The sequence below is a fragment of the Syngnathus typhle genome, linkage group LG3 (genome assembly GCF_033458585.1).
Source record: "Syngnathus typhle isolate RoL2023-S1 ecotype Sweden linkage group LG3, RoL_Styp_1.0, whole genome shotgun sequence".
Lineage (NCBI taxonomy): Eukaryota > Metazoa > Chordata > Actinopteri > Syngnathiformes > Syngnathidae > Syngnathus > Syngnathus typhle.
Window position 1 is genome coordinate 2,899,424 of NC_083740.1, and position 102,353 is coordinate 3,001,776.

General features: G+C 45.4%; 8 protein-coding genes and 1 long non-coding RNA gene across 13 annotated transcripts; 6 read left to right on the forward strand and 3 right to left on the reverse strand.

Moving 5' to 3' along the window:
* Positions 1-7,058: 7,058 nt before the first annotated feature.
* lef1 (lymphoid enhancer-binding factor 1) lies at positions 7,059-53,722 on the forward strand. 3 transcript variants are annotated; one of them, XM_061273369.1, is made up of 13 exons: positions 7,059-7,258; positions 19,140-19,232; positions 23,306-23,639; positions 25,507-25,564; positions 27,172-27,296; positions 43,287-43,416; positions 45,557-45,647; positions 45,739-45,858; positions 46,300-46,462; positions 46,554-46,661; positions 48,271-48,319; positions 48,726-48,767; positions 52,369-53,722. In XM_061273369.1, the coding sequence occupies exons 3-12, from the start codon at positions 23,436-23,438 to the stop codon at positions 48,758-48,760; spliced, it is 1,083 nt and encodes a 360-aa protein (XP_061129353.1). In that variant the 5' UTR covers positions 7,059-7,258; positions 19,140-19,232; positions 23,306-23,435; the 3' UTR covers positions 48,761-48,767; positions 52,369-53,722. The 3 variants fall into 3 exon arrangements, with proteins under 3 accessions (XP_061129353.1, XP_061129354.1, XP_061129355.1); XM_061273370.1 differs by having other exon boundaries at positions 48,277-48,319; XM_061273371.1 differs by lacking the exons at positions 7,059-7,258; positions 19,140-19,232 and having other exon boundaries at positions 23,268-23,639.
* Positions 53,723-54,712: 990 nt separating this feature from the next.
* hadh (hydroxyacyl-CoA dehydrogenase) lies at positions 54,713-57,072 on the reverse strand. Its single transcript, XM_061274722.1, has 8 exons — positions 56,887-57,072; positions 56,245-56,373; positions 56,015-56,172; positions 55,739-55,865; positions 55,562-55,651; positions 55,426-55,498; positions 55,151-55,267; positions 54,713-55,074 (listed from the first exon to the last, which is right to left on the reverse strand). Exons 1-8 carry the CDS (start codon positions 57,001-57,003, stop codon positions 54,956-54,958), a joined length of 930 nt encoding a protein of 309 aa, XP_061130706.1. The 5' UTR covers positions 57,004-57,072; the 3' UTR covers positions 54,713-54,955.
* An 808-nt stretch (positions 57,073-57,880) lies between these two features.
* LOC133151568 (P2Y purinoceptor 1-like) lies at positions 57,881-60,847 on the forward strand. Its single transcript, XM_061274723.1, has 3 exons — positions 57,881-58,062; positions 58,565-58,897; positions 59,321-60,847. Exons 2-3 carry the CDS (start codon positions 58,565-58,567, stop codon positions 59,846-59,848), a joined length of 861 nt encoding a protein of 286 aa, XP_061130707.1. The 5' UTR covers positions 57,881-58,062; the 3' UTR covers positions 59,849-60,847.
* Positions 59,025-62,092, reverse strand: LOC133151566 (uncharacterized). Of its 3 annotated transcripts, none has more exons than XM_061274721.1 (3): positions 61,975-62,092; positions 60,851-61,115; positions 59,025-60,627 (listed from the first exon to the last, which is right to left on the reverse strand). In XM_061274721.1, the coding sequence occupies exons 2-3, from the start codon at positions 61,112-61,114 to the stop codon at positions 59,959-59,961; spliced, it is 933 nt and encodes a 310-aa protein (XP_061130705.1). In that variant the 5' UTR covers position 61,115; positions 61,975-62,092; the 3' UTR covers positions 59,025-59,958. The 3 variants fall into 3 exon arrangements, with proteins under 3 accessions (XP_061130705.1, XP_061130704.1, XP_061130703.1); XM_061274720.1 differs by lacking the exon at positions 61,975-62,092 and adding an exon at positions 61,652-61,896; XM_061274719.1 differs by lacking the exon at positions 61,975-62,092 and adding an exon at positions 61,592-61,896.
* Positions 62,093-62,587: 495 nt separating this feature from the next.
* ndufb6 (NADH:ubiquinone oxidoreductase subunit B) lies at positions 62,588-64,340 on the forward strand. The gene is made up of 4 exons (XM_061274369.1): positions 62,588-62,858; positions 63,089-63,181; positions 63,704-63,748; positions 64,203-64,340. The coding sequence occupies exons 1-4, from the start codon at positions 62,679-62,681 to the stop codon at positions 64,269-64,271; spliced, it is 387 nt and encodes a 128-aa protein (XP_061130353.1). The 5' UTR covers positions 62,588-62,678; the 3' UTR covers positions 64,272-64,340.
* Positions 64,341-64,699: 359 nt separating this feature from the next.
* On the forward strand, positions 64,700-68,337 carry toporsa (topoisomerase I binding, arginine/serine-rich a). Its single transcript, XM_061274366.1, has 2 exons — positions 64,700-64,842; positions 65,641-68,337. The coding sequence occupies exon 2, from the start codon at positions 65,644-65,646 to the stop codon at positions 67,741-67,743; it is 2,100 nt and encodes a 699-aa protein (XP_061130350.1). The 5' UTR covers positions 64,700-64,842; positions 65,641-65,643; the 3' UTR covers positions 67,744-68,337.
* Positions 68,338-68,724: 387 nt separating this feature from the next.
* Positions 68,725-73,787, forward strand: mtap (methylthioadenosine phosphorylase). The gene is made up of 8 exons (XM_061274368.1): positions 68,725-68,881; positions 69,224-69,310; positions 69,395-69,453; positions 69,832-69,999; positions 71,083-71,185; positions 71,611-71,850; positions 73,077-73,199; positions 73,445-73,787. Exons 1-8 carry the CDS (start codon positions 68,858-68,860, stop codon positions 73,481-73,483), a joined length of 843 nt encoding a protein of 280 aa, XP_061130352.1. The 5' UTR covers positions 68,725-68,857; the 3' UTR covers positions 73,484-73,787.
* A 329-nt stretch (positions 73,788-74,116) lies between these two features.
* cdkn2a/b (cyclin-dependent kinase inhibitor 2A/B (p15, inhibits CDK4)) lies at positions 74,117-75,563 on the reverse strand. The gene is made up of 2 exons (XM_061274370.1): positions 75,242-75,563; positions 74,117-74,920 (listed from the first exon to the last, which is right to left on the reverse strand). Exons 1-2 carry the CDS (start codon positions 75,362-75,364, stop codon positions 74,669-74,671), a joined length of 375 nt encoding a protein of 124 aa, XP_061130354.1. The 5' UTR covers positions 75,365-75,563; the 3' UTR covers positions 74,117-74,668.
* A 4,074-nt stretch (positions 75,564-79,637) lies between these two features.
* On the forward strand, positions 79,638-82,392 carry LOC133150809 (uncharacterized). Its single transcript, XR_009713818.1, has 3 exons — positions 79,638-79,936; positions 80,985-81,099; positions 82,106-82,392. It is a non-coding gene; the product is annotated as an uncharacterized LOC133150809 (long non-coding RNA).
* Positions 82,393-102,353: the final 19,961 nt, after the last annotated feature.

Consider the following 102,353-nt stretch of genomic DNA (forward strand, 5'->3'; position numbering starts at 1 on the left):
ATTTTGGACACTTGCATAACAAAGTGCCAATGACAAAATCAGTTTTCGTATGATCCAATCCAATAGAAATGAGATCTTATATTTAATGCACAACCCCTCCGCCGTCGTCCCTTCTTTGCGAGAAGTGACATGCGGTAAATGCAGAAGTATTCAAAGACAGACGAGGGCTGCCCCCCCCCTCCCCCCCTCACTAACGCAAAGAAATCAAAACTCCTCGGACGTCACGCAGGCCGATTGAAGTTCCCGCCTCGGCTGCTCCGGAGCGGTCGCTTGCCCCGCGATGGCGAGCTTCATTAGAGCTGTCACTCAGACTCGGGGCAACTGGGCCGTGCCGCGGGGCACCCTCAGGGCCCAATCACTGTTGGTGTCCCCAGGAAAGGACCATCAAACGGCCCTATAGCATAATTCTGAAATGCAGAGAATCATGCTCACCCCCCCTCTGTGACGACATGATTCACACCAAGCTGCGGTTTTGTACCCTAGAGGTCCCTCGGATAGAGTTCTGTAATGCACCAATATATTTATAGTTCAATGTACTAGACGACTAGACTTTAATATCATTTCAAACTCATCATTACCCAGACAAATAAAATGATCGGGTTGGGTAAAGTGAGGAGCCCCCTGGTATTAATCGGCACGAGCGGTGGCAGACAATTCCCTCGGAAAAACGACGACAGTGGGAAACGGCTCGTTCTTATCTTTGCCTCGTTTCAGCCAGCGCGCCGCAATTACAATGAGTCACGTGATGCAATAAAAATAAATGAGCCAGTGGGCGCTCAGCTGTCCAACAATCCCAAATCCCGAAACAATGAGATATCCACGAAATCCCGCCGCACAATTCAATACAGGAGCAAACAAAACCCAAACGAAACAAAGGCAAATGTCTTTGAAGAGCCAAAAACTGCCACTGCCGGAGTTCCTTTCAACAATATACACTGCGCAATATTCTCAGTACCAGCATGTTATTCAGAGGCTTCCTCCAAATATTTGGAGAGGAGGAGGAGAGATGAAACGGCGACAGAACAATGGGACTTTGGCGCTGTTTTGCCGGCCGTGCACCTCGCCCCGCCTCGGCCTCTTTGTAGTGAGCATTATGGAGTGTCCGCATCCCCCCCGGCCGGGTCCCCGCTTGTTGTGAGTCCAGGTGGGGTCTCAGCCTGCGACCCCACCCCGCGCCTGCAAGCATTCACACAAACACACACACAACCTCGTCTCTTGTACACCTGCTCCATCACTCTCCCGTTCTCACACACACACACCTTACCTCCCAGCCATTTAACGCGGAAATGAAAGCGTCTGTAGGGGCTTCTTTGTGCCAATAAATCAGTTCAAAACACGTCAACTACATATTATAAATCTTCGACTCCTAATTTAAGTTGTGGAGCACTGGCGGAGCTAGAGGGGGTCTGCGGGGGCACTGCCCTCCCTGTGAAATATGCTTGGGCCGATCGTGATGTGTATTTCTGTTATTTTTCGACAGGAAAGAAAAGACAAATCTGTATATACTGTCTTTAATCAAAAATGTCTGCGTGACTCAAGATGAAGGCCGTTGCTGATATATTCCCGCTTCACTAGTCGAGTCTGATGGCCCTGCGTCAAACATCCTCCCTGGATCTGATCTGATCAACTCTGTGAAAGTTGAGCCAAAAGTTTCTGTCCTTTTTAGAAGAATTTCAAATGCAAAAAGTTTCCTTTTTAAAAATGATCAAAAGCAACATTTGAGAGTGGCAAGCCGTCACGTTCACTTTATCTCACGCTCGCGTCAAATCTGTGAGATTAAACCCCCTTGACTGAATGCCCCCCCTTACTGGACCCACCCACTCCCACCCAACGCTAAAAAATGTGTCGTACCACAAGCGACCAGAAGACAGTGCTAAATTGGAGACGAATTTGAGAACAGAACAAAGACAGACAGTAATGATGTCTTTCTCTCTGATATTTGGCTATGGCTACAGAGTGCTGCCCCTGTTTTTTTTTTATATTTTATTTTTAGAAAGAACTGATCATTAGCTGGAGGATGTAGGTACCTTTTTATCCCGCAATGAAAGGCAGATAGCAACCGAAACAAGGTCTGACCTATATTCACTCGGCAACATCCCAACGGACTGGCAGGTTAACCCCCTTGCGGCGCCATCGCACATGTGATGAGATACTTTTTTTGGACATATCACACTTTCCGACTCCGGACTGTCAATATGTTCATCTATTCAATTTGAAATTCAAATGCGCCGCACCGAGAAGGGGGGTGTCTATGGTCGGCGTGTCGAGGCTGTGTCTGGTCCAGGTAATCCTCAGTGATCTGGCCTAATCTGTCACAGATATGCGGCAGAAGCTGCTGAAGTGGGGGGGGGGGGATTACGGCAGTATGTCTGCATTAGCTCACTGGCCTTATCTTTTCAAATGCCCCCCCTTTAAAAAAACTGCTTTAGCTGTTCTTAGCGCACAGTGTCTCTGTCATGCAGAGTTTTACCACACTGTGCCAAAACCGACAATCATTCCCTTCTGATTCCGTCGTATCCCTAATATTTAGTCAACTCATATTTTTTTATTGCCCCCCCAAATCTCAGCTGACTTGGGGGAAGAGGCGGGGCTACACCATGAACATGTACATAACGTATACAACCATTTTGCTGTTTTGCTTGGACCATCCGGCCAGCGGTGGAAAATCAAAGCGTCTCCCTGATCTGAACTGCGATGACCTGAACCAAACTGTACCGCTTAGCGCAAACAAGCCCACACGGGACATTATACGATTAAAAAAAAAAACATTGTGGTAGGTCATGTGTTGTTATGGATGAAGCTGTTTGCTAACTAGCACCAAGATTTATAGCACAGTGATGCCTTCCAGTAACAAACACAATTCTCAGAAGCTCCCTGATTGCCGGGAGAGATACGAGCTCCATCGACGTGCGCCGCAACGTGAGCGTCTCGACCCAAAACATTTGAATCGATAGCGGGAAGGCGTTTTTCCTTCCCACAGTCGGTTTATGTTGCCTCTCGTCTCCCCTCGTGGGAGGGCCAGAGAACGACCGACCGTGTCAGATGCGTTCCCTGTTTATGTTTCAAAGATTAGAACTGATGAAAGAATCTCTTCCCAAGTCGGGCTCGGGGAGTCGTCCTCTGGACGCCCCGCCCTTTGACCTTACGCGTTGTCAACAACCCCTGAGCATTTACCCACTGATTCGTTTCCGTCGTAAAACTCTCTCGACTTTGTTTCCGTCGTCTCTCAGGATCGTAACGCTGACGTTTCACCTTCATTTGTCCTCTTTCTTTTCATCGTCAAGCCTCGCTGAAAGAACCTCATTGTTCCGTTTTCCATGCGGTCTCCCAGTTTCGCCCCTTTGATTCGCTTCCTCTCCCAGTCTCCGTTACAGTGATATGACTCGCCCCAGTCAATGTCCCGTACACCTTGTGGCGAAGTACATAATACCGCCTTGTCATTCTTGTGGATTTCGCATTCCCGTGCCAGGAGACGGATCGGGAACTTCCAACCTTCCTTGTCATTACCATCCCCGCCACAGCAAAGAAAACGGGAGGCTTTCCGAGGTTAACTCGCCTTCGGAAGCTTGTGGATTTGGATTAGGGTGTTCCTCAAATTTAAGAAGACACGCAGGCCGCATTTGTTTCCCATCAGCTCTAATACGAAGCAGAGTTATCCCAACAAAGTACAGCACTGTATGATTACCGGCGAAAGCCTCGCCCTAGAAAGATGACTCGTCAGCCGCCGCCACACCAATGCTAGTCAGTCCTCGCAGTCTATTGTCTGAAAAAGCGTCCATCTTAGGTTTGTTTGAGCAGATATTAGGGCCGCTATTGTGTAAGTTTCCTCTCTCTTCAGCTAAGCCGATTGTGTTTTCTTTGGCTCGCTGACAAGCCCCCACATGGCAGTTTCACTCTCCGTCGACTCTCCATGTTTGCCTCGAAAGTGACTCATCACGTTGTTATTGGGTTTCATGACACAGCGCGGTGCCTGTGCCCAGCTAGCGCCTTTGTTGTCTCGGCAACTTCATTCATTAGATGATTAAAACCGTAGATGCACTTGTCATAACTGATTGTGCGTTGGCCCTCCCTGTCCCTCTGGGAAAAACTGGAAAACACCTTTTCAGGTAAGGTCATTTGGAAGAAGTCCCTCAGCGGACCAACTGGAAATACCAAAACAACTCAACTCCTCGTTCTCAACGGCTCGATACCGAGTTAGCAAGCAACATTGTAGCGTCGACCCAGAGAGAGACAAAGTTCCTGATGACGAGATCTCGCTTTAGTCATGTATCCCCGCATTTCGGAGAAGCCAGCTAGCCGTACGACTTTCGCGGTTTTCCCGCGATAATTGAGTTCTACGTATCGGGGCAGCATCAGGTGTATATAGAAATGCAAGACGGTATGGCCACGAATAAACAAGCTAGATGGACCGCGCCATATGCGCCTCTGTAAATTGCTCGCCGATCAATCCGAGCAATATGTTCGGATGGTGCATCAGCTTTGTTGACGGATACTATTTGTTGTACACGGGGAGCAGATGGCACTACCGTTGACCCCTCTGCGTGTCTTCCTGTCCCCTCGCTGAACCGCAGAATGTGTGTGTGTGGGGCTTATCTGGTCAAACTGGGCGGCGGGGAACGCTTTGAAGGCACGCTTGTGTGGCGATGCAATCAGCCAGACACAAGCACTCCTCTTACCCGATACCCCTCTTTGCCCTTCATCTGCTTTTTGGAAGAAAAAAAAAAAAAGTCAAGAGACCCTGTTTAAACAGCTCGTAGACAATCTTTGGGACTTAAGCAGACAGCATCAGTCCAGAGTCTTTCCCGTCCGCTACTTCAATATCTCCACGTGATAAAACACTCGCAGAAACCCCTCGAGGGGATCGCGTGTAAATTTTCCACCCTGGACGGCAAAATAAATAGCGATTATCCGCGGAGACAATGTAATCCCCCAGTGGTCTCTTGTCCAATCGTGACAGATTTTGGATTGAGCGTACATAAAATGGAGCTGGACGTACGAGCGTCTAGACAAAGTGGAGTGCGTTGTAGCTGCTGTCAAAATGTTGTCAAGTGATTCCACTGATGTTGTTCTAATGAATTTATTTGCGCTGGCTGCCGGAGAAAACAGTCTTTTGAGCTGTCAGTCAGGTGCCGTCCAAATTTCGGCTTTAGGAACGTATCCCGGTTCAAATGTGGTCTGCAAGAAAAATTGACATGAGCGTCTGCAATTTATTTTTATTTTTTTCCCCTCCTCCTGCGCTCTAAAAGACTGTAAATGAATCTCGTCGCCTTTCATCTTTGGCTAATAAGTTCCACACCAGCATGGTAACAATATTCCTATCCCGGCACGTATTGATTTGGATTAAGTTCTGCGTGGTTTTGGTTGATTGCGCAAATGAGACTCTTCTTTTTCATTTTCCTTCCTCCTTTGCCCCCGTCACTTTTTCGTGCTGCCTTTTCGGGTAGCCTTTGATGCGCCTGCTTTAATTTGAAGCCTAATGGAATCTCTGGCACCGCCGCCCCGTCTATCGGCGACAGCATCGCGGATCATCGTTCCGCCGAGTGGGTGTCGAGATAGCCGTAAAACAATACGTGGCAGCGTAGGACTTAAAAGTTCATCGTGTAACTGAATGAACAACATGTCAGGCAGTTCACTCAACATTAGCACGGACTACGATTTTCAATCATTCAAAGCAGGTGGTTTCCAACCCCGAAACTCCTCCCACAGGAAGAAAAAAAAAAACCCTGGAGGGTCGCTGCGTTACGTTGCGAGCAATAATAAAAGTCAGGACGGTAAATCAGTCTTTATCAAAGCCGTATTTCAGTGCTGTTCAACTAGCATACTTGTAAAAAAAAAACAATATGGAAGGATAGACGCCGTCAGCCATGCGTTTCCCTGCACACACACACTCCAAGACGCTGTAAGTCAAGTTCAGACAGTCAGGGGGGGGGGGGGGGGGAATCCCCCATTTCGGCACCCTTTAACTCTCCACACATACTCGACTTAATGAATGCCGCTGCGTGTAATGACACATACGGGAGCTGCGTTGGCGGCGAGGGGCCTCGCTCTTTCATTCGCGCTTGTATTTGATGTCTCTCCACCGGATCGTTATATTTCACGAGGAGATTGGCACCCAAATTAGTTTTGGTTGGATTTTGAAATGTTTTTTTTTGGTAGTTCTTGCTTCTTGTTCAATCATCGTTGAACTCGCCAAGTTGCCTTTTATCGTAATGACACATAAAAAGCTTTACGGCGACTTTTACGGAGTCAGTCGCTGTCGTCGGACCCCGACTGTTTGTCTTATCTTCTCGTAAATCCACATGAATATGTTACGCAACAACGGGCCCGCTTTGTCCCATCTGTCTTTTCCAGTCAGATGAGACAGATGAAGTGATTTTCGATGGCGGTACGGCTCTCCTGGCTCTCCGCTACCTGCGCAGGAGAAGCCTCTCCCTCTGATGTCTGTCGGAAAATTGACTTGCCTTTTCAGGCGTTGACCCCCAGTGTCTGATGTAAGACCCAGACACTGCACATCAAAGCCAACCAAGGGCTGGGAGAATGGATTTCTATTTTGGAAGAAATATTGACTTAAGGCAACGGCGTGATCAGGCAACCATAAGTGATGTCTCACATCTTTTTTTTTTTTTTGGTCGCCGCTTACCGAGGCAGCGCAGCAAGCATGACTTGCTTCTGCTTTGCATTATTTTGAAAAGTTTTTCTAATGTTGTGTTACCATACATGAATCATTAGATGAGCTCTTTTTATTTTTTCTCTCCCTTTTCATCTCAACTTTTAAAATCCGATATCAGAAGGCTGGAATGGCTCTCTTGGCTCCTGGAAGTTGAAGGCAATTAGTTTCAGAAGATACTTTGCTTTCTTTGTATATATTTTTTTTCATTTCCAGTATCTGAATAGCAAAACACTATAAAACATTTCTCCTATTTAATCCATCCATCCACTCCATCCTTTTATTTCCTAGGCAGAACAAAGCACATCCATCTGCAGTACCTTTTAATCCAGATTCAAACGACATCGATCCAACCCCGTTGTCGTTTCTGCACATGGCTTTTTACAGCAGTTTCCGCATGGGCGAAGGACGGCTTAGCGCCTGGTCCAGCTGCAGCCCGCTATCAACAGAAGGCATCCAGCTGTTGCCCCTCAAGATGGAGGCCAGGTGCTGCATGTCCTGCAGGCCCATTCTTTGCTCGTGTAAACATACCTGCACCACATTGGGACTTGGAAAACGATGAAGACACCCGAAGACGCCATCAGCCTGCAAGTGAGTGCTTTGTCTGAACCAAGTTTCGCGTTTTCTTTGCTGATCTTTTGTCGGGGTTCAAGTCAGCCACCATGCTCAGCGCGGATGGAAAAGCTTTTGAGTTCACAACGGGGATCTCCGCCAAAAGTCGAGAAACGTCGTCACGTTTGCTCCAAAATCAACACGCGGTGGCACACGTGCAAGTTTGCGCGTTCCATTTTTCGCCATGTCGGCGTAAAAGTAAAACACGGGAGGAAGCCAAACAAGTGGCCGCGTATGAACACACGCGAAAACTCTTTGGGATTCTGACTCACGCTGGCGGCGCGCATGAAAAAGCCTCGGTGATTTACGGCACACGCAAGCTTCGCGCGTATGTCAAACCACTTCCCGACACTTCACCGCTTAACTGCGAGTGCGGCCGTCTCCAGAGTTATGGTCCTCTGGCGCTTCCGTTAATAGTCGCTTGGCTGCAGTCTGGTCGGAGGCGAGGAGCCTGCGGGAGAAGAGCCACCTGTGCGAGGCCGGTTGGATGCGTGCCAGAATACAAAACAGATTTGAAAGGCGGTACCTGCGAAGGCGTCACACTCCGGCGCAAAAGCACACAGAGGGAGGAGAATTCCCTGGCCACATGAAAGCGGGAGGCGCCGGGCAGCGTGCCAGGCAGGACTACCCGGAGACAAAAGAGAAGCACCTCTGCAGGGGTATGATGTTCACGTGGGGATCCAACGTGCTGACGGATCCTGAGCGGGAGTTTGGCCCATTCGCAGATGAACACATTTGCGCCTCCGAGCGCCGTCTCCAATTAATCTTCTCGACACTAGGCGCTCCCCCGAAGGCGGCGGATTTCTCGGCACCGGTCTAACTTGACTCGTGAGCCAGGCGCGCGTGGGCGTATACGCGGCTATATGAGAAGCGCACCCCCTGATGAGGCGATCAAATACGGACAGTCAACAGAACCTTTGACTTTGCGCCTGACTCCCTTGACCACACCGGCTTCATTTTTGTCGACGGCACATTCGTGAGAAGTGTCGCAAAATACCAGTCCAGGGTGTCAGCTGGGTCAGGCTCAGGACCAGAATGCAGGACCGTATAAAAAATTTTATGTTGGGGCTTCTCTTAGTTTTGGTTCTCCGCAGCACCCATCGGATCAGCGGCGATACGCTAATCTCATGTTTGTTAGCACATTTTCACGGGGGGAAAAAAAAACGCACCGTGTCACTCGGCTTCTGCACAAAGGAAGCCCGATCGTGGGATTAGCGCTTGGTTTCGCGGGTCGCCGTGACGGTCCACCGCTGCGCTCCGCCAGCCTTGCGCGATGCCCTAATGATGCTGTCGGAGCTCGGAGGGGCGGGGCTGAGCTAACGGGGGTTGCGGGGTAGAAAATGGAGCGGGGGGATTGGGGAAAGGGGGGTGTTACTTATCTGCACGGCTCCTCAGCATTTCTCTTAATTAAAACTCCTATCTGTGTCTTTGAAGTTCATAATGAGTGGGTTTTCTCGCGCGCAGCAACGGGGAGGAAAATAAGGCCAGAACGGATGTTATTCTATCCTCAAACACGTCGGATGTATGTTGCAGCATGTCGGAGGTTATTGTTGCCGCCTCTCTTATGCGGTTATTTGCATGAAAACAAGCTTGAGGAGCAAAAGGATGTAAGCAATGAGGCTGATAAAGAGGCGCTGCTGTTTTTTTGTTTTTTTTTTCTTCTTTCTCCCATTTGCAGCATGTGAATGGGTTTAATCTTATCACGGGCTGCTCCGCACAGCTTGCGCTGATCTCCCTCCTCGCCAAGCCCTCACTCTCGCTTTCACGGGCCCTTCAGATTACAGTCAAATATTACAGGCCGTGACCAATCTCCAATTAACCAAATGTTGTCGGGCTATAATATCACCCTTGGCTCTTTTCATGGGCTTCGGATCGGCTTTTTCTTCCAACCAGCGTGGATATTTTCTCCTCTCCGCGCGATGAAACGTCACTCTGCCGCTTAAAGCCGCCGTAGGATCCCGCCTGAGCTTAACCCAAATAAATCAGTCTTCCCGCGATACGTTCCGATTCAGACGAGAATTCATCGGGTTTCGGAAATTGTTTCCAATCAAGGAAATGACCGTCCCGGTTTTTGAAAGGCTGGCCGCTGAATTTGCTTATTTTTCTCTTTTGATGAGCTGATCTTTCCTGGTTTGCTTGATTTGCGCAGCGGTGGGTGGACCGTCAAGGACAGGAAGGCCCAAAAACTGAATTTGTATGTGTGCCTTGTTTTTGTCATCCAGTATTTTCACTTTGCTCTCGCTTCCGTAAGCTGTCGCCGTTTGACGGGGATATAATTAGCGGCTAAGCATTTTGAGTAGAGCACATGACAGAGAGCCGCCGCTGATTCCAATAATAACCAAAAACTCCGCCAACGTTTGTATTTCAAACCGAAGGACGCGTATCGGTACCTTTCTGCTTTTTTTAGCGTTCCCGTCAAGGCCGTCTTAAGTTGAAAGAAGACAACAACACTTTGTTTCAAGAGATGAATCGACGACCCGCGCAAACCTTTCTTTGCTCTGATCTCCGTTTGTTTTAAAACTGCCGTCTTGTTTCGGGAGGAATCACGACCTTTGCGTTCAGATGCGAAGCGCCAGACAACGGCGCGTGCATTCTCGGTGTTCTTCAAACGAACATCCGGGCGGCGTGTTTGGCAGCACCGGGGACGAATCGTTTCCGTCTTAGGCGGTGAGGAGTTCAACATGAAACTTGTGATTCAGACTAGGGTCAGAGTTTGTCTTTTTGCAAGAAACGCCTCGAGGTCTTAACTATCTATCAAGCGTTGCCGAATCGTCTTCACACGAGTTGTATTATCAAATGATTCAGTGTACGGTGTGCTGCACGATGGCTAACATCGCTAAGCTAACTCGGAATTAGCATCGTTTTCACGTTACCCACCTGTTGCAATCTCAAAATGATTGAAAATAACGAAGGGTGATGATTTAAACCCGGAACACGTTTGGCTCGACCTTCCGATGTATTTTTGGGATCTTATCATTCTGCTCCCCTTCAAAATATAATGTCTGCTCATGACCCCCGTTTGAAGCCCTAAACTAATGAAGTCAAGCTGAGAATAAAATCACACAAACTAAAGCAGAGCTGAAGTGCTTATCGGCGATCTGCAACCCGGGTTGCAGCCACTCGCTCTCAGATGTCTCGCTGCCTCCATTACGGGCGCACACACCCCGAGGCTGGAAATTTCCTTTTTGTGTCCACGGGCAGAATTGAGCCGAGCATCTTTTACTAAATGCATCTGCAAGGAGAACCAAGTCCCTCTTCAGGTCTAAAACCTTTGATCCTTAAGAGACCCCCACCTTCCTTTTTAGCCCTCGGCATGGCCGTAATTGAAGATCATTAACAATCCTCAATGCGACCCTCTCGACGAGCGTCTCCATAATGGAAACGGAAGTGTGTGACGGCGGCAGAAAATGGGAGCGAAGCGATGGAAGGAGCGAGGGACGTCTTCCAAATAGAAATTAAGTGTGAATATCCCGTCGGTGGCGCCGTCGCCCGTTAGCTAAAGGAGCTGAAACGAGCGAGATTACTGGCTTACAATTGTAGCGCCGTGCTGGTTTCTTTCTTTTTTCTTTTTTTTTTTTGTTTTGTTTCGCCGAAGAGGGGCGGCAAATGGTGGTGTGGGGAGGGGAGGGGTCGTGCGCGCACTTCAAAAGAATTTGTAACCAACCTAATTCATCTGGAGCGTAGGATGAGCTCGTAAGAAAGATGAAAGATGAAAGTGAGTTGGCATGGAAACAGAAAGCACATCAGCGCTCGCTGGCACACAAAAGGGCCGCCCGTGTTGCATGTTGCATTTCGGCGGGAAAGCATCCAAAGAGGCTTTAAGTGCTATCGTGACCTTACAAAACAAAATGAGCCAATTATGACTACTAACTAGGCGGCTCAATTTCCGCTTTCTTTCCTCGAGACCGTGCTTATCATGTCTTGTCTTTTTTTGCCATTTAATCTGGAGCATAGAATCGACATTTTTGCACGGGTGTTAGCAGTTAGCATGTTAGCTTCCCAGTTTTTAGGTTTTGGTTTCTTGCTGCGCTTGGATGGGTTTGCCCTGCGTAGTCCAGCTTCCTCCCACAAATGGTGTATTTGCTTTTTCACTATTTCCCCCCCCCCCCCAAACAATCCCATAAAGTCTATTCATCACTCTGTCTGCTCAACGTTCTCGCATTTCATCTTCTCGTGGAAGTGAGGGGAAGTATTAATTGGAAGGCAGCGTGAGGCCATATATCTCTTCCTCCATTTGATCTGGATGAGGGGAATTCCACACGTTGAGACTGTGCAGACCTCCAGCGCAGCTGTGTCGTCGCACTCCTGTACGAGCATGCGAGCGCATCAAGATACGCAGATGTGCTCCGAAACGTACATCCTTGTGGTGCAAATATTTTAGCAACAAAAAATAGATCCTTGCTGAAACAAAATAAAATTGACTAATGTGAAAAAAACTGAGGCGGTAAAATGTGCTAGCACGTCTAGCTAGCATTTCTGGCCTTCCAGGTGACAAGATTCATTGAAGATCCTAAAATGTCCATATTTGTCATTTCAAAGTTCGAATCCAACAACATCCAGATAGTCAGCGGCGCGTCCCTTGAAAGGCGCTTTACGGAAGTTATTACGAGCGCATCGCCATGACACCCGTGTTTACCTTGTCACGTAACCTCCCCGTTGGGAAGTCGTCGGCTCCCGTATCCCGCTGTGCTGCGATGACACAGCGGGCGTCTCGCCGTATCAAAGGCCTGCCGGTGACACGTTCACAGGGTGATCATGTAAAAAGATCAAATGTTCGTTTTTTTTTTTTTTTTCTCGCATCACAGAATGCAAAGTTAATTGAATGATGGTGAAAAGAGGAAGATAAGTGCATGTGACACTTGTGACAGGGACTCACTTCAGTAGAAAACCCTTCCCCCCCCCTTCTTTCTCTATTTTATTTTCATGAATTGTTCTGTTTCTTTTAAAGTTCCTCTGTCACTTTATAAATCATAGACATTTCCACTTTTATACTTAGCGCGGTACCCCGACTTACAAGTTGAATTTGTTCTGTGACCAGATTTGTAATTCAAATCATTCGTATCTCAAATACGCTTTCCCTATTGAAATGAATTGAAACACCGTTAATCCGTTCCAACACCTTAGGAAAAAAAAACACACCACTCATCCACAACCAACAATAATGGGTTGATTGCATCTGATGACTCTATCTATCCTGCTCGCTAACCTGCTGTTTCATCATGACAACGATAAGCACGGGCTTGACCCGGTGAAACCTCAAAAGTCAAACCTCCCCGGGTGGTGAGGGGGCAAATCCCACCACTTCTTTTAAGAGTGTGTGAAGAGGACTCCAGTGGATTATTTTGATCCCCGGAGTCAGAAAAGGAGGATCCGCCGTCACTGCGATTGGTCTGTATGTCAGGGCGTCCTCACACTTTGACATTTGAACTGTGCGGGACTTCCTTGAAATGAGAACTCCCTCTCCAGACCTGTTGAGGGAGCCCTAGAGCAAGAAACGCCAACCGCAGTCAACGGAACAGCACAAAGTTGCAAGCTTGAAACACTGCGGCTATCAAACAAAATAGTACAAACGTTCGCCTCGGCGATCAAACTCGTCGGGTGTGAATGCGGAAGGGAGAGCAGCCGGCGCATGTTGAAAGGCACGGCGGCTCTTTAATGTGGCTCCAAGCTCGCCAGTCCGGGGGCCCTAATGAGCTGATGTGGAGCTGTGCCGCTCGCTCGCCTACACGTCGACGGCTCTCCCGCTGCCATTAAGGAGATGCCCCCCCCCCCCTTCCAAAAAGAATACACACAAACCTCAAAGACTGGCATGTGTCCCCCTAGATCGGTTAAAATGTACGCCTTTGTTTGCCAAAAGACTCCACCCGGCTGTTAGCGATGGATATGGCACCGCTGACCAAGACTTTTCTTTTTTTTTTGCTTCTTCTTCTGAAGCCGCAAGATGCTGCCCAACTTCTATCTAAGTAGGAAAGTCGTACTCTTCTTTTTAATGGTGGTGTTGAAAGATGACAGTAAAAAAGTCAAACACGCGCGCGCTCCAAATTAGCGCTTGCATTTAATAATCAGGATGACGCATCTCACATCAAAGCGGGCCTGTGTCAAGAATTCCAGCATGGGCAAATATTGGTAATTTGTCAGGAGCGGGCTGCAAATGTGACAGTGGCACACGAGCCAATGAACAGGATGACTAATCCCCCCGACACCATCAAAGCGCTCAGCCCATGACAGCGCAGCGTGCAGAAACCTCCCGGTTGACGAGATGGAAAAGGCCACCCAAAATGGGCCCGAGTTACAATATATACAACCCAGGTTTTCTCATGATACATTGCGTTCCTTCAAGTAAGCGAAGACGGGTTCGGAAAATGTTTCGGCGTCCTCCTGAGTTTTGTTACCGGCCCGTCGGTAGAGAATCGCCGCTGGCGCTCTGCCCGTAGCTCCCTGGCGTGCTCAACACGGCCGCTTCTGATCTGCAGCCAGGTCCGCCGGCCCACCTCACGGCCCAACCTTGGCCGTCGTCGCACTCCCCCCCCCCCCCCCCCCCCTTGACCCAATGCCCGTTCCGCCTCCCCTGGCGGCCACGGCCGTGTCTCGGCTGCCAAATGTTTACACAAACAGAGGCGGACGCCATGTTTTTTGTTGAGGAGATGGACGTGCAATTAACCTCGGACTGACTCGTGGAGAGGAAGGGAAATGCGAAATCTTTGCGACGCTCTAGTTGGGGGGGGGGGGGGGGGGGGGGCTAAACTCATGGATTAACCTTTTGCGGCTCATTGGCTTGTCACTGGGCCCAATCTCTAAACCAGTAAGAGCTGAGAGAAAATATATTTCTATTTTTGAGCCGCCCCAAAATAATCACAAAGAGACCGTCCTTGTCGAGACCTTTGTGACGGACCGAGCCGACTACCCGCGTCAATAAATAATTTTCGTTTCAAAGCTGACCGGTTGCACGTCGGCAATTACAGGAAACCCTCAGCGGCCATTCACATGCAAATTTGACCAAAGCCCGACTGCTTTGTTTCAGGTGCCGCTCGTTTTGTCATGCTCACCGGGCCAGCCCTCCTTGTTCGGGTTTGAGCGAAAGGTGTCGTAATAATTTGGCTGTTTTTATTTTCGGCGCATACAGCTCGATTTATTTATGGAGATTAAAACATAAAAACATTTTGAGCGTAATTTATATTTAAATATTTTCTATTTATTTGAAATATTTTCCTCTAATTTGGATACATTGAAAGACATTTTAGCAACATTGATACATTTTGCGTGATATTTGGTTGAAATTTTAAAACCAATACTCGCCACCAAATAATGAGCTTGTTACTACGTTATGTTTTTTTCGTCTCGAAATAAAAACGTGCCGCGTCGTCGTCAGCGGGCGCTCCCTTTCAACTCCCCTCGCGCCATCTTTCTTTCTTTGTTTGCATTACGCAATAGGCTGTAACGCTGTTGCCTCATTGTCACCATGAATTACGTTCGGGCACCGTGACTTCTCCAAACGCCCCACCCCTCCCCTCTCCGGCGAAACAAGCTGCGACTTCCTCGCTTCCCCGAGCCGCGGCGGCCATCTTTTAATTATTTCATGCCCCTTGGTTCTGGGGGCGCGGGACGAGCTGCGGGAGAATGACGATGACTGACAGCCGGCACCCATCCCACAGGAACTCATTAGGCTTTCCCCGAGTAAAAAGCTGGTGGGCACGCCGCTCTCGCTCCTCGCCTCTTAGTCCTTCCTTCGCTGGAGTTTGGAAAAAGCAAAGCAACTCAACTCCACTGGCTGAATTTACTGCGCTCTTATCTCGTCTGATCATAGGATCGCTTCAGAAATATTCTTTCATTTCAACTTTCTTTTTGCTCATCTGTGACTCTTTTGCACATTTTTTTTTTTTTTTTTCCGGGGGTTTTAGAGCTTTCTCCCTCATGGTGTTTGTCTCCTCGGTCTTCTTTTTGCTCCCGCTTCTTCCCGCTGGGGTGATACAAGGCGGTGCTAAGGGTTCTGAGGAGCCCTTGAAGTGTCGGCAGCCTCAGAGAGCACTTTAAAGGACCATTTCATCATGTTCGCCGAGAAGTGCTTCTTAGGAGCGGGCTCCCAACATGACGTGTGAATCCAGCGCAAACTCCCTTTAAAGTTTTGCTTTCATTCCAATTTTTTTTGTTTTTTTAACGTTAGTGACGGACAGTAAAAGTACCGTATTTCTCGGACGACGCTGTTCACCGTTTTTTTTTAAAGTGCAATCTTTTTGTATATAGGGAGCACCGGGTTATAAATGTATTCCATTTAATAATTTATTATACTTTAAGGGAAGCGAACCGGGACAGCAAATGAGTCCAACTTTATTCAACTTCATTACCGCCCACCCCTGAAACTTTCGTAGCTTCAAAAGTTTTTTTTTTTGTTCACACATCACCAACTAGTGGCCCGGCATGCATATTACAACCTACTTTGCTTTTGCAGCTCTTTGCAAATAATGGATCCACCTCATTTCCCCCTCCGTCCTTGCACCTCTTATGGATCTTCTCTCCCTCCTTGAAAGCGTCCTTCTCCCTCCCTTCCTCCCTCTCCTCCCTCCTCCTGCCTCACTCGACCCATCTGGGCTGTCTGCCGGAGTGGAGAACGTCGGTCCCTGTCAGGGGAGCTCAGTGGGGCCCTGCCGAAGACACAAAGGGCGGATTAACGCAGCTGCCAGTCAGACTAAGACCCGCGCACAACAGCTCTTCTGGAGTCTATAGCGGTGTCCTCAGCCCTCGCGCCCGGGCTCCGTCACAAAGGGACATCATTAGCTCCAACACAAAGAAGCCGGCCGTCTTAAGCAACATCGCAATCAGTACGCCACAAATAGCGTGATTAGCCCAGATGATATGCATGTGTAATGTATGCTAAGAAAATGTCATCTGCTCAAAACCGGAGATACGCGGCATACGGATGAGACCTTGGCTTTTCTCAGCAATGCCGTTTCAGAATCAATCACTCTCTTTTTGGGCTTTGTCGAAACCATACGCTTGTTAACGTTCAATCGATTTTGACAGGTCAGGTAAATATAAAGAAAAATTGTTATTTAAATCCACGATACATACTTTGTTTGACGAACGGCTCTTTATTTCCGCCACGGCTGTGCAGGGAAAAAGGTGACCTCAGTGCAATTTGGCAATACGGACATTTCATAAGGTAATAGGCCTTCACTGGACGGAGATGAAAACACAGACTTTACCCAGGGGCGCCGTGTTCGTGAGCATCAGTCCGAGTCGACGCCAAGGCAACTCGGTGGGAGCAGTGAAACCAAAAGAGGGCGAATGACATTAACAGCGGTGGAAGTCACAAACAGGAGGAGAGAACGGAAAGAAAATCAAATAAAAGCAACAGGCTTTGGAAGGTCAACGAAACCAAAGTCTTCCTGGTTCATTTTATTCAAACGCCGCAAGGACGTTTGGTACACGAGTGAATGTTTACTGAACATTCCACTATTGTCACATGGCTTGAAGGTGTGCCGGTACTCGAGGACATCCTTGCGTGACAAAAACTTTGTGAAGTACGTGGCGAGAAAGATTTAAGCGTCACCGGACTTCCCTTTGAGAAACAGAATCATTTTTATTGGCTAGATATTTAAAAAAAAAAAAACAGGTCATGTCTCTGTGAAATCCCGCTATGGAATTATTAGTCGACTTTATGGCAAGAAGGAAAAATCGATTGGGATGTCTGCAGGTTTGCGTGTGTGTAGTTCGGAAAGTGCTGGTAAGCACCATGTGGAGGCTCTAAGAGAATTTTGGATGAATGTTGAAAACAAGATACAACTGTGAACTCATTCATTGCTTTTGACATCTTGCCCATGGGCGGCGCTAGAATCTATTTTGCCCTTTTGGGGGCGGGGGCGGGGGGGGGGGGGGCATGGGGAGGGCAGAAATATCCGCAAAACAAGATTTTTACCAAACCAAAAAATTCTTCAGAAAACGCTTATAAAGATTCCTTGGTTCTCCACAGTGGACGGGGAGAAATGTGGGGTGGAAAAAAATCCTGGAAAAATCTGTAAATCTCCAAAAAGTCAGCTATCTACCCTGGCCCTAAACGTACGACTTTTAGAGGTGGGGTACACCTTGACCTGTTCACCAGTCCGGTTCCGGGTTTTAGTAGACAAACAACCACAGACACCTGTGAACTGAGGATAAAACCCTGAACCGGAGGATCATGAGGCAGACCTTCTAACCACTACCTCCACCTCGCTGCCTTATACACAAATCTAATAAGATTCTCATGTAAGGAATCCAAACAATGACATAATGGGATCCCACAGCCAGAAGTAACATGACTTTCTATCTGATAACACACACACACACACCGAGAGTCAAAGCAGTCTAGGTGATGTTTATTGTTTAGCCCTGCATGTTGATGTGATGAGACAACCAGGCTGATAAGAGCAGGCCAGAGGTAGCGGCGCTCCGCGTTTGATCTGGTCCACAGACGCGGGAGCGGGGTCAGCGAGGTGCGGCGTGTGCTTGATTAGTAACTGGATGAGGGAGTGGGTAGAGCGTCGGGGCAGGGGGGGGTTCAACTCTGACCCATGACCCCGACACAGCGGGCCCTGACGCAACGCTCGGTGCTTTCTCCAATAACGCAGTGGGATGAAAGGAGCGGCGGTGCGTGTGTGCTCGCAAGACTGGCCCACTTCCCTTTTGGACTTGAACAATGCAACACAAACAGCGCGCAGTGGAGAAACTGGCCCGGACTCATTCGGCGCAGTCATGCCGGGCCACAATAAACAAAGCGTGTTGTGCCACTCTGAAGGGATCGATTACAGTGTACACTTTTTTTCCTTGGTCGTTGTTCTTCTTTGGCCAAATAAAGCACCATTTTCAAGGCTTTCTGGTAGACCTCCAAAATCTAGGCTGGGTGGGTAGCACCCCCGTTGGATTTTTGTCCCTAAAGCCAGTTTGGCATAGCAACATGAAATTCAGGAGCCATGTCTGTCACGAGGAGCCAATTTGGCATAGCAACGTGAAATTTAGGAGCCATGTGTATCACGAGGAGACCCACGAAAAAGTTTCAATAATCCATGCCTGGAAAGTGAAGCAGTAGTTCCAGGAAACCTTTTGAAAAAAAAAAGGAATATTTCTTTGAGATTTTATCTGATTTGTAATCAAAGACTTTTTGGACGACCTCCAAAATTCGAGGTTGGTACATGTCCTGGATTTCGGTTAGCAAAACCAAATTTAGTAGAAATGGCTATTATCAGTAAACCCACCAAAATTTAAGTCTGACGTTTTGATTTCCGGGTATCCTTCAAAAAGAACCTTTTGTAGAAGCTTGATCTGTTCTCTGACAAATTTCAAAACTTTCCACCAGACCTCTCAAATTCAGTCGCCTGGATTTGACCAAATTTTTGGTGGACCTTTAAAATGTATCATTTTCGCAACAAATCCTCGACAAAAAATATCAAATCCTTTCCTGGCGGAAACTCAACTCCTGTTACCGTGATGGCCTTCAAACTCGATACCAGCCAGTTTGGTGTCACCCCGTTCATACGTCCAACTTTGAACTTTGCTAAGGTGCGTATTGACGGCCTGCGGCATCCCCACCCAAACGCCAGCATTTCCGTCGAGATCATTTCATTTTAATAATAGTGTGGTTGCGCGTGCGCCGTCGTAAATCAGCAGATCATACGTCTGCCTTCCTTCGCCGCACCCCCAGGACACTTTCCTCCCCTTCATGAAGCCGCCTACCAATCCCAGCACGATAATCACTCACCTCGGTCGGACCTCCTCCGAGGAGTTACGAGTTGCACTTTTTTTTTTTGCTTGATAAAATGGTGTCTCATTGCACTTTTAATTGCTAGCTCTTTTCATCCTAATTTGACGTTTGTTTCCCGTCCCGGCGCAGGGTTGTGATTTTCACATCAAGGTAGCTGAGACGGATGACGAGCAGGTGGTGGGATGAAGTCGCGTGAGGGATTTAACCTGTGAGCCCAAACCGGTAAGTGACGTAGCTACGTAGCGCCAGCGCCAGCAGCGGGGCGCCCAACTCCCGACAATTAGCGGGATTTCTCGTTTGAAGTGTTTTGTGCGGTCGTGAAAATAGAGCAAATTAAAGATGAGACAATAATAGACAACCTCGACTCTGTGTTGTTGCACCAAAGAGAATTTTGCAACAATCATGTCCAATTTGAAACAAATCCTAACTATGTTGAGAAAAGAAGTGAAGATGTGATATGCTCGCACATCTTTTCACTGGAGTCCATTTTCACGTGTCTTTTCCGATATTCCCTCCTTTTTGTTTTGTTCTTTTCTCGATTGTCTTCATTTGAATTGCAGTTTATTGTTTCTTTTTGCGCTTTCCAATTTGTCTTTATTTTTCCCCACTTTGTTCTCCCCATTTCAATTTCTTAAAGGGACAGTGTGTTTAGATTTTTCTGTGTTTGTTCGTTTTAAGTATTAATTTCAATACTATGCAAAAAATCACGTAATACAAGGTACATTTTTTAAAATATAATCAGGGCCTAGTAATCTCAAATTATATTGCATGGAGGTCGCACCTCCTCTTACAAGAAGGCTGACATGTTGCACCGCCATTTTAATTGTACGGATACCCCAAGGAGGCAAACTTCATCACTTGAAGGAATACTAAAAATCCCATATGACCTTTTTCTTGCACCTCTCTTGGCAGTAGGCTTGCAAATTTGCATTCTATTAGTTCACAGCATGTAAGTTTTACACACTGAACCTTTAAGGGGGAAAAAACAATCTAAAAGCCTCAAAATGAAGACAAAATGTGGAAAGTTTATGCAACAAATTTGTGGCAAATCACAGCAGACTATCAGATGTCATTTTTGGTTGTGCAAAATAAACTGGACCATTGATGTGGCAAAAAAAAAAAAAAACGACTTCACCAAAAAATAAGAACACAGTGTCGACCATTTCACACAGCATGTAACTGTATTGCGTTCTTTAATACTGCAAGACCAAATTATGCTGATGTTAAATTATGCCCTTTGTGTGTGTGTGTGTGTCGATCGTATATACACTTTGCCTTAATGTACGTACCGTGCAAAATGTCGTTTGTGTGAATTGAGAGAAAAGTGAATTGAGGTCACAACGCAGCAGGAATGCTTCCTTTTCATGTGCCATCCAGCGGGGTCACTCTTATGAACTCATTAGCGGAGAAATGCTAATGCAGCTCCCCGTACTTACTTAATCTCCTCCTCTTTTCTTCGTTTTTATTCCCGTCCAATTAGATCGGAAGGTTCCGGGCGTCCGTGCCAACGCCGAGGTGTTTAGTTTTGTGTTTTCCAAGGTGTTGCCTCGTCTCAATTACACAGCGGACGAAAGGCGCTGTCTGTATCCGGGCAGCTTGGCCGTGGATGCAAATGAGCTCGGGCGCTCCCGTTATCGTTTTAGCATCGGTTCTCAAACCTTTTGCACCTAGTTGCACCTCGGAAACGATAATGACATGAAAATACAGGAAGTCGGAAATGAGGACCATTTTATATACTTTGGTTCCGTTAATAACACATAAATTGAGAAGTACAAAACATGTTTATTTTTTTTAAATACAACTGAACTGTAGATATTTATTTCGTTATTTTCGTTTGTTTTAACTTACCATATAGAATACAAAATACTGAGGATGGCTGTGAAATATTACTTTTGTCCACTGGGGGTTGCCACCATTACATTCTACTCTGTAGTATCTGCGACGTTAAATGACAAAACTAGGAAATCAAATAAGGTGTGAATCTGCTGTATTTTGGGGCCTTCGGTTGTCTTTGTGTGTGTGTGTGTGTGTGTGTGACAGAATATACCTTTTTACGTGCCCAAATATTTTTTTGTGGCAGAATGGGCCCTGCAGGCCTGTATCTTAATAGGCCACAAATCCACCATGTCCCCAAATAAAAACCACATCCAAGGTATGAAATAAATAAAGAAAGAAATATATTTATTTATATATATGTGTATATATATATATATATACACATATATATAAATTTAAATACATAAATATAGAATATATGTTTCGGTTGGGAAGGTTTTAGGGGCTTGGTAGTGGTGTGTGGGGGGGGGGGGTGCAGTTGTGAACAAGGCAGCTAATTAAATTAAAGAGTTACAATAATGAGGCAGAACACGCATCATCTTTTTTCAGTGGCTGAAAACAAGACGAAATCTTAAATATTTTCTCTTTTTTCTTCTTCTGAAAGCTCGGTTGTGGGGCTCTAATTAACTCTTATAAAAGTGCGCGTGTGTGTGTGTGTGTGTGTGTGTGTGTGTGTGTGTCTGTGCTCTTTCCGCTATACTCTGGAATGCTGCCAGTCCCAGCTCTTTTCCACGCGCGCCTTCCAAAACCCCAAAAGCCTTTGATCTTATTTTTTTTCACCGCCTCCCCCCCACTAATGTCTCTCTCTCTCGCTCTCTCGCTCTCTCGCTCTCTCGCTCTCTCGCTCTCTCGCTCTCTCGCTCTCTCGCTCTCTCTTTTTCTCTCTCTCTGTCGCTCTGTCGCTCTCTCTTTTTCTCTCTCTCTGTCGCTCTCTCTGTCGCTCTCTCTGTCTCTCTCTCTCTCTCTCTCCCTCTCTCTCTCCCCCCGACTCTCTCCCTCACTTGTTCTCTCCCTCACTTGCTACTCAGCTGCTGGAAATGTTGGCCGAGCTCCACACTCGGACCAAATTTAGTCATACAAAGGGGAGGGGGGACGTGGGGGGTGTCAGGGGGGGAGTCGGGAGAGGAAGGGGGGTGAGGAAGCGGGTCGGGACGAGGGGATGGAGGGGGGGGGGAGGCTACAGGGATGAAAGAGCCAGCCGCTGCCAGATCAAAGGCAGCCGCAGCTCCGCCCCCACTAACCCCCCCCCCTCCACACACCACCACCCTCTTCCTTCTCACCCCTCTCCCTCGCTCCTCCTCACCCTTCCTCCCTCGCTGCACTTTATAAAGTTGAGTCGGCACAGAATGACTGGGATTCTCACGCATGCCACAAACCCTGCAACATGTAAAGAAGTACGCCCCCCAAAACTATGAAGACATTTTTGGTTCGCGAATTTCTGAAATGTCCACTAGCCAGCAGTTTTTTTAGGGTCCAAAAACTCATGCTGGGGCCCCCCATCCCTATGTTTGGACAACCCAGATTAAAATGAAGCAAAACAAATACAATGAGTTGTTGTTGTTGGATCCAAATCTTAACCCGACAATCTTAACATTGCTGGGCAAAAAAAAAAAACATGTTTTAAATAAAATGGACTGACCCATTACTTGGGTCAATTCGACCCAACTTTTTGGGGGTTTTCCAAAAATATTATGTCAAACGAACTAATTGTGATTATCTTTGTCTCTGCAGTTTTCAGATAGCAAAATCAAATAACTTAAAAAATAAAATCAAAAATGTACATTGACCAAAATCGGAGGAAAAGTTTTGGTGAGAACAATTATCTTAAACTCCTTGCCGTTTAAAAAAAAAAAGATAATAAAATCAAATCCCTCCTGCAAAATGGCCAAAATAAAGTCAGCCCAGCGTTGTCAGTGGCTCAACTTTAACTCGGGCCTTGGAGGTCTTTCCAGGAATGGTGGAAAACGGAGCCCCTCCACCACTGGCAGCACCAGCACGCGGGCTGGGCTTCCTTTGAGCAGTGGCTCCACGCGTGGGCTTGTGTGCGCGCGGCCCATTTGTTTGGGAGAACTAAAGTGGGAGTGTCAATCAGTGCTGACTGGAGAGGAGGAGGAGGAGGAGGAGGCGAAAGGAGGAGGCAAAAAGAGGAGGGAGCAGCTTCATTACCAACACACGCTCACACACACCGGTTACATTACACCGTGGAAACGCTGCGGGAGCGCCGGGAAAGTCTTCTCCGCGGAGCGTGTGCCTTTTGGGTTGAACATCACCTTTCTTTTGCCTTTCTCAAGGACTTTGGATGCGCACATCCGAACATTCTTTCTCCACTTCTCCCCCCCCCCGGGACCCACTTAGGACTATCACATGCATTTTTTTCCCCATTTTGCTGTGGATAAATCATCTTTGAGTGAAAAGTCCTGATCGGTGGACGTTTGTGTCCTTTTGTTTCCCCTCTGCAGGGGGTCAACAACTTGGCTCCTTCCACTGGGAGTTGCTCTACCTTTATTTTTTTTCCCCCCCACAACATTTTTGGGGTGTCTTTTTTGTCAGGGAGGCGGGGATTGTGGGTGCAAAAAGAGGCGAGACGACATGCCTCAGTTGTCAGGCGGCGGCGGCGGGGACCCGGAGCTGTGCGCCACGGACGAAATGATCCCGTTCAAGGACGAGGGGGAGCCGCACAAGGAGCAGATCTTCGCCGAGCTCAGCCACTCGGAGGAGGAGGGAGACCTGGCCGACATCAAGTCGTCGCTGGTCAACGAGTCTGAGGGAAGCCCCAACAGCAACGGCCACGATGTGAGTCACTTGCTCGAAAAATGAAAAGAAATAAAGTGAGGTCACCACCTCTGTTTCATTCGTGCAAAAATTTATTCCAGTTATTCCAATCAGGGGTCAAGTCCTCCAAGGCCCATACTAAATTTACAATCAGTAAAAAATATTCTGCATTGTACATTCTATTTCGACTTTTTTGTTAGTAGCAATTGCATTTTGCACAGGGGACCGAATTAAATGCTCTCTCAGGGCTGCTATATGGCCCACGGGCCCTAAGTTGGACACCACATGAATCCATTTATTTAGCTTGAAACTTTTTTTTTTTTTAATACATATTAGCTATTGATTGTTTTCCTCTATTGAGGCCTTGCAAGGTGTCAGCCAATATGGGAGATCAAATGCTATTTTTGGGTCGGAATAATATTTATGTAAAAAAAAAAAGACTGATTCTAAACTTGTATCAAAAAGCATTGCACCTTTTACTATAATACAGTGAATGGATAGTCACTTAATATGATGTTACAAATATCAAAGCATTTTTATTATGCATAATGAGCAGGTGTAAATCTCAGATGTTCGATGTTATTGTCAGAACGTCTCGTCGTTTAATCTGGGAAATGTGCTGCAGGGTCGAATGTCACATCATTGCAAATTTAAATTGCATCGGTGATGACAAGAATACATGTAACAAGGCTTTTAGACCTTTTTGTTTTGTGTTATTCTCAATATGTGCATTTCTAATGAACATTTGCAGTGTGAAAAGGAGTTGGAATATTTTTCAAATGATTTATAGTATTTTCTTAATATTTTTAGTCAACGTACAATATTCCTTCCATTTCAAACAAAATGCATGAATTTATCGTGAACCCTTTTCTAAATATTTGCAGCATTTCTTATTCTATCGAACGAATTCAATTGGGAACATTTTCATTTTAAACTGTATTTGCAGTTTAAAGACGATCCCAATATTTGTAGTATGTTTTCTAATATTTATGCTATTATTCCCTAAATATTCACAGTATTTGTTCTAAATATATGTTGATTTTTTTTCTAAATATTTGCAGTTTTATTTAAAAATTATTACAAATGTTTAATTCTTGTACAGCTTATTAACTCACCATCACAAAGGATCAAGCTTCTTTGCGCACACACACACACACACACACACACACACACACGCACACACACACACACACGCACACACACACACACACAGGTTGCAGTAGGAATTAACAAAAATGAGCAAGTTATTGAGATGCTCTGTCATTATGTTGATGTTAATGAAATTTGGGGACCCCTGTTCGGACTGAGACTGCGAAATATTCCGAGACGTGAGGCTGACGTGAACTGAATGTTAATTAGGATGCACGAGAGTTTCCCCCTCGCACAGCTGGAAGCCATCCTGAAGAGTTTGTGTGTGTGTGTGTGTGTGTGTGTGTTAGCTCTTCTCCTCAACTCTAACAGAAACTGGGTGAGTGGAATGCATTTTTGGGTAGCAAAAAAAAAAAAGATTTCAATTTGTGAAAGAAAAAAAAAAAAAACCCCGCTGACAGCCTAAATAGACCTAAGATTGGCGGCTGGAATGAAAACGAGTGAACTCATAGGAAAACAAGTTAATTTGTAAAGCCCCTCAAGGCCATGGCGCCTTAATTAAGTGGGAGAGACGCTTGTCTGAAAATGTGTGTGTGTGTGTATGTGTGTGTGCGCCATGTTGTCAAGCAAAAAAAAAAGAAAAAAAAAATCATCCCAGGCCTTGTTATTGTGCGGTCTTCTGACCACATCAGTAGCTCCGAGTGTCTAACAGAATCTGAAGGCCCTCCCAATCGATTCACCGCCATTCAATTTCTCCCTCCTCTTTTCCTTTTTTTTTTTTGCCTTCTCTTTCACACAGGCGGCAAGACAGTCCCAAGACTCGTATCACGAAAAGCACAGAGAGCATCCCGACGATGGTGAGTGACGCAAAAAGATTCCTTTCCCCTTCATGTGCCAGGAATGGGAGAAATGTTTTTGAATGCTGCTTAATGCGAGGCCTTTCCACAACAATCACATGAGATCGAAAACATTTTGGATCTTCAGTTTGTTGCTATTTTAAGGCACAATTACAACCCTCAAAACTCAAATCAACAAGAGAAATCCCCCGTTGATCCAAAATTAGGTGGACATACAAGGACACAAAAAAGACCCATGACTGAAATTAAACAGTTGGCTTCAAAGTTGCTTGTAGCTTTCATTATTTGTTTCATTCACATTTTGACATTCACCATCATGCGAGTGAATAAAATCAAACGCAGTGGCAAAAAAATGAAGTCACAGTTGTGATAAATTGTTGTGTGGGAAATAAAATGTCTGTGGAAGTCGTTGGCTGATTGTCAAAACAATACAAGTGTAAAAATAATTTTTGAGAATAATTGTTCTCATACAGATAAGAAGCATGTTGTTTGTTGTTGCAGTTGAGTGGCAGTCAATTTATATGCTAGCCCAACAGCCTTGCTAATCCCGTCGTAAACTAACAGAAATACTCATTTAGCTGATGTCAACTGAAAAATCCATCTTAATTGGATGTGTTTTGGGATTAGTTTTTGAACGACGTGCTGGCGGGCTGTGTAAAACTACGGAGCAAAGATCTGAATCCAGAACCCCAACACTGTGAAGCGGACATGCTAACCGCTAGCTAGCAAACTTTTCAGCTCATACTTTTCTGAAATCATCATGGTCCGCCAAAGTTTTTTTGGTCCCGTCTCCATATTTAGATCAATCCCGCTGGCACCCGTCACGCGTTCGCCGCAATAAACGCGGCGTCGAGGGGGTCACACGCGGGCGCCGCTCGGGGCCCTCGCGAGCCTATTTTGGAGGGACCTCCGTTTGACGCGTCATCGGCGGGGCCTCTGAGGCGGAGTGTGCCTCTTCTTTGTTCGCCCCACCCCATCCCTTCTCTCAAACCAAACACTGGCTTTCTTCAAAACAAGATTCATGTTGCTGTCGGGCTAAATACCACAACCCCCCCTTCGGAACCCCCCCCCCCACACCCGCCCCTGGCTTTCTTACAGAGTTGAGTGGCGAGTGGCGCTGAATTGAGTCCTCTTGTATTCTCCTCCTCCTATTCTTGTCGTCGGGTCATAGAGGAACAGTTGGGGCGTCTCCTGTTTTGACACACTCTGTATGTTCTTCTAATTGGTGCTAATTGGCACAGAGGGGCTCCATTGTTCCTGCACATAATACAATTTAGTCAGAGTCCATCGCGAGGCCGCCGACAAAAAGCCGGGGCGAAATGGACTGCGGGTTAAAGCGATATTATTATTCGGTGTGATTTATTGACAGAGGTCGGTTGTAGCATATTAACATGACTCATTTTTTGAATCGTACTGATGACTGATAGTTATGATAAACATTCACGACGGAAAAATGCCCTACAAATATGAAAAACAAAACACTGGGATTTAGGGAAGAAAAAAAAATCTGTGAACGTGCGACTCCGCAACTGTCGAACCAATCTTACTGTGTACTGTACTGTCTTGTATCAAATTGACAAATTTGTGTTGTTGTTGTTTTTTGCCAGTGAAACATCAAGACTTGTACAGCAAAGGCCACGGGTACCCGAGCTACCCTAGCTACATCATGATGGGCAATATGAACGACTCCTACATGAGCAATGGCTCCCTCTCGCCGCCCATGGCCAGAACGGTCAGTACCAACTTGAATATATATTCCATATGCATCTTAATCAATTAAAATATCATGGAAAATGTAATTTGTTTTGTTAGGCTCCCTCTAGTGGTAGAATACGCAATCACCTTAATAATTAAATGTTTTCCTCATACTCTGCATAATATTTCAATGGCTTTTTTTAACCAGCACAGTACTTCTGTTAAGTACAGTTTAATTATATTTAAGGACATTTTTTTTTTTTTTAAATAGAATTTGTTTCATTGAAGCCCAACATTAATGTTCAAACTGTACAATTTTACACCAAGTAAGAATAATATTAGACTATGAATAAGCGTAATAAGCTTGTGTTGCGTGCACGGGAAATGTTTCCGTACGTAACCTTACATTAATGAAATACGAAAACACTGCTCATCTTATTTCTTTAACACTTTCAAAAGTCTTAGTCGGCATAAAAACAATACACGCTGTGCCGTAACTGCGAGACAATTGCCACTCATTCTTTTGGCATAAGTGTCACAACAAAAGTCATCCCCGTCCGCCTTCCTCCGTAATGGCCTAAATCTCAAACCAGCTGCAGATTGGAAATCGGCGGCTTCCTGCGTCCCCTCGCAGCTGTCCACTCTAATGTTGTTACGTCCACGCGCGTCTCCAAATACTACCCGGGTCGACTGGCTGCCTCTCGGCACGTTATATTACGATATCACACAATGACTTCTTGAAAGTTTCTTCACTCTTCATATATTATTTTACATTTTATCGCTCAAGAGGCTAATCGTTGCTGCTGCGTGTAATGGTGTCACGTTGAGATTTCGTTGTCTTGCTTTGGATTTGGATGTTGCTTACGATAATTAGTTGTAGTTTGCGCAGCGGTGAAAGAATGTTGTTTGGACAATGAATGAATGAAGGAATTTTTCTTCTTCAGACCATAAAGTAGTTAGTTGGAATCAACAGCGCCTCTGCTGGTAGGAGTTGAACAGTGCGCTCTATTGCATTAATATGCCATCATTTATTTGGTGTTCGGTTTCAAAAATGGGAGAGAAAAAACCTGCAGCCACACGCCATCTGAATTCTTTATGTCTCCGATCACATGGAAGCGCTTGAGGAGGTCGGCTTGGAGAGCCACCAGAGGAAATTACCTTTCCCAGCAGACTTACTGCATGAGGCCCAGCCGAGGTGTGCTCACTGCCAATTTTTTATTTTTTTTAAAGCCTTTTGTTGTTTTCATTTACCGCATTCCCTCTTCTGCCCCGAATCTTCCTCTCTTGGAGCCGTCTTGAATAAAACAGAAGTCATTCTTAACGCCTTTGTCTCACCCGATGGCAGCGTGGCAGACACCACGGCCGCCGCCGCCACCGCCGCCACCGCCGCGGTATATATCTGCAGGCCTGGGATCAGTTTTCACTCACATCAAAGGCTCCGTCTTTCTTTCATTCCCCTCTATCCTCCCAGCCCACCAAGCCCCCGTCACAGTCGTTTTGGATTGATTTCCATTCACCATGACATTCCTGCACACATGCCGTCCAGCCATGACAGAGCTGTCGGGAGCTGCTGATTGTCAGCAGATTTTTATGTGGGGTTCTTCTATTCTTTTTTTTTTTTTCTTTTTCCCCCCGCTGCTGTACGCCGACCATTAACTACACGTTGAGCTTATTAGCGAGCTTTCTGCTTTGTTTTATCGACGCCCCGATGCAAACGTGTTTGAGCTTCAACTCCGGCAAGTGATCATTTGCATTTCTTGATTCTTCTTCTTCTGCGGCGGCGCACCTTCGTCTTGATCTCTTTGTAAAACAAACCGCCCAAAATGGATGATTTGCGTTTCTGGCACGCCTTCCCGGATGACGCGTGTACCGTTTGAATCATCGCATAGTCGAGCCGCCAACCCTTCATGACGGCAAAGATCTGCCTCGTTTGCGGCTTTGAAGAGGATGTTTCCGTGAGTCGTCCAAAACTCTAAATCGGGATTTGGAAATGACGGATTCTAAATAAAGACCGTGCATTGGATCTATTACAGGAACAGTCTGCCACCGTCATGTCCTGATTCCGTCGCACAAAACCGCACGCTGCTTGTAAAAAAAAAAAAAAAGAAAAGAACGGAAGCGAGCTTCTTGGCTTGATTTGCAGGTGATCTCCATCTGTGTTGGAACAGCTTCAGAAGGAGAGGGGATGGAGTCACTGAGTGTTGCGGTCCATGGCATACATGCATACAAAATCTCAATCCACCAAAGGACCTCTCTGATAATGTTTACTGTACCAACCCGACCCAACGTTGGCCTTAGGGCACCGTCGCTCTCTCCAAAAACCGTGGAGTCTTTCCTCAATTGCAAATTCTTGTGGCAAGGAAGACGGAGACTTTTCCTTTTTGATGTGGCGGGAATGTGACGGATCTAGCTAGGCAGTGTCTTGCAGCGTGGAATGGCTACCCCGGGCTTATCTAACTGGATTTGGTTGGACGGCTTCGGGGGTCCTCGGCTCATGGCCCTGCGGGCCATCCCTGTTATTTGGGGATATTGAAAACACTGCGTTGACCAGCAAGCGTCCGTGTACATGTTGGATGTTCTTGGAAGAGACGTTCCTCAATTTTCTTTGGGCCGTCGGCACCACCCAGACACATGGAACAAAAACTAGTCTGTTGATCTGCAGTCGGGAAGAGGTTTTATCGCTAAAAGAGAATTTTACTTCCACCTTCGCCTATGTACACATATCAAACTGTCTCAGTCGTGTAATATGATAGTAAAATATATTTCGAAATTCCCTCGATAAAATCATAATACGGCTTCGGGTTGGGAAAATCGTAACCCCAAACGAAACATAGACCGCAACTGATCTCCTTAAATGAGGCTGTAGAGGGACAAGTAGAAGATTGAGAAGGGCAGCTTCTAAAGTTCTTCCGTATGTTTGGAGTAGCAGCTGGATGGCACGTGATCGCAGCTCGCAGTTGGTCTCCGGCTGGATGATGTCAATAAAGCAAACGGGTCACGGTGACATTGATGTCATCTGCAGCGCAGCTTTTAGCGAGCGGCGTAAAATGCGCGTTGCGCCAAGGGGACCTCACGCACGAGAAACACTTGGTCCTTCTCAAAGCCTTTGTAGATGCCGCCGTCGCTCGGATCTCTTTCTAAACGGCGCCATTAACGCCCGGGGTTCCGCGACACACTCGCTCCATATGTACGGCTCCAATCCACGCCATGTGGTTGCAATCACCTTATCTGCGCCTTTCATGCGGTGGAATGGAGCTCGGTGTTCAGGCGTACTCTGGGGCCTTTTTTTTTTTTTATATATATATAAATGAGAAACAGAAGTTGCGCTTAAAATGTTGATTATTCTGGAGAATTGATTTTTTTTTTACCTTTGTTTGCATTGAGTTTAATTTAAAAAATTGTTGACGTCTCTGGAGTGCAGTTTGGTGCTTCTCCAAGTTTGGATTGTTGGGGCCTTGGTTGAGGTCTTGTAGAGGAACGTAACAGGGAATCCTTGAGAATTTAAATTTGGGGATTTTCGGATAATTTTCTTTTTTTTTTGTTGTTGTTGTAGGTGGTGAAGATCTTGTGTGCAAATGTGTGCTTGGTACGGCTGCCACATTTCACTCCGGTTTAAAATAGATACAGTAGTCCATCAGAAACATACGACACCGTCTTGGAAATTGGACGGCCCGCATGGAATGCCTAATAAAACGCATTAACAAGCGCTGCTAAGACAAATAGTGCCGCTCAGTGTCTTTGTGCTTGTGTCTCGGGGGCGCGGTTCACCCCTCAAAGCAAAGCGGCCTGAGAAGATGACGCTGGTCACGGAATCGAGTGCTCAGCGGGTCAGTCGGGCCACAGCTGCTCCGAGGGCCTCACTCGGCACATGCAGCCTGGTGCCGGCCGATCATCTCCAGGGTCGACCTTGCCAAGCTCACCCTTAATTCCCCTCTTGTGTTTTAGAGGCTCCGGTGTCGACGACCTAATCAGAAACAGAATCATATCTTATGGTACTACCTCTGAAGTCGGATAATAGCCAAGGCAAATTTGTACCCCCGTTCTGTGTCGGCGATGATAATACCGAACAGCACGGTCGGCTTCTCGCGTCTGTTCCTGCTTTGATACTTTCTCGGAATATTGAAACCAGGTCTACTTCCTACCCAGTTCTTCAATTCTGGTTATAATGACACGTAACACGGAATCATGGGGCAAATCGAAACCTGCAACGCTAACCGCGCTAAAGTTAGCCATATATTTGAATTACAACCGCGCGCACGCTAACCACGCTAAAGTTAGCCATCTGAATCATAACCGTAGCACGCCTCCAAAGTTTGGATTCGGGTTAAGCTTAGCTGTAAGAATATAAGATCAACGTTCCCTCAAGTGAGATGAATAGCTGGCGTTGAGGGATAAAGGGTGAGCCGCAGTTTCGGGGGGTCGACAATGAGAGCGCAGGAGTGAAACATGGGTGCAAATGCCGGCGGCCGTGTCCAGAATCGGCCGAGGCGTCAACAGAGGCCACTTTGTTCGCCGGGCGAAGAAGCGAGCGCTCTGATGATCAATAGCCGCTCTGTGGCGTCGAGCGAGATGGTCAGCGCTCTTCCTCCCTCCTCCTCTTTCCTATTTTTTTCTGAAGCTCATTATTTCTTTCTGCTGTGGGGGCATGCATGTATCTGACAGCGCTGAAATATTAATGGTCCCCAGTGTAGGAGGTTGGTAAAGTCGACCTGCATCGTTACAGTACAAAGAGGAGGGGTGGCGGTGGCGGGGGGGGGGGTCTTTATGAGCCAAGTTGTGCAATTTTTTGGTTTGAACATCAAGACTCAACTTTTAACACAATCATCACCTCTTAAGCTGAGCACATTCAGTAACGTTACAAAATTATTGTCATATGCCAATTAAATTGGCATACGGGCTCGACAAAAGACCAAAGTGGATTTGAATTTTCTTTTTTTTTTTTTTTTACCAACAAAAACTTTATTGGACAAACACCTGTTGGCCAGAAATACAAAACATCTAGTGAAAAATATCCTTTAGATGCTGTGCGTCGTCTGTATCTTCAAAATGTCATTTTGGGACGTTCGTAAATGGAAGACCTTCTGTGCTTGATCCCAAAGTCATCAAAATAGCCCAGGCCCAATTTCTTTTAAAAAAAAATTCAAACAACAGGCCAAGCAGGTTTCTGCGTAGCAGAAATGTTCTGCTGTCTTTGAGATGAAAGCTAACCAGACAAAAATTGCTGACGTGGAGCATTAAAAAGAACTGCAGTTTGGGAATCCCCTCTTTAACGCATTTTTGCTAGCATAAATATGGAAGTCAGTTTTTGAGGTGAAAATGACATCATACAAAGTATTTGATTGAAAACACACTCGATGTAATTAATAATAATAAAATCAGAGTGACCACTTCAGAGTGTACCCATCTCGAAGCAATCACCCAAAGTCCACTGGCTCCAGTAAACTCGCGCTCCGGGTGAGGGAGGATAAGCGATACAGAGAACGGATGAATGGAAGGATTTGTATGGCGCTTTTCTCGATACTCAAAGACGCTGTGCAAAAAAAGTCTGTGTACACAAACAAAACAGACAGGAAAAAGAAATTCATGCTAACAGTAAACATTTTTTTAAAACTTTTGTGTGGTCTCATCTATGATTTTTTTTAAAAATTTATTTGGCAAGGGAAATAAAACCTCTAAAACGCGGTACATTTGCGAACCGCCATGCCACGCAATGTGGGAGGACAAACGAGGTGAGTTCTCTCTGCTGTCGTTTCACTTTGTGTGGTCTCGCGTCTCTCGGCCATTTAAAAAAAAAAAAAAAAAAAAAGGAAAAGAAAAGCTGCCATTTGTGCGGGGGGGGGGAAGAAAGAAAAGAAGCCTGTGTTCAATTTTTCGGGAATCCCATAAAAGTTTGTCGCTCCTTTCATACCGTCAGCGCAATTGAAAACAAATGTCGCCTCCCTTTTCCAACCGGCCAATTATGGAGTTGCGAAAATAGGAATCGCGTTCCCCTTCTGCTCCTTGTTGCTTTCTTCCTGCTCAATCACTTTTTTACCCCTTCACCTCCTTCTCTTCCTCTCCTTATTTTTGAAGCAACCAAAGGGCGGTGGTGGTGGTGGGGGGGGGCTACTGATGTCAAAGTCGAAACCAAGAGCATTAAGAAAACTGGCGAAATGCAATACAGCTGCAATCCGACATGACGCTCGAAAATAGGGCTGAGGAGCAGAAAGCCTCTCTGCCGTATTCCCAGGGCGCGCAACTGCTCCCGGCCTTGGCTTTGATCTCTTCAAAGCCTCCTGCCTCCTACTAGATGGAGAGTCTTGGCTGCGCCAGCGAGTGCCGGAGAGGCAGGCAGGGGTGTGTGTGTGTGGGGGGGGGGGTGATTTCTTTCGCAAAGAGGGGGTGGGAGGGGCCGTTAGCCATCATCTTTCCCCCTTTTCCGAGGCTGAAATCAATCACGGTTTCGAGGCAATTACAGCGAAGCGCCGCTTCGTTAGTCGCGATTTGCTGTTTTGTTGCTCAAGCGATAAAAGGATGACTTTGGCGCCATTTTGTCGAAAATCCGGGTTGTTGTTTTTACTTTGATTGACTTTTCCCACAGTATGCTTCTTTGGATCATCTATGATGTTCGATTGTGTTTCGGCTAGTTATGCTAGCTGATGCTAAGCCTTTTGGGCTCAGGATTGTGTACATGCTAGTGTTTTGCTCACTAGTGTAAATCAATCCAAAGTAAAAACCAGTCTCGGTTTTAAGGGCTTTGTCCCGATACAGTGTAGCGTGTAATTCAACCCGGTTCTGGATTAGTGACTCTTGGAACCTGTAATCTGGGAGACGCACCAGGCCTTGGCAGCGCTGGAGTCACCAGGAACAAGCACTTTGAGGAGAAAAGGGGGAGTTGGTGGGGGCAAGCTGTCGTCCAGCAGAGCAGAAAATCGCCGCACAATGCGAGCGATTACACTTGCAGACGAAGCCATATTTACGGCAGGGCCGCCGAGGCCTCGGAGCGCTAATGAGACGTGTTGCCTTTTGTGTTACAACGCCACATACATGATGTCAATGATTCCCGACCACCAGTAGTGTATGAGAGAGAAGTAAAAAAAAAAAGGCAACAAACTATATATTTTAAATAAATGTTTTAAGATGCGTGAAAATTTAATTTCTCGCATTTCACGACAAAGGAGAGAGTTTACGGCGCTGTTTGGAGACTTGCCGTGAGATTTCTCGAATGTAAAAACTGTGCCGTGACTCACTGAAATGTTGCGTTATGTCACCTCCCGCCATCGTAGGGCTCCTCCCTAGTACCTACTGCCACCTTTCACTGCCCCCCCCCAGTCGCCTCTCCCTGCCTCAGTGCCATATCTCTATCCCTCATGCCCCACCACATTCAGCTCCCAAATGCAAGCTTGGCCAAGTTTCCTGCCTCCGGCGCTCAATTTACTATGGCTGGAGTGGGGAGGGGAGTCAAAGACGAAAGCAAAGCAGTTTTGAATGTTTCTCATCTCCATTGTGTCTTCTCAAAACTGCAGTGTCGTCACTTAATGTCTGAGAACACTGCAAAAGACACCATTAACCTCATGGTGTAAATGCTCAAAATGGGTGTCTGCGCCATTGTGGGAGTGAACAGCGGTATAAATGGCGTAAGCGGACTATATACAGTACAGTGCGTTTAAAAGCAACTGCAAGATCGCCACTTGTAATATAGTAATGAAGCAAATTTGAAAGGCTCTAGCCAATGATACAGACACTCCCCACACTTCACTTTTGAGCCACACATTCTGTCCATGTAAAACGATAGGAATATGGAAATCATACGGACTGTGTACGCAGAATTTCCCGTATTGGTATGGCTCTGCGTTTTTTCGGCCGTTCCATCTGCGATTTTGTCACGTCATGCAGCTGCGATTCAAACTGCTCGCTTTTTTTTAGGCCATGCCGTGACATCGTTGCTTCATCGTGGGCCGTGATGAAATTGCTGAAAAACAGACTGGCTTTGGCACAATTGTTGCATTACCACAATTAAAAGGAATAAAAATGAGTCACATGATGTTTTTGGCACGCAAGCATTGGCGCAAATTCCCCTCTCCCGGCGTTCACACACTTGCGAGTTGCGTTTGTTGGAAATAACCGAGCTTTTCTGCCACCCCCCTCGGTGCTCGCTGATGTCACCGGCATGAGAACAAGGCCTTGTTTTTCTCCCCCCCCCCCCCCCCCCCCTTAGCAGTCACTTGATGCAGGATGATGAAACCCACTTAGATATCTAGCAAGAATATATTAGTTCCTCCGACGAGCTCGCTGAGCGCTCCGTGTTTCTTTTGATCATCGAGCTGCTCTCTCGCTCTCCGGCTGATGGAAGGCACACGCTTTCCTCACGGGATGCACGCATTAAATAAATTAGCTATACTGTCCTATTACGATCAGGGCTTGAGTTGAAACAAAGCCGAAGAGGAACCGGGGCCGGTGTTTTAAAAAAATATATATATAAAGGTGGGCCGCTGAATGTATTTATGCGGCATCAATGGAAAACGCTATCCGTCTCAGAGGGGAGTCGTCAAATCCACCGGGGGTCATAAACTGCGCTCAGGGTAGAGGGAGGCAGGTGAAGCTTTTTATGTCCCGCGATGGCGAGACATCACACAGGCGTCCTCCACTTTGAGCTGACCGGCATCAAACGACGCATCAAAACCGGCGGATCAATCCGCTCCTCCTCTGTAGCTGAGATGAAAGCCGAATGCGACCGCTGCACCCCCTCTGACAGCCTCCGTCATTACAAGCGGCTACTTTCAAAGTTAGCACACCAAACAATGCCAAGTTGCCCGCAGGGCATCCTGGATTTTTTTTTTTTTACCGAGCTGGTATATTACCAAATTGTCGGTTATCAAAACAATTAGTCACAACAGTCAACGGTAATAATTGTCACGGCTCACCTCATTTCTGGAATTGATCATGTGACGTTGGCAAATTGAACCCATAGCCTTGTGATGTCATCGCAACTGGCAATACAAGGCAAAATGGCCGCCAAGATGGGTCGATTCTTCTGCTGAATTCAAATTCCACAAACTCACTATTAATTAGAATACTGTGTTGTTGTTTTGTTGCTAGTGACAGGGATGCAGGTGCACGTGGCACATGTTTTGTATCTATGACATCGCGCTAGTGTTACCGCGACGTCCGACCGGGCTTAAGGACTTTGTTTTGTGCTCCCCAAATCCAACATTAGCATCTCTTTCAATCAGGATTGGGGGAGGGGGGGGTTGGATAAGCAGACCATGTCGTACACACTCATTGTTATGTTAGCATTGAACGCACACAACAAAAACCTAGCTAATTGACAAGGGGCGGAGTCCTAGCGTGTTCATCTCCGTGAAAAGCTTCTTGAGGTCGACGGAGAAGCAGAAAAGCCATTTGTTAGGCTTTGGGGGATCAGATCTGAATAGTTTTTTTTTTTTTTTTAATTCACATACTAGCGGGGACCCTGAAGGTGTATGGTGTGATTAAGGGCTAATTCCAGGCTGAAAGGCAGATGTTGGACATCTTTACCACTTAATCCCCTAAAACACACCCAATGAGTGGGCCTGACGGGATTGTTGTACAGTCCATAAACCCAAAGGTTTGTCATGTCATCATGAATACTGCTTCAATGACACAAAATACTCATTTAAAGTTAAATACAACTGAACTGTGATTCTTTGGCGTGCCACTAGATGGAGCTGGCAGAATTACTGTAGTGGCTCATCTTGAATGTCGGTATCACTATAGCTGCGATTGTTTGTTGTTATTGTTTTGGGCAATAATTGAGCTGAGGTTTTAATTGTTTGGAGGCATCTCATGACTTGGTCAGATCTCAAGCTCCATACATGACCCACACAGGCCTTAGGACTTGCTCTAGCCCAACCTAGGAGTCATTGAATTGTCATTTGAGGCCAGGTCAGCGTGCCTTGAGGTGAAAAGATCAATTTTTAGTCTTGCGATTTTCAGGGGTGGCTAGGTCAGGCAGAGGCCGGGACGCAGGTGCCTCAGTACCTGAGGGGCTCCGGGGGACCTGCCCCAACAGACGCAACCCTCGCACGGTATGTCTGATCCCTTTGTAATGCCCCCGTGAAGACGACGTGCTTGTTGAGCCGCCGATATTTTTGTCGCTTCTATTCTGGCTCGTCATGTGAGTGGGAGCGCATCCGTCGGAAAACTAGGTCAAAACCGTCTGTCGTTCCAAAAGCGCACCGCCCCAACCCGCCATCCATCCCACTTTTTTTTTTTTTTTTTTCCCCCTCAGCCGTTGAGAAACGCTCACAGCCAACTCTGGTCTAACCCTTTCCTCTCCAAAGGTGTATTGTGTAATATGGCTTAGTCCCGCGCTGTCCTCTCCACAGGTAGAGCTGCACAAAGAGACCCCCGCCAGACTCGTTTTTCCCACCCCGTCAACGGCGAGCTCCCAAATTCAAAGTGACAACCATTCAGGCTGAGAATATACCTGGGCGCAAGCTGGGAGTCGAGGGAAGTAGGGTTGGCGCATTGTGGGGGGGGGGGGGGCGCTATCTAGGTGTCGCAGGCAAATCCGCTCTTGTTCATCACGTGCGAGGCGGCCTCGTTCATGACGCTTTTGTTATTGGGAGATGGTTAGCATGCTAATTAGCCTGTGCTGGTCGTGCTTCATTTAACAAGAACTGCTGAGATTTATGGCCCCCAAATGACAAAGAAATAAATAAATAAAAAACAAAACTAGACGACAAAATAATGTATGAAAATTAAATGGTTTATTTGATAAAAATTATTAGTTACATTTTCTTTATTGTAAAACAAGAGTCTTTGTATTCCAAAATTGTTTCTTATATTTTTCATTTTGATCTTAATTAAACTGGAAAAAAAATCTCTAATATTTTTTTAAATTTGCTTCCAATCAAAAAATGTAAATATTCTGATACCTTTTTCATTGTAATTTAATATGTATTTTTATTGTATTTTATCTACACACAAAACTACTCGTACGAAGGCTAGCGCGCTATTTCCCCGGTGCTGCCATTTTTATTTTGGTACACCTCCCGGGGCCTCGTTCAATGCGTATGTCGGCGCCAAAGCTCACTCAGCTTTGCTGCTAACGATAAATCATGCAACGTTTCTATAAATATCGCCGATTGAATCGGAGGAGCAAACTCCAATGCGCTCCAAACATTTCCCTCCTCCGTGCACGTGGTTGAGCTTTGCGGAGGAGATCCAATTTAAGGCTCCCAGATTAACATTCCCCGTGCTTGAAAACAGGCACTCGATCGCGGCAATTAGCTATTGATGCGGCCTAAATGCAGCTAACGCCCCCCTGAGATCTTCATCCATTTCATATCACATCCCTGTATTAATCTGGAGAACATTCCTTTTGCTGGTTTTCCGCCATTGTTTGACATGCTCAGTGCTTGCGTCTCGAACTGAATGAATGTGGTGTTCCGACAAAACCACCAAGCCCAAAGTAGACGGAAGCCCGTAGTCTAGACCGGGTTTTGTCCTCACCCTTTAATTTGGCCAAAACCAAAACAAATTGAAGCGATACTTACATTTCCGTAGAAGTCGTTCTGATTTTTCCCAACTTGAAATCAACACGATGGAAACGTGAGCGAGAAAAAAAGCTGCGTTTTTAATCTTTAAAATGTCTAAATGTAGATAAAATTTAACATTATTTTATTATATATGATAGATATATTTCTTGAATATCATTTATGTTCGCAATAAAAGCTCACATGGGAAGCATCAAAATTGTTTGTACCAAGTTAGTGCTCCCTCCCCTTCAAAAAACGTAGAAAAATTACCAGTGGAATCACCGTTTTGAGAAATCGGATTGAGCCTTTTTCATCTGGGGCAGGCACATTTCACACAAATTATCCTCGTTGAGATCATCGCCGCCACAGACAGAACGAGAGCGAGAGAGCGAGCGATGGAAGCGTGATTGGTTTGCTCGGAGCGCACGCGCTTCCTGCCAGCTGGAGGATGACGGGTAATCCATCTCGTGCTGTTGGAGACACTCGGCTGTTAATAGCGCCTTTGTGCTGCCGTGCCGACTCATTCAAGGCGTGCCGTGGAGCGTGACCGCGTTTGACACTACTATGTAGAACTTTTCAATCTGTGGGTTGCGGTCTGGAATGAGTCCCGGAGATACATGGGCGGGAATGCCGCTGACTATTCTGACTGCCTTTTTGTTGCCTAATTTAGCATTTGTAACTCAGCCACCATTCACACCTCGATTTAAAGTATGAATTCATATTGCCGTGTTGTGATAAGAAAGAGTTGCCTGGTGTCGTAAATAATTTTGGATTTTGTTACCATCGCTGTCTAAAATGAGCCCCGTGGCAGTCCGACAAAAAGGCTCATTCACTTTCCACCCTGTGATGTATTTTAGTCCACTCGGGTCCCAGGAAAGGGCATGTTGAGCCGTAAAAGTTAGTCAAATATTGTGTTCCGGCAAATCCGAACCGCTTGGGAGTTTACGACTTGATCCTTCATCCCCTTTGATATGTTTTCCGCTATTTTTCTCCAACTGGCCTCGGCCTTTCGTGTCAGCGCTTCCCTTCAGCGTCAACTCTTTGACTAGCGTGCAGGATTTATGATTAAAATGCAGAGAGAGAGAGAGGAGGGAGATCAGGGGGTGTCTTCACAGATGTAAATTTGTCTCCAGGGCAGGCTTTTCCTGTTATTCGTAGCCTCCTCCACTCGGGGCCCGACGCTCGGCTCCGCTTGTTCCACTCATTGCCCCCCCCCCAAGCCCCCCTCGGCTTGCTGGCGGCAGGGCTTTCTTCTCCATTAATTGGGTTTGGTTACATTAAGCCCCCCGGACCCTGCCAATGGTTGGCTCCCGAGTTAGCCGCGCGCGGCGAGCTGGTGGAGTTCAACCCGCCGCACAAAATGCTAATTGCTTATTTATTTAAGCTTCCTCAGGTTGGTCTCCGCTGGCTTTCAACGAGGGAGGGGAGGAGGGGATGTTCTACTTTTCACCATGTTGTCAAGGCTTTTCTCCCCAAAAAAACCCGGACACTTTTCCACTTCCATATATAGTTCTTGTGGATCCTTGAAAATCTTTAATGGGCATTGAAATCACACAAGTCGAGGCGGCCAGGTTGACAAGGAAAACATTGAATTTGGAGGTTGCTATCGAGCGTTGGCCGGCCCCTCCCAAGTAGAAGTGCTCAACTGTGATTTTCGAAGGGAAATTCATTGTGCGGAACTGAAGCTGGCAAGCGGCCGACTCCTTGCAGGAGCCGTTCCAGAATCTCGCGGCACGGGCAACCACACACTTGGCACAACGGCTTCGTTTGGGGTGGGGAAAGAAATGCTTCATTTCATTCCCTTTCTAGATTCTTTTTTTTTTTCGACAGCGCAAGATTCCAGCCTTTCCGGCAATAGTTACCGAGAATGAATCCGAACACACGTTAATGCGGCGTTGAGTAACTCCCACCCCCCCCTCCCCTCGTCATCTCTCAACACAGCTTTTGTACTCAATTATAGCACTTCTGCTGAGTGGAGCAGGGGGAAGATGTTTTTTTCCTTTTTTTTTTCTTCATAATAATCACTTCCCACTTCTGTAATTTATATGCAATGAGGACTCCTCGCGCCTGCAGCAACAATGGAGTGTGTGCAATGCATGTGAGCTGGTTCATAAACAGCTGGGGAGTTAGCACTGGATGACGGATTTGCGTGCCGCTTGCTTGTTTTGGTTTTGACTGAAAACGAGAAAATGAGTGGCCTCACACACTCATCCATCCCGAAAAAAAAAAAACATAATCGTGGCTGCCTATTTCATTTTCATAACGTCATCTAATGTCATGTTTGCTAGATGGACGTGATTAAATCAAACAAAAAAAATCACGTTTATCGAGCTCATGTGGAAAAAATTGGTTATGTTTTCGTCGTACGGTCGGATCAGCGCCGTAAAACCGAGACCCTGCCTCGCTCTTTTCCTTTGGTTGTTTTTTTTTTTTATCAATTGGCTATTGCGGCTGCAAATATCCATAAATTTGTGTATTGGTCACGGAGGCCTTACCCGTTTTCCTCGGCTGACTTCACCGCAATCGAGCGGACGTTTATTAACAAGCTGACTCAAATCCCATCTGACAAGCCCTAACAACATCGGGCCTCGGTTCTGCGCCGACCCGGCTTGTGTCGCTGTCTTCTTCAACCTGGATGGTTTGAACAAATGTTAGTGAGCCCCCCCAGCTAAAAAGATAACAATCCAGCCACTTCTTATCTTCTTCCCACAGCCCGGTGATTGTCAGTCCAGGCCTTGCCCCTGGTGAGGCCACGTAGCGGTCGCCCTCCTCTTGGGTTAATGGGCCTACTAATAAGCCGAAAATGAGGTCCGGGTTTCCCACGCTGAGGGATTAGCCTGTCACCTTTTTCAAACAACCTCGCTCACCTGAGCGGAGGCAGAAGCATAATTCTTTGACGCAGAGTTCCTGCAAAATTACGGGAAAAAAATCCAGCATTTATTCTCTCTGTTTGAAATCTTTACGACAGCGTTGCCTAAAGATCCAGAGGTTATTTTATTAATCCGTTAGCTTGATGCTACAAATTCAACTTGCAACTTTGTCAAAGTTGTCGCTAATTATCCACAACACCGACATTGAAAATCTGAGCATCTTTTAGTTTTCATGCCAAGGATCTTTCAATAAAACCAGACGAGAGGAATAAGTTTCAGGTCTAAGACTTCACACACGTCCCAAACGTTATTACACACAGGCAGCATGTCTCGTTTTTTTTTTTTTGTTTTTTTTACAACTCTGACACTCCCTCCAAAATCGGAAAACCCTCTGGCTTGACCCCATCCGCCCCATTCCGTGTCGGTGCAGCTTACACAGAAGTGCAAAACAAAGAAAAAGGCGAGAACATTTTCCAAAGGGAGGAGCCGCTCTATTCTCCACCCAGTAAATGAGTGCGGCGCACCAGCAGCGTCATGTGGTCGCCCAACTTGTACAACCGCACGCTAGCAGCATGGTGTTCCCGCTCGGGACGTTCCCAGAAGGTGGGGGGTCTTCGGGTCGAGCCGCCGTGCCAGTCTACGAGGGGTTCTGGGAAATTCCACTCACCCGCTTAGTGTGTGCGAGTGTCGGGATTGGGCGAGCAAGTGCTGGCTAGCCTCGGCCGCTAAACACTTAGGAATGTCGCCTTGGCTCTCCACCGCTAAATCACCACCAAAACAAAGTGAGACGTATAAAAAGAACCTTATTGCCGTACCGTAATAGACCCCGTGCCCCCCAAATTAGTCACCTGGGGTGTCATCGACTTAAGACAAATAAACGCCTCCCTCCAAGAGACTCCTCCTCCTTCCCCTCGAGGTGAGGGGGAAAAAAAACAGGCGCAAAGTGTAATTACTTTCGAGACCAACCGCTGTGCCGTGAGAGATCATCAGGTGTGCCTCGGGGAGATTATTTCATTTAGACCACAAATGATAATGTATCCTGCTCAACACCAAAAAAAAAAAAAAAAATCCTGTGGAGGTGAAGGCTCGGTCCGGCGCAGGTCTGGGCTCCATTTGCGCTGCGTTACATTTAGCGTGTCTAAGCGCTAACATGTGTTCACGGCCGCTGAAGCGTGTAAGCGCTGTTTGCAGAGTGAGAGGAGCCACAATAGAGGAGAGGAAGGGAGGGGAGGGTCCAACCATAACTTTTCAGGGCTTGGCTCGGGTCTATTTGAGGTGTCACAAAGCAGGCTTGTGAGTCAGCGACGATATTAAGACGGCCGACGCGGGCTGCTGATTGCACTCCCTGCTGCAGACGTCTCTCTTTTTTTTCTTCCCAAGCCTCCCCCACCTTCCTCATCCTCTCCCGCCGGCTCTCGCTCTGTAATGAACTCCCCTTATTCACTGGCTAATGACCGCCTTTGATCTCCTGTCTCAAAGACCCCTGGCTTTTGCATCCCCACTCTCCGCCGTACTCCCATTTGACCTTTTTTAGCGACCGTCTAAAAGGCCTCGCGACAAACCTTCTCACGTCACACAGTGATTCCGTCTATTTCCTGTGTCTGTGGATTTCCCCAAATATATTCCCAAAATGTTTGTTTTTCTCCTCTTGCGCAGTCCAACAAAGTTCCCGTGGTGCAGCCGTCGCACGCCGTCCACCCGCTCACCCCGCTGATCACGTACAGCGACGAACACTTTGCTCCGGGATCCCATTCCGGTCATCACCCTCAGGATAGCAAACCACAAGGTACGTTCCCCAACATCGCAAAAAAAACAGAGTTTCGATCACTTTGTGGAAAGTCGCTGTTAAAAAGCCACGGCGGTCAACGAAAGGTCATTTCCTTTCGACACAAAAAGGGCGGGAAAAGTCTCCAATAGACATTTTGCCGAATACCCGTTTCCCTGATTCTACCCTCCAGGAAATTTCCGAGTTGTCTCCGCCCATCTTTTTTTACAGATGGAAAATGACCGGGTTGACTTCAGATCTAGTTTTTGCTGCAAGTAACGAAGAAAAGGAACATAAAAGTCATCCTCGGCTCCTAGCAGGACGTTTTCCAGGTTGAAAGAGAGGCTGGAGGGTGAAGTGGCTATAAATAAACTCGAGTGTACTTTGGCGTCCGCCGTCAACAAACTGTCACATCCGAGCCGTCTTTTACTTTGGTTCCCGCTCCAAACTCATCTGAAGGCGCCCGTGGGACGTCGCGCTGCCCTTTTCCCTCCCTCCCTCCCTCCTCGCGTCTATCTGCAGCAACATCAAGCCCGCCGAGCTGACAGCCGCTCGGCGTCGCAGCGGGCGAGGCCTCCGTCGTGTTTTATTTTCATCTGCCCCCTCACTCACACACACACCTTTTTGTCTCTTCTTTTTCTACTCCTCGCCTTTCTTCTTCCACTTGAAGAGCGGCAGAGCGACGTTGGCGACGATGATGAGGTTCTGAGGAGCGTCTATTAATAAGGCGCAAGCGAGATGAAGGCAGCTGAGACGTCGAAAGAAAACGCTGCTTGCTCCACATATGTCAGAGGCTTCAGAGGCAACCAGCGAGCAGGAAATAGTTTGCGTCGATCAGAGCGCGACAGGAACGTCGTCGTCGCGTCGTACAGTTGAGGAAGTTGGGCGCCGAGCTGGTGACGAGTGCCGAGAGGAGAGCAAACTTCAGATCAGATACGGAAATAAAAATAGATCCAATTAAATAAATAAATACAATTACAAATAAATACAATTACAAATAAATACAATTACAAATAAATAAAATTAGATATAAAGGAAAAGGGACCTTTTTTGATTATTTTCTTTTTTCTTTTTTATTTACTCGCCATAAAACTTTTTTAACGCACCCAACGCACTAAAAACCGATTTGCTCAAGTATGAATCCGTTGCTTCGTCCTTCATGGACGACGACGTCCCGGGCCGCCTCAGCGGGCTCACACTTTGATCTGCTCGTTAATTATGAAGAACAATCACTGATCTTCTCATCGCGGGACGTGCGTGGAAGGGCGGGGCAGAAGGTCACGCAGAGGGCCTTTCATACATTTGCATGGAAACCTCCCCACGTCGTTTTGAAAAATGGAATCATAAAACAGTGACTCTGATTGGAATGGAGATAGTTTGACGGCCAGAAAGGAAATGCCGGGTGTGAATGTGTGAAGCCTGAGGGGGGGGGGGGGGGGGGGTTATTAGTCACCTTCGGGGTGTGAGTGACAAGGTTAACACGCCGTGACTCCCCTCCTCCTCCTCCTATGCCCTCGAGGGGGGTCTCTAAGGAGACTTGGTGGGGGTGGATTAGTGGGCAGGGGGTAGCGCTACACATGCCGTGGATCCAGCGCCGCAACACAAGCTTTGGAAATCTAAGCCCCCCGCTCACACTGCTTCTCTGAGGAGGAAGGGCTCGTCGGACCACAGCGATTGAGGCGGGGAGAAAAGGGCTGCGGCTCCATCAGGGATTAGCGTGCGCTGCTAATCTGCGGGCATTTACCCTCTTTGTGCACCAGTGTGTCTGTGTGGACGCTTTATGGCAGAGTCCATCTTCTTCTCACCTATTTTTTTTTTACCTTCCTCAGCAAAGGTTTTGTTCCATTTTTTACAGCTCCTTCCACCAAGTTCAATTTGGTTTTGCTCAGTCCAGCATGCTGGGCTTTTTTTTCTGTGTTTATCACGAGAATAAATGTGTCGAGTCAACTGGAGTTTTGTTAGCGCCGATTCACAACGGCACAGGTGAAGAACCACGCTCCTCAGACTTTATCGTTTATAGGCGGACTCATCGGCAGTAGCTCCAGACGATTTATGTCAAGAACCACAACAATACTGCAGATGTTTCACTTCCCACTTCAGTTGGATATGTTATTTTTTGTATACTAGATGACCCTAATTATAATTTGTGTCTATTGTTTAGGAATGTCCAGGCATCATGTAGGACCTGACATTTCCAACTTCTACTCGCTGTCTCCAGGAGGAGTGGGACAGCTCACGCCGCCACTGGGATGGTGAGACTTGAATGTGATCCATCAATACATGCATCCATCTAATCTATTCTAGTCCCGTACTTTTAATTGAAACCAAACCTCACTTGGACAGGTTCTCCCACCACATGGTCCCCGGACCGCCGGGTCCTCACGCCACAGGGATCCCCCACCCGGCCATCGTCAACCCCCAGGTCAAACACGAGCCCCTGCACGAAACCGACATCATGCACATGTGAGTAGACCCCCCCCCCCCCCTCTCCTTTCACCGCGGTATCACGTTCAGGTACTCGGCTGGCCTTCCCTTGAAGTGAGCATCTTATCTGTCGGTCTCGGGCCCGTTAAAGGGGCTCCTCGGGGAAGGTGGTGTTGCACTCAGCCAGCACCAAATCCCGGTCCCAGAAGATACGGCAACAGGGCTGATAGCGCCCTGAAGTGGCGATGGATGATAGCCGCATTAGCCACAGCTATGCTTTGAAAGTTTCACCCCAGTGCAACAGCTGAAAAAGAGAGACTCAATGTGTTGTCAGTGGTACTTTAACTTACACCTTGGCCACCAGGGGGCAGTCAATTACATAAACATACGCTGCAGTAATAGTAGTCACTCTTTGCAGAGGATAAAGAATGTTGAGTGTTTTTCTATTTTGTATTTTATTGAATGATTTTGGGGTCACAGGAAGCCACAGCACGAACAGCGAAAGGAGCAGGAGCCCAAAAGACCGCACATCAAGAAGCCGCTCAACGCCTTCATGCTTTACATGAAAGAGATGCGCGCTAACGTGGTGGCCGAATGCACGCTGAAGGAAAGCGCCGCCATCAATCAGATCCTGGGAAGGCGGGTAGGTGGCGCTCGCTCTCTCACGCATTTTATTTTGTACGAAAAAATGAAGGAGATTCAACGAGCATTGTCTCCTTTGTCGCCGAAAACAGTGGCACGCGTTATCTCGGGAAGAGCAGGCTAAGTATTACGAGTTAGCCCGCAAAGAACGACAGCTCCACATGCAGCTCTACCCTGGCTGGTCTGCCCGAGACAACTATGTAAGTACCAACGGTACAGCTCCGCACAGGTGCGTGTATGGGTGTGCGCGCGCATGATTGTGTGTTTGAAGAAAAAAAATAAAAATAAAAGCAGCTGAGTCCCCCAGGTGAATAATCTTAAAGGATTTTCCAAAAATATTTTTGGATCAATTTGATGAGAATTATTTTTATACCAATTTTATATTTTTGACCTCTCCATATTAGGGAAATAGTGATATTTTTCCAAGAAAAAAAGTCTTACATTTTTTCATCAGTTATAATACCACAACAATAGTCATTTGTTTTTGGGAGAAAAGATGTGTATTTTTGTTGAAAAAAACCTCAAGGAAAGTTGAATATGTAAAAAAAGTAAAATAGTCAAAGTTAAAAAAACTGTTTAAAAAAAAAAAAAAAAGGTAACTTTTTTTTTTTAATTGAATTCTTAATCCTGCAAGTGTCTGTGTGAGTGAGAAAGAAAGCGAGCGAGAAAGAGAGCACCAGCCTTTATGAAAAGTGTGGCTCCGGCACTCACGTTCACTCCACCACCGGCCCAAAAAAAGAGAAGAGCAAAAAAAATTCTTAAAAAAAGTGCTTTGTGGTGTTTATCTGCCTCCCCTCGGACATCGACGGCATCCTTCCTCTTTTTCTGCCTCTGCTACCGCACCGCCAAACACAAACGCTTTGACGTGAGACATTTCCTCACCGCTATACGTACGTTATATTGGTTGTCACTTTCGAGTATTCCTCGAGCACCCCCGACCGCGTGTGTGTGCGTGTCCTCTTTGCTGGCAGATTAGCCGGTGAATAAGTGGATTAGCGGGGAACCAAAAGTGCTGCTCATATTTGAGAACCTTAAGGATCTCTACCTATATTCTTCCCTTCTACATCATCCCCCTGGGGTGCTAATAAATCCTCAGCAGCTCTTGGGGAAGAAAACGTGGCGCCTGTCGTCGTCGTTGAGCTTAATGGGAGTGAGCGTTTTTTAATTGAGTTTTAATGATAATGTCGGAAAGACCAGATTGGTCGGCCAGCAAATTGCAGCGCCTGAACTAGCATTCATGCTAACAATTACGCGGAGGGACGATTAAGGTGCGTGTGAGCTTCAGCTAGTTTCTCACCTTGAAAGACGCACTTCAAAAATGAATTTTGAATCATCCCCTTGCTGATCAATAGCCAGTCTTGTTGCCCATTATAAGATCATCCAATCAGAAGGATAAAGAGCTGAACCAATCAGAGGACACCAAAATGTCAACATCATCGAGGCACAGAGTGGCAAATCTAAAAGTTGTTGGTTTAAAAGAAAGAAAAAAATTAATTGTGGGTGTGTATCAACGCCTCCACTGGAGATTCTGAAGATGTTGGGCAAATAATACTTGCATAGCAACACATGGAAGGTGCAATGTGATTGGACAAGAAGGAAATGAAGCGGGTATTCTTTCTCGGCTTGGTCGTTTTGTGGTTGGCGGCGGCGAGCTTTCCGGAGTGTCCGGGGGGGCATGCCGGTGAGATGTCCGGCAGGGGATGAGTGAACATGACAGTCAGCAGCAGCAGCAGAAAGCAGCCAATCAGAGTGGTCTAGTGAGCGTGAGTGCTGGAGCCACACTTTATGCGTTCCTTTGTATATTTTTAGGGGAAGAAGAAGAAGCGGAAGCGGGAGAAGATCCAGGAGTCGGCCGCAGGTGAGTGTCCGCTCGCCCCTCCATATCATCGTTCACATCTTGTCCACGTCACGCCTCCTTTTGGGATTAGTCTGGACGCTTTCTCTGCACGTTTGTTTGTCTGCCTGCTCAATTTTATTTCTCGCTGACCTGGTTTTTGAGACGTCTTCCAAACGTTTTCCCGCTAACACGTCGATGACGGCAACGCCAACGAATGACAACCTCGAGATGCTGCGCTACTCGTTTTCACTACGCTGTTTTATTTTTAAAGGATTGCGTATACCTGCATTGTGTTGTTGCATCCCGCCAAAAAGCCAAAGAAAAAGCAAGTTGAAATTGTCAGCTTGCGTTTAGCTCACGCTGCCTCGAAACCCTCCACTTTTTTTTTTTTTGTTCGCCCCGTCTTAAAAGATGCCATTTTCTGCAGGTACGGGCCAGAGAATGAAAACGGCGTACATCTGAGAAAATGGTAAGACACACCTCCCCACCCGAACATTAGGCCATCAACGTAAGGATGTGAGATAAACTAAACAGACTAATCCTAAAAAAGGCCCATGCCATAGTCATTGTGTCCATTATAATGTGTGTGTACATATCTTGGAGCAGTAATGATGGAATTAGAAAAAAAAAAAAGTATGTGTGGTCATACTTTTTAATTTAATTACCCCCCCCTCACCCCTTCCCAAAAGTTTGCATCATCTTTGCTCCATATGGTCCACATGTGTCGCATCTTTTTTGTCAAGCAGACGTTAAGGAGCTTCTTTTTTTTTCTTTTTTTTTAAATGAGCTGTTCGCCTTAACAAGATTTCCTGTTAGATGGGCAGAACAAAAGGCGAGATGTATTGATTGTGGTCATTCTTTCAAAAAGTGCCACTTGGGCTCAAGAGGGAGGATTATTTGGCAACCTATGTGTTGGTTTGTTTGGAAGCATTTTCTTCCTTCTATTGTGTTCTAAAACTGTAGCCTTGTGATTAGCATGTAACCTGCTTCAGTATTAGTAACAAACGCAAATGCTGAATATTTTCAGCCCAAAAAATGTATTTTAAAAATATATTTTTAAAGAAAACGTTGTATATTTTGGACTTAAGTTTTCGAATTTTAAAAGTTTTAGGTTTGGAGATAAAAAAGAAATGTCCAGGGGGAAATTTGACCCCAATAAAATAAGTTCTCTGCAAGTGTGATGTCATTTTCACTGGACAGAAAGTGGCATCTGTAAAGGTGGTCATTGACCCCATGAATTCAATTTTCGTGAAAAAAAAAACCCTAACTTGTTCAATTGTAAAACACAAAGAAACATTTTGGACCCCCCACTTGCCCCAAGTCAGCTGACTGTCAGGCTCCAGCTGGCCCTAATGAGGACAAGCGCCGTAGAAAATGGCGGGATGGATATTTACCTCCCTGCCGGCATCCTATTATTCCACCCCGAAAAAGCCGGTCACTTGTGACTAATCTGCTCTTACGTCAAAAATGGCACAAAAGGTTTCAACCCCGTCCATCGATTTATGAGCCAGTAGCTCCCCAAATTGGGTTGCTCTCCGCTCAACCCCCCTCCTCCATCTTCTTTGGCCACAGTTGGCTTTCAAAGCGTTAAGACGCCCGTCCGTCTATCCGGGCTCCAATAATTAGCAGCGCCTAGCCGCGGCGGGATGGACACCTTCGTTGATTCTCGGTGACAGCCCTTGACGTAATATGCATAATGCCGAGGATCCTGCCGCAATTCCCCGAGCCCTCAATTTATGCAGATCCCGCAGAGCCGGATTGAGGTTAGCTCCGTTTAGACGCCACCCAAAAAAAAATAAAAAATTGTTGACTTCCCTTGCAGTCCTTCGAGCCTCCGAGATTGTTTTTTGACTTCCTCTTTCCGCTACGGTGATTCAACACAAGATAGCAATTAGAATTATTTTTGTCCAAATATGATCAAATCTCGCATTCTGTGTATGTTTTTTTTTAATAGCCAATTGGATCATTTGTTTCCCCACACAAGACAACAACCAGACTCAATATTTGATATATTCTGTCTGTACGAACCAGAAATGACAGAAGTTGTCTTGTTAGCATTGTTAGCATACAACAAGTTTTGTTAGCATTCCATGTTAGCATCGACCCCAAAACCTCCATATCGGTCGGATGGGCCCGAGCGCAAATTCATGTATAATATCATAAACAATGATGAGATGTCCTCGCGGGATACGCATGTGTTGGTCCCGCTGCACATCTGATATTTGTCCTCCTTCCTTTGAGAGGAAGCGAGCATGAAAAGGAGCTCGTTGTAAAGCCCGGACTGTGTTTGTTGACACGTGGCCTGTTGTTTAGACTGCTCCCCTGCGTGTGTTCGCGCAGAGTCGCAGGCCCATTGTGAAGCGCCCCGCTAAACGCCATGTGGGTCTTTGTCATGTCTCCGGCGCTTCCTGAGTCCGAGTCGCGGGACCTCGGCGAACGCTTATCTGCCGAGGAGGAGGAGGGGGGGGGGGGCATAGCATTGTTATTTTTCATTCAATTTTCTGCTCGCTTAACTTTCTCATTTGGCTGTTACGGCAAACTCCCTCGAAGGGTTTTGACTGCGGACTTGAAGTCTTGCTTAAAGTTGCACATGTACAGTAGAAGAAACGAGCTTTTGAGTCTGCCATCCCTGAAAGTGCTTTCAAGTCTGAAAAAGTTTGGACTCTCTTTCCGGCGCCCCCTTCCCTTTTCCCTCCCTCGGCGTGTTCACTTTCAAGCGGGACCACAGTGAAGGGGACCAGTCATTGTTCAGACTCTTTCAACGTGCCGCCGCAACCCCCCTTCCTCCCTCCCGACACCCCCCAGACGGAGGGTGGGGGGGTCACGGCCAGACTCGAACTGTGCGGGCCCCCCATGGTTGCCGCGTCTGATGTGGCCAGCGCCTCCCATTAGTCGCACCCACACATGCTGGCGGTTTGTGGGCTCACTTTTTTTTACGTTTCAGACCTTCTTGGCCAGCCCTGTGATGGCGCATTATTTTAAAAAAAAATCAATATAAATAAAAGTTAATGGGGACGGACGGAAAGGGCGTCGGTGAAAGTGGCGAGTGTGCAAAACCTCCCCCCTCCTTTTCCTCCAGGTGCCTCTTTTAATGGACCCACTGATTTTTATTCCTCACCGGCGTAACTTTACTCGCCATATGTGCGCCAAGCTCACTGGACGGCTTCTTCGCAAGGTCCTACTGGCCCGTCGAGGGATCGTCACATCAGTGGTGCAAAAAGTCAACTTGGAAGTGCTTCTCCAAAACTTTTGTCCATCTCGTGTATTCTCCCTCCGCTGTGTTATTTGTGGCCTTCCTTCAAAAGACCAATTTGTCCGCCGTGTTTGCCTTCTTAATGGCACCAGAAGAAATAGCCCAGTAAAGGGGGGGGGGGGTAATGGATGCTCAGAGGCGGGCTTTTCCCCGCCGCGGCCTCCTTTGATTGGGCGCGCGGGAGGTTGAAAGCGCCGATTGAGACGTGAGGCCGCGCCAGTTATCTTAACCTCACGCACTTCAAACGCCCGGCGGAGAGCTCGTGTCCCGGCACAGGGATCGCCGTGTGTGCGTGTATGAACAGAGGAGTGCTTCATTTCCTGTGTACCAAAAAAAAAAAAAAAGGCTCGCCGGCATTCCTGAGTGCTAATGCAGGCGGGAGGAGGCGGAGAGGAGGGGTCAAGTTGCTCCTGAATCCTGGTGTTTGTGTCGGCCAGACCTTGTGAAGTGTTGGCCCGTTGCCGACAGCAACACACACACACACTCGTACACTCTGCTTTCCCCAAGCAGGAAGGCCGAATCGTTTCATGTCTGCGGTGTCTGAAAGGGTGGGAGTTTTTTTTTTTTTTTTTTTTGGGCTTTGCTGGGTGGTGCAGGGATGTCAGGATGGGGTTAGGCTGAGAGAACATGTGGTGAAGATGTTTCAAATATGGCTAACAAGAAGATGCTAACTTGAGAACTGATGTCAGTGATTAATATTTCATTTATTTATTTATTTTTATTTGTTTATTGAATTCTGATTTTTTTTTTCCTTCTTGGCGCCTTTGTGTTGCTATGGCAATAAGTGACCACCACTCATGTCTTTCTGTCATTGCAGGAGGAAAACGGAACAACTTCTCCACATGCAAAGCGAAGGCAGCCGCTGCGGGGCCTCTGCTCGAGATGGAGGCCTGCTAAGATTCCATGAAGAGCCTCAGAGGACCAGTACCCCCACCCCCCCTCCGCCTCCCTTAACTACCCCACCTGCCCATCACTTATCACCTGACACCCCCGAAAAGTTCCACCTCACATTCTCCTTGCTGGAAAGACACTGACTGAACACGACAATCACCATCACTCACGTTCTTTCACTCAAAGCGTCCGCGTGTGTGTGTGTGTGTGTGTGTGTGTCACTTCCTGTACACACATCCGCGCACACATAAACACACACCACCTGCACACTCCAACTAAGTTATTGTAAGTTATTTGTTACCTCTTTTGTCAAATTCAGGAGCAAGAAACCTACAGACTATAACAAATAAATGAAAGGTTGAAAAATAGGTAAGCACAAGTATTGGTGATAAATGTTGACTATATTTTTCCATAACTGTAGTTTGAGGCCCTGCTCAATTGGTTCGGGTCGACATTCCGGCGACCATATTGGGGTTCCCGCCCCCTCCGACCAAACGGACCAATCAACTCTTGTAGATTGCACTAAGGAAACAAGGAGGGATCTCGTCTCATCTCATCGCGACACTTTTTTTATTTTAAATTTGTTTTATAAGTTGGACCAGTTGGTTGGCCAAAAGGATCAACCTTTTTTCATTTTCTTTTTTTTTTTTTTTTAATCCTGAGCCCTAGTTTTTAATTTCATGGTGTACATTTTTTTTAATATTGTTTTTTTTATATATATAAATATATATATATAGTGCAAAATATGAACGTAAGCTTTGGAAACACAGGAAAGCCATTTCTTCTCTTGAAAGCTTGTTTTTGTTTTGTTTTTTTCATAATCTTACAATCTAATGCTCTGTGTCTGTGTGGGTGTACTTTTCCTTTTTCTTGGGGGGTTTTTTTTTCAGGCGACATGCGAGAGTGAGGTCTATATTTTATTGATGGACAAACAGACAAATGAAGCAGATATTATATATTTACCCCAGCACTTGGCAGTCTCTTACATTGCAATGGACCTTTATTTTTTTTCCTGGTGGCAAAATAGTGAGCTCTTCAGTTTTTGTTTTGTTTTGTCCCCGCTCCCACCACGCAAACATCTCTGTAATTAATATTTCCTCTATTTTACTATTGCTCCACGATGATGATGACTTTATCCCGTGTTGATATGATTTGGGGTGTCTGTTGTCTTGGAGAAGCACTTTTGCTTCCCAAGTGGTCGTCTTTGAACTGTTTCCACATTTTTCTTTTTTGTTGTTTTTTAAGAAAAATCAATAAAAAGGCACCATTTGCTCATTTGATCACTCGTGTGTTGGAACCAAGGTGTGGTTACAAAAGAGCCTCTTTTGGTGACTGCCTCTGCCTCGCGGACAAATCTTTGTTTACACAATTGAAGTCATAAATAATTTTGTTATACTGTCAAAGTAAAAAGTAGACCTACTGAAATAAAAATGTTAAATTAGCGTTCAAAATATAAAATATGATCACGTTTGGTCGTGATGACCAATATGATGACGTCAGGTCGGACAAAAAGAAGCGCGGTTTTTATTGGACAACACGGTGCCTACGGGGTCGTGAGAGGTCAAATTCCATCCGCTTTATTTAAGATTTCTAGCCAGGCAAGCAAGAAAGATGGCTAAGAGAAAAAAAAGATTATTACCGAACATTTCAAAGTGAGTGGACCGAAGAATTCGCGTCTACAACAACTAAGGTGACTTTAATTCAGCTAGTTTTGCTGGCGCATTAGCAATTGTGAGGACTTGATGTGGCTGATAAACTTCTTGACGACTTCACGGATAAAGAAAGATCCTCAAACGGAACTGTCAGCAAGAACCGTTCACGATCGGGCCATTATGACTGATGAGAACCTCACCGCATATCAACCGGACTACTAAACCATCAGCAAAACGATGAAGCCCCAGAAGTCTCATTAATGGTGAGTTTTTTTTTCTAGACTTCAATATAAAAACGTTATTAAAAAGAATACATTAGTACACTCAAAAATCGTTGGTCTTAATAAAATACATGCATTTAATTGTATTTAGCCAATCGTTGTTTTTTTTAATGGTATGGCTCTCACAGGATTTTTTTTTTTTTTTTTTTTAAATGGGCATTTCTGCCAAAAAGTTTCCCGACCCCTGCCCTAACCCCGGTATGAAACTAGTTTGAAACACCTAACCCTAGTTTGCAACCCAGATCCTAGTTTTAACCCTTTGCACAAACACACTCTCACAAAAAAGTCTTACTAGAGATACAACCGAAACCATGCTTGTATAACATTAAGGCCGGTGTTTAACATAGTAAAATCTTTATTGTTCAAATGTATTTGAAAAACAAGCGATAAGTGACAAAAAAATTCCCTCGATCCATTTTCACGTATGATCGATAGTTCACATGGGGGTAGTGCTGATCTCAGCTCAATCAGGCAAACAAGGCACGGCACATATGATTGAAAGTCACATTATCATTGAAGCAACATTTACGTCTGCATTAGTCTTCTTCAGTTTTTGTCGCCATTCCTGACTACAATTAAGCTACTTGTACTTGTAGAATCCTTCTCCCGTCTTTTTGCCAAACTTGCCCTCTGCGACCAGCTTGTTAAGCAAAGAGCTCGAGGTAAAGAGAGGATTCTTTGAATCCATGGCGCTCCACCCTGATGACAAACAACACAAACCCTTAAAACGCAACTCCAGATTCATCAGTCATCTCACGACAACATTTGAACCCACCGTCTAAAATGAACTTTGCTGTATCTAAGCCCACATAGTCCAGCAACTCAAAGGGTCCCATCGGGTATCCAGCACCGAGCTTCATGGCCACGTCGATGTCTTCTTTGGAGCCGTGACCTGCAATCGTTTGGATGCTATGACATACTAATGTGACATGACATTACCGCTCTAACTCTCAAATCGGGTGGAGCATTGTTTGAACGTGAAGATTCGGGTTCAAAATGATTCTCTGACTTTAAATTAAAAAAAAAAAAAAGGCAAGAGCGGTTTCCTACCTCTCTCATGGAGCCGCACGGCCTCCAACATGTAGGGGACGAGCAGGCGGTTCACGATGAATCCCGGTGTGTCCTGAAGAGGGAGCGTGCTGGATAAGATGATGGCTTAAGAAAAAACGACAACACTCTGTCCTACCTTGCAAGACACGGTCGTTTTGCCCAGCGCTTTGCTGAAGTTCACCAGGGAGTCGAACGTCTCCTGACTCGTGGCAGAAGTTCCGATGACCTGTGAGGTTTGATTTTGTTTAGTTTTTTTGTGGCAGGGAGTCCATAAGGTGAGGAGAATAGACAAGACTCTGTTGTGTCACATTACCTCGACAAGTTTCATCATGGGGACCGGGTTGAAAAAGTGCAGGCCGCCAAAGCGGTCCAGTCGGGAGGTGGCGCTAGCGATGTCACCGATAGGCAGCGACGATGTGTTGCTGGCAAATATGGTGTGCCTGATGAAGAAAGAGGCAAAATGGGGAAATACCAGGGAAAACCTGCATCTGTATAAATTAAATATGGTGGAAAACTTGATTTATTTGACAATTAAAAAATGACATTTAAATAGGACAGATTCTTTAGTAAAGGGGTACAGGATGCTTACGCTGGTGCCGCCTTGTCAAGCACGCTGAAAAGATCCTGTTTGACTTTTAGGTTTTCCACAATGGCCTCCAGCACGAGGTCCGTACTCTGGACGGCGGCGGCGGCATCTGTGGCGGTGGACACGTTGCGCAGAACTTTCTCAATGAACGCCTCACCCGCCTGGAGAGAAAATGTAAGCACCTCTGGTAAACAATTTGCAGCTCTACTATTCCACCATGATCGGGCACTAACCTCGGGCTTGTCTGCATACTTTTTCTTGACCACTCTCTTCAAGCTCGTACCCATATCCTTGACTGCCTTTGTCAAGATGGCCTCTGACATGTCCACCAGCGTCACCTGGTGGCCGGTCGACGCAGCAACCTAACAAACATCCACGTAAGAGTTAGCGGGCAAAGCAGCAGACATGATGCTATTCTATTTTTACTTTCAACAATGGGTGACTTATTTTTATACAGTATTTGTTACCATATTCCATCTCGATAAATGACATTAGTTTTTAATACCACGATCCTAGAGGATGAATTAAGACAACACATCGGACCTAAAGTCCGAAAAGATGGACAACTATTGACTTTGATAGTTAAAGAACAACTACGCGGTGATAAAGCGGGTAGGCGGCGACACCTAGTGGCCATAACTGCAAGTGCAGATAAGTGGAACTCATTATTTTGAACTTGGCACGATTTGTCCACTGAATGACAAATCTTAACATTCCAATGTAAATGTTTAATGAACTTCAGCACGACAACAAATAGTCCAACTTGTGCTTCAATATCCTAGATGTGTTTTTCGTGAGGGCACTACGCTCTCGGTGACACTCGCTTAGCCACCTAGCCGCTCGGCTAACACTCAAAACGTTCATTTTTGGCCCACCTGAGCGATCCCCGCACCCATTTGTCCACCACCGATTATGACAACATGCTTTATGGCCACACTCCTGAGGGCCGATGAAGAGAAAGCTCTGCGAAACTGGTGCCCGAAAAATGCCATGACAGCTGCCTGTGTTGCGGTTCAACTCGCTCCGCAAATCCAGTTGCGGCCGTTAGGGCAAAGGCAGTTCAGTAAACTTGCGTTTCGTGACTGCAGATTCGTCACAAGCAACATGGAAATTGTCGGACTGCAAGACTGTTCAAATCTTCAATAAATAGCTGGTATTTTTTTTATTTACTATTTTTTATCGTCTACTAGGGATTAGAACCCGTGACGCAAAATTATAAACTACCCGAGAAACTTGATCGTTTAACCGCTATGCTACATAACAATTAGTCAGAACAAGGCAAATAACATTATTTGAAAGAAAAAGTAATTTATCCAGCGAGGGTACGAGTTGATCTCGTGCCTAGTGTGTATACACGCCCATGTTAACGTGCCATTCGGAATGAGTGGGGAAAGTTTTTGCTGGAAATTTGTGAATTTTTGGAATGAAAAAAATGGAAGCCGAATATTTGAAATATGTTGAAATTGGAATGGGGTGAATCGGATGAATGATGTGATAGCACGTCAGAGAATGAGAAGAACAAAGAAGCTGAATAATGTAGTGATTTTCTCTTGACAACATATTCAATAAAAAATGCATGAACATATTTAATTAAAAAAAACAATTAAGTACCTCGATGTGTCGTGTCATTCATTTCGTGTTATTTTAAGAGTTTTTTCCGACTCTAGTGCCATCTACTGGCTCAGGTGGGACACTGAATCACTTCATCCCAAACGCCACTTTAAAATCTTTCATTGTTTTCTTTTTTAATTCCCAGCAGGCTTTTTAAAGTTGGAGCGTGGCTGGTAAGACGTTGCGTTAGATTTCTCAGCTTGCGTCACCTGTTTGCGCCAAATAGCCAGAGGCGCCCAGACCATGGGTGAGCTCCAGTTGCCAACACAACGTCGGGGTGACGTTGTGCGTCTGGCCACCCCTCCTTCGCGCACTGGACCGGACCAACCAATAGACTACCAAATTCACCCTGTTTTTATTCTCACGACCTGCTGAGAAAATTCTAGTTTCCAATCCATGCTTTGATTTGAGGCTGCTGCGACTTGGTACTCCCAATCAAGGTATGAACTGCAATTTTTGTGTGTCCCATGTGAGATTTATTTTTCATAGCATATTCTTTTCCTAAAATACTTATTTACTTTGTGGAAATTGTGTTTTTTTTTTTTTTTTGTAAAATGATCTGGTCATCAACAATAACGGCAAATTAAAGAGGAAACAAACAAACGTTGTGCAAACATTTAGAAGGTTTGCATTTATTTCTGTAAATTACGTGACTCGTTTCGAGAAAAAAAAAATCCACTACCAAGGAATCTAGAATGGTTTGATTTATTTTATTTTATTCAGAAAATGCTAAAAATTTCATAATGCTCATTTCCTATTGGGTGTTAACAGTATGCATACTTTCTTCACATACAACAAATATGCCGTGTATATTATTTGGCCGCGGGTGCAATTTATAATATAGCAACATTAATGATGCGGTGTAATAATACAACAGTTTTCTTGCCAATTCTAAATTTTGAAAAGTGAGTAGCTGAATGCTAAATTTACCTTCTCCCCAAGATGAACTCAAGTGGCCCATTCGCCAGCCCCCTGTGGTACCAGTACCAAATGTGCGCCGTGGCCCCGTACGGCTTTGTCTTCTACTACGGTGTAAAGGTGTTCAACTTGGTCGTGGGCACCCCCTGCAACGGGCTGGTCATTTGGCAGATCGCCGCTAAGAAGAGCGACGCGTGCACCTCGGACGTGTTCATCATCAGCCTGGCCGTTCTGGATGCCTACTTCTGCCTCATGGTGCCCACCGAGCTGCTCAACTCTCTGCTCCTGGACGACGCGCGCATCTGGTACCTGCAAAGATTCTCGTACGGCGTTAAGGACCTAGGGGTGCTCTTCTTGGTGAGTTTGATGTCACGCTATTGTATAGTTGTCAAACTCAAGGCCCGGGGGCTGAATACGGCCCGCAAATACAAATTGACATCACGGTTAGGAGGAAGCAATTTTCGAATCGCAGAGGCCGTCCGTATTCGTTAAGTCGCTATAGGCTTTATTTTTCCAAGTTACATCATGTCAATAATTCCGGTGCTTACGTGTAGTCGGTATTTTTACATATTGTTTCCTGACACGTGAATATTTGAAATGATTTGCATCATTGTTATAATCTGATTTATGGTGCAGTGATTTATGCCCAGATGATTGGTTGAATTCATGTGAAGCTGATGTGATGAACATTTAAAAAAAATATGGCCCTCATGCCGGGGATTTTGAAACGTTCGCAAGCAACAAATGAATCTGTATTACAATGAACAATATCTTTTTTAGGTGTGTGTTTGTGTGGATCGCCACATGGCGGTGGTCCACCCCGTGTTATTCGCCAGCAACCAGAACAACAAGATTCGCACTGGGATTTCGGTGGCCACTTGGGCCGTCATCATGCCGTACGCCCTGGCTAAATGCATCCTGGGCTCAAGGAGCGTCAACGGCGTCTTCAGCTGCGTGGTACTCTTTGCGTTTGCCGTCATGGTGCTGTGCAACATCTCCGTCATCTGGGTGCTGCGGCGCTCCGTCGCCGGCAAGGAGGTCATGCACCCGGCCAAGAAGAGGGCCCTGAAAATGGTGCTCACTGTCCTGGCTATCATCGTCGTCAACTACCTGCCTCCCGTGCTGATGCCCTTTGCGTCTTACTATTCCCTGATGGAGTTCACCTGCCAGATCCGAATTAGCGTGTACTCCATCATGGACTTGAGCTGCAGCGTGGAGCCGCTCCTCTATATCACCAAGATGGAGTGCGTGGGAGGTCGGGGGTGTGGCTGCTGCGTTGCGAGGACGCCACACTGCATCAATGTCTGATACCGCCTCCAACGGAATCTTTGTTTACCCCTCATATTTTTTTTAAAACCATTTTTATTTTCAATAAGTCACCAACAAAGTTGTGACAACCTCATTATTGTAGAGCTCTACTATAAGGTCATCTTGGCATACATCTCCTCCAAACTTTCCAAGGACGCTTCGGGTCCGTCTTCCGAGGTGACGTAACCAGGATACGAGGACACGCACTGCGGAGGCGCCGGCTGCACGCTGTGATTTCCATCCCCGGCAGACGGCAGCTGAAGCAGCGGAATCAACTTTGCGTGTGCATAATTAATCTCAAAGCCCTCGAAGATGAGACCCACGCCCCATGCCCCCAATCCCTTCTCCAGGAGATGCGACACCTTGCGGGCGGCCAGCACCAGCCCCTCGTAGTCGCTCTCCCTCAGCCGGAATATGGCTGAGGGCAGAGGACGGCGTGGCACGAGCACAGTGAAGCCGGGCGCGTTGGGAAACGGGGTGAGGAAAGAAACATGGGCCTCGTCTTCCCACACTCGCCACTGCGGCTCCTCGCCCCGCACGATGCGAGAGAAAGGACCAGGATGGGACTGGTCGTCGCCCAGGAACGTCAGGTTGGGCGGTGCGTCCGGGTTGGGGAGTTTGGCACGGATCCTGGCCAGTATCTCATCCAGACGAGCCTGGCTCCAGCGAGGCGCCGTCTTGGAGGTGCAGTAGCCCGGATCGTAGGAGTGGTGATCCTCCTCGCCTGCCTGGTGAGGATGCCACTGTGCAGCCAGGCCGTGCAACGGGATGACACGTATCTAGAAGATTAAAAAACACAAGTAACACACCGTAATAACGTTTTTCATATGTGGAACCTCTCCTCAGCTATTCAATGAATACCGGACTAATTGTGCAGTTTCCAAAAGATCCAAAGCTGCCACTAGATGCCATCAAATCCGAAACAAATTTGTGTTTAAATAGCGTTCATGTTTCTCACCTGTAGTAGTTTATAATAAAGACATTGGTCAAGGAAGTGCACACCTGAGCAGGTCTGTCAACATGGGGTCTGGTGACCAGGGCACAGCGATGCACCCGGAGTTTGTCGCAGAGCAGCTGGGCCACCGCCCTGCTCCCCAGCATCCAGGACAAATACTCAGCCTCCTCCAGGTGAAAGATGCTGCCCGCCTTTGTTCCAGGCACGCGGCGCTCCAATATTACCGAGCCAGGGGTCCACGGTCGAGGGTGAAGGTAGGCCACCAGGCGCTCCGACTCCCAGACAACATGGCGATGGGGACTGGTAGACATTCTGTTGAATCAGGAGGGGAGAGAGTGTTTTTGCCATTTTAGGGTCTCCATTTTAGAGTCTACACGCCCCCGTTTTTAAATATAGATATCAAATCAAGATCCCTCATTTCGGTAAAAATAAAAAAAAAAGCATAAAAATAGATTGCAGATATCGGGAAGCCATGTTTTTTGTTTACTTTCGTACTGAAGGACATTTATGACTGCTTTTGAAGCGTTTCCTTAAATACTAATACTTTTAGCAGAACCACGGCAAACTTCATATTTCTTTTCCGAATGGTAATATAAAGATATTAGTTGTGTTGTGGTCCTGTCGGAACTTGATTGTGTATGTTATTGAAGCTCAATAAAAAAATAATTTAAAAAAAGGCCCAGCGCTTAATGATGACGTCAGAAAACAGTAGTCGACACACGACTAACCTTTTAGATTTTACCTAAAACAGTATGAACAAAACTTTAAACAACTTTAAACAAACATACCGTGTAATGATCAACCTCACAAACAGCATGCAGGTGGAAAACCCTCCGACTCAAACTGACCTGATTTTAGGCTCGTGACGGAGTGTCGCGTGAAAGGCATAAAGAGAAACAATCACGCGACAGCAAAGCCAGATTCGTCATATTTTTTTTCTTCCTCAAATGAGAAGTGAAAGTGGCACGTTTCATTTTCAAGTTACAAAAAAAAGAAAAGAAAAAATAATCTTCAATATTATACCGCCCAGAGCCTAACTCTACTCTGGGTCTGATTTCAGCCAGTATCGCCCCCTGGAGGCAGAGAGAACAGGAACGTGACGTACAGAACTATGATTTAATAACCGGTCAATACAATCGATATTTTTTCCTCTAAATATTAGGCATCGTACCGGAATTTGTTGTCATTGATCAAAGTCCAATGGTCTTGCAAATTGGATCGTTAATCTCCTACTTTTTTTTTTTTTTTTTAATAACAACAGCTACGTATGTGTCCATAAAAATCTCTTTGCAGTCTGTGACGTAATCAATGCGTATGGTGCTCCCACTTTAATACAACAGTTCGGTCATATTGCTGGCATCAATTGATTTAGCTTGTACCATAGCAGAGCCATATGCAATGCAATAACTGAACAAATAATGGCATTACAATAATTTCCTTCCAGAATAATCTTTCAAATGTTTCAAAGTCAATTTAGACAAATAGGTTTGAGCAGTATAAGTCAATTGTCAACACCGTAATTATTACGGCGTAATAGCAGTCCTAAAATGTCACAAAAATTGGCTAATTAAAGTACTGTTTGAATGATTTTTTTAAAAGAAAACAATCAGGTATTAAAAACAGTAATGAAGCTATAGTAGTAATTATTTCATTATATTGAAGATAACATGGAAACTTTATTTTTAAACAAGATTATTCAGAAAAATGAGCACTTGTAATGTGCAATGGCTGTTGCACGTAATCATTCCGTGCGGCAGGTGTCGCTACTAAATTCATATAGTGGAAGAACCCACATCCGGTCTCGACGCCAAGTCCTCCATGTTGTCATTGGAGCTTTGCTGAGGTTGTTGAATAATATCGGATAAATAAACGACAATGTCTGGCTACACTCCGGACGAGAAGCTCCGCTTGGAGCAGCTCACTAAGCTCCGAAGGCAGTGGCTGAAGGACCAGGAACTCAGCCCCAGGGAGCCCGTCGTACAAGCGAAACCACCCGGCGCAATCACCAAGTTCTGGACAGGTTTTCTGGAGCCCAAGAGCCTGTGGAGGCTTTACGTGAGTGATGCTAATAACAGCTAGCAGCGATTAGCACACGCTTAGCCTTCAATTATAGTCAGATATTTGTGCATTTTGTCACTCATGGAAAACAGAGGAGAAACGTCAACTAGTGGAACAGTGTAAAATTGCCAGCTTTAAGCATGACTGCTCATGATATTTTTTGTCACCGCCTATTCCAGTGCTTATTAAAAATAGTTTTTATGTACATGACATTTTTCTCATTTCAGACATACAAAGCCTACAAAGGGGGCGTTTTCACATTAACACGTTTGTTGATTCCTGCTTGGGTCGTCCACTACTACGTCAAATATCATGTTGCTGTAAGTTGAAGCTACTATTAAATATCACATCTTATAATACATACGTTGAGGAGTGAAAGGGTGCATTGAACGTTTACGTCGGGAGTTCGAGATGTAAAAGTCTCTTTGCAATCATTTCTAGAAGAAGAAAACAAAGATGTCAAAACGTGCTGCTTCAAAGTGTTTATTGCCATTCCTAGTGGGAGTTTACTGTAATGAAAAATGTAATAGGTTGGCTACCAAAACTTGCAGTTATAATCCTTTAAGGAGTGGATATGAACACAAATGGTGCAGCAACTTCTTTAGACATAGAATTTGATAATACAACTGTCCTTATGCCCTGCCATGTGAATGTTTTTGTAAAGAAAACTGCTTTTATGAAGCACAAAATAATCGATGTTCCTGGATGGTGCTGTAAGAGATTAATGGCATTTGTATTCACTTCAATGGGGAACATTTCAAAAGATACGAGAAGTTTTGAATTACTTGGAAGGTCACAGAGAAAAAAAATAGTATGTAACCTTAAATATTTTTCCTGGACAGAAAAGACCATATGGCATTGTGGAATTGAAACCCAAGCTTTTCCCGGTAAGTATCAATTTATTTACACACTATACATCTATCTTGAAAAGTATGCTTTTATTGTGTTTCACCTCTGTGGTGTTTTGTTGGACATAATGACAAAACTGAGAAAAGTAATTTAAGATTTGTATGTATACTTCTGGCCTTATGCTAGTCCTTTTTTTTTTTTCTTAAAAGTAGCATTTGTATTGTGTTGTTACAAAGTTTTTAAGGGGAACTTTGTTCCTTGTGTGTGCCAGCGCTAGTCAAATTGTGGTATTCCGTTAAATGTTGCATCAGTGTTATATGAATTGAACAAAATAATTTACCATTCTTCTGCAATCTCAGGGTGCCATCATGTTGGGCAATATCACCCTCTGCTGGGATGCAAATGAGGACAGGAAATATAGATTTATTAGTTTGGGCCTAATGTAAATCCCCTCTTGATGGAATAAAATCTATGTGTATCTTTTTTGTTTAGGGTGACACTATTCTGGAGACAGGCCAAGTTGTGCCGGAACTCCCCGAGAGCCACGACCATCATCATTGACCCATTGAATTTTAGAAATGTCTGTTTGTAAAAACTGTGAATATGCCAATTAAAATATAGATAAAGTCATATGTATGAGTCTTTTTCTAAATGTTAAATGTGTGCTTGATTAAAAATCAACCTATGTGTACTTGTCAAAGTAGTACTAATGCAATGTACGTTTTTATCTTTATTCCATTATTTTTCTTTAAAAGAAATGTTAAGTCAAGATTATTAATATGGTTCAAGTTTCAAAGGGCTTCACATGGTCAAAATGTTAATTTTATAGCATTTTTTGTGGCTAAAATTTAGTCCCGTTCTAAAGTAACAGTACTCTTGAGTACATTTTTTTCTCAAATCAAACGTGGTTTTATTTTCTTAAAACGGAAGTTTTCTCTTATTGTGAAAGTCGGAAGTTCACGACAGATCACGAGCGACAACACTGTAACATTAAAGGAATGACGGCACTCCGGCACGCTTCTCATCTGGTGAAGAGTGTTGGTGTTTGTCAAATGCAGCTGTTTCTCTCTTATTTTAAGAGACAGGGGGAGGCTACCGCTCGTTAAGTTACCGGAGTGATTAAAAATCCGAGGTAAATATTTTTTTATGTCAAACTTAACTACTCAAAAACAGCCGAGCCAGCTCGTTAGCATTAGCAATAACCTAGCTCAAGTTGATAGCCGGCTGGCCCACTAGCTGAACAAGTACTATCTAGTGTAAACCACAAAACAATCTCATCTCTAGATAGCTTAGAGGTATCAAGGCTACCTCAAATTTATTGTTTGATGAAGCGTTATATTTCGAATCAACTTGTAAATTGTCCAAGCAATAGGAAAGGAAGCAGCCGATTAGTGCTAGCCACGTAATATCTTATATATATGTATATGTGTGTGTATAGATAGATGGATAGATACGAAACACACCAAAATTGCATTAAAAGCATAGACCACAGGACAGATATTATATTATGTTTTATTATATTATTCATTTTTTAACAACTTATGGTGACAGCTGAGGAAACCATGTTTGAGCCCTTTATAGATCAGGGAATTTAAAATATGGAGTTAAGTGATTGTGATAGACCACAATGCATTAGTCGGTGTGTTTGCTTCAAAATAGGAAAAACGTTTCTACTGGTCTGACATAGTCACGATCCAAAACTTCTTACGCCATGTCATGGAGGGTAAAGCACAAGTTGTTTTTGTAGCAGGTTAGGACCTCTTTTGTGCAAAGTTATCGCTATGCATGGGAGAAAAAAAAACTTTATTTAAGCACACTCACAGTAAAGTGGAACACTCCCTGAAACCAAAGAGGAAGTGGCAATATATTCAATATAAATGACCAATGAACTGAATGTCTTAATCTTAGTGGTACTTGGTTTTTGTTCCAGACCATGTCTGCAATCAAGCTTGCCCTGCAGCAGAACCAGAAGAGGGACAAGAGGAAAACCACAGAAGCCAAGGCGGCCGAAGTGTCTCCGGACTCAAAGTGTCCCATCTGCTTGGATGTCTTTAACAACATTGCCTACCTGGATATCTGCCTGCACAAATTCTGTTTTCGCTGCATCCACGAGTGGTCCAAGAACAAGGCTGAATGTCCCTTATGCAAGCAGCCATTTAATTCCATTTATCACAGCATCAAATCGGAGCAAGACTTCAAACAGTACGACTTGAAGCCGGTTACTAATGGATCATTTGGGATGTTTGGCGGTGTACGCTTTAGATACCGTACCACTGTTACCGGGGTACGGCGACAGCAGTGGGGAAGGACTTCTCCTCCTCCAGACAACGGCGTATTGTTTGAATCGACAGTCGATCCTCCGGAGCAGCAGCAGACGCGTTACATCCGGCGCATGATGATGAGGATGGCAGCCAAAAGGAAAGCAGCGAGTGAAGGCCGCACGTTGCACAATATCAGAGAGCTCGAAATGGTCAACTTCCGGCGGGAACTTTACCGACAAGGGTTGAGAGTCCGCACTGTGCGCGACGGCGGGCGTTCCCGAGACACCTCGGCCGAGTTCTATCGCAAGAACCCCGCCTGCTTGCACAGACTTATCCCTTGGCTAAAAAGAGAGCTTGTGGTGCTATACGGTGCACACGGCTCCCTGGTTAACATCGTCCAGCACATCATCATGTCACGCATCACCCGCGTGGACTTGGAAGACAGAGCCATCCAAGAAGAGCTCTGGCCGTTTCTGCAGGCCCGCACTGAGCACTTCCTGCACGAATTCATCAGCTTCGCAAAGTCCCCGTTCAACATGGAAGCCTACGACCAACATGCCATGTACGACGGCTCGGCCCACTCCTCCAATTCGGACATCAGCTCCAACTCGTCTGTCATAGCTCTTTCCGAGGATGAGGGCTTGGACTTGGAGCCGCCTAGAACCCCCGGTTACAGCACGTCTAGTCTGAGCCGCTCCCTGTGGGATGACGAAACGCCAGGGCCGTCGTATTCCACCACGGCGGAGCAGAGTGGAACGGGAAGGGAGTCTGTTCACGATTCCGACTCGGACAGCAGCGTAGAGGAGGAAGCGCGCGAAATTCCCACTTCTCCGCCGCAGCAAGTCGATGAGTGTTTGTCTTCGGAAAGTGACGACTGTGTCATCGTAGGTTTTATTAAGCCGAGGACCCAAAGAACGCCCGAGCTGGTGCAGCTCTCCTCCGACGAGTACTGGAGCGACGACGCTAAAGAAGCGCCACCCCTGCCCCAGCACATTCGCTTCGACAGCAACAGTCCGTCATGCTCGCCGAGGAGCGAGCCCGTCGACATAGGCTACCGCCGACACCTTGGTACCAAAGAAAAATTCTGCACTCTAAAGTCGAAAGTATGCAAGGCGTCGAGTGAGTCCGAGAGAAAAGACAGAGGCGGTTCCGAGCGATCCAGCCGTAAACGCGACTGGAAGGACAGAAAGCACAAGAGTGGAAGGTCAAGCGCCAAGCCACGACGCCGCAGTCCATCGAACTGCCGCTCCAGAGACAGAGACTATTACTGCCCCAATCGCAGGGACGAGAAATACGACCGTCAACTCCGAAGGAAAGAGAGCGACATCTCCCATCAGGCGAGCAGAAGACCTTCCGAACGACGCTATCGCTCCAGGAGTCGCAGCAGTGAACCGAGGCGGCGGGACGGGCAGAAGTCCAGGTCGAGCTCGCCGAGACGGTCTCACCTGGAAAAGCCCGCCGGCAAGAGGAAATACAAAACCAGACACCTTGACGACCCCTCGTCCCCCAAAGACGACGACCACGCAACAGAGGAGAAAGAGGAAAGGAGTCTGAGTGTCCGCAGCAAACGACACAAGAAGAAGAAGAAGAAACACAAGAAGAAGAGCCGGCGGCACACGAGCAGCGAGAAACATTCGCCGACTCCGATCACCATCGAGAGCGGCAGTGATCGTAGCGGTGACACACGGGCCGCAACGTCCAGCAAGGACCTCCGCTCCATGGACGATGCGGCACATGAGCCAATTAAGAATTTTTGTGGCTTCAGCTTATAGCGACAACTATGTCCCCGCCTGCAGTATTTTGAATGGTATAGTAGCCGCTCGCCGCTATGCGATACCGGCTGGGTTGGCTTCACCAGACGCAAAATTCTCCTTTACGTCATCATACGGAAGAGTGGAACTGATAAATATTCTCGACCGCCAAATATGTTTGACCGTACTCGTAGGCTAAATGTCTACAATCTTTTTTCAATTTTTCCTATAACGCCAAAAAGGCCTGACACAAATGTAGGCCAAATGTGAGGGGAAAAAATGTAACTGGTCAAGTCATGAGCATGAGTTATGTTCCTACAACCAGAATTTGGACATTTCTATGTGCCATCGTCTGAATTCCGTTAACTCCTTAGGGTAGTTATAATCGCATTGAATATTTGTAAGAAAAATACTTTTCTGTCGTAATTATTCGAAAACATTGTAATGAATTCTTTTCACATCTGGACCGTCCAAAACTTTTATTTTCAAGTGCCGCTGTGGGAAGGGTAATGTTCTTGAACTCCTTTTAATAATGGCTTATTTCTAAACCATTCTCAGGGATCAGTTTCTTTTGCAATGGTTTTATTAAAACTTGTTTTTAACCTTTTTTTCCAATATTGGCCCTGGAAGAACTTCATTTGTCCAGTATCCACATACACAAGAGCTAATAATTTGAGGTTGTTGGTTTTTTTTTTTTTACATAATATATTCTATTACAATGTATCAATTATTTATTGCACTTTGAAATGGAAAAAAAAGATCACTTGTAAAGGCAATATAGCACACAGCTCCGGTGTGGGTGTTCAGCTGGGCCCAAGGTCATCACGAGCTACGCGACTGGCTGGAAGGACCGTTCGGATATGGTCTGCACTGTGCAGGCACCATGAGTTCGGTTCCCGCATATAACTGTAAGCGTGTGTGTGAGAGAAAAAAAACAGTACGGCGACGGGCCGGCAAAGATTGTGCTTGGCGGAAATGGGATTGTAGTTCAAACTGACCATTTTGAGCTTTTACTTTGAAAGGCATGTTTAAACCAGGAAGAGAAATGTCGCTTGCCACGTGAAGTACTGCGGAAGCTTCAACTTGCTGCCTTCGTAATTCGCTTTCATAATCATTATTATTGAACAATCACGCGATGTCTTCTTTGCTACCTGTAAAGGTAAAAAGAAAAAGTCATTTAATTTCTCTATGTTTGAGTAGACACCGCGTGCTCAAACGTGCTAACGGAGCAGTAGGCGGCATAGCCAAACCCAAGTTGTCATCAGACTGGTGGCTGGGACAAGCTCACGTGGTTTGGTTTCATTTTCGCGAAATCGTGCTTCTCATTCTAATCGCAAAAGCAATATTACCTGTCGTTGTTAGCATTCATACCAGGACGCCTCTTTTTAACGTTATTGCCACGTTAGTTTTCCAAAGTAAAAGTATCCCAAGCAACAGAACTGAGTGTAATGTCTGACAAGTGAATCTGTTGTTTACTTTTTTTTTTTTTTTTTACTTGTAGATTGGAATAATCGGCGGTTCGGGCCTTGACGATCCTGATATACTGGAGGGAAGAACCGAACGTTATGTTGACACGCCGTACGGAAAGGTTCGTCGCATGCTCGACATGACATTTAGCCATCTGTTTCTATTTTTCTTCTCGTTTACTCCATCAATGTTGTTTCGTTGACAGCCATCCGATGCCTTGATACTAGGAAAAATAAAAAATGTTGAATGTGTCCTCCTCGCAAGGTAAGAACATTTTGTTTAAAATAATTGTATAATAGCAACAATAGCTCTCATTTTCCTCCAAGGATGAATATAGAATCGCTCAGTTCATCCGTCTACCTAATTTCGATAAATAAAATACAATAGCACCATCTAGTGACTTGGATTTGAACTTTCAGTCATCGTCTCATTTATATCACTAGAGGAATTTTTAACTCGGGATTTTTCATCTCGTACTGCTAAAAATGATTGGCTTTATTCAAAAAGTATACGTAGAAGTACGTTAGTTAAGTAAAAAAAAATTGTCCCGAGAATTGTCATTTCTCTTGAAACTAAACAACCTCCCAGGCCCCCCAAAAAAGGCTGATTTGGTCCCATACTAAATGTTGATGGTCGTTTCAGACATGGAAGACAACACACCATCATGCCATCTAACATCAACTACCAGGCCAACATCTGGGCGCTGAAGGAAGAGGGCTGCACACATCTCCTGGTCACCACGGCGTGCGGATCCCTGCGAGAGGAGATCCAACCTGGCGACATCGTCATCATCGATCAATTCATCGACCGGTAAGTTAGGGGTGGGCATGTTAAATCAAGCAGGTGAGTTGTGTTCGTTCGTGAGCTGAGATTGGTCGTGACGCGATTTGGGGCATATCTGGGCAATTTCTGATTGTTCTATTTATTTAATTAGAGCAACAGGGGGGAGACAGTAAATAATCACTCTGTAATAATTCAAACGTGTTCCCCCCCACATCTCAGTTACATGATTCATGTTTCCATGTGATTTAAAAAAAAAAAAAACCCCTCATCTTGTTACAATTTTTTTTTCAAAGTTGTTTACGATCCACTTGAGTTCTATCGGCGTCACACTTGCCTGATACTTTTTGTGTGAACAATGAAGATTAATAAAAAAAATTTAAACAATGTGACTTCCCACCTCAAGCGAGATGACAAATGCCAGGAACTTAGCTAAGGAGGAATTTGTCTAAACATTGAGAACTTTTCTCCCGTCTCATCTCACGTTTCTCATATGACTTGTGAAAAGTTCAGTCATTACATTCTTTTTTTTTCCTCTCTTTTCTTTTTTTTTTTTACAGACTAGCCAGTGCATTGAACTTTTTGTTTTAGTTAAGTTTATTTACATAGCCCTTAATCACAAACAGTGATTGACATGACACTGAATAAGATTTATTAGTCTTATGCAAAGTGTATTTTAATTCCTAATAATTTTAATACAAGATTTCATCGTGTGTACGTGTAATGCAGAAACAGATTTCAGAGATGCTTCAAATGTGTCTTAATCTTTTTTTTGCCTTTTTTTTTGTCAGTTAAAATTCTTTTTTTTTTTTACAATGACGCACAACATGCTGCTTCAGTTATGTTATGATTTTTAAAAAATCTTTCAAACTGTTACATCCACGGATTCCTCCCCATTCCAAAAACATTCTCGTTAGGCTCAGTGAAGCTGTAAATATGTTATAACAAGGTACAATACTGTAAATATGTTTTTAGAACACATTAATTTTTTATTTTATTTAAAAAAAAAAAAAAAATCCGCGATCTACTGAAGCCGGGATAAATGAACCGCGATGTAGCGAGGGATTACTGTAACAATTAAGGTGAACCAATAAAATATGTATGTATTTTTAGGACCAGCAAGAGAGCGCAGACGCTTTACGACGGTCAGCCGACCAGTCCTCCAGGCGTGTGTCACATTCCCATGGCTGAGCCTTTCTGCAACAAGACCAGAGAGGTGAGCACCCAAAAGTCACGAGTGACACAAATTCCCCTCTTGCTTACTCACGCTGAACAAGTACAAATCAACATTGCAATTATTATTGTAATCTGATTTTATCTTACTGATTTATGTTGGGCTAGAGGTGCAAAAATTAATCCATTCTTCGACATTGGATCCATTACGCAACTAACAGATCATAATTTTTGAGCAGACTAATTATCTTTGTGAGGGATTGAAATATTTATAAAGAGTTAATTGTGATTCATTATGATTAAATTATTTAATTAATTTGACATATTAATATCTTATTTTTGAATAAAGGGAAGGGAATGGAAAGATGTTTTTTTTTTTTCCCCAATTCATCAATGAATTGACAACCTAGGGGGAAAAATACTCCGATCACTTTTCCAAATTGTTCAGCCCTTACTGCTTACTCGCAGTTGCTCGTGGAGGTGGCGCGAAGTCTTGGCATCAAGTGCCACGTGAGGGGCACCATGCTCAGCATCGAGGGGCCCCGCTTCTCGTCGCGGGCTGAGAGCCTGATGTTTCGCCAGTGGGGCGCCGACGTCATCAACATGACCACGGTGCCCGAGGTGGTCCTTGCCAAGGAGGCGGGTTTGTGCTACGCCAGCATTGCCATGGCGACGGACTACGACTGCTGGAAGGAGCACGAGGAGGCGGTAACTCTGTTTTTCTGGCTTGTTTTCGTTCCTCATGGTTGATGTTGCTGCTCCAGGCGTCATAGAGCTACTTTTTGTACAACGTTGTATCAGATTAGTTGAAAGCACTTCCATATTTAGGAAATTATTCAAAGTACTCCCTTGTTTTGTTTTTTTCTCCCAAAGCAAAAAACGTGATCTTAGTTATGTTTGCCAAACGTTTCCCTGTTAAGTAGTTTTTCAAGGTAGATTTAGTACATTTAGTATTTTCTTTTATAGGAAACTGGAATAGTGAAACAAGATCAGTAAAATAACATTGCAATGCAAAAAAAAAAAAATCTGAATAAACATTGCAATAATACTACAATCATATTTTACATTATGATGAAAAAATTAAGCGATTGTAGTTAACGTCGTTTTTGAAATGTCTCTCGTTATGCCAGTCACGAAACATACAAAGTTGAAGTAAATTTGGTGAGCTTCATTCACTTTTGTGGGAAATAATGCTTTGCCATCCTCGTCCTAAGGACCCAAGTTAACGTGAGCTTGATGGGTTTCAAACTTGCCACCGTCCTGTGGGATCTAGAGGCAATCCTCAACTGTCTGGCTGATGTGTGAACTACTTGCAAACCTTCGCCGCTCGTCGTCAGGCTCCTCCGTGAATACCGAGGGAACAATTTCCATCCATGACTCTTACCTCAATTCACCCTTCGCCGCTTTTGAGCCGCACGCTCATTGGCTCGGCTGCATTCTGTTTGCCAGGATGAGGACAGTGAAGCCGATGAGTCACTGTGAGTCAAACAACCTCTGGCAGGGCTCACTCCGGAGGCTGGCAGCTGAGCAGCCCACCGGGGAGGGTGAGGAAGGGGGGTCAGGAAGTAGTTGTAAAGCTGGGGCGGGCGGAAGGATGTGGCAGGCGCTCCGTAACAGAACAGGAAAGAGGTCGGCGGCAGGAACTTCGGAAGCGGAACGGGATCGGATCAATGTTATCGCTGACCCGGGGTTCACTCGGAAGCTGCTGCTGCACTGCACGCCTCCGTGCCAATCGTCATCATCGGTCTCATAAAACGAATCACACTCGAACTCTATTTGCGCTCTCGCAAGTCGGAAGTTGAACATATATATAATACTGAAGCAGCGGAACCAGAACTGACATATCTGTTATTCAGACACTTGTGATTTGTAAAAAGAGATTGTGTAATACTGCGAATGCTGCAATTACAAGTCGCATGACTTTTGCGTTGCAGGTCTGTGTGGACAACGTGATGAAGACCATGAAAGAGAACGCCAACAAAGCCAGCAGCCTCCTGCTGACCGTCATTCCTCAGATCAGCCAGGTGGACTGGAGCCAGAGCAGAACCTTGTTGAAGGTAAGGCGCTTGCGTGACAAATAATAATTAAAAAAAAGAAAAAAAAACTTTTTGAACTGTGCTTATCGAATGTATGTATCAAATGAAAGTTCCACACGTGTAGCTGGTCCGTGCATACTTAGTGCAAAGCATGAGCTTGAGTTTTAGTCGTTTTTTTTTTTTTTTTAATATATATATATATAAATGTTTTATGTATTCTTCTGCCTTTGTGTTATGGTGATAATGATTTTCATGCTCTGCTGCAGGCCATGGCCCAGTCGTCAGTGATGTTGCCCAAACATTGAACCCCAAAAAAAGGAAAGGAAAAGCCAAGCTTGCCATCTTAAGCGAATCGAACTAGTTTGTGGTTTTGTATCGCCACAAGTTAAGGACTGCTCCCAGTTTGACGTTAATCGGACATTTTCACTAGATATTATTTTATTTTTGGATGTTTTACATGTGTATGATGTCTACATTTTTATATGGGTTTGTTTTTAATAGACAGATTGAAGTTGAAGCTTTTTTTTAGATGGAGCTTTCCCCGCTTCTGAAATTGAATCCTTACTAAATCTGTGTCGATGCATTAAAAAAAAAAAATCTGTTCACCAATAGTGCACAAACAGTCTACAGTACTTTCAAGTAGCCCCATTAATTACGGTTGTATGTCCTTTAGGCCTTTAAAAGATGCTTTGTGAATCAGTTATTATTATTATTATCATTAGGTGCTGATATGCAAATACAATACTGCATGCCAAAGCCGTGTTATTAATTTATTGAGCAACATGTCTAAGTTTGAAGCAATAGAAATTTTACTTGAGACATTTAGAAAATAGTTACCAAAATTGGCAGTACAGAAAATGGATGGATCGCACCCTTGCATTTTATCATCGATGACATGACAGACATTTCTTTCAAAAAGGACAAGAGAGGAAAAAAAAACAGGTTTGGAATTCGTTTTTATTTCTTACGTGCTGATTTGGTATACTGTACACAAACAGGCATGCCTTAAATTGCACAAAAAATAGGAAAATGTGAATGATAACCAAAAGGTGGTCAGAAGGTGTTATAAATTGTGCAAAACGTGCATTTTTTCCTGCATTAAGTGTGGACACCATTTTTCTAAACCTGACTTAAGTGAAAAACTCATCTCGTTTTAAATGGCAAAGAAAATAAGCAACGTGGGAGAAAATGAATAGTTGATCTTTTTCTATTCAAATATAAAGCTCTGTTGAGACAGTGTTTTTAAGTGCATCATCCACATAAACATCAGTTATAGACTACATTAGTGAGATAAGTCCATTTAATTATTTATAAAGTTAATAAATAACGTTTTTTTTTTGTTTTTTTTTTAAAGTCCTACTGATAGTACCAGCCTTTGTTCCTAACCATAATACAGATTTTGCTCCAAAAAACTTTAATAAATAAATTCAATATCTCAATTCCTTAAAAATAATAATAATGATGATAATAATTTAAAAAAAAACAGTCCTTCACAGAGATTTCAGAAAGGCCACGACGTCCTCGTGGCCGTCTCTCCGAGCCACATCCACGGGCCGACAGTTGGAGTGATCCCTGGCCTGCGGAGAGGCAGCGAAGCGGACCAAAAGCCGCGCGGTGTCGCTGAAGCCAGTCCGGGCCGCGTCGTGCAGCGGTGTGCTCCCGGTACTTGAGTCGGCTACGTTTGGGTCGCCACCACCTTCCAGCAGCAGGTGGGCCACAGGCGTGCTCCCCATCATCATCACCTTTGCAGGTAGAAACAGAAAAAAATTGTCTGCTTTATAAACCTTACTGGACTTTTTCATTCGGCTCTATATAATATTTAATTTTCATCGAGTCAATTATGAATACTCTCATTCATTTGAATAAAGTCGAATGTTTAAAAAAAAATCCGAAACACTTAAATACATTTTCCTTAATCAAATAAATCAAAAAATGTATTTCTAAATCAACATTTATTTGTAGAGCATTTACAAATGATACATACAACTCAGTTGGGTATTTTTTATTTCACTGATTTGAGTTTGAAGAAAAAGATGTGGTGGCTGCCTGCGTCTTTCCCTTACCTGCAGCGCGGTGTAACCCAGCCGATTGGCCCCGTTGACGTCGGCCCCTGCCTGGAGGAGTCGCTTCACCTCGGCCGTGTTCCCCGTGGCAGCCGCGGATGTCAGCTCATCCTCCAGAACCATCGTCGTCGTCTTTGTCGTCTCCCCAGGTTGACAGGTACTCAACGATAGTGGACAAAATATCTTGACAATCCACGCGTGTTGCTGTTATTTATATTGTCATTGTCCTTTCGGTGCGCGTGCGTAAAGTGAAGGAGTCAAGTCGACGTAAATACAGTAATGTGTCCAGGCTTGTCTCAGTGCTTGAATGGATGATGTCATAGCCCTAGTTGCCGCTGTCTTGCGCATGCGCATTCCCTTTGTTTTGCTTCCGTACTGACAGCCGCGTGTCAACCCAAGTCAGACCCGTACTCATTATGCTTTCGATTCCCATTGTAAACAATAAAAATGGTCGTACAAACGTGGTTCCAATCTTGTAACCACATGTTAAGCGGTTTTAGTCGTGTCATGTGAGTTGTCGTGGAGCGGCAGGAGTCCCTCAACTTGATCGACACAAAGCAGTAATATTCGCTGAATAGATAATATAATATAATATAATATAATATAATATAATATAATATAATATAATATAATATAATATAATATAATATAATATAATATAATATAATATAATTCAATATCAATATAAATACAGTGAGAGCACAAAGAGTAACGCGAGGAGGAATGAAAAGAAGGTGACGATAACAAAGTCATCACGTGGCCTTCCCTTATCAGATAAAACCAGTTGTAAACTAAACAAGCGAATTAACGCCATTTGCAAGGTAATCCAGCAGGAATGTGCATACGTCTTTGATTTAATAGGTCAGCACTTTGCCCTGATTGGCATTATGCGTCAGAGGCCAGTATTGACGAGCCGGGATTTAATGCAGAATTCTGCAACAACCATAATGCAACATGTGACAACAATAACAATTTATGGCTTAGTGCCCTCTGAGGATTTGTTATTGCTAAGAAGATTATAATACAAAACTGAATTGTACAAAACTAGTGGATTGAAAGCACCTTCTCACCAGACAATGAAATAGTTGGAATTGTTGTGTGCGCCCATGTTATGGGAAGACAATGTCATCTGTGTTGAAGACAATAGCCTATAGCCAAGCCAAGTGAAGGCAATTTGCACCGTGGGCACAGTTGCTGATTTTCAATTCTGCCTGTTTATTGAACGAGACAACCAGTTAAACACAAAGAAACTAAATAGGGACATTGTCAAGGAGCTGCTGTTGGCCACATTTCACACCAAGAGCCTCACACAGACTAAACAGCTAAATTGCGTCATCTCGCTAGCTAAAGGCACACTGTCATACTGATCAGATAATCCCCTAGTAAATTGAAGTGGCAAGATTAGCTATCGTAAAATCATCAACAAAAAATAGCCTTATGGGCAAGCGTGCAAAATAAATTAGAAGCAGAAAAAAAAGTTTAACCCAATGCAGAATGGTAAACCTGGAACCCGCAAAGTAATGTGTGTGTCTACTGTATTTGGTAAGTCTGTGACTCATATGTGTAAGTTGTGTCAATACCGTTTATATATCTGAGGTCCTATGAGCAGACATGTGTGGAATGCAAACTTGTCTTGAGGCTTCACAGCCTACAGCCACGGATGTTGAGCGTGGGTGGAGGTGCACTGTTCTGGAAGTCCCCTCCAGGAGTGTTTGTCTGTTAGGCGTGTTTGTGTGTGTGTAATGTTAGTGGTCACATGCTTTTTTTTTTTTTCTAATATTCAGTTTGAGTTAGAAAATAGTCTGATGGAGAATTGTAAAGTGGCATCTTATGAGTACGCTCGTAATGTGTGTGTGTGTGTGTGTGTGTGTGTGTGTGTGTGTGTGTGTGTCGGAAGGACACAAGACCACAGATTGCTTGTATCCGGACGCAGGCAGAGCGCAAAACCGTAGGCGTGAGGAAGGATGGCCTTCTCTTCCGAGTAATAAATGTCAGAGTGGCCAGCGCCCACACAGTCAGCGGTGACCACGTCTGTCACGTCACCACACACTTGAACTAAAGACGCAAAACCGAACCCACTAGTGTTTGCATTGGCTTACTCAGCGCACGTTAGCATCAATCATATTTCAGCCGTTAAGTGAACCGGATCAAAACATACAATGTAGCTTGTGTTGTTTTTTTTCTGCAGACTGAAACTGCCATAAAAAAACGTCTTTACGTAGCTCCAGTGTGCGTGGTTAATGATTAACCGTCTCGCCACGCAGTTTAAACAGGTGGCTTTGTGAAGGGATCACAACGTAAATGAAAAATGTCATGGGGGCAAAATGTGTGACTTGACAGATGTGACAGCCGTGGATTCTTTAGCAAACTGGTTAGAATGTTCGCCTCACAGTTTGGAGGGTGCAGGTTCGATTCCACCTCCGGCCCTCCCCGTGTGGAGTTTGCTTGTTCTCCCCGTGCCTGCGTGGGTTTTCTCTAGCCACTCCGGTTTCCTCCCAAGTTCTAAAAACGCGCTTGATCGGGCCGACTGAGCACTCCAAATTGTAGTTGTGAGCGCGAGTAGTTGTTTGTCTCTGCGTGGCCTGCGATTGGCTGGTAAAAGGTACAGAGTATCCCCGATGACTGCTGGGATAGGCTCTAGCACGCCTGCCACATATAGAAAATGGATGGATGGGTACAATCGCAGACAAACAGCATCGACCCCAAGTTTAGGAACAACAGGTCATGAAATTCTATCTTTTATTGCTAGAGGTTTTCCACCACCCCTTAAATTATGTTAATTTGTGCAAAAATCTTTCAAATTAATACATTTTGTATCATAAATAACTACTATTTGAACAGGGACTTTTTATATCTAAGTGTTTAGAACAAAAGTTTTATATTTTGGGCAAAGATAAAAAAAAAAAAAAAAAGCTCCATCATTTTATGTTGTCTGGATAACGTTCCACCACGCCAGGACAAGAAACAATATAACAACTCAGCTAAGACTTTATGTAACTTTAAAATGATGACCTTAGCTGGATCTTTGAGCACGTTAAACGGTTTCGCCTCTAGGGGGCACTGTATGAACGTCTCAAGTCCATTTGCCCAGTCCTGCAGCTCACCAGCGTGCATGTTTCTAGCTTCCACTTTAACCGACTGGAATGTAGCATCACTGCTCTAATTAGAAAGATAACAACACTTGCAAAGGTAGCACGTGGAAGTCAGATGGGGGGCGGGGGGGTGATGGAGTGATCAGTCATAAGACTCATAACCTCCCTTCCCTCACATCAACACCATCCCTTCAGGCTATATGAGACATCAGGGGAAACTGGAAGAGTGATGAAGTCACTGGCCCATGTAATGGAACCATAGCGGTACACTCGCACGCATGCGCACATACGGTTAAAATATATGCGACTGCTGTGCATTTTGATTTGTGGGGGTTTCTCGAGCCACTTTGAACTATGACAAACCACTGCAAAATGTTATAAATTCCAATTTTTTAAAGTGAAATAGTGGAGAAGAGAGACACAGGCAGGGCAGAAGCTCACTGACAGCGGGCAGTAAAGAGAAGTCCTCTTGGACCAGGAACAGATACATGAAACGGGTACTGAAGATCCATCAAAGATGAGTTTCATGAGCCGGTTTGAATGCAAATTCTTAAAAGCGTCTTCCCCATTTACAAGAGGGTGTGCACACTTGTGCAACCACATTTTACTTTCCTTCTTGAAAACCTTTTTCCTACCCAATTGAATTGTACAGGTTGAAAGTTACATTAATAGTATAAAAGTTGATATAATTTACATTGGCGTTATTTTTGTACAAAAACTTGCACAAGGGTGTGTCGACTTTTTAAATCCTTTGCAAATGGCATGCTTGAACGTGACCGCATTGCCCCTTGTAAAGCAGGATGATAATTTGCTTGTTTACAAGTTGCGCAACAGCTGCCACCCTGCAAAATCGCCTCTTATCGTTGGCCTGTGTAACTTAAATCACTAGAATTCATCCTCCCTGGGTGGGAGCGCTGAGCCTTGATGACATCATCATTTTTCCATCCTCTGATTGGCTGGTTGAAGCAAAACTTGTTGCAGCCAACTTGGACTGTAGCAAAGCACCATTGTAGCCATCTGCATTGCGTAATCAGCATCTCAGGTGAGTATGATATATTTTATTTCAACGTTCCATGTTGGTATAAAGCATATGGTTTAAAATTGATACTCGGTATAACTGTCACTTGATTCCAAGCCATTTGTCTCAGGGATGCGTGGCAATATTTCATAAATCATTTTTAGCGCCTCATTTGATCCCCCCCCCCTCATCACGGTCATGTATGACCCCTCGCCACTAGATGGCACTGCGCTCGCAGCCATGGCAGCAACTCCCCCCCCCCCCCCCTCCTCCTCAGCACACACTAACCTTATTCCCTATCTATCTAATTACACATTAGAGCTGTAATATGCCATTCCACATCCATGGGTCTCAGATGAATGGTCCCCCCCGCTCTCCGTCGCTCCTCTCATCTGCCGCCTTCTATCCTTCCTCTTTTACCTCCTTCCACCCCTCCCTCCATCTTGTTCCGGCCAGCTTCCCTCAATTACTGTCACAGGCGGCCCACAACATTTCATCGGGAGGGCCGGGCGGACGGGGTGAAGCCGAGGGAGGAGAGACGCTTGTGATGAGAGGAGGAGACATAGCAAGAGTTTGTATTTACAGGTGCGTGAGCATGATGGCCGTGATGTAGACACCAACACTTCCTGTGAAGAAAACTACTGAACTTGTTGTTTTCGGTCATGTTTTTTTCTTTTGTTCTAAAAACAAGTTACTCGTTACCAGCCCATTTTAACCTCTCTTCATTGAAAACATGCAAACTCCACACAGGGAAAGATTTAAAAGCAGAACTTCCTCTGATGTGCAAACCATCACTGCTTATTTTCCAGAGCCTAGATTATCCATCCGTCCGTCCGTCCGTCCGTCCGTTCATCCATCCATCCATCCATCCATCCATCCATCCATCCATCCATCCATCCATCCATCCATCCATCCATCCATAATTTATACAAAAGAAGTGCTTTGCCAAGGAATTATATATCGAAGTGAGCTGGGGCCCTTCATCTAGAAAAATCTTTTGCTGCTGTTTTTTGTAATCTTGTAACAAAGAATCTAGGTTGAAGTGAATTGAAGAGCATTAATTAGACAAATGTAGTGCTTTGATGCTGCTTTACAACCAGGGAACTTTGTCAAAGTGACCTGAGCTGCTTAACTTAGACAAAAGTAGTGCTTGGATGCCACCTTGTGACATTTTGCTGCCATTGAACTATGTCAGTGAATTGAGGAGCTTTGTGGTGCCTTTTGGAGGGCACCACTTACTTTAGTCTCACTTTTTGCAGCATGACGTTGTGTGTGTGTGTGTGTGTGTGTGTGTGTGTGTGTGTGTGTGTGTATGTGTGGGGTCAGGTCAGGTCAGGTCACAGCAATTCTCCCATCCGTCTGATATCTTCATTACAAGCTCGCGGGCTGGCGTGCTTCATTAAGAAGCCCTTTCACGCCACCCACGCCTGCAAAATACTTCACACATAAAATCTCTCATTTCCTGTCTGGCTGAGTGTAATTGAATCATTTGACAGGAGGGAGATAAGAATCATTCATTCTCTGAGGTGTCCTCGCCAGGCCGTCGTTTTATTATGTATGCGTGTAAGCTTGACGTGATATTTGCAATATTGGAATTGCATGATATTTAGATTTTTTTTTTTTTTTTTTACAGCTGGTATCCCAGCAGCAGCAACAGCAGCACCAGCAGCAGGTGCTTGTATGCAGAGGGACCTTCATAAACGCGCCGCACGCCACCTGCAGCTGCACATGCATGAAGACAAGACAAGGTGACGATTAGCGATTTAGCACGCGCAGTATTTAGCTCCGAGAAATAGAATGGATCGCCTCAAAAGTCGAACGCAATCCGATCGGCGACGCTGAAATTGATTGATTTTCCAAAAGAACTTCAAAGGGCTTTGTCTTTACTGCAATTTGTTCAATTAGATGACAATGACCCACATACTATACTGCCCCCTGGTGGCCAACGCAGGTATAGCTGAAAGCGCCAAATAACAAATTATGCCACACAGTTGGAATTGTTTTGTGTCATTAGTGTTGTTTATAAACTAGAATAATTTTGAGTTATACATATTTTTATTAAAACACACACAGGGCGTCCGCCTCGCAGTTCAGAAGGCGCGGGTTCGATTCCACCTCCATTGACGAATTGTATTGATGATTAGTTGTTGAGAGTTGGGGGGAAAAAAGTCTTTTATTGTTACCAACCAGACTAAAACCTGTAAGGAGGAAAAAAGGCGTCCGGCGAAGGCGAGTTAGATGATCAGCTCGACAGGCTGCTCCATCAGGGCAGCTGTAGGTTAAGTGCCTCGCTTGATGATGACGCTTTCTCACTCTCAGTGCCGTGTCTGAATGGACCCCCCATCCCCAATCCCCCCCGCACCCCCGTAGTGACATCACAGCTACGCACTCATTTGTCTTTCCGCACCGTTTTGCTTCACGCCTCCTCAATGGGCCGGAATTTTTTTTTTTTTTTTGGGTCAAACCCTTTCCCTTGAGAATTGGCACCATTTTTCTATGTGTGCGTTGTTCTTGCATACACTTTTATTATTTACTATTATTTCACGATCAAAGTGAAAAAAATATATAAAATAAAAAATATCAATAAATAAATTCAATCAATAAAAAACGACCAAAAAAATGAATACATTAACTGTTGCTGACTGAGTGGTGGTTGGTTTAAATGGATCAAATTTCATGTGGGGACATTTCTGTAGAGGTCATGTATTGTCCGTGTTGTCCTAACAAGATCCTCTCTACCTGCTCCTCCTGCAGGGAGGTTCCAAAGAGCATTTTGGGGTGTGGTGAAAAGATGTGCGGCATTAATTGAATAGTGCTGCGGGGGTCCCGAGTCCCTAATTAGGCACAAGGGGCTGTGACATCGCCGACACGGGAACAAGAGATCTTGGGAAGACACGCAAGCGGGGAGTTGAAGGACGACCACGGGGGAAAAACCTTGCACGGTAACACATCCCAAGGCCTTTGAGAGGCTATTGTGAGCACACACGCGCACGCACACGCACGCACGCGCACGCACGGGGTGTGGAAAGCGGATAACGCGAGATGGCTCTCCAGCAGCCGCCTCCTCCTTCCAGCTCATTGACTAATGTCACGGCAGACTGAGATTGTGCGGTGGGGGTGTTTGGGGGGGGGGGGGGGGGTTGCGCCATCCCGTGAAATAAAAGGAGTGACGTCTGTGCGCGGCCCACGTCAAGGGGGGGGGGGGGAATAAACACCTTGCTAAGCCCGTCAGGCTGCAGCACCGCCGCTTGCGCAAACACGACGTGAAATCGCCTCGCCTTCACGCCGCCGCCGCCGCCGCCGTCGTATTCTGCCGCTGCCAAAATAGCTGTCTGCGCGCCATATTGCGGCTTAGCGCGTCCGCACGTTAAAACGTGTCCAAGTGAAAGACGCCGTGCCAGCAGAGTGCAGGGCGACGTTCACAATTTCCCCACTGGGAAATGACGACGAGCCAAAATTCGGGAAAGAGACGTAACTACAGTTTGCAATCTAGAAATGACATTAGCGCAATCTGATTGGATCCTATTGTCGGAATATGAAATAAAAGGAGTGCTTTGGTTCAATAATGATTGGAAAAGACTCATTTAGCTCACTGGTGAAAAGCCGCTGTGGGTGCATTTATTCAAGTTCCATGTACTTTGAAACCCTAACGCAAAATTAAAACCTGCCTCTTTGATTAAAACCCTATTTTGGAACCCTACCCTTGCATCACAACCCTTCGCTTGTCTCCCAACTTGCAGGTTGTGGGTTCAATCCTCATCCCTGGTGACCATGTCAAAGTGTCCATGAGCAAGACACTGAACCCTAAATTCTATTCTATTCCAAAACATGATTTAAAACCTTAAGCTTTGTTTGAAACCCAAATTTGGAACCCTAAATCTCGTTCCAATCTCTGCGACAGAAACAAGGAATAGCCAAAATGACATGAAAAATGACAGCTCCTGACAAAAAGGCCCAAGAGTCAATGGAAAGCCGTAACCCTGCAAAGTGCCGCGTTGCAGACACACCACATGCAGACATGTCCGAGGCTGAAGGTTTCGGCCCGCTCGCCCCCCAACCGTGCGGCCCTCTCTTACCTCCTCTGGGCCTCATTATGAGTTGGAGAAAGCTCCCCCACGCCCCCCCCTCCCCTACCCCGAATGGCACCAGGGTGGAAATAAACGAGTCAGGTGCTAAATGTGAACGTGGATTAGTTTCTATGCCAACGGCGAGAGAACGCACGCACGCGGTGCCTGCAAGACACTTGTTTTTGTCCCCCCACCCCACCATCACCACCCCGCCCGCATCCCTTTCCTCTCCCTTCCTCTTCTCTCCATCAGCAGGGAAGATAAGGCCAGGCGCCGTGGCTGGTATTAAACCTTATCTCTCCAGCTGGGGCGAAGGCCTGCCGGATTTGACTGCACGGGCGCTCCGGCTCACCTCCAACGCTCCTTGTTTTAATGGCCGCCCATTAGCGCGGCGCGGCGCCAGGCGGCTCGGTTTTATCTGTTTTTTTTTTTTTTTCATCCGCCGCCAAATTCTGCATCTGAACGCCTGCAGATGCGAGCGCGCCTCTATTGATTTGTCGATTTTGACGTTTTTTTTTTTGTGTCTCCACAAGCTATGAGTGGAATTCTCTTTGAGTGATGCTTGTGAAGCTAGACTGGGTAAATTCCTATTCCTCATCAGATTGATACCAATCCCACTATTTGACAGAAGAAAATCCTGATAAGCAATTAATCAACCAATTAGTTAAAATAAAATTGTAATGAATAAAATAACTTGCAGGTAGAATTTTTTTATTGTTTAATAATTCTTTATTTTTTTGCATTTGTTCTATAGGGGGAGTTTTTAATTTTGAAAAAAATATTTTTACGATGAGAAAAAAGCTTTAAAAAACAAGTGGAGTAGATACAAATACCTAACTTTGGCGCCATCTTGTGGCATTCATAGGAAAGTATGGAAAGACTCCAAAAAAGGCATATAGGAAAATGCTTCATTGAATAGTGGAGAACGGGTAAAAATATGAATGGATGAATAGTTAATTGAAATCGAAGCCATTTTAGCGTTCTGCTCTATATCGAGGTTGATCATTGGTTGCCCCCACCCGAGCCACACACGCACCGACCCCATACCGACATGATATCCAGATGGGGTCCCCGGGTAGCGAGGGGGGGTTAAGGTGAAAACAATAACAAGGGCGGCAGGGGCAGGCGGGGGAGCGTTACGTCCTCGGTGTCAGCCCGTGTGTTCGTTGACAGTGCCCCCCCCCCCATCTCACTCCAGTCTTGCCCCCCCCCCCCACCCCCTTTCCACCCCCAAAGAGCGCCGGCAGCCTCACAAAGACAGACAGCTCGAATTAATCCCATGAGGGCAGCGCGTGACAGTTTGGCAGAGCGGAGAATTGAAAGGGAGGAGGGACGCCGAGCGGCGAGGAGGCGCGAGCATTTGTCAAATCATAATTAAATGATGAATCACTATTCCGTTATTGACGACGCGGGCCGCACCGAGCACGAAAACAAAAAGTTGCAAATGGAGGACCGAACGGCCACCAGCAATTTAGCCAAAGAAAAGGCAGATTTTAAAAAGGCTTTTGTTTTCAGCATTCAAAATGTTTTTGTCATATGACAAACACGACCAAGATCTTATTTTGTGAGCTTTTATTTAAAAAACAAAAAAGATTTAAACGATCAAATGAATGCCTTTACTTACCAGTGTAATGTTTTAATGAACAACAAAAACGACTACTGTATTCTAGCATATTGAAGTGAATAAAAAAAGGTGTGCTTTGAGGGGGCGTGGCCTAGTGAGTGAAATCAGAAGCTAGAGTTTGGTTAGTTTGTCTAGTGAACCTCAACTCATCAAGTACCACTGGACACCCCCCTCCAAGATATTCATCAACCCCCCCCCCCCCCCCTCCACACTCATCCATTTTGTATAAATACTGTCAAAACGACATCAGGTCGCACATTAATTAAGAGTATCGACGAAGCATCAGGCAGCAGTGCTGGTTCAGCAGAGCTCACATTATAAGGGAAAGGTTAAGTGCCCCGTCGACATTTAATTTCCGGCCGTCATCCCTCGATCTCTGCCACGGCTCTTCTCCTTCGTCTTCCTCTTTCTCTCTCTTCATCCATTTCTGCTCCCCTACAATCCCCCCCCCCCCCTTCATTCTTGTCTTCCTTGCTCCCTGCATAAACACTCGAATCATAATTCTATGGGATTTTAGAGCGAGAGCTGAGCTGCAAGTTGGCCTCTCATTGGTTCTTTGATACGCACACACATGCACGCACGCACACACACACACACGCACACACACACGCACGCACTGTCATTTAGCAGCATCCTCCCCGGCAGCCACGCTTCTGCAAGATGGATGCCCTCTCGCACGCATTTATCCGCCAGCGCCACGGTGCTTTATTATCTAATTTTGACAGCGCGTTCCCGCCCACCGCGCCGTCGTACCGCCGCTGACGTCGCCTCCAGGGACCTTCTGGGCGAGGCCCCCGCTGAACTCAATCGCAAAGTGCTAAACGTTAGTGTTGGCTCGTGAGTGAACAGTTCGTTCAAAAGAACGGATTTCTTTCAGTGAACGACAGTGAACGAATCACTTCCTAAAGTGATTCGTTCTTTTTGTAGTTCATATGACTTCAACCAGTAGGTGTCGGTAATGCGCATTGAAGCTCATTAAAACCTGTTAAAACTTGTCTGGTGTTTTATTCCTTGTTTTTATTTTTTTGGGCATGAAAACAAAAATCTGACATTTGGTTAACTGCTTTATATGACAATATGTATGTGTTTTACGTTGTGTAATATGTGTTGGTGTCCGCCAAAATAAAGAGCAAGTAGTCAAATTCACATCCTTGACACATACAAAAATGCATAAAGTTATTAGGTACACCTAAAAATGGTGGTGTACCTAATGGAGTGTCCGTGTGACGTCACAGATCAACCAGCCAATCAGGAGGTGGGGGTGAGGGCAGGTGTGGCACTTTTCACTTTCAGCTTAGCATTGATCATGATATTTCCCTAATAAAGTGGCCTGTGATTAGGTCAGTGCTTCTCAAATAGTGGGGCTATTCCTGGGGGGGCGCGTGTGACCCTGGGGAACAGGCTTTTTTTTTGGCAGTACTAGAATAAAGTGTAATTGCGCGTTTACTACAGCAGGGGGCAGTGGCGCTCTCATTTTTACTTCTGTCACGTTTGCGACAGTGCAACATTTTACGACTTACAAGACAAGTTAGGATAGTCACGGTGGGGAGGGGGGGCGCGAATAGTTTTCTTCTTGCTAGGGGGGGGCGTAACAGAAAATAATTGAGAAGCACTGGGTTAAATAAAGGTTAACCTAAAAAAAAAAAAAAAAAAAAGAAAGTGAACCCTGAACTTTGAACCCGTGGTGACCCCGCGGTGACCCCGTGGTGACCCCGTGGTGACCCCTGGGTGACCTTTGAACCCTGAACTTTCAACTCTAGTTAAAAATCGAAAATGTGCACATGACCCCGTGAACTTTGAACCGACCTTTGACCCCTGGGTGAACTTTGAACCGTAAACTTTGACCTTTGACCCCTAGCTAATTACGTTTTTGTTTTTTTTTAAACCGGCATAGCAGAACGATCCATGGTCTTCAGATGCCGCGCTGTCGCCATCTCCTGGTCAGTTAGTGAAATGCTTTTGCTGATGTTTTTTTTTCTCTCAATTAAAACAAATCAATTAGCCAGTTGGTTTTCTTTATTTAATATCTATTATCAGTCAAAACCAAATTGTGAATCAGTCACCTAGGCCAGGGGTGGGCAAACTTTTTGACTCGCAGGCCGAACTGGGTTCTAAATTTGGACCGGAGGGCCGAACCAGGAGCAGATGGACGTAGGCTTTGTGTGAAGTCATATAAGCGACCTGCAAAGGTCATTGCATAAAAGATTTTGGCCTTTAGTAGGTAGTAAAGCATGGATATTCCAAACAAGTTTTTTGAAAACAAATGCATTTATTAACAGCATTAAATAATAATAATAATAATAATTCACAAAAAAACTGCTATCAGTGATTCTCATAAAATACGACACTGTTATTATGAATAACAGTCTCCATCACTTCAGTGCCTGCAGGTGAGATTAATGAAAGATGTTTATCTTATGAGATTGATTGATTGATTGAATATTTATTGATCCCCAGGGGTGGGGAAATTCAGGCCCCGGCAGTATTCATACCACAGAGTGGGTATACAAAAGACACAGGCTGCCACACAACGGCGCCACAAAGAAAGCCAGAAAGTGCTCAAGATAAAAGGCATCAAAGCAAAACAAAGCTAAAAGACAAAGGAAAAAAAATAACTGTGGCCAACCAGCACCCCTCAATACAAGAGAACACCCCAAAACACACAAAATAGCCTCCACGGGGTCCATAGACAGGTGTAACGGCAGTCCAGTTCAACGGCGCCCAATGGACCGTGGTCGTGAATCGGTGAAAAACATCACAAAGCAGGCAAACGTGTGAGCAGCGTCCTGGGCACCCAGTCGGATGCACGTGCAGATGGTCACCACGGGGCTAGCATGGCGAAAGTCGTTGGTTCCGACGAGCACGAGGCACATCAAAGGGCAAACATTCTGACCAAATATTCTTGAATTCTTGCAGAATCGGTGAAAGCATACATCCAAATAAAGTAATCAAAACAGCAACACGGGGAGGGGTATCTGAAAATCAGAGCAGAGTTTTAACTCACAAACACCTGGTAACAGAGGTGAGGAAACGGGAAACACTTCCTTAAAGTAAGCCTTAAGAACTTTACAGGTTAAGATTAGTCGCAAATAGGTGGTGCATCAATGTCCTTGAGCATCCTGCATTGTTTGAAAATGAGAATGGTCGCTAGTTTCAATCCCTGCTACGTGTACAAATCATATTCAAAATGCATTTTTTTTACAATAAACTTGAGAGCCTCCCGTTCATTTTCAATGGGAACAGTGTTGTTGGTCTCCCTTTTTTGCTAGTGCGTCATAGGCTGGAGTAGAATTTGTTGTGGAAATTCTTAGGAGAGATGCGAGGTGTTGGTCCGTTTACCTCGATCTGTGACGGGTTGATATTGACGTTCATGTGGCTGAACGTCACGTCGCGTACGTCGGGCCAAATTGGCCACTCTCTTTTAAACGCTCGGCACTGTGTCCACCTTGCGTTTCCTTGGGCGACTCATTCTAATGGAAAGATTCCAGGGGAAGGTTTGTGGGTGGCTTTAGCGCAAAACTGCATCTGAAAGCTCAGCGCGCGAATTACAAGAGTGCTGTCGTCGAAGCCCACGCTACTTTCTGACACGGCTTCCGGTAGTAAATGCGCAGGCGAGCGCTTCGCCATCTACTGGGGAAACGCAGTCATTGCAGGCAAAATGACCAAAAAAAAACCCCTAATGAAGTGGCCTGTGATTAGGTACACCTGAATATGGCGGTGTACCTAATGGAGTGTCCGAATGACGTCACAGATCAAACAGCCAATCGGGAGGTGGGGCGGGTGTGGCACTTTTCACTTTAGCTTTTTCCCTAATGAAGTTAATTGGTCAAATCCATTGGTTTGTTCCGCCAACTTGGGGGCGGGGCCACTTTATGTATTTACATAAATAGTTACATATACGAGGTTCCAATTCTAAAAGCACATTTGGTGCTCACTCCTGGGATCGAACCAGGGTCTTGCTGAGCAAGAACGCCTGTCACTAACCAGTCGGCTATTTCAACCCTTTTAGTAAATGATGGTATTATACCGAATCTGTTTGTATTTGAATAAAAGGTTGAGAAAAATTCCGTTATGCCGACATTTGTTCTTTTGGGGCACACCAACTCCTATAACAATGTAAAACACACATTGTCATATAAAGCAGTTAACCAAATGTCTGATTTTAATTGGCGAATATAAAAACAAGGAATAAAACACCAGACAAGTTTGCACATAAATGTTTATTTAAACATAATAATATTAAAAGTAAATTTCAAACCAGCAATCTAATGTAAAATTGCAGTAGATATATTGGATAACAATATTTAGGCGTAGTCAGGATTCATTCCCTCACTTCTTCCTCGTTCGTGAACGGGAAGTGACGTCATTTTCTTCTTCGTTCTGTTTTACAGCGAGGTGGCACCAGCTTCAATGCGCATTACCGACACCTACTGGTTAAAGTCATATGAACTGAAAAAAAGAACAGTTCCTGAAGTGATTCGTTCAGTCTCGTTCACTGATCTTTTGAGTAAACAGATTCTAAAGATTCAGTTCACTCAGAAGAACTGGAATGCACATCACTACTAAACGTGTCGTGCCGCTCGCATGCTAATTTGTGACAAAAAACAACCAAGCACCGTTCCTAAACCTCTTTGCCAGCAAAACTCAACATAAACAAAAATGAACATTCGCACTTGGCTGGATGTTAAAAAAAAAAAAAAAAAAAAAGACTTTGTAAATTAATCGTATTGTTTTTAAATTTTTTTTTTTTTTTTTTTTGGGACGCAGTAGATCATTTCGAATCATTCTGTCGATATGTAGTGTGCAAGGTGTTGGTTATAGGAATACATGGTGAGAGGAGTTATCACATTAATTATACAACATCTACATTAATTATGTGGATTCATTCAAGTCAGTATGGTTATTTCTAAAGTGACAGTTATCACAAATTGCCGAATTTCTCGATTACCTCTCACTGTTCTGTTTATTCTGTCGTTGATTTCAAGGTGAGGATTATGGTGAATACATTTGGAGCAGATGTCAAGATGGATGACGTCAACCTCATCATGACTGAGCGGGATGTAAATAAACAATGCTGGATTACTGCCATTTCCCTGAATTTGTATTTTATTTCTCACCGTTGTGCTTATTTCCATTGTGCTAGGTGGATGTACGCAAAATCAACGAGAGGAGCCATCACATTAATCTCAATATGCAGGATGAAGAATTCCAGTGTATTTGTTTTAAAACCGTGGATTATTTCTAGTCAGTCTATTTTTACGTAATCATCAGAAATGGAATTTAGAAACATTAGAATTTGCTGCGCACGAACGAGCGTCACGAAGAGCTCGTGGTAAAAATTCCACGTGTCCGGTCATCTTCTGTGGATTATTTCAATCTGCTGTATTTGTTTGTATTGTGCAAGATGGCACTTGAATTGTACCAAATTTGAGTAAGCATCTCCAAACGTACTCGAGCCAAACAAAGGTCGGACGGCCAACAGCAGTGTGAGTTAGGGTTAGTTTCTGTTGTTGTTGTAAATGTCATTGAAATCTTTTTACTCCAGCAGCCAATTTCTTTAGCGAGGATGCTACCGCTGGGCCGAATCTACTAACACAATAAAAGAATATTGCATTCTAAAGTGCACGAAGTAGACCAAATCTTGGCACACCGGAGGCGAAGTTGTGCATCCTTGTGGCCTCATCACCATCTTATGTCCACGCCTCGTCGCTGTCACGCGCCGCTTCAGCCATTGAATTGGTAATTTAATTCCAGACCCCCACGCCTCACGCCCCCAGCCACCCTCTCACCCAAGGCTCCCCCTGCAGCCCTAACAGCCCGCCCTCCTCCCTTCCCTTTCCAATCCTTACATGCAGTCCCGCCATTTGCGCCAATTGCCTAAACCCTGAGCGATTGTAATTTGTGAAGAGGCTGCCGAGTGCCGCTTTAGAGGCGGCGCGAGGGAGGGAGGGTGGGGGAGAGCCGTGGAGAAAAAAAACAGAAGGGGCGGTAATGGCAATGGCGGTGGGCCATGCAAAAGATGGAGGGGAAGGAGAGAAGGCAGGATGGATGGATGAGAGTGGAGGGAGGTGGAGGGAGGAGTCGGGCGCCGCTCTTGCACGCTTCCGAGCAATTAGCCTTTCACCTGGACAAGCTCATCGTTCAATCCCTCAGGTCAGAGCCTTGACGCCGTCCTCTGCCACACTCGCGCCAACATGGCGTCATCCATCACCGCAGACACTCCCCTGAGGAAATAACGCAAAAAGAAAGAGTGGTGCCCATGTGAATTGGATGGCAAATCAGCGTTCCCCATTGAAATGAATGGGAATGCCATTAATCCGTTACAGTGCTCCAGAAAAATCCTCACCTCCCAAATTTTGCAATGTTATTTTTTGTGTGTGTTATTGGAAAATATCCTAATCATGATACTTCAATGAGCATGGTAATGCTCGTTCTGAAAAATTGTTCAGTATCTGTCAAATTGCCTTCGCTGCCACCATTTATCACTCTTTCATTTTTATTCATCTTAGAAAAATTTGAAACCTCAGAAGACACATTTTTACTCTGGCATTGCATTTTTATGTACTCCAAAAAAAAAAACCAAAACTCAAAATAGAGCCAGTTTGCTACTTTTCAACATCAACTACATATACAGCAAAAGTTTGGAATTTATCATTATTTTGTGCCTGTCGACAATTTGGGCTACCGCCTGGTCCTGTCAGGGGCCCGCGCGGCTAATCTTTATGCACTCTGTGACCCGCTCACTGCAAACCCTGCTAAATATATTATTCCCCGCGGGCCTTTCATTGCTGCTTGGTGTCAGAAATCAATATGTATGAGGCGCGTAGATGGGAATTTCTAATAGATCTCTGCGGCCCCTGCGCGCGAGCTGCTCTTCAATATCTGCCTCGGACTATTAGTGCCGGCTCAGTGGCGGTGAAATAACCGAGATAATCTTTTAAGGTGGCGTTCTTAAGGTGGAACGGCAACTAGGGTCGTAGTTTTTTTTTTTTTTTGCATCCTTGCCTGTGTACGAAGCCGCAGACATGAAACAGGGAATCTTCTTCAATATAAATGTAATGTGCCCAAAAAGCACATTTTTAGCCATGGAATAGGAGTAACGTGCACACAGAGGACTCATTTGTGGGTTTGATATTATTAGCATGAACAAACGGGATGTCTGGGTCAGCAAAAGAGGGGAAAGTTGTTGTTTTTTTTGTCATGGTTTGGGGTGGGTCAAAAATATCTCAAAGGATCAGAAAAGATATATATTTTTTTACAAACGGCAAAAAATTGTAAAAAAAAAAAAACACGCTGATAAAGAAAGATTAGCAACATTCCTGAAAAAGAAAAAAAATCAGAAAATAGCCAAATGTCAATTGTCTGACCTGACACCTGAGGGGAGTATATATATTGTTGTTTCTTGACAAGCCAAAAGGTTTGCAACCACAAAATACGATTTGACATGCATGTTATGCGTACATTCTGCCCATTACATGGCCACTAATGATTATTTTGCGCACACATTTCAGCAGACCCAGTGGGGATGGATGGGGAGCACGCTGGGTCACAAATAGCAAAAGTCAGCGTATCATTGACGCTCGCGAGCTGAAAGTTTCCCATGACTGATTTATACCCATTTTATGGGTGCGTTCTATTTGGTGGCCATGAATGACATTTTTTGGAATATACATGGTTACACAATATATGTATTGTAGTTACCCCCCCCCCCCCCCCCATCACCATACACACACACCATGACATGTTTGGTATGTGTGCATGTAAAAGATTCATGTGTATGTTTTTATTGAGTGAGTATACAGGAGGTCACATTCCTTTTAGTTTTTAACAGTGCTGATGGAGGAAGGTCCTTTGTTTGTGTGTGTGTGTGTGTATGTCCACTTGCAAATGTGTGTGAGCGCGCATGCGCCCTCATGCTGTGGTGCTAATTGCCCGTATTCCTAATGTGGGAATGATTTGCAGCAGCACTTAGCCACAGCAGCAGCACAGGAACCTGATTCTGCTTTCTCTCCTTACACCCTGCCTCCGCTCCACCTGCATCTGCCCCCCTTCTCTCCCTTCACACACAAACGCACACACACACACACCCTCCCCACTCTCCCCTCGCCTCCAATCCTTTAACTGCCTGCCGACGCCGGATGTCTCTTCTTCTCCGCCTCAGCGTGGTGGGGCGGGAGCGGCGGCGGTGGGGCTGCAGGAGGAGGGATGTGTGTGTGTGTGTGTGTGCGTGCAGGTTGGCTCAGACGGCGTGTGGTCTCTAGGGAGGAAAAGAGGCTGAAATTATTCTACGGTCACAAGCTGCCCCCCCCACACACACACCACCCCTCCTCATCTTCCTCCATCCCCCTCATCTCGCTGCGAGGACCGGTGTATAATCCTCGGCGCTCGCCCGCCTCGTATATCTGCCGTCGCTGAGACAAAAAGGTTATATCTCTCTCCTCCAGGACCAGTGGCCACTAACCTGCACCCCCCCCACACACACCTCGCCCCATCCCCCAAGCCCTCCTCCCCCATTATCTGCACATCATCAGCTCCCCGCAGCCAGCAATTAATCGCTCCGGTGACCTTCATTTTTTTTTAATAAACGCAAACAGGAGGGGTGGGCAGCGATGCCTGTAACAGGAAGTGCGCTCATCAACGGCGTCGTAGCGGGAAATGCCCACCGTTCGACCTTTTCCGCCGTTAATTCACGTCGGTTCGTTATCCAGGCGTCGCGCGGCGAGAATAATTACGACTCTCCTGCGGCGTGGTATCAATCATCATGATGGAGCTGTTAGGACATGTTTATACGCATTACCTGTTGATTGAGAAAGGTCGCTCGACAGGGTTGGACGCCGTAACGAGCGATAAGGGGGTGCGCGTGTTCCAAACGTAAATGAACGCCTCCTGATTAGCGCCTCCATCGCAGATTTAGAAGCATCCGTAATTACCTCCCTCAGGTTTAGGCGTGTCGGCAGAAGCGGTATGGGCAGAATACCAACAAAGGCGTGAGATCTTCTTCATGTCGATCACGACCCATGGGATTTTTCGGGAGGTGAAAACAAACCAAAATATACTAGGTTGTGGGTTTTTGGTTTGACCCAATGTTTTTTTTTAAGTTGCCCATCCTTGTTGTTAACGCTTGGGTGACACTAACTCGCCATTTTTTTTTGTCTTACGCAGAATTCGCGTCACCTTTGGAATATTCGCTAGCTGCTGCCACTTGCTGCTTTTAAGTTGGGATAAAAAGCAAAACTAAATCAATCACAAGGTGATAATGCACCAAAGTGATCACGATCATCGGGTGAATTTGCCCTTTTTTTTTTTTTTTTTAAACGGCCCTGCTGGCGTGGCAGCTATCTGCCATCCGGCTGACGTCACACTGTGCGCTCTTCCCGCCTGCAGCTGCTGCCATGACACACACACACACACACACACACACACACACACACACACACACACACACACACACACACACACACACACACACACACACACACACATAAGCAGCCCCCGCCTGTCCCCTGTGCCGCCGTTTTAAAGAGCCACACGGGTGGCTGCGCTCCACTTGACATGTGAGCCCACATTCTCACCTTGGAGACACAGGATGGGCACGCTTGCACGCTTTGATGGCTTAATTATCACTGTGGAAACAGGAGTGGTCGGGGAGGGGGAGTGCTGGGCGTTTATATGTGTTAGCGGCGGAGACGCGCTGGCGGATCATTAGCGCCGGGCTAAAATGGCAGCTCCCGTAAGGCATCTAAAATGCATGCGCGCTGGCTGATGGGAATTCAAAAGGCTCATTTAGGGCTCATTGAACGAGGAGGCATCAGATCACGTTTAAACGCGGAAAATACTGAGAAATGGCCCCGCCGCCTCATATTCCACACTCGGTCACATTAAGCGTCGAAAGGACATTGGTGGCTTTCTGTTTTGCTTTATCCTCGCCTCCCTCCCAAAATCAAACCACTTGATGCTTGGAGGGGCTATGGTGAAAGTAACTATTGATTCCAGCTTCCAGGTTAACATAGCTGACCTTAATGAGGTAATGACCGGTTGGCATCCTGTAAGGTCACGTTAATGGCAGAGGCGTTTTGATGAGACCCAGAGGGACTACTAGTCGACGACCTCAACGTGGAGCCGTTCCTGCCAATTGTGTGGAATAGATTTCAAGTGCACTAAAGGACACACAGCCACGCTGGGGGAAAAACAAACTGCGCAATTGAGGAAGGCGATCATTGTTGATACCGTAAAGAGAATGGAATAGAAAAAAACAAATCTCGAGAATAAAATGAATGCGTAAATGGACGCAAAAACGTGCTGGGTGGTTTTCATTCGGTTGCTGGGTAGCTTTGACTCAACAGATTGAATTTGAAATCATTTGGCCAGCATCTCTTTTGTTTACTGCGCCTTTTGATATCATCATGATGGGGGTCTTGAATCAAACGTTTTTGGGGGCTTGGCTTGGCTTGGCGTACGCAACTAATTGGTTTTCGGCCATTATGCTGCGCGTCATTAAGTGCAGTGCGGAAAGGCCATCATCTTGCAGCCCTTTAAAAAAAATTGTGATTAATGCGTAAAATTAGAACGTTATATGTGCATACAACTTTTTTTCCCCCGAACACAAACAAATGTAACAGTGGTTTTACTACATTCTCCAAAGATATTATAAATATATAATATCATTCTTTCCATTTGTGGATTCACAATTTTCAAGTCAAAACTTAACACAGCTCATAAACACACACACACGCGCACACACGCACACATATAAGCATACAAGCAAGATTTATATTCAAAATAAAGCAGCAGACTTGGAAGGTTCAAAAGTAGGAAGTAGTTAAAAGATGCACTACTCGTAAAAACAACAACAACATCAAAGTGGCGGCTGGCACTGTCGCTCGGAGCCTCTCGTATCGACGTAGATGGTTTTACATTGGAGATAATTAACAGGCCGCTTTGCCTCGCGCAAAGTGTCTCTAATAATAACCCGGGAAGAGAATGTTTAAATATATGAGAGCGTGCAATAAATTTTGATGGCGATTCTAATTGCGTTAAATCCACTTAACATGCCGCCTCACGCTGCGAGGCGGACATGTTGCCGAGCCGGCTAAAATCCAGAGTGAGCTGACGGAAAATAAGTTACGGTCACATAATGGGGTGGGGGCAAATTGTGACTTCCGCAGCGCATCTCGAGATCTTAAATTGCGCTTTACTATTAGCTTCACAAAAATCTGTGATTCTTAAAGTCAGTACCAAAGGTGGTGGTCCCTCTAGTGGTTTGCGAAAGAATCACGGCATCAAATACAAATAATTTGCAACATATATGCCATTAAAACAGAAATATCATCAAATTAAGCTATTTTGTTTCAATTCAGTGCGTAAAGGGCATTTTTTACTTATAAGTACCGTTCAGTTGTATTTAACTTTATACGTTAGCATTTAAAAAAGATATCTTTTAATTTGAAGTACTTTTTTTTTTTAACTATTATTCATTACATTTTTAATCATTTAAGTACGTGTTTATCTTTCTACATTGAAATGCTGTGGCTTACAAAAATACTAAATACCTCTTTTATTGAACACTTTTGGAAATGCTTGGTCAAGGTATGACAACACAAATATGTGTGCACATACAATATTCAATTTTTTTTTGCATTGTCAACAAAGAGTCTGACAGCCACGCAAATGCTGAGGTCCACTCACAAATAAAATGGCAAGCACACCCGTCGTCCTGTGCGGCGGCTTGGGAAGGGAAAGAGGAGCCGCTCCCTAACCACCGAGGCCCATCTGTCTCTGGGCGGGGGTGCGCGGTGGGGTTGGGCTCAGTTTAATTGAAGATTATCTGCTTAATTACTCAAGCGCAGCCAGCGTTAAACAGCCATGGATTAAGAAAACGGCAGCCAGGCAGACCTTGGGGTCTAACGCGGCGCTCAATTAGCGAGCGGGCTCCAGATATGACAACACCCACGGCCCACCCTCACCCCCCGTCAGCTTTGAAACGTAACGTGCAATGTTGAGAAGCCGAAAACAACAACATAAACATGACCGCTCTACACGGAAGTGAAACACGTGCAAACTGTGTGACATTCCTAAATTACTACATTTATATATTCTCAATAGCTTACTGTTGTCATGATGTATATAATTAGATTTGTTTTTTTTAATCAATGCAAATGATGCAAATGAAACTCCACCAGGACAATATGAGCCAAAGTCTCCAGGAAAGTTTGGATTTCATAAATCGCACTAAATCCATTTTTGGTGCATATAGAAGTTGCAGCTTTAATCTCACCCTGCAGGGGCTGGAGTTGCTGCTGGATGCGGGGCGGAAGAGGCGGCCCTGTTTAGTCTGATGACGTTTCAAAGGAGAGCAGAACAAATATCGCATGGTCCATACTAAAGGAGCGAGCGCTCAATCGGGCTGGATTGAAATGTGGAAGAAAACCGGAGGGCCAACGCATGCAAACTCCATACTAGATTCCGAAGTCGGGATCAAACCCGTAACCTCTGTACTGCGAGGCGGACGTGCTGAAGAGTCGACCACCTTGCCGCTATTCAAGAAATGCTCATGGAACATAAACCCAGTTCGGACCAATTAGCGGAGCCCAGGGTTCAAAGCAAACATGGTGAAGCAACATTTAGCTTTTATGCTGCGAATAAGATGCCAATAGAAGTCAAAGCATTGTGAATATTTTTAAGTCCAGGTTAAAAACAATCTAATCTTTTTTTAAGCATTTAAAAAAAAAAAAAAATCACGTGCTTTTAATTTTGTGAAGAAATGATTACGAAATAGCCCTTTGCCTTAAATTGTGTTGCTGTGATGTCATGTTTGCTTTCATTGAAACAGCCCCCCCCCCACCCCATGCCGCCACGTGACATTTTGACAAACAGATTTATAGATGACGTCATATTTCTTCCCTCTTTTAATCAAACGCCACGGCGTCGGGCCTGACTCGTGCTCAGATTAATATCGCCGTTGATCAGATTGGATGGAGGTGTCCTCACACCCCCACCCCCTCCCTCACTGCTGGGAAACGGGCTTTGCACTCGGAAGATTCCCGTAATGGGCCATTTGCCATTTGCGCACACACAAACGGAAGGTATGAAGGAGTTGCGCAAGTACCAACGTGTCTGCCCTAACCAACATGTGCGTCTCTCAGCCATCAGCCTACTACGTCCATCACACGCGCCACGGGGGTCAATGGTGAGTTGCGACCCCCTCCCCCACCCCGCCCTGCGCCCCAACACCCCTCGTCCCACCCATCTCGTCGGGTGGCGGCGTGTGGAGAATGACCGCACGTGTTGTTTTGCTAAGTGCGTGGGTGAGTGATGAAGAGAATCGGCCTTTGGCAGCTGCTAACTGCAGGGTTGTCGCGGCAGGCGAGGACGAGGGAGGGAGGGGGGTTGATGGAGAGCGGACAAGCGTAAAAAGGAGATGGGGGGGGCAGCTGATGGGGGGGGCGAGGTGATGAGGAGGACGTGCGTGGGCGACGGAGGAGGGGGCGGCGGCCGCAGCCTTCTGATTAGGGGCGAAAGACTGTTGGTTGAGGTGGAGGGAAGGGGGGGGGGGCGATGTGAGTGAGTGAGGAAGAGGAGGAGAGAGAAGGGGGAGGGGCACGGAAGCTCAAAGTCATCCGAGGAGGAAGACGACGAGCGTGGAGGAGACGGGAGCAAGTGCTAATGTGCTAGCACCGGACTAGCTCTTTTTTTTATTCTTCTCAGAAGAGGGGCTTTGTTCCATCACGTGTGCCAAACTCGAGGTCTACGGCCCGCATTCGGCCTAGCGCGACATTTTAGGTGGCCTGCTAAAGTTGCCTTTAAACGCACGGGTAGCGAACCGAGGGGTATTCGCTGAACCCATCCAGCAGAGTAGCAAATGTGACCTATGAAAACTTTTGCGGCAAAGTTTTTAACCTGTTACATGCTTTAAAGTTCCTGTACAATGGAAATGTCCAGAGAACAATGTTGACTGAAAGAATCAAAAAGAAATCCACAAGAATATAAGTGGATTTACATATTTGAATATTCAATCATTTGAATTTTTTTTGATACAATTTGAATTTTTTTAAAAAACACATTTTTACGGGCTTTCTTAAAAATTTCACTTAATTCGTAAATTTTTTTTTTTTTTTTTTTTTGCACTCTTTCTCATATGTCGCAGGATGCCACAAAATGGCACCCAATGTATTTTTGTTTAATTTAAAGCGGTTCTAGAAGACCGACATGACGCAAAAGTGTCGTTTAACGTGACGGAGACTGGGAGGTTGCAGAAGGCATCAACAATGAGAGACGGGGTGGAGAGAGGCGGCGAGCACCTGTGTCATTGTTATGCCTGTTGCCTAGCAACAACATTTTTCACTGCGCCGACGGCGGAACCCAAGCATGAAGAAAGCTTTGCCGTCAAAAGAAAGAAGTCCGCAGCTAGAAGATGACTCTCGTGTGGGCCTGGATGCCAATTAACTACGCGCACACACGCACGCACACACACACACACACACACTCTGTAGAAAAACATCAAGAGGGCCCGAGCTCGTACAAGTCAGATATGAACATTTTGACATGTAAAATCTGGAATAAAAACAGATTATGACGATTTGTGAATCCATTTCAATCATCACTTTTCGTTTTAACAAGACTTAATTTGTTGATTTCAACTTTTGGGGTCAGCGACCTCAAGCGTCTTTACTGAAGACCGTTCAATATCAGAAGCGTTCTTTTACTTTATAACCTCGCCAAATTTGAAAGCTGGAAAAAAAAAGCTGACTGAATATAAATCCAGTACGGCTCTGAGGTCAAGCAAACATGGTGAAGCAGCATTTTGCTGTTATGCTGCATGGAAATGGAATCAACTGCCAACAGAAGTCAGCCGAGAATCTAAATGAGTCTCAATCTAGATTAAAAAAAAAAGACTTTCCCCTCCTTTGTCTTAATCAAGAATATTTTATGAGCCTCATCTGTCAAGTGTCAATCAAATGCCACTGCTAGTCCTGGCAAAATTAATGTTATTTCACACATACGGGCATATTAGAGCCATGGATATTTATCTGTTTAAAATATTCAAATGGAAAATATCTGGTCATAATATTGTTGGCCGGTCGCAGCAGTACTTTGCTCATTATTGCCACATCTAAAAAAAAAAATCTTGTTTTGCGTTATTTGGCGGCTTCTTGGTCATTTAATGACCAAAATACGACACGATCATGCAGTCTTGCTGAGAAGCAAGGAAAAAAAAAATATTCAGCTCATCTTGAAGCCAATCATGAGTCGAGGTAACAGCTTGGATGGCGGCAAATGAGCCCCCGGCCCTGGGACGGGCGGCGCGCTAATGGCCCGATTATACGCGCTCGTCAGGGTGCAACCAGCGTGACCGCGCGCACCTGTGCACGTGCACTTGACCACTTATTTTTTTTTGGGTGGGGGTGGCGGGGCCTGCATGCCTGCCGGCGGCAAAAGCGTTGATGTCGGGGAGGGGAGCAGGTAATAAAAGCCGGCGCCGCTGTCACAAAACTCTAAGCCCCCCCCCCCGTCTTTTAAGCGCTGCCTGCATCAGGCGGAGCGACACACAACACAAAGACGGGAGCGAGGAAGACGAGAAGAAAGGCGACGGAAAAAGAGAGAGGAAGGTTTTGGAAGCCCGTGGCTGGAAGGATTGATTTTAAATGTGGTGCAAAGGCAGTGTTTACTATCCTCTCTGGCTAGCCCCCTTTCACAGCAGCGCCGCCATCACGAGATTTGCCCCCAACCCCTAACCTGACAAATCCACACCCCAAACCCAACCACCAAAAGAGCCAGAAAAAACTGCCAGAGAAAACTTCCATGTATTAAACGATAATTTAAAGAGAATTATTTACCCATCGATAGTTTCAAATGCTTTCGGAGGGCACCGAGAAATGACTCTGGCTAGCCAGCAGGAGATTAGTTAATTGATTAGTTTAACAGTTGCTGATTAGTTTTAACCAAGGCCCTAAAAAGAAGTTTTTTTCCTTTCTGTGGGCGGCACGGAGGAAAAGACGTTCTCTTTTTCCGTGGCAAAAACTCCGACCGAGCGGCCTCCCATCAGTCGCCTTCACACATTCGAAGGCGAAAATTCCCTTTCATGCCACGCAGGCCCGGCTCGTAATTATCACGTTGTTGGCGGCCATTAGGCGTTTGATTTATCGTCCTTTGGCAGGCGGCGACAGTGGAGGTCTACCCCCCCCCCCCCCCCCCTCGTCCGCCCGCCTCGGACGTGTGCGAAATGCGGGAGCGCGTGGAAGGCTGGGGGAAGGGGGGGGTCGGCGAGAAGCATATGTCTACGCTGTCACACAGCCACTTGTTAGAGGAAGTTTAGCCTCGCTGTGCCTCCAGCCACTGCCTTCATTATTAACAACATGTCTGCCCTCGCGGGAGACGCTCCAAGGTAACATTGTGGACAGAAAAAAAATAAAAATCGTGCGAGGTGTTCTCTTTTGACCAACTTCCTATCATGGGACTCCCTTGAGTACTTGGCCGCCATTACTTTGAGCAACACGATAATGACTAGAATTGCGATGATTTGGGAACGCAGGTTGGAGTTGACGATTTCATAATGTTTGTAAACAATAGTGGCGTGCAGTCAAGACCTTCAAGGTGTTCACTGCTGGCCCAAACAATATCAGAGGTGGTATCAAATCAGGATACCATGTCGTATTTGTTCACATTGGTATCGGTAATGTAGTATCACATTCATGGCCCCGTATCTAGTCTGTATTGAATCGCTAACACGTGGTATCGTATTGTATCGTATCATACTGTGTCATATTATATCCTGTTTTGTTGCGATGCATCGAAGTTGGTATCGTGCCAAGTCGCATTGGCGTCATATTGATATCGTGATACTGGTCCTGTATTGACTTGGCTTCATGGCAATCTTTCACGACTATCTAACTCTACTAGTGATGTTGAAGAGGACTAGCTTTGAGTAGAAGGTAGCATTTTTTTTTTCTGTTTTTGCATCCCCTCACACAATTGCCAATATGGCATATGCAAAATAAATAAATAAACACACACACACACAGCGATAGGGAGAGCAGGAGCAGCCATCAGTCAAAGAGTGTTGGCGCTGCAGGTCTGGGGGCATTTACATAGATAGATGATGGAGAGATTATGGGGCGTCGAGGTTATTAATCATGCCGCTGAAAAGGAGGAGGAGGAGGAGGAGGAGGAGAAGGGCGCCTGCTTGGTGTCACTCTTCTCTCCGGGGATGCCGCTTTCCGCCGCCCGCATATGTCTTTTGTGCCGTTCCCCGCTGCTCTATTGGCCGCCTCGCTCAACCAGAGGAATTGCAGCAGGCACGCCGTACAATCCAATA

What these genes read in the sequence shown, in the direction of transcription:
- cdkn2a/b (XM_061274370.1), bottom strand. Translation starts at nt 75,364, where the DNA reads ATGGTTCTGGAGGATGAGCTGACATCCGCGGCTGCCACGGGGAACACG. An exon ending in TGGGTTACACCGCGCTGCAG is followed by an intron (nt 74,921 to 75,241) that starts GTAAGGGAAAGA and finishes CTACCTGCAAAG; the next exon opens with GTGATGATGATGGGGAGCAC.
- mtap (XM_061274368.1), top strand. Translation starts at nt 68,858, where the DNA reads ATGTCTTCTTTGCTACCTGTAAAG. An exon ending in CTTCTTTGCTACCTGTAAAG is followed by an intron (nt 68,882 to 69,223) that starts GTAAAAAGAAAA and finishes TTTTACTTGTAG; the next exon opens with ATTGGAATAATCGGCGGTTC. An exon ending in GGAAGGAGCACGAGGAGGCG is followed by an intron (nt 71,851 to 73,076) that starts GTAACTCTGTTT and finishes TTTGCGTTGCAG; the next exon opens with GTCTGTGTGGACAACGTGAT.
- hadh (XM_061274722.1), bottom strand. Translation starts at nt 57,003, where the DNA reads ATGGCATTTTTCGGGCACCAGTTTCGCAGAGCTTTCTCTTCATCGGCC. An exon ending in CTTGACAAGGCGGCACCAGC is followed by an intron (nt 55,866 to 56,014) that starts GTAAGCATCCTG and finishes TTTCTTCATCAG; the next exon opens with GCACACCATATTTGCCAGCA. An exon ending in AAACGACCGTGTCTTGCAAG is followed by an intron (nt 55,499 to 55,561) that starts GTAGGACAGAGT and finishes CTCCCTCTTCAG; the next exon opens with GACACACCGGGATTCATCGT.
- LOC133151566 (XM_061274719.1), bottom strand. Translation starts at nt 61,620, where the DNA reads ATGCTGTTTGTGAGGTTGATCATTACACG. An exon ending in GTGAGGTTGATCATTACACG is followed by an intron (nt 61,116 to 61,591) that starts GTATGTTTGTTT and finishes CTGATTCAACAG; the next exon opens with AATGTCTACCAGTCCCCATC. An exon ending in ATGTTGACAGACCTGCTCAG is followed by an intron (nt 60,628 to 60,850) that starts GTGTGCACTTCC and finishes TTAATCTTCTAG; the next exon opens with ATACGTGTCATCCCGTTGCA.
- lef1 (XM_061273369.1), top strand. Translation starts at nt 23,436, where the DNA reads ATGCCTCAGTTGTCAGGCGGCGGCGGCGGGGACCCGGAGCTGTGCGCC. An exon ending in CAGAGAGCATCCCGACGATG is followed by an intron (nt 25,565 to 27,171) that starts GTGAGTGACGCA and finishes GTTTTTTGCCAG; the next exon opens with TGAAACATCAAGACTTGTAC. An exon ending in ATCAGATCCTGGGAAGGCGG is followed by an intron (nt 46,463 to 46,553) that starts GTAGGTGGCGCT and finishes CGCCGAAAACAG; the next exon opens with TGGCACGCGTTATCTCGGGA.
- ndufb6 (XM_061274369.1), top strand. Translation starts at nt 62,679, where the DNA reads ATGTCTGGCTACACTCCGGACGAGAAGCTCCGCTTGGAGCAGCTCACT. An exon ending in AGAGCCTGTGGAGGCTTTAC is followed by an intron (nt 62,859 to 63,088) that starts GTGAGTGATGCT and finishes TTCTCATTTCAG; the next exon opens with ACATACAAAGCCTACAAAGG. An exon ending in TGAAACCCAAGCTTTTCCCG is followed by an intron (nt 63,749 to 64,202) that starts GTAAGTATCAAT and finishes TTTTTTGTTTAG; the next exon opens with GGTGACACTATTCTGGAGAC.
- LOC133151568 (XM_061274723.1), top strand. Translation starts at nt 58,565, where the DNA reads ATGAACTCAAGTGGCCCATTCGCCAGCCCCCTGTGGTACCAGTACCAA. An exon ending in ACCTAGGGGTGCTCTTCTTG is followed by an intron (nt 58,898 to 59,320) that starts GTGAGTTTGATG and finishes TATCTTTTTTAG; the next exon opens with GTGTGTGTTTGTGTGGATCG.
- toporsa (XM_061274366.1), top strand. Translation starts at nt 65,644, where the DNA reads ATGTCTGCAATCAAGCTTGCCCTGCAGCAGAACCAGAAGAGGGACAAG.